Source organism: Callospermophilus lateralis, chromosome 12 (genome assembly GCF_048772815.1).
Source record: "Callospermophilus lateralis isolate mCalLat2 chromosome 12, mCalLat2.hap1, whole genome shotgun sequence".
NCBI classification, from domain to species: Eukaryota; Metazoa; Chordata; class Mammalia; order Rodentia; family Sciuridae; genus Callospermophilus; species Callospermophilus lateralis.
In genome coordinates, this window is record NC_135316.1 from 74,381,418 (window position 1) to 74,525,596 (window position 144,179).

Consider the following 144,179-nt stretch of genomic DNA (forward strand, 5'->3'; position numbering starts at 1 on the left):
TGGGGTGATCAGAAAGGAAGGTGTTACTAGGGGTGGGAGGCTGCAGGGACAGGGAAGTGGCTCCTGTGGTCACGACAGGCAACGGCTTTACTTTATAGAATAAGGTCATCCACAGATCCACAGATCAACCACCCAACTGCTGTCCTATTACCCCAGGCCACCAGGTGTCACTGTTTCAAGGAGCATGCATACTCATGGTCAGATCCCAGGACGGGAATAAATTTATGGAGATCATTCAAGTTGTGGGTGCTCAGGGACACAAGGGGGAAATCCATTTCCTGCTTCCAGGTCTTATGAATTAGATCCCACTCCTGTGACCAAAATCAGTCCGACTTCCAAAGTAAAGCCAAGAAATGCCCAAGATCGGCTCACCTTCATTTTCAACACAGTGCCATGAGTCAGAAATGAGAGGAAAGACAGAATTTTTAATTTACTCTTGGTTAAAACACATCGACAGCTGCACATTTATGGTAAATGTAAAGTGGCATGTCATAGCATAGAGTTGATCACATCTGAAAACATGGGGAACGTACCTGGGGTGGGGGGAACACTGCATTACAAGGAACTGCTGTCCCACAACTACTTGATCCAATCAGTGAAAAATACAAACAGGACCAGGAAGCACAAAACCACTGAGACTGAGCGGCTACATAAGGACAGTGAATAGAGTCAGGTGATCAGAAGTATCCTTGGGTTAATTTTTGGGGAGCATGAAAACTTCACAAATGAAGTAATTTTCACAACTTTGCAGGCTCCTGGAAATGTCTAATGCTTAGTTTGGAATTCACTTTGAGTAAAAAGAGCACTTTTAAGTGGACTGGGACCTAGTTCACTGAAAAGCTACACGGCCTTGGGCAGGTGGTCTAAACCCTCTAAGCCACAGTTTCCTTGTGTATAAACTGAATTCTCTATGGCTCCTTCAAGCAGTGTAAGAGTCTAGGATTCCAGATCAAGTTGACTTCTTAAATATTTGGTTGGCCACCTCCTAGCTCTTAAAGGGGAAGGGAGATGTACAGAAATTACAATGTGATGCCACCCAAGGTCACCTCCGTGACACAGATAAGGACTTTGTGAATTCAGAGACCATCCCTACTGTTACCTAGGGGTGGAGGGAAAGTTTCTGGAACTAATGCTGCAACAGGATCAACATACCCTGATCCGTTAAGAGCTAGGAGGTGGCCAACCAAATATTTAAGAAGTCAACTTGATCTGTATTAACATAAGCATCTAAGGAAGCTGGTTTCCAAAAACAAATGATAACCGCTACCAACCGACCTCTGTAAGTGTCTGAGTGCCTCAAGAATGAAGGATTTGGGGATAGGGTTGTAGCTCAGTGGTAGAGTGCTTGCCTAGCATATATGAGGCGCTGGGTTTGATCCTCAGCAACACATAAAAATAAATGAAAAAAATAAAGGCATTGTGTCCATCTACAACTAAAAATTTTTAAAAAATCATGAAGGATTTTCTGTAGTGGGGAAGGGAGGCAGCTGGTGTACATGTACAGCCACTATTTACAGAATGGCAACTTTAGGACAAGGGACAGACAGGAAGTTTGAAAGGATGTTTTGTGTTTCTCTAGGAGTTACCCACCAGCTGTCAACACACATGTAGGAAAATGTTTGAAAAGCAGAAACTAAGTTTGTAATAGTGAGCCTCTATAAGGACCCGAGGGTTAATTCTTTTTCTTTTCTTTTGTGGTACTGGGGATTGAGCCCAGGGCCCTGGGCATGCAAGGCTGGCACTCTACCAGCTGAGCTATATCCCCAGCCCCTCTTTCCCTCTTAGATAGGGTCTTGCTATGTTACCCAGGCTGGTCTCACACCTACGGACTCAATCGATCCTTCTACCTCAGCCTCCCCAGTGACTGGGACTACAGATGTGCATCACCATGCCTGGCTTTATTTTTTAAATTTATCTTAATTTTCCATTTTCAGCATTGAATGTGTATCAATAGTGTAATTTTTTTTTCAGTGCTGGGATCAAACTTGGGGTCACACACACATGCTGGACAGATATTTACCACCCCCAATCCCTGTAAAAAAAATTTTTTTTGGTGAAACACTCTCTAACAGGGTAATATACCAAACTGTGATGAACCCTTTAAGGCTAATTAATGGATGTGATTTATTTCCTACAGTGAAGTGGTGGTGAGAAATGGACTATTGTTAGGTCTGGGGTCTGCAGGATGTCCAGGCAGAACTAGGAGCAGGGGAAAGAGAGAGAAAGTAAAGATCCTCCAAGAGGCAGTGGGTGGAGAGGATTGGCCCAGGTGCCCAACTACACCTGCCAGGTGCTACCTATCACCTGGAGGGTGTGTAGTTTAAATTAAAGATCTGATTTCTCTTTAGAGTCAAACGCCTAACAAAACAAACACAAAGAGGGCACATGTATTTTAATAATAATTAAAAATAAAGAAAAACAGGGCAGGGCTGTAGCTCAGTGGTAGAGCACTTGCCTAGCACATGCGAGGCACTGGGTTCAAACCCTGGCACCACATAAAAATAAACAAATAAAATAAAGGCATTCTGTCCATCTACAACTACATTTTTTTTTTAAATAAAGAAACACAAAGGATGCTTCTCTAGACTTTTTTTTTTGCCTCCAATTAGCCTTTCTTTGACTAGATTTTCTTTTATAATTCTCACAGTGCAAGTTCCTCTTAGAGCCACCTAGTTATTTAGGAGCAGTGGCACTGACACAATCATATACAAGAAAATATCATGATTTAGACTGCCTTCAGGGGGGTGACGCTGACATCTGTCTCAACGTTACCTGGAGGGCAGCGCTTGTAAGGCACATAAGAGCATAAATAATGCTGTAAAGGCACCGCCTATTTCCAGGCCTGTTTGAATACTCTCCATCCTACAATATAAGCTATTCATCACCTGCTGCAAATTATTTTATATATTCATTAAAGTTTGTCTTCTATGGCCTGTTCCCAGGCAACAAATGTGATGGGGAGAATAGAGAAGGTACTGGAGAAAATGATCCTTAAGAGCCCAGGTAAAATTTAGACGTTAAATAAATTGAAATGGTCACCTCCTAGTAGCAGAAGATTCGGAGGCTCTAAGAGAAACCCTCTGAAAGTGGTGCCTTATTTCATTAATTCTAAGAAGCTATCAAGCATAAGACGTATTTTTGAAAGCAAATACTCACTGCCAACTAAATCACGACACAACTGTAAAATGCACCCTAATTTTCAAAAGGATAAAAAGTGGGAGGAAAACCTATCTTAGAATCAATGACATATGGCTTTTCCTCTGTCAGCTGCACGTCCTCCCCCTGTCCCCCAGCCTCCTTCACTGTCAGCCAGGGACACCAATCCTTCTTCCACCTCAGTTAATTGTGAAAACATTTAGATCCGTCTCTGCTTGGCAGCAGAGTCTGTAATCTCCTTTCCTCTCCCATTCAGTACTCAGCAAAACCCCGGCTGAGGGCAGCCATGTTTTCAGGACTGCCCCAGGGCCTGCAGCCTATCGGGTTTGCTTTCCTCTGTTTAACCCTGGATTGAGCTGGGTCAGCAGAGAGCAGAGGACTGGAAACAGTGGGTGATCCCTCCAGAGAGGTGCAGCCAGGCTCTCCCATCTGCATCCCCTGTCCATCCACAGGGAGGGCCCTCCCGACACCTTGTTGTCAAGGACATAGACAGGGGCTTCATGAAGATCCACTGCAGACATTTTTGGGGGGCTTCATACCACAAATCTTTTTTTCTTTTCTTGGTACTGCAGATTGAACTCAGGGGCACTTGACCCCTGAGCCACATCCCCAGCCCTATTCTGTATTTTATTTAGAGTCAGGTCTCACTGAGTTACTCAGTGCCTCGCTTCTGCTGAAGCTGCTTTCAACTCTCGATCCTCCTGCCTCAGCCTCCTGAGCTGCTGGGATTACAGGCATATGTCACCTCGCCCAGATAGAAATCTTTTAAAAATAAACTTTTCAAGTTGAGGAGTAACATATATACTGAAAACACACAATTTGTAAGCATATGGCCAAATGAATTGTCACAAATTAAAACTACCGCTCAAATTAGAAAAAAATGGAATGCTATCCACATCTCAGAAGCCCCTGCTTAACTTCTCCCCATCACTACCCCCACCTTCATCCCACAGGCAAACTCTAGCCTCATTTCTAACACCATCCATTAGACTTACAGGTTGAGTACCCTTAATTCAAAAGTCTAAAAGCTGAAAAGATTGTCCAGCCTATTGGATTTTCAGATGAGGAATGCTTACCCGTAAAGTTTATGCAAATTTTCCTCTGAAATCAGACACCCAACTCTGGCCCCAAACCTTTCAGTTAAAGGACGCTCGACCTGCTTTTGAAATTTACATAAATAGAACCACACAGTATATATTCTTTTGGTCTGGTCTCTTCCACTTACCATTATGTGGTGAAATTCTTCTGTGTTGTTATGAGCAGCACAAGGTTAATTTTCTCTGTATACAATAGTCCATTCTATGAATAGACCATATGCCTATGTATGCATTTAGTTTGTGTCCAGTTAGGGGTTATTATGAACAGTTGCTGCCATTTTGGTGCACATATCAGCCATTTGTGTGAGGTCAGTATCTAGGAGTCAAATTGCTGGGTTGCAGGGTTCAGCTACTTGGTTAAGCACCAAGAGATGACTCCCAGGTGACTACAGAGTGGACTCTCCCAAGGGAGACACCACTAGTAAGGCCACTCCTGGGGCTACTCAGCCCGTAGACCCTTTATTCCTCCTGCCTGTTGAACACCTGGAGTATGAATGCTAAAACCCTCATGTCTGCATGACTTCACTTACCAGTACAAAAGGAGAGGGGGAGAGAGGAGGGGTTTATATTGGCACCCAAAAGGGATTATTGAGACCAAAGAGGAAGCATCAGGTTTTCTGGAATAAAGAATTAATGTGACACTCTCTACAGTATTCTATAATAGTTGGCTTTATTAATGTGGAACAATTAATGCCAGTCATAAAAGAAGGTATAATTCAATGTGATTATTACAAGTTACAATTTATTTCCCTCTGCTTTTTTTCCCTCCAGTGTTAGGAATCAAACCCAGGGCCTTGCACATGCCAGGCAAGGGCTCTACCACCGAGCTACCCCCAGCCCCAGCCCCCCGCCCCCAGCCCTCTCTTTTTCTTAAACTTCTATTTAATTAATAACAACCACTACTACAACAATGACAAAAACTTAGCACCTTATGACCAACTTGAAACAGGCTGTTCAGGAAGAGCAATGAAAAAAGAAAGCAGAGACTGGAATGTTCGCTCCATGCCGGCTCATCGGGCAGTGTTCCTGGCTTTGAAAATTCACCGCCACTTCTTCCCTAAGCTGGTTCCTTTGTGATGCATCCTCCTGAGCTCTACCCACGACTGCCACAGTAGCAGTCCTGGGATCAGAACCCACACACCGTTAAAGAACACGAGATAGACCCAAAAGTGGAGCCAATTGTCGGTGTCGAGGTTGGGGCTTCCGATGAGCCACTCTGGGGAGAAGGTCATCCAGTCACCGTACAATTCACACACGCACAGCGTAATCTGTAGGAAATGCCTGCCCCAGGGAAGAAGCATGGAGTCAAACTACAGCTCAGCACGGCTCACACCCTGGATTACGACATCCCTTCTTTAAGGGCAGCATCGATGCAGCCCGAGCTACAGAAAAGCTCTCTGAGCTGGACCCCACTGGGTTTTGGGTAGTGCTCCTTTGATGGGCACGTCAAAGCCATCGGTGCAAAGACTCGGTCCTGCCTTGGAGAAGCTGCCTTGCCCTTTCTAGTAGATCATTCCCAGTGAATATGGACTCTCAGGGCTCTTGGACTATTCTGAAGAATTTATATTTTATTTAGAGACAGTGTCTCACTGAATTGCTTATTGCCTCACTTTTGCTGAGACTGGCTTTGAACCTGCAATCCTCCTGCCTCAGCCTCCTGAGCCACTGGAATTACAGCTATGAGCCACTGTGCCTGGCTCTCATATTTTTTATTTTGAATGGTCCCAAATTATCCCCGAGTACTATGACCCTCATTTAATTTGTATTCTACTTTTTATCTTACAAATAAATTTGGCCACAACCTGTTCCAAATGTCACTTTGACACTGGGGACAGACATCTCTTCTCTTTTTGAAAGGATAGAAGAACACTTACCGATAATATTTCTCTTTGACTATGGCATAAATGAGGAACAATGCTAGAAACCCATCCAGGACAGCAGTCAGAATTTCCAAAGACACAATGGTTGGATCAAAATAAAGCCATCTTGCATCAGCTTTGCCATATTCTTTCCCTAAAGGTAAAATACCTGTTGTTAGTCATCTGGCAAACACTTTTTTTTTTTTTTTTTTTAATGACAGTTAATGAAAATGACCCCTTTCCCTAAAAAAAGGAGAGCAAAAGAATACTTGCTGCCCTCTTAACATTCTTCACAACATATTAACAATATGTTATAGTTGTAAACTAATTTAGTTTCCAAAGTGACTGCACAAATGACCCCTCTCTACCCTTGAGCCTTTATAAGTAACAGAATTCTGTATTAATCCAATATAGTCAGTCTTTAATAATGATCTGTGTAGATGCATTGTAATTCCTTATTTCAATATTTCAACATAGCTGGGTACAATGGTGCACACCTGTAATCCCAGTAGCTTTGGAGGACAAGGCAGGAGGACTGCAAGTTCAAAGTCAACCTCAGCAACTCAGTGAGGCTCTAAGCAACTTAGTGAGCCAGGGCTGGGGATATGGCTCAGTGGTTAAGCATCTCTGGGTTCAATCCCCAGCACCCCCCCAAAAAAAGAGGAGTTCTGATATCTTATTGGTCTAAGCAGTGCAAACCTCTAGAGAATCTCATAAAAGTAAGAGGAAGGATCCCTTGGGGCCAGGCAAAGGTTTCTCATGAAAAGCTGTCCTGAAGGAAAAAGGACAATAAACAGGGTTCTCTATTTAATGAGATAACACACAAGATTATCTGCCAGGAGGTCCCCCATCAGGCCATGCCAAGACATCCAGCCTGTCCTTAGCTGACCTGATTCTGAAATAACTGTTCCCTGAATTTACGCGTATATGACAGGTGAGGTGAATCAGCCAGTGCAGCCCACATTTAAGGAAATATCACTTAAGTAAAATGCCAGTGCTTTAGGGACCAAGAGATGAGTGGGTATTAGACATTAAACCAAACAACTCCAAGCCACCATTCATTCCCTCTTTAACTCAACAACTCTCCTCTGGGCTCCTGGGAGGCTCTGCGCTAGGCCTGAGGATGCAGCATTAACCAGGACGCCCGTCTGCCCATGCGAGACCCACACTGGAGAGCAACACCTGCAGAGAGTGATGGTCAGAGAAGATGGGACCCGCACCAAGGAAAGGGATAAGGGGCAATTCCCTAGACAGGATGTTCTGATCACTTCCTGTCACCTTGCTGGGAAGGAGGGAGTCCCACTTGGTGGGTCACAGAGATGGCCAAACACACCTGGCACTGGACCGATGAGGAGGATGGCCATTTAGGAGTCCCATTCCCTCAAAGCCTGGGCAAGAGTCACTGTTGTCTTTGGGACCACATGGAGGGTCACCTGGGAACACAGTGAACCGGGGCCATGGAAGCAGGCGTGGTAGTGACAGGAAGGTGGGTTATGTCCCGGTTCCCCTGAGAGGTGGCGATTGGCTTGTCTGAATAGTTCTGTGGGCTGGCGGGAGCTGAGCCTCCTCCCTGGGGAGAGGCAGGCAAGACACAGTTCCCGTGGTCAGGAGGGCCGCTGGCTCAGGAAACTCCTCCAGGGGGAACAGGGGGTGGGGGCCTTGCAATTTGGCCCTTGGAGGCCCTTGACTGATGTTGAGGCACAGAGTATGGGATTTTAATTTTAGGCCTTACGCCACCAGGGGTACCTCTGAAACCAGGTGAGGGGTAAGAGTCCTTCGGGGAGGAGCATGCACACCGGCCCAGGGCTGAGAACAGATGTCTGAAAGAACAGAGGATAATCTGTATACGGGGTAAAAATGGGAGTTCATAACCCACTTGAATCAAAGTGTGAAATATGATATATCAAGTACTATGTAATGTTTTGAACAACCAACAATAAAAAAAAAATAAAAAAAAATAAAGTATATTGACACCAAAAAAAAAAAAAAAAAGAAAAAAGAAAAAGAACAGAGGAGCGGGCAAAGCTCAGAGGTCACTGTGAAGAGCTGGGGACGAAGGCGGGCTGCACCGCGCCAGCCCTGCTCTCCCCATCCTCAGCTTCTCCTCCTGTTGCGAACTTTGACCTCTCTTTGGCAGTTAAACCAAAGGGCAAACAGCAGCATCCAAGAGCACAGTGACCTGGTCATTCCCATTTATTTTGTGATTGACAACTGGGCTTAGTCAGAGGCTTAAAGGGAAAGATACCAACTGATGGCCAGAGGAGGTTTCCCTGAGCTGAGCCACTGCTGTGGGCTTGACCAAGTGGAGATGAGGACCTGGTGCGGGTCCTCATGTGCACAGCTGGCCTACAGCCTCTGAAGCCACGGGCAGTACACGGGACAGTGCCTGGGAGATCCTGGTCCAGACCCTCTGAACCAGAATCTGAATTTGAGTAAAACTGCCAGGTGACTTTGTGTACTGTGGGGCCTGGGAAAAAGTCCTTACTTTTTACTTGCATGAAAATAAAGGGCACCTTCATTAAAGTTTTTACTTCTTTTTTTATATATACAATACCTTTATTTTATATTATTATTAATATTATTATTATTTTTATTATTGGGATTGAACCCAGGGCTTTGTGCATAAAAGACCAGCACTCCATCAACTGGGCTATATCCCCAGCCCTTATTTCATACATGCTAGGCAAGTGTTCTGCCTCTGAGCCCCTATTTTATTTATTTTTAGGTGGTGCGGCACCTCACACATGCAAAGCAAATGCTCTACCACTGAGCCACACCACGCCCTGATTTTTTACTTCTCTGAGGTGAACAATGTAAGTGTTAAGATGACTGAGAAAGACTGTGGCTGGCATTCCCACTTCACAGGATTAAGCCAAATTCGAGTGATTTACTTTCTCTGATGGCTGAGCAGCCAGGGCCAGAGGTGGTCACATGGCTTCTGACAAAGGGGACCAGAGAGAGGCTCACCAGAGACAGGCAGCTACTCATCTGGATCCCGCAGCCTCTGGGCTTCACCAGGCAACATCAAGCGAGGGTGAATGTAAAGGCTCACCACCAAGCTGCACGACTGCTTCAGCCTGCCCTGGAACCAAACCGGCAGGACTCAGGGGCTCAGAGTCCTCCACTGCAGGGGACACGAGGCCGCAGAGAGGCCACATTTTGTCTTCAGAAGCACTAACCAACTAGCTCAACTCTCTGGAGGCTTTCTAACACTAGGCGAGAACAGCAGCCCCACAGAGACCCAGGGCTGGAGGCGGGATGTCAAAGACGTGAAAGAAACTGGATGGGCTGGTGTAGCCGGAGGTGCCCCTGGTGTAGCATGCCAGGGTTTGATCCCAAGCAAGCAAGCAGCCAAAGCCACCAACAACCAGTCACAGAGCAAAATCCGAAACAGTTACCCTGAGCAAGGCAGTTTTACAGGGTGGCAAAGATGCTGCTGCAGGGCTCATTTATTTGCCAGTATTGGCACAGTTCACGCAGGGAAGCTGGCACTGACTGGACGCCGGCTGATGTCCAGTGGGCAGGAAGAAGATGCGGAAAACCTGTCAATAGCTCAGCAGGGCGGGAGGAGTCGGAGAAATTATAAGAATACAAATGGAGATGTACAGTAAAAACAAAGTTGTTTTTTTTTTTTTAAATTTTTTTTTTTTTTTTTTTTGGTGGGGGGTTACTGGGGATTGAACTCAGGGGCACTCAACCACTGAGCCACATCCCCAGCCCTATTTTGTATTTTATTTAGAGACAGGGTCTCCCTGAGTTGCTTAGCGCCTTGCCATTCCTGAGGCTGGCTCTGAACTTGTGATCCTCCTGTCTCAGCCTCCCAAGCTGCTGGGAATACAGGCGTGCACCGCTGTGCGTGGCTTGCCCTTACATTTTTAGTTACACATCTTTACTAAGATGTAATTCACAGCCCGCACAACTCCCCTGCTTAGACAGGTTTTATTATAGCCCCAGATTTGAATCAACGCAGTCTAACTTGGAAAAAAGAACACCCCCCACCCCCCCACCCCCGCGCCCATTAGCAGTCATTCTTCACTTCCCCCAACTCTCCCACCCCACACCCCCAGCCCTCAGCAACCATTCATCTCTTATCTGTTTCTACAGAGTCACCCGCTGAAATGGAATCCTGCAGTAAGCATAGGGGCCTGCATTCAATTGACAGCCACAAAAACTTGCAATTAATGTCCTCTGACATTTCAAATGCAAATATTTTTAATTACTTACATAAAGAAGCAATCAAGCCCTCGGAATCAGCAACATTTCCTACCAAGGAAAAGTAGACAAAAGAGCCTTCCTAGAGGGAAGAAAACGAAGACATGCTCGGGTTTAGCATCACAACCACCCGGTGGCACCACAGGACACTGCGGTGGCCCCGCTCCCCTCCCCTCCCCTCCCCTCCCCTCCCCTGGCTCCCCTCCCCTCCCCTGGCCCCCCTCCCCTCCCCTCCCCTCCCCTCCCCTCCCCCATCCAGGGTCCACCTCCTGGTCAGCAGCCTCTGAGACCACACCATCACAGCCTGGGGGTGTGAACCTGGAGCCTGCCTACCCGGCCCTTCAAAAGGAGTATGTCCAGAGCTAATGTACAATAAATGTCAGCTTCAACCACCAGCAGAATGAAATCAGAGGTGTGTGCCTCTATGGGAAAAATAAGTGAACATTTACACAAAGAAAGTGCTTCACGGTTGTACTAAATAGATAAGCTCTTTAATTATTCCAGGGATCTTAAATCTTTAAGAAAAATCACAACAGTTCATTTTTTTTTTAACCCTAAAAAAAAAAAAAAAAAAAAAAAACCCAAGCTCTCTCTTAACAAAAATGGCAACTGAATGTCTATAAGAGTTTTTTTTTTTTTTTTTTTTTTCCCCTTGCCCTAACTCCCTGCATCAGGACAACTTTTAGGAAGCCTTAAAATGTTTTCAGGCTTTCTCTTGGCATTTAAGTGATGAAATATCTACAGTTATTGAGCATTTCTCCATCACTTAAGTGCTTCTTTGCCTAAGCTTTAAAAAAAAAAAACCAAACAACTTGAATTCACTGGGACATCATGTTGCTTGTTTGAATAATTTTGTTGCTGTCAATATAATTTTTTTCCCTCATTTCTTTTTATATTTATTTATACTGGGGATTGCACCCAGGGATACTTTCCCACATCCATCCATTTATTTATTTAGCAGTACTGGGGATTAAACCCCGGGGGTGTTTTTACCACTGAGCTATAGCCCCAGCCCTTTTAATTTTGAGACAAGGTCTCCCTAAATTGCTGAGACTCGCCTCAATCTTCTGATCCTCCTGCCTCAGACTCCTGAGTCCCTGGGATTACAGGCACATGCCACCATACCAGTTCTTGTTTCTTTTTATCAAAGCAATCACTTATTTGACATCAAAACCACCTTTGCTTCTCTTCTGCTCACTTTCAGTACCACTTCCACTTTCAGTACCACTTCCTAGATTTACCACTTTCAACCATTTCTGTCCATTATCTTCCTGATTATGTATTTACACTGATATTTCCTTAGACTGCTCATCCTGAAAAATTGTTAAATTCATACCACCTCCCTCTCCTTTCCAGGTTTTCCACTTTTTGATAGCTGTGTCATTCTTCAATTAGTTACCCAAATGTGTAACTTAAGTCATAAACTGGACCTCGGCTCATTCATTCATCAACTTGGCAGTTTCCTGACTTCCTACCATGTAACAGGATCACAAGACCCACTCCACACTCCTTCCGTCTTTTTCCCATTTCCAGCTCAACTTCGGTCCACTTTGTATGGACATTATGGAGATTAGTTATATTTCCATTATGGTTATGTAAACATATTTATCTTCCTTGTTTCATCCATCAGTGGATTATAAAAGTTGAAAAGCATTCAGTAGCATTTACAATATTGTGATTATAGAAATATCATTCACTGCAGTGGGTCACAATTTCCAGAGATCCAGAACCGATTCCAGTGTCACTTAAGAATAACTGCAAATGGAATATACTTAAAATTTTTAAAAAATATTTTTTAGTCACAGATGGACACAATACCTTTATTTATTTATCTTTATGTGGTGCTGAGGTTTGACCCAGTGCCACACCTATAATAGGCAAGTGTTCTACCACTGAACCACAACCCCAGCCCCCTAAAAAAATTTTTTTTGTAGTTGTAGATGGACAGAATGCCTTTATTTTAATTTGTTAATTTTTATGTAGTGTTGAGGATCGAACCCAGGGCCTCACACCCTTTGCCACTGAGCCCCAACCCCAGCCCCAGCCCAATACTTTCTTACTTTATGAATGTCTTAAAATCATGCTATGTATTAGTCTGCTGTACATTTGGGCCATGACTTATTTGTAACCTATTTTTGTTTATCCTAAAGTTTTTGTAATTGCCTTTTCTTTTTCTTTTTTGGGTGGATAGGGGTACCAGAGATTGAACCCAGGGGCACTCAACCACTGAGCCATATCCCCAGCCCTATTTTGGATTTTATTTAGAGATAAGGTCTCACTGAGTTGCTTAGTGCCTTGCTTTTGCTGAGGCTGGCTTTGAACACATGATCCTCCTGCCTCAGCCTCTCAAGAGCTGGGAACTGCTGGGATTACAGGGGTGCACCAACTGTGCCCGGCTTTTTTTTTTTTTTTTGATTGAGAGAAGAAACTTGTCTCTCCAGCTCATGAGTATCTCTGTTTCTTATCTATATTAACCTCTGTTAAACAGTGATTTTAGAGTTGGTTTGTATTTTCTTGATATTCTTTGTCACTTAACTGATAAACACGGTTTATCTAAAGATATATAAAAATTATATTCCTTAAAGGAGATTTATTCATATATGAAGTAAATAACAGTATTTTTACACAAGTAAGTATTCTCTAGTTTCCTTATTTTGTAACACTTTATTTTCACCAGCCCATTTTTTATTTTTAGCATTAGCCAGAGTGAAAAACCCTCGTTACTTCCTTGGCTTGGCATGGGAACTTTCTAGACAAAAGTACCACTGTTCTGGCCAGCAGGGGTGATGGGGCCGGGCTGAATCTGACCCTTCCTAGGCCGTAGTCCATCTTTCTATAAAAGAAGGACTTGCTAAAATTAGATTGTGGATCTCATCCAAAACCTGGATGTGACTTCCACTAGCAACCTCTTTCCCTGGCCCACGAGCCAAACATGGATTCTGACACTTGGTTACGGACCCTTCCTTAGAAGCAACTAAGGGTAAGGGCAAGATGGAGAGAGACCTGGAAATTACTAACATTTAGGGACCTACGAGTAGAGAACAAATCTGTTCTCTTTAATCTACCTGTTGAAATTTTACTCAGTTTCCTTTTTTTTTAATATTTATTTTTCGATTGTAGTTGGACACAATACCTTTATTTTTATTTATTTATTTTTATGTGGTGCTAAGGATGGAACCCAGGGACTCGAATATGCTAGGCAAGCGCTCTACCACTGAGCCACAATCCCAGCCCCAAAATTTCACTCAGTTTTCAATCTCAGTCCAAACCCACTTAATTTTTTAAATTTTTATTTGTTCTTTTAGGTATACATGACAGTAGAGGGTATTTTGACATATCATACACACAGGGAGTATCACTTCCCATTCTTGAGGTTGTACATGATGTGGAGTTACATTGGTCATGTATTCATATAAGAACATAAGAAAGTTATGTCCAGTTCATTCTACTGTCTTTCCTATTTCCATCCCCACTTCCCTTCATTCCCCTTTCTCTAATCCAGTGAACTTCTAACCCACCACACACACTTATTATGAGTTAGCATCCCCATATCAGCGAGAATATTTGGCCTTTGGTTTTTTGGGACTGGCTTATTTCACTTAGCATGACAGTCTCCAGTTCCATCCATTTACTGGCAAATGCCATAGTTTCATTCTTCTTTATGGTTGACTATTATTCCATATATATGTACTATATTTTCTTTATCCATTCATCTGTTGAAGAGCATCTAGGTTGGTTCCATAGCTTAGCTATTGTGAACTGTGTTGCCATAAACATTGATGTGGCTATGTCACTGTAGTAGGCTGATTTTAAGTCCTCTGGGTATATGCTGAGGAGTGGGACAACTGGGTAAAATGGTGGTTCCATTCAAAGTTTTCAGAAGACTCTCCATACTGCTTTCCAGATTGGTCGCACCAATTTGTAGTCCCACCAGCAACGTATGAGTGTGCCTTTTCCCCCACATCCTCGCCAACATTTATTGTCAAACCCTCCTTATTCTAAGAAATCTTCCCAAACTTCTTGTGAGGATAAATTTCTCACTCCCCTGTAACTCCCAGGTCACTAAATTAGTTTCTACAATCAACTGCTATTTGCTGCTTATGCATCTTCAGCTCCCAATTAAATCACATATCTCTGGTGTCTGGTGTGTGTTATCGCCATCTCAGAATCCTAAAGAACCTAGGAAGATTTTCGTGTTCAATGTTTGTTAATTTTGAAGTAATGACAAGTTCACACCATGAATTGCCTACAAAGTGGGATGCCCTGTTGAGGCTTTTAGAATGCACTGTATATTTCTTACTATATTAGTCTCCTAAATAGTTATATATATATATACACACACACATATATATATAAACATATTTTCATATAAATACATATATATGTTGTAATGTTTTAATGAATATATTCATGCTTTCAACTGTGATCAGATATAACCTTCTCCAGGAAGTAGATTTTTTTAAAGATACCTTTATTTAATTTATTTATTGTTTTTTATGGTGCTGGGGATTGAACCCAGGTACCCAAACGTGCTAGGTGGATGCTCTACCAATGAGCCCCTACCCCAGCCCCAGGAAGCAGATTTTACCGGTTCTTTTGATGGGAGGTAGGTGCCCCTCTGTTACGGTTTGGATATGAGGTTTCCCCCAAAAGCTCTTGTATTAATTCAGGAATGTTCCAAGATGAAATAACTGGATTATGAGAGCCATAACCTAATCAGTCCTTTCTAATTTGAACAGACTAACTGGGTGGTGGTACTGTCACCCAGAGGGGTGTGACCTTGCTTCCTGGCTTCCAGGAAGAGACCAACACTCCTGAACCAGGCCCTCCCACCAAGATGTGCAGCCTCACCGTGGGCCCAGAGCAATGGAGTCAGCCATCTATGGACTGAGACCTCTGAAATCACAAGCCTCAAATAAACTTCCCTTCCTTGAAGTTGTTTTTGCTGGATATTGTGGTCACAGTGACGAAGACTAAGACACCTACACCGAAACCGACTTCCTCATTCCTTCCTCCAAACTTCGAGTTCTCTTGGGGCAAATGCACGATTCGCAGGACATGCTAATAAGGCTAACTAAAATAATAAGAAATAAAAGGAGGGGGCGGGATAGAGAACAAGAGTTTTTTTTTTTTGGTTTTTTTGTTGTTTTTTTTTAGGCAACAGATATTCCACTTAAAAATGGGGCAAAAGAGGATTTCACCAAAAGGGATATATGGATGGCAAATACACACATGAAAAGATGTTCAATAACATTAGTGATCAGGGAAATACAAACGAAAACCTCAATGAGGACTCGCCCTATCACTGTCAGAACGGTTTACATAAAAAACAATGGATGGGGCTGGGGCTGGGGCTGGGGCTGGGGCTGGGGCTGGGGCTGGGGCTGGGGCTGGGGCTGGGGCTGGGGCTGGGGCTGAACGGCAGAGCGCTCACCTAGCACCCGGGAGGCACTGAGTTCAATCCTCAGCATCACATAAAATAAGTAAATAAATAAAGCAAAGATATTGTGTCCAATTACAATGAAAAAAAATATATTTATATTTTAAAAAACCCTGGGAAACCCTAGTAAAATCAGCGGACTACCTTCATGTCTACACTATTGTTTTAAAGACCTTACCACTGGGGGAACCTAGGAAAGTGTCCACGGGAGCTGCCCCCATTTTGTTTTCCCACTGGTAATGCAAGCTTCTCCAGGCCCTTGGCCAACACTTGTTATTTTCCTCTGTTGTTGTTGCGGCTGTTTCAATGACATCTTACTGGGTGTGACTTGTAGTGGTTTTGACTCCTAGCTCCCTGAGGACCGGTGAGGTTGAGTGGTTGAGCATCTTTTCATGCACTATTGATTATACGTTCTTTGGAGAAATGTCTACTCACATTCTTTGCCCACCTTTGAGTTGTTTGCTTTACTGTTGTTAAGAACATAGACGTTTTAAAATGTAGATACCATCACCTGGTACTTCTCTTATTCTTTTTTTTTTTTTTTTTTTTTAATGTTTTAGTTGTAGTTGGACACAATACCTTTATTTATTTGTTTTTATGTGGTGCTGAGGATGGAACCCAGGGCCTCACACATGCTAGGCAAGTGCTCTACTACTGAGCCCCAGCCCCAGCCCTCTTAGTCTGTTTCACTATAACAAAATACTTGAAGCTGGGGACTTTTGCAGAAAAGAGGTTTATTTAGCATATGGCTCTGGATGTCCAGAAACATCGACTCAGCTCTGGCAGGGGCCTCCTGGCTATATCACAACATGGAGGATGGCATGATAGCAGCAGCAGGTGTGAGAGGGAAAGATCACAAAGTGAGAAGGGGAATTCAGGATCCCAAATTGCTCTTTTTTTTTTTCTTCTTCCGGGGATTGAACTCAGGGGCACTTGACCACTGAGCCACATCCCCAGCCCTATTTTGTGTTTTATTTAGAGACAGGGTTTCACTGAGTTGCTTAGCACTTTGCCGTTGCTGAGGCTGGCTTTGAACTCACGATCCTCCTGCTGCAGCCTCCCTAGCCACTGGGATTATAGGTGTGCACTACTGCACCTGGCCTAGACTTGCTCTTTTTTGTAACACTCCACTCTCCTAAGAACTCACTAACTTCTCAAGATCAGCATCTGTCCCTTCCTGGGTGATGTCCCTGTGACCTAATTACCTTGCACTAGGCCCTAATTCTCAAAAGATTCCTCCACCTTAACACCACCACACTGGGGACCAAGCTTCTACCACACGAACCCTTGGGGAGACAGGCTGAAACCATATCCAAAGTGCAACAGTACCGACATGCAGTGGCCTAGGCCACTCCATGAGCAAGATCCTGCTAAAGTGAAAGCCCTGGCAGGGGCCACTATCCCAGGAACCTGAGAATAAGATCTGTCGATGCACCTTGGAGCAAAGGGTCGGTGGTGAATCTTGAGTGGCTACTCTCTCGTTGCCCAATAACCTCCTCTTGTCTTCAAAGCCCCAGTGAATCCTTCCCTCCTCATGCCACCTCCTGACCTGGCCAGAGTTCCATCACTCACTCACTAGGCTGAATGACAACCCTTGTTCCTCTGTCCAACGCCTTCACTACTTAAGCTCCTTAAAGGCAGCCCTGTATGGATGACACCAATAAACACCACACACAAGCCCTGGCTGATTCTCCTCGCTTTGCACAGCTATTCTTCAACTAGTAGCCTTTGTGGGTGGGGTCACCTAATTTCTTTGTCCTCAGTTTTTTATAAGCTACGGCAGAGATGGGATGGGTCCTGGAGGCGTAGTTTGCAAAGATCCTTGGCTAAGCCATTCACGGTGTGGAGAAAACACTTTCTACCATAGGGGAAGGGGACCACTGCAGACCCCCGGCAGGGCTGGTGGGCCTGTGAGGACCGGCACTGTCTGATGACAGATCCCGCTTTTCCAACGTGGTACAGTGGTTCTTCATAGGGACATTGCCCTTATGTTTTCCATAAAAAGGGAGCCAAAGAGGTCCACAAACACTTGGTTTCTCTCTTCATACAGTAGGCAACATTCTCAACTATTTGATTCTTCCTTCAAAACAACTCTGAGGGCTTGTGATCCTTCCCGACAAGATCAAACTTGTTTACCCCTGTATTCGCTTTTTGTTACCAAAACTAAGGGGAAGGAAGGGAAGGGGAGGGAGGGAGTTGGAAAGACGGTGGAATGAGATGGACATCATTACCCTAGGTACATGTATGACGACAAGAAAGGTGTGACTCTATTTTGTGTAAAACCAGAGACACGAAAAGTAGCTCTAAAGGTGTACTATGAATCGAAATGCATTCTGCTGTCATGCATAACAAATTAGAATAAATAAATAAGTTAAAAAAAAACTAAATATCTGAGATGGGCTAACTTTAGAAGAAAGAGGTTGATCTTAGCTCGAAGTTTGGAGGCAGAACCTCACCCCATGACAAACAGTAAAGTACAGGGTGTGTACGGAGGAAAGTTCACATCTCCAGTCCGAAGGCAGAAAGAGGGAGGGCCAGGCTTGGTCCTTTGTGACAACCTTTGGTGAGAAGTGCTGAGGGATTGCACAAGAACTACCATAATCCCTTTTGAGGGCAGCAGTCCCAATGACCCAAGGACCTCTCAGTAGGCCCCACCTCTTAAAGATTCCACCACCCAATACCAGCACCCTGGGGACCAAGCCTCCAGCCCATGCACCTTTGAGGGACACCTAGACCATAGCAGCCCTCAGCATGGCTCACAGGGAGTCCCGAAGCACTCCCTACAGGAGGACCTTCAGAGGAAAGTCAGAAAAGTGGGGAATGCCAACATCGAAGTTCCAGCTGACCTCTGAAAGGCTCTGTGATTTCAGATTGGCCTGATCTGACGCCAAAGAACTCAGGAGAGATGAAAACCAGCAGACACAAGCCACCTGCTGCAGGCTGCCCCGGGTGCAGCTCCCTCTCCAACAGCCCCGGACTCACTTCAAAACCAAAGACACGAGGTGCTGGAGGCAGAGCTGCAGAAGCAGACACCTATTCCGGTCTAAAGAGTCCTTGGGGGCTCCTGAACCAGATCTGTTCTAACCACACAGACACTCGGAATGGAAAGCATTAGTTATTATGTGCCAGGGGCCAAAATTATCTGTAGAATTGCAAAGAATGGAGGCAGATACAGTTCTTCCTGTGAATTCATACTTTATTTTAATGAACTATAAAAGTACTTTGTTCTTTCCCCTTCAAAGTTATTTCTAGGCTCTGGAGCATGAAATTTGTATTGACTTGCAGAATCGACATGGAAGGCTATTGTGGGGCTCTGAACAGGAGCTGAGCACCCCCCTTGGGGGTGTGGAACTGGCATCCAGGAAGTGCGAGGCAGGTGGGCCTCACCTTCGCTGGGTAAGGAAGCACAGCTCTGGGGGTGGGTGCCACCCCTGTGTTTGGTGTGACACAATCCCCTTGCCTTATTTGGGTGCAGCTTCCTATTGAATGTCTCCCCCTTAAATAAAAACAGGGGCTCAGGGCGGGCTCTCTCTCTGGCCTCTTGCCTCCCTTGTTCCCCTTTCCCTTCAGCATGGGAGCTGAGGCCTCAGAGCTGACCTTGAACCCCAAAAAGGTATTTCTGTGTTTGTGCGGTCTTGTCCTTGCCAGCCCCATTCACCAGGAGTGACCCTGACACCATGGGGGGTGGGTGGATGGGGGTAACGTGGGTGATAGGTTATCAGCTCCAGAAGCCTCTGATCATAGCGTAGGGTCAAGGCCCGCCCTCTGGGACTAAGTCACGGGTGAGCTCTAAGGTTCAGATGCACGGTGCGTGGACCCAGCAAGGGCCACCTGTAGGGTGTTGCGATGACCGGGAAGGCAGAACCTGGAGAGGTGTAGATGTGAGAGAAGTGTGGGAATGTGGAGATGAGCTGGAGCAAGAGCAGGAAATGCTCACGTTCTAGCACAGTCCCAGAGATGGGTCCGGCTTGCCAAAATGTCAACCACCCTGTTTACTGCAGGACCCGTCACACCAGAGAAGCAAGCGCGAACCAAGACTCCTCCCGCTGAAACCTCGTCCCTGTCTCTCTCTCTCTCTCTCTCTTTTTTTTTGTTTTGTGGTGGGAGGGGTACTGGGGATTGACCTCAGGGACCCTCAACCACTGAGCCACATCCCCAGCCCTACTGTGTATTTTACTTAGAGACAGGGTCTCACTGAGTTGCTAAGCACCTCGCTGTTGCTGAGGCTGGCTTTGAACTGGTGATCCTCCTGCCTCAGCCTCCAGAGCCCCTGGGATTACAGGCGAGCACCACCGCGCCTGGCTCATCCCTGCCTTTGATGTACTCCCCCTTTTTTGAGTTGTTCAGTTCCAGCTCCTGTCAGGACTGGAAGACCCATCCGGCGCTCCACTTTAAATCTAATTTCTGCTTTTGTCTGTATTTCTTTCTGATTACTTAGACTTCTTATTTTCTCAACTTCAGACCTCTTGGGCAGGAACCTACTCTGTGGGGAAGCTGGCCACCTAGACACCTAACCACATGGGCGGACTCCAAGGCACAGCACACAGAGCACATCAGAAAGCAAAAGCAAGCCATTGGCTACGCTTCTGCTCTGCAGATGCGCTTTTCTATCAAAGTGGTGTTTCAGCAGTCGTGGCTGTGAGCCCCCTGATTATGTGAACCTCAACAAGCCACAGGCAAAGCTGCTTACCTCCTGCAGGTGCACCTGCCAGGCCGAAGATGGAGCATCAAGGGCACACACACACACTTGCTAAAACACACAAACAAAATGGGGCGGTGGGCTTCAACCTGGGGGCACTTTCCAACACCCCTCCATTGTCAAAGCCCTCCCTGACAAATGCCAACAGGAATTTTCACATTTGAGTTTGGCAGCATATTTAGGGTGAAAATAGACGCTGGAGTGAAAAGTAAGGAAAGATAATGGTCATCTTAAAAAAAATGAAAGGAAACAACGCTCATTATTCACATTCTCTCTTTACCTGTCCTGACTGTGGGTGATACCTGCTGGGTATCTCTCTTGCTATCCATTTAATACACTAACTTTATCTGGGTGTGGCACCAGTTTATAACCCCAGCTACTAGGGAGGCTGAGACAGGAGGATCCAAGTTTGAGGCCAGCTTCAGAAACTTAGCAAGACTCTGACTCACAACAAAAAAACAGAAAGGGCTGGGGATGCAGCTCTGTGTTAGAGCCCTCACAAGCATGCATGAGGCCCTGGTTTCAATGTACAGCACCACAAACAAATAAATAATAACAACAACAAAAAAGACCAAATCCCATACCCAGATACTTGGCTTAAAAAATACAGGACCCTTCCTATTGGACACTTGAAACCTGACTGAACTATATCAGTTTTACTGAGCTGCTAACAAAAATGAACTTAAAAAGTAGAACAGAACGTATCCTGACAAATAAAATGAAGTAACAAAGGCCATTCTCCTTTTTCTCTTCAGGTGTTCCAGATCCATTATTTTAACTACATATTTTATAGACTTCAAGACATCTGCAAGTCAAAGCTCAGAGAAAACACCTATCCTCCTTGTGTGAACTACTGCTACCTACAACTGACAACCAATTTACAGAGAATACTCAATTTACTTGTTGCAATCCTTAAGAAAAAAAAAAATAGCATGAAGATGGCTTTATAAAAATAGAAAAATACAAAAAGAGGTCAAAGTTGTGTTTGAAGGTATTTGGGAGTTGTTTTTTTTTTAAGTGTGTTTGAAAACCCAGAGAAAACAGCGCCACCTTCATTATTATTAAGAGTGGGAGGACAGAGTGGGTAAGAATAGAATCCCTGCACAAACCCTGTCAACAGTGATTAGCATTTTCAAATGGGATTCACAGAATCTCGGCCTAATCAGTCTGGCTGTTTCCCTGTCAGCCACAGCAGACATCATTGTTTCAGGAGGGAGCAGCTGCTACAGCCTCCAGGGGTCCCCCACAGGGCGCAGGTGACTTCAATGACTTCCAATTGATGGAACCAGGGACCCAGCAGTGTTTCACCCAACACTCAAGAGTGGACTGTGCTCCCTCCGGGCCCTGCCCAGACATGTGCAGTTCCACCTGTCAACTCAGCAGTACTGGCTCTTGGGTCCCTGTCAATGGCACACCGGCATTAACAGGGGGACTGGGGGTCTGCGCTCACGCTGCTGGGTGTCAGAGTGTTTGCCTAGCTTGCACAAAGCCCTGGTTTTGATCCATCCCCAGCATGACCAAGAAAATCTTGCTGATTCTTTTATTCTTTTATGTTTTGTTTTCCAGATGAAAGACCACCCCCCCTCTGTAATTTGGGGCTCCCTAGAGCTTATCACAATTTGGAAAAAAATCCACTATTTTGGGGGGTACCAGGGATTGAACCCAGGGGTGCTTAACCACTGAGCCACATCCCCAGACCTTTTTTTTTAATATTTTATTTCTAGACAGGGTCTCATCAAGTTGCTTAAGGCTGGCTTTGAACTTGGGATCCTCCTGCCTCAGCCTCCCCAGCTGCTTGGATTAAAGCTGACCATACCCAGCTGGTAAAGTCTACTTTTAAACAAAGCATTTATTTTCTCCTTACTTGATGATCCCTCCAAAATGATGAAGCTATCAATGAATATTTTCTCTTACATTCCCTCAATTTTTTTTTTTTTTTTTAAGCCAAGAGTGTTACAGTAAGAGCAGTTTACAGAACAAGGATGCAAGAAAAAGGTTCAGTAGAAGGTGAAAGGAGAAGAGCAGGAAAGGTGACCACTTGTCCTGGGAAAGCCCTTGAATCCCTGGGAAACAGTGGTTGGAGATCAAGAGAAGGCAGAAGGAGGATGTGAGAAGCATCTAGAACCTCAAGGCACTCCCCGAGCTTGCAGGCAGACCGGCTGGCTATGTGGCTGAATCCAGCTTTTTTTTTTTTTTTTTCTTTGAAAGTTTTTATTTGTTCTTTTTATGAATCCATCTTATTGAGGGGTTGTCCCCGACTCACTGAGGCTGCCTGAAGCACTGGAAAATGTCAAAGCTCTTCCAGTTGTGGGGCTACCAAACCTCCAATACCATGCTCTGCAGCAGCAGCCCAGGTTGGCATGATTAGACTCCCCGGGAAGTTCTCCAGGGTGCTGGCCACTGCCAGCAGGTTGGGTCTTGGTGGCAGAGTTCTGCCCATACATGTGCATTTTTACAATCGTCATGGAAATATGCAATTAATACACACTTTGCCTTACAAGACTACAACTGTGTGACATCTTAGATATCTGAATAATTTGAGGTTCAAAATGAAAATTACTGAAGCCGGGCACAGTGGCACACACCTGTAATCCCTGCGGCTCAGGAGGCTGAGACAGGAGGACGGCAAGTTCAAAGTCAACCTCAGCAACTTAGGGAGGTGCTAAGCAACTCAGTGAGACCCTGTCTCTAAATAAAACAAAATAGGGCTGGGGATGTGGCTCAGTGGTTGAGTGACCCTGAGTTCAATCCCCAATATGGGGAAGGAAAAAAAAAAAATAACTACTACTGAAAAAATAATGTGTTTAGTTATAAAGGAAAAAACTGGGACCAGATTGAGATATTTCCTGTAGAATGTCTTCACCATTTCAAACACATTTTGTAGTACTAAAAGGTTTTGAAGTGTGTGTACTTCTTCTTTATACAAAACATTTTAGATCAGTTACAACAAAAACATTTAATTGATAAAATATATGCCAGAATTAAAAAAAATATTAGTTATAAAAAAGAATAAGCATCCAGATCAGAGGTCAATAAGAATATATTTACACAGATCATCTTTTGTTGTTATTCTAGAGCTCCAATATGGTTCTGAGCTTCCAGGCAGTTTGAGAGAAAAGGGAGAAACATTTATATTGTCCTTACTTTCAGAGAAGAATACACAAATCAATTTTTTTAGGAGAAACTAAATTTCTCCTTACACTTATCTGAAAAAGAGATTTCTAATATGGGTTTTCACATTCAGAGTGACATTAGTAACTACTGTTCTTCACATGAAACAAGCTCACAGTAGTTATATCATTGATTATTGTAATATGTGGAAAAATGTGCATCTATGACTTGAAGAACTGAGGTATAGTATATTCACATAGCCGAACACTCTGCAGTCAAGAAAGATAAATGCCTCAAGAAGGGGCTGTGTGGGGGACATTTCCTTCAGAACAGGAAGCAGAGAGATCAAAACATAATTCCACACATCAGACTACAGCTCAAGGCCCCATCAATAAAGTTATGTGTCATTTTACCTTTAAAACTGTGCTTGCAAAGTAGACTTACTCTTAAACTAGGTGGTAGACATGTAGACATATTGTTTAGGATTTTCAGACCTTTTTTGTATGCCTAAAATGTTGTAATAATTTAAAAAAATTTTTTTTGCAGGGATGCAAGTTTGATTCAACATATGGAAATCAATAAATATAATTCATCACATCAATAGACTTAAAGATAAAACTCATGATTGGGGTTGTTGCTCAGAGGTAGAGCATTCAGTTAGCATGTGCAAGGCCCTGGGTTCGAGCCTCAGCACCACATAAAAATAAATAAATAAAATAAAAGGTATTGTGTCCATGCACAAATAAAAAGTAAATATTTAAAAAAAGATAAGAATCATACGATTGTATCAATTGATGCAGAGAAAGCATTTGACAAAATACAGCACTCTTTTATGTTCAAAACACTAGAAAAACTAGTGATAGTAGGAACATACCTCGACACTGTAAAAGCTGTCTATGCTAAACCCAAGGCCAACATCATTCTAAATGGAGAAATATTGGGAGCATTCCCTCTAAAAACTTGAACAAGACAGGGATGCCCTCTTTCACCACTTCTATTCAACATAGTCCTTGAAACTCTAGCTAGAGCAATTAGAAGAAAGAAATTAAAGGGATACGGATAGGAAACGAAGAACTCAAACTATCATTATTTGCTGACAAGAGGATTCTATACTTAGAGGATCGAAAAAACTCCACCAGAAAACTTCTAGAATTAATTAATGAATTCAGCAAAGTAGCAGAATATATATCAATACTTATAAGTCAAATGTATTTCTATACATCAATGATAAATCCTCTGAAAGAGAAATTAGGAAAACTACCCCATTCACAATAGCCTCAAAAAAAAAAAAAAAAAAAAACTTGGGAATCAACAAAAAAGGTGAAAGACCTCTACAATGAAAACTATAGAACAGTAAAGAAAGAAACTGAAGAATACCTTAGAAGATGGAAAGATCTTCCATCCTCTTAAAAAAGCATGTGGGTGGGGGCATTTCAACAGAATCCTCTTAAATGCACACTTATTGGCTATTTTATAAAGTGGGGTGAATGGATAGGCAAAATTAATATTGTCAAAATGGCCATACTACCCAAAGCGCTTTACAGATTCAATGTGATTCCAATTACAATCCCAATGTTGTTCCTTATAGAAATAGTAAAGGCAATCATGAAATTCATTTGGAAAAATAAGAGACCCAGTATAGCTAAAGCAATCTTTAGCAAGAAGAGGGAAGCAGGAGGCATCAAAATTCCAGACCTTAAGCTATACTATGAAGCTATAGTAACAAAAATGGTGTGGTATTGGCACCAAAATGAACATGTAGACCAATGGTACAGAATAGAAGACACAGTGACAAAATCACATAATGTAAGAGAAAAAGAAATTGAAGTTAAAGTGAAGGACCAGGTATTGTTAAGTTCCCCTGCTACATCCAGAACCTGAAATTCCTGAGGCAGTTAAGACAAGGCCCTACTGGCCATTTAGCTGATTAATAGCCTAGGGCCATGTGCAGCTTGTTACGTAGGTATACGGGGCCCAAACCAATCAGTTTGAATGTGTACCCCGCTTAGGAGTGGCCAATCACCCCCGCCCGATCTGTTCCCGCCAATGAATGTACTAATCAAGTTTAAGAGTTGTTGTTTGATTTTCCCGTGCCTCATGATTATTTGTCCTGATGTATGCAAAGCCTCCGCCCTCCCCAAAATAATGTACTTAAGCACCGCTTGACCTCTGCTCGGGGCTCTTGGCTGCTCGTCCTTCTTGAGTGGGCCAGGAGCCCCAGAGCGTTGGAATGGATCCCCAATAAACCCCCTTCTGCAATTGCATGAGTCAGTCTCTTGGTGGTCTCTTCCTCTGACGTTTCGCAGGACCCTTACAATAATACAGTTATCTCATGCACTTCTCAGAAGCTATATACACTCAATCAACAAATATATGAAAAAAATGTTCAACATCTCTAGTAATTAGAGAAATGCAAATCAAAACTACTCTAAGATTTCATCTCACGCCAGTCAGAATGGCAGCTATCAAGAATACAGACAATAGGGCTGGGGATGTGGCTCAAGCAGTAGCGCGCTCACCTGGCATGTGTGTGGCCCGGTTCGATCCTCAGCACCATTGACACAACAAAGATGTTGTGTCCGCCAATAACTAAAAAATAAATATTAAAAAATTCTCTCTCTCTCTCTCTCTCTCTCTCTTTAAAAAAAAAAAAAAAAGAATACAGACAACAATAAGTGTTGGTGAAGATGTGCGGAAAAGGCACATTCATGCATTGCATTATATTACAAAGGCGCCAAAAACATAGAGTGGAGAAAAGACAGCCTCTTCAACAAATGGTGCAGGAGAACTGGAAATCTATATGCAGCATAATGAAAATAAATTCCTCTCTCTCACCATGCTCAAAACTTCAACTCAAAGTGGATCAAGCACCAAGGAATTAAACCAGAGACCCTGTACCTAATAAAGGAAAAAGTAGGCCCAAATCTTCATCATGTTGGATGAGGCCCCAACTTCCTTAACAAGACTCCTAAAGCACAAGAAATAAAATCAAGAATTGATAAATGGGATGAAATCAAACTAAAAAGTTTCTTCTCAGCAAAAGAAACAATGAGTGAGGTGACCAGAAAGACTACATCTTGGGAGCAAATTTTTACCATACACACATCAATAGAGCACTAATCTCCAGGATATATAAAGAACTCAAAAAACTTAAAACCCCCAAAACAAACAACCCAATCAATAAATGGGCTAAGGAGCTGAATAAACACTTCTCAGAAGATATATACACTCAATCAACAAATAAATGAAAAAATGTTTAACATCTCTAGTAATTACAGAAATGCAAATCAAAACTACTCTAAGATTTCACCTCATGCCAGTCAGAATGGCAGCTATCAAGAATATAGGCAATAATAAATGTTGGTGAGAATGTCGGGGGAAAGGCACATTTGTACATTGGTGGTGGGACTGCAAATTGGTGAAACCAATCTGGAAAGCAGTATGGAGATTTCTTGGAAAATTGGGAATGGAACCACCGTTTGACTCAGCCATCCCAGTCTTCGGTCTATATCCAAAGGACTTTAAAATCAGCATACTAGTGACACAGCCACATCAATGTTCATAGCAACTCAATTCACAACAGCTAAACTGTGAAAGCAACCTAGATGCCCTTCAGTAGACGAAGGGATAAAGAAACTATGGTATATATACATAATGGAATATTACTCAGCATTAAAAGAGAAAAAAAATTATGACATCTGCAGGTAAATGGTTAGAGTTGGAGAATATCATGCTAAGCAAAGTAAGCCAATCCCCCAAAATCAAAGGCCAAATATTCTTTGTGATAAGTGGATGCTGATCCATAACAGGGAGGGGGAAGGCATGGGAAAATGGGGGAACTTTGGGCAAAAGGGAGGGGAGGGAGGGGAGGAAGGGAGGGGGAGGGAAGGGGGGAGGGAAGGGAGGGAGGGGCCGGGGGTCAGGAAAGATGGTGGAATGAGATGGACATCATTACCCTAGGTACATGTATGACTGCGCATATGGTGCGATGCTACATTGTGTACAACCATAGAAATGTAAAGTTGTGCTGCAATTGCGTACAATGAATTAAAACCCACTCTGCTATCATATATACCTAATTAAAATAAATAAATTAGAAAAATTTTGGAGGGTACTGGGGGTTGAACCCAGGGGCACTTTACCACTGAGTTCCATTTCCAGTCCTTTTTATTTTTTAAGACAGGGTCTTGTTTGGGGGCAGGGGAGGTCTCTCCCTCTGGAGATGGGTTATATTCTCCCTTGAATGTGTATCTTTTTTCCTAAATAAATCTGTGTCTGATGGAAAAACAAAAGACAGGATCTTGTTAAACTGTTGAAGGCCTTGTTAAGTTGCTGAGGCTGGCTTTGAACTTGGGATCCTTCTGCTTAGTCTCCTGAATCCCTGGGACTACAAGTGTGCTCCACTGTGCAGGGCATAATCTGTTTTTGTTGTTGTTGTTGTTGTTGTTGTTTTTTGTTTGTTTGTTTGTTTTTTTAGTGGGCTCAGCAACCAGTTTTACTACCCCTGTTCTTTAGCAGATTTTGAGTTCAGGGACAGCTTAAAAATCAATTCTATAAACAAATGAGCTGTGGGAAATATTCATGGTCTCTTATCTCCCATACTGATTATTAGGAAAGAAGATATTTTGTAATTCCAGCAAAATCTGGTATAGACACATTTAACTGGTAAACATCCACACCTAAATGATTACCAAAAATTTTGCTTTCTTTTTCTTTCTCAATGCTATGGACTTTGACTTCATGTTATCTAAAGATCTGTCTAGATTTAAGCTAGGTCAAAGTTACAAACAATAAGATATTTTGGCATAGTTTTAAAAAAGAAAACAAAACAGGGTTGGGGATATAACTCAGTTGGTAGAGTGCTTACTTCGCAGGCACAAGGCCCTGGCTTCAATCCCCAGCACCACACACACACCCCATCCCCCCCCCACACACACACACAAAAAAAAAAAGTTTAAAAAAGGGATGTGGGTGGGGGTATTTCAACAGAATCCTCTTAAATGCACACTTATTGGCTACTTTATAAAGTGGGGTGAATTTTTAAGGACACAACGATATAAAAAGTGCAAACTTTGGAGTGAGAAGAAACCAACTCAGAATTATGCCAGCTACTTTAAGTTCAGGATCTGGTTTCACCTCTGTAAAATGGGGAGAATAAGTAGTTTATGGGATGTTGTAAGAAAAAGATTTTAAACACAGAACTGTTCCAGGCACACAGTAGGTGCCCAATAAATGTGATTACTATTACAGCCTTGGTGTAATACTATTGTTTGCTTTGGTGTAGGTTCTGCCATTCAAAAAGGACCTAAACTAAGTCTTTTTCAGTTCAACACTTATACGTTGGTTATAAAGCCAAGGAAGCCAAGGCTGTTGCTTTGAGCAGCTTTTAATCAAACAGAAACTCTTCTAGCAATTTTCAGGGCTTTTGTTTTGCTTTAAGTTTGGTACAGGAACCGGGAGCACTAGAAGGGCGGCGCGCTCTGTCCACAGACTCGGGAATCAGAACTCCGGGCCATGCAGCATCTGGCCAGAGGCCAGCGCGCCAGTGTCCAGGTCCCACCCGGGTCCTGCCAGACTTCCAACCACGGGGAAGAAAAGCCATCATCTCCAGCGGAAACTCCCTGGAATGGGGAAGGGTGGTCCAGAGGGAAGCAGCAGCCCGGAGCGAGACACTCACCAGCACTAAGTGCACCAGCGCGTCGTAGCAGAGCCAGGCTAGCGCGCCGCGGTCCGCCGCCCGCCGCCCGCGGCCCAGACGCAGGCCCAGCGCGCAGCCCGCCGCCAGCAGCGCAGCGCACAGCAGCAGCGAGGGGCCGGCCGCCGCCCCCAGCCCCCAGCCGGCCTCCATGCAGAAGCTGCCCGCGTGCGCAGCCGGACACCGGAGGGGGATCCCGGGGCGCGGCGAGAAGGTGGGGCCGCGGGCAGGGGCGGGGCGCGGTTCCGCTGTGGCCACGCCTCCAGGCCAGCCCGAGAGCCCAGAGTGTCACCAGCGGTTCCCGCCCGGCAGGTTCCCGGAGTCAAACCAGTTTACCCACCTCCACCAAACCTGCTCCAGGCCAGTCCCAAAGCACCCATAATATGATATGATGGGGGGTAGGTAATGGGGGCGCTTCACCACTGAGCTACAACCCTAGTTCTTTTTACTTATTTAAATTTTGAGACAGGGTCTCCCTAAATTGCTTAGGCCGGCCTTGAACGTTCGATCCTCCGGCCTCAGTCTCCCGCGTCGCTGGGATTACAGGCATGTATCACCGAACCAGGCTGATGCAGATTTTTTTTTTTTTTAAGGGTCAAAACTTTAACCACAAAACTAAAGTCTGATGAAGAATTTGCCTGGAGACGGGATAAATTTCGGGACTAAAGTGTCTAATTGGCCTTGCAAGTCTGTTTTTAATGACCAGCAAGCTTTTTTTTTTTTTTAATGTGGTGCTGGGGATCAAACCCAGTGCCTCATGCGTGCTTCACAAGTGCTGTACCACGGAGCCACAACCCCAGCCCACCAGCAAGCTTTTTAAAGCTCATGTGGCTGTTACTTCCATTTGTGAAAAATCCAAAAACATCAGCAAAGGGTCAGAGAAGCACTAAATCATATCAGGATGGCACTAGATGCTTTTACCTACCTTATTTTACTTCACAACCACCCTGTGAGGTCGGTGGAAAAAGACACAAATACCGTATGATTCCACTTTCATGAGGTATCTGAAGTAATCAGATTCATTATACCCATTAAATAATTCCTCTTTTCCCTTTCCTCCAGTCTGCACTAAGTATCATCCTACATTGTTTGTGGAGATTGATTGCCAAAAACGTAAATATACTTAACAGTATTGAACTGGATGGCTAAGATGGTAAATTTTATTGTCCGTATTTTATAATTTAAAAAAATGACTGCCTGCAGTTCAAAACCTTTTCCCCCCAGCCACTTCCTATACCGTTTTTTTATACTTTTATTTTATTTATTTATGTGGGTGGTGTTGAGAATAGAATCCAAGGCCTGGCATGTGCTAGGTGAGTGCTCTACGGCTGAGCCAAACCCCAGCCCCTTCCTATACCATTTTTAGTGTAGCAGATATCAGACTAAATTCTTTTATTTACACATCTATTGCTAGTTTCATGCCATTATAATAATAATATCTATTAGGCCATAGGGTTGCTAGTTGCCAATTAAATAACTGCTGACTGAAAAGTGTATATGGTCAACCTACCACCTAATGCTCTGAATTCTCTCCTATAACTTAGAAAATCTGATTATTCTTCTTTTCTTATATTCAGTTATTTCTCAACTGCATTCTCCCCACCAATTTTCTGACATCCTCCTTTAGTGATTATCCTATTGCCCCTTCAGAGCAAAATAGAAAGCTGATGAGGAAACTAATTAGAATCACTATCTTCATATTCTACCTCTGTTCCTCAGTCCTTTCTACTTCAGTATCTAACTTCCTAACCTCACTGATCAAGGGACAGTGACCTCCAGATCACTAAAACCAAAGGATATTTCATGTCCTTACTTCGCTTCATTGCTTAGCAGCACCACCGGGCACTGAAATGTCTTTCCCCACTATTTCTTTTTCTTTGCAAACTCACCCTCTACTAATGTGCTCACTGAATGCTGGAACTCCATGACACTATCTTAAGCCCTTTCCACACTTCAGACACTAGACCCAGGCAGTCTCATCCTCACCCGCTACTTTAATAATCAACCAAATAGGCAGGGGATTCAAATCTCTAGCCCAGGTTCTCCTCTACTTTCCGGATCAATATTTCCAACTGCCCTGCGAGGCAAGTCTTGGATATTTCAACTTAACACAACCCAACTGAGCTCACCCTCCACCTCTATGTCTGATTCTCTTCCCTATCCCATGTTGCTTCCACTCAGTTGCTGTAGTCTTGGGATTTGGAAATCATCCTTGATTCTTCCCTAGCTCCATATCTAAGGCATCACCAGCTCATCTGTTTTAGCAGGCGAGCATCTCTTTGTCAGTGTTCTTCATGGACCAAACAGTCCATCACCTCCTGTCTTGGTGTTTCACACTATGAACAGTAACCTCTGTCACTAAAATCCTGTCCTTAACAACTAGTGATCCTTTTTAAACATTAAGTTTCTGTCATTCCTCTTGCTTAATAATTTCCCATTGTTCTTCATGACCTACCAGACTGTAGGGTCTGGCCTCTATTTTTGGAGCCCTGATTAACTCATCCTTCTCTTCATTATAGTCTTTGATTTGGCATCATTTCCACTTGAGCTTCCTGTGGTGCTTCCCATGTGGCCTTGCTACATACTCTTCCCACTGTCAGGAGACTTTCCAATCTGCACAATGAACTCCTGCATTTTCATCACAATCAGTTGTGGTAATTTGGGGAAAATTTTAACTTCTCTTTACTTGATGACAGAACCTTCTTTACATGGTACTTGTAAAGTGTTCCTAAGTGGCCAGCACTTAGTAAGAGCTTGCATCAGCCTGTCATCTCCTTAACCAGGTCAATTCTTTTACATCACTGTAAATCTCTTTTTCCTAATATTTGTCATAAACTTTAACTTTTTCTGTGATATTATAAAGTATCCTGTGCCACAGCATAGAACCTGGCATGGGATAGGATGCTCCATAAATATCAAAAGACACCGAAAGGATACCTACAGATAACAGAATATAATCGTTATGAGGAAAATGAGCTGAATTAATATAAAATTCTGACATTTAGGTTTGAATAGAGTAGCTGCCTAAGTACTGGGCCAAACAGAATGGAAACTTGTCACTTGATCACAAATCTAATAATGATGAACTGGTAAAATAACTGAAATACTTGCTTGTACACTGTAAGTGTCCAGATAACTGAATGCTTCCATTCCACTGTACTCAGAAACAAGTCACACCACACTATTTATTGTTAGGGTTCATCAAGTACATAAGCTGACATAAGTCGTCCAACAACTTTATAACATGAAGGGAGGAAATGCACGGGGTATTCGGGCTGAGAAAGGGAGCTGAAGAAATAACTAAAATCTAGCCCAAAATTTAACTTATGACAGACACAAGCTCCCATTTTGCACCTTATGTGTCACTCAAACTTCTGACTCTTATCCATAAGACAGCTTGCTTCAGTGGTAGAGTGCTCTGGGTTCAACCTCAGAACCAAAAATTAAAAAATTTTTAAAAATAAAATTGATTTTATTCTTAAAACATAATACACAATGTGTACCTTACTGTTTAACACTGAGAATTGCATTTTACTTACCACCTAGTTCAGCTACTGACCCATGAAGATGTTTCTTGTTTATTATGGCTTCACACATTACCTAGCACAAGACCGTGTGTATTTGTGGTCCCACAATTTGAAGAAAGAGAATACTCAAGAAGGTGGATAGCAGTTTGTTAGAGTAGGAGAAGGGACACTGTAGAAGAAATTCCCTGAAGGGAACCCTTTCTTTATTGCATGGCTCATAGTTTCCTGCAGTTTTTTGTTTTATTTGTCATTTTTGGGGATGGGGAGCAGTGGGGATCAAACCTAGGGCACCTGCTACCACTGGACTCTATTTACCAGGCTCTAACATCAAGCCAAACCCCTCAGCCTTAACTTTTTTTTTTTTTTTTAAAGAAAGGTCTGGCCAAGTTGCATAGTCTGGCCTTGAACTTTCAATACTCCTGCCTCAGCCTCCAGAGCAGCTGAGATTAAAGGTATATGTCACCATGCCCAGCATTGCTCCCTAGCTTTTAATCATTTAGTAAACTTGTAAGTTTCCTGGGGGGGGGGGCAATATCTCATAGTGCATCAAGTGATTTTCAAACTCTGTTGATTTTCTAGTCCAATTCCAGCTTTCCCTCATAGAATTTAAAGGTCTTCAACTAAAAATGTTTGGAAAACACTACAAGAAGGTCTTGAGATTTAGCGATTAACACATTTGTTACCTGTTTCATATAACCCTGTTTTTCAGCTACAGGGCAAATTTTAAAAGTTGACCAAGTAGTCTCTATTCCCATTTCAAGCCTGTGGAATAGATGGGTATAGCACCTTCTACAGTTCCCACAGGAGAATGATCTGGGAAATGAAGTGAGGTTTGTATGTTAGTCAACTTATTGTTTTGTGACAAATACCTGAGAAAAACAACGTGAAGGAGGAATGATTTATTATGGATCATAGTTTCAGTCTACAGTTGGTTGACTCCATCACTCTAGGTCTGAGAGGCAAAACATTATGGTGAAAGGGTATGATGGAGGAAAGCTTCTCAGCTCATAGCAGCCGGAAGTCAGGGGGAGACACAGGATGTCATAACCTTTAACTAGGGGACTGGGACAAGACAGTTCCCAACTGTATGCTCCTAGTAACCCACTTCTTTAACCATGCCCTACTTATAGTTTCTACCGCCTCCTAATAGTTCATTCAGCTATCAGTGGATTAATCCACTGACAGGGTCAAAGCCCTCATGATCCAATCATTTCACAAAAGCCCCATCTCTGAACATGGCTACATTTGGCAACCAGGCCTTTAACACGAGTCTTTGGGGAACACTTCATATCCAAACCTTAATAGTCTGCCTCTGATTTTTCCTAAAACTCAGAATAAAGAAAAGGCACATTTTTTGTCTCCTATTTTTTAATCTTATGCATTTGAAGAAACCCTGAGACTATTCACAAAACAAAGTCATGATTTAGACTTCTTCATTTAAGACAGTGGTTCACAACCAGGGAAGTTCTGGCTCCCAGGGAAAACCTGACAATGTCCACAGGCATTTTTGGTGGTCTTCACTGAGGGAGGAGGATGAGGTACTAACATCTACTGAGTAAAGTCTGGAAATGCTGCAAAACATCCTACCGTACACAGGACAAACAGAAGAAATAAGTATCCAGACTAATATGTTAATAATTCAGGATTGAGAAACCTGTACATGGGCCAAAATTACTAGAGGGATTTCTCTGGCAAATAAATTGTGGTTAACAGGTTGCATCACCATGTCATTTTCCCCAAATGCTTTCTCAATTTTTTACAGCCCTGGGGATCAAACCCAGAGCCCCTTATTCACTTTACACAAGTGCTTTACCGCTGAGCTACATTCCCAGTCCATTTCTCTTGATATAATCTATACTATGCCTGCACTGTCTCTCTCTCTAGATCTTTCTAGTAACTTGAGAATTATCCTGTGGTTGGTTCAGCTATCTAATCAAGTACAGCATCTATATGAACAGTTCCTTCTAAGCATCACAAGTATCAGTGGTGGATAGAGAGCACTCTTTGGGATATATGCCTTAAAACTTACAGCTTAATATACAGAAGTTATATTCTCTTTCCCCAAATAGACTTAATTCAAACTTCCCAGAGTTTAATGAGGGATAAAAATATTAACCATCATGTAAGATAACTGACATTCCTAAATGTCAGTTACTTGTTTACCTGAAATAATTATATATTGAGTCCCCTGAAAAGGATAACCCTTTTGAAGGAAATGATGGCAAGATTATGAGTACTATCACATTTATTTACTTATACACTGACTTCTTTCAAAAATAATTTGAAGTGGCATTATACAAAAGTAAAAATATTTCTATACTCAAAAGTTTGGCTGCTCCTTTTTTCTTTTAATTTATCAAAGATTTCATTTAGAGCCACAACCTCTAACAGATTAAACTTTCAGGTTTACTTCCATTACTATTTTCTATGTTACATGTTTTCAAGGGTTAGGCAGGATTAAAGATTGTTTCATGAAAGTCAAAATCATACCACCTTCTCAAATAAATGGTCTTTTTCTAAGTTACAGTGCTTAAATCTGAGATACATCAGAAGAGGGTCACATAATGCCAAAGGCAGAGAATGCAATGATACAGCTGCAAGCCGAGAAATGTCAAGGGTCGCCAGCCACCACCAGAAGCTAGGAGAGGCAGGCAGGATCCTTTGCAGACTCAAGAGAGCCTGGCCTTGATTTAGGACTTCTAGACTCCAGAGTTTATGATAATAATTTCTATTGTCTGAAATCACCTGGTTTGTGGTGTTCTGTTATGGCATCTTAAGAAATTAGTATAGCTGTTAGTACATATTATTTGTCACAAAATACTCCAGCATAGTTATTGGTCATCCTTGTTTGTTATAGTGGGAAAGACATATAAATATACTCTGAAAGAGTAATTCATGATTTACCTCAGTGTGTCTGATAGTTGAAAATCATTCCAAATTTAAATTTAACCATACAAAACCCAAAGTTAAGCAATAGTTTCAGAAATAAGTCTTTCAATGTTTTATCATATTTGATAGCAGCTTTTTTTATTGGTTACAAAACCTAAGCCCATATACAAAATTAAGAACACGTTTAGATGCCTCTTTTGAAAGAACGTTTTAGTCTATTTTAACTGAGTTAAAAAAAAAATAAAAACAATGCAATTTTTAAACACTGTTTTGAAAACTTAAAAGTGCAGCAATATACTTAGTTTCCTTTATCTATGAAATGGTGCAATTCCAATTCAAAACTGGTAAGGTCACAACAAACTGAATCAAGCAAATGCACACATTTGTCTGCACTACTTGATGCTAATGTTCACTTAAATGTTAGTTTGCACTTAAAACACAAGAGGAAATAGGAATCATCATAGTAAAGGCCCAATTTTAATCTCAGTGTGTGCCAAATTTGAAAGGTAACTGTCAGTTAAGTATAAGAGTCTGGAAGAAACAAACTTGGGAGACAATTCACAATATCCAGACAATTTGTACTTTAAGGTTTTCACCAAGTGTGTGACCTTAATTTGATTTGATTTTGTTATTCCTATTTTTAGTGAACACCACACAGTTTGAAAAATTTAGACGATAGTGTCTGAACAGGATGCATTTACCATATGAAGCTTTAACTCAAAATTTGGATAAAGAAAAAAAGGCACAATGAACTTCAACTCAATTTTATGTGCACAAGAGTTGAAAAATCTGAGCCACCTTAAAGAGAAATTGATTCTAAAATTTATAAAACCTATAAATAATCAGAGGCCAAACCACTATATTAAAACAGATTCTCTAGCAAGTAAAAATCTTGCAGTTTAAACATACGCTTGTATCCACTTTAGATACAAGACAAAACTCACTCTTTAAAGTGGCTCCACCTTGGCAGATACATATATTTGTAATGAACGCACACCTGCTATGTATTGTTTATCAGTGAAAACACCCCAGTTGATTCACAAAGCTCTGATGGCATCTGTCTCATCTTCATCACAGTAAATACACCCCCCATAACTAAATGAGTTTAGATTTTCTATCCCTTCACATCAATGCATTGGGAAATTATGTCCAGTAAACAAGAGCAACAAAACCATTTCTGTGACAGCACAAATTATTTAGTTTAAAAATTTTCAAATCCATATTCGTTCATTAATAACTGGGTCAGACAATTTACCAAAAGCAATAACTTTACATAGTAATACCAGATTTTGCAGAACTACTTAAAGATCACTGCAAATCAGGCTTATTATGTTAAATAACTGCAGATTATTCCTCTACACAGATCCCTGTTTGAATTTTTTTTAATAAGTGTAGATGCTTTTAGAGTAGGATCTGAGTGAACTTTCCCAATACTCCAACAATGAAGTCTTATAACACTTCTAAATAGTTGCTGGTTTGTTGCCAACCACATTATCAAAAGCACTGGTTACTAAGTAAAAAATGTTTTAAGACTAAATTACAGTAAACATGAAAGCTCCACAGTTTAAACCCAATATAAATCAACCATATCCAATTATCAGATTAGAACAAAAATATTAACTCCTGAAAGCTGAAAGCAAGATTTTATTTTTTTAAACATCACCAATGAATATTTTAGACCTTTGAAGTTTTGTTTTTTTCCTTTGTAGACAGGGACTCTTGCTTTCAACTTAAACAGAAGTTCAAGTCTGTAACAGGTTGCAGCTCAGGTAAAATACCATGCACAGCATTTGATTACTTCAAAACAGCAGGAACACACAGGCTGAAGTGAGTGGTCAAATAGGGCTTGCTGTTCTCAAAAATTAGGTATAATGGTGAAAGCATTACCATCCATATCTAAAGTTCTTCCTCCAACCCTGGCTTCTGAGGCAGATAATAAACACATCAATTACTGGTAGATGAAGTACAGTTTTTTAAAACTTATCTGTTTAATCAATAACCAAGTTTCTTGTTTTTTAAGTTACTTTTTTTGTGTCAGTTCCACCAATGAAAATCATTTGGCTTGTACTTTAAAATCTATTCTTCCTCATAAAGAATATGAAAATATGTTTGTGGAGGACAATGACGGAGGCTCAGATCATACTGCACCTCTTCAGTCTTCCAACGTGAATATGCATCATACCAAAGTGTCTTGATCCACAGTGCACCATTTTCCAAAGGAATACCAACGGGCAGCTGATATGCCACCACTATGGAATATTTTAAATTGGAGACTGCAGTTGTCAGCATGTGGCACCAGGGACCGGGGAAAATAGGGTAGTTGAGATTGTTAAGAATTCTAAAACAGTTTAGGAAATCATGCATATGCATTTACAGTCCATGTGAGAGTGACTTTTGGCAACTGCAAAGTGACTGAGACATGGCTTGCTTTAGAAGCATCAAAACGAAGAGGCATGTGTTTTGGAGCCTTTTGTTGCTGTTGTTCTTATCATTTGGTAGCCATCTGGTGGTGCTTCATATTGAACATGAGAAAGATGCTGCACTCAATTGACCTTAAAAATTAAATTCTTTTGTTTGAAGGTTGGCTGTTGGGTCGAAATTGTAAGTACCTCCTTGTGTTGCTTCAGGAATGAGGCTAGGATCTTCGTCAATCTAAAAAACCAAGGGGGGAAAGGTCCTGATTATATGGTGATACTATACATTATGGTATAATTTGAATTAATTCTTTACCACTTAGGAGAAAATTCTGTATAAATTAATCACCTAAAACATTCCGGCAAATCCATAATAATTTTATTGAGAAATTTAACAATTTTAAATTGGAAATGAGGGCTGGGGATATAGCTCAGTTGGTACAGTGCTTGCCTTGTAAGCAAAAGGCCCTGGGTTTAATCCCCAGTACCACACACTAAATAAATAAATAAATAGGAAATATTTTTAAAAACTAACCCTTTCTTAAATTTCTGTGTATTAAAAATATATCTAAAAATCTGAATATATGTTATTTCTATAATTACTACTATTTATCAGTTAATAGTCCTCAAATGCAACAAGAGTTGCTTTTATACTACTACTTTCTGTTTGGTTTAACTTTTTGTTTTTTGATACTGGGAATCAATTTCAGGGCAGCTTTTTCCACTGAGTTATACCTTCAGTTCTTTATTTTATTTTTTATTTCAATATAGGGTTTTCATAAGTTGCTAAGGCTGGCCTTGAACTTGTGATCCTCCTGTCTTAGCAGCTCTAGTCACTGCGATTACAGGCATGCATCACTGCATCCTGCTACAATATTACCTTATAATTAAATTCTGGAGTAAAGTATTTAAGAACAAGTGATTGGTGGAGCACCTAATAGAAATACAGTACAAACTTAAGTCATATATTACATATAGGTTTTAATTTATACACAAACATCATATTTTAATATATACTTACATCATCACCAGAGAAATATTGATCTATGATTTCAAATGCTAATTTATATATGTCTTCATTTTCATGTTGCTGCAAAACTTCAATTTTCTCCAAACCTGATAAAAAAATATCAAAATAATTATGAAAACTGTGTACATAAATCCTAAGGATTTCAAAACACCCTTTTTTTCACCCAAAGATGACAGTCTTTAAAAAAACAAACAAACAAACAAAAACCCAACCAGATAAAAACCTGAGCAGCATCCCACTGATTTCTTCCTCCTTAGAAGCCTTTGAGGCACCCTAATTCCTCAAGTAGGCAGTCTAAAAAATTGCCTAAACACTCCATTTGATAGGTATGTGGCACAGGGATGTAAAAGGAATTTAATTCAGGTTACATGGCATGTTAATGACAATACTAAATCTGTGATTTTTTTCCAAGATTGTGAATAGGGTTCTTGTCTCCTACGCCATAACAAACCTGTAGAAATAACAGTTCAAAACAGAATTCACAATGTCTTCAGTTATAGTTCTAATACATTTATTTCATGGATTGAATGCATAAATTTATTAATCTAAAAAATTAATATTTTTCTTTGAAATGTCTTTTTGACTATGCTATGTTGAAACAGTTGCATTTTTAAAAAGCTAATAATATACATACCAGAAAAATGGAAAAACAGGTGTCAAAGATAATGGTTGCAGTACTTCACAAAATTATAATAAGTAAGCATTGTGTTCTATTTATAACTCCCATTCAGGGAAGTGAAGATATTGATATAAAACTGAATAGTAACAATTCTGCAAGTTGCTCAAACTTGTTATGAACCTGATTATATTGCTAATTTTTAAATATTTTAAGTAAAACATCTAAAATCAATAATGAGCAGATCTCTCTTCTTTCTCATTAAAATTTTAAAATAAAAATTTTTAGTAATAACTTCATCACGCAGTTGTAGCAATCCTACAATTACAACTGGTAGGATTAAAACAAAATATACAGATGATTAAGAAATCATTAACCTTTTCCAAGAACATGAAATAATATTTCCCAAAGTGAGGTACACAGAATCACATGATAATATGTGTAACGGGAAAAAAAAGTTCCCCCAAGAGTGAGTTGTTATGAGGCCTCCCTGTTTTGGATTGTCAGCTTCCAAAACTGTGAGCTACATTAGACTTTTTTTCTTTATACGTATCCAAACCTCAGGTTTTTTTGTTTAGCAATGGAAAATAAACTCATAAAAGTGCTCAACTACTTTTCTTCAATCAATCCACTCTTACCTCCACATTCTTCAATTATTTCAGCTATTGTGCTTGCTTCATCACCAGCCATTATCAGAATGTTTTTTAGACCATCTAGAACCACCTGAACCACTTGAGAATCTTTTACTGACAATAAATTACAGAATGGTGGTATTACATTCTGTTGTACAAGGTACTCAACCTAGATCACAAAATAAAGTACAGAGATTAAAAACAATCAGCAATCTAAATTTAAGAAACTAGTGTACTTTCCAATATTAACAATTGTGACAGTTAAAAAAAATTTAGACTCACCTGATCTTTTCTGCCACTTATTGTTAAGTTGCTAATTGCCCAAGCGGCTTCTTTTTGTGTTCCGAAGTCCCCCTAAAGGTTAAAAAAAATATAAGTGAATGAATTCTTTACCCAAAAAATCTTGGTAATAACAGGTTAGGAAAGATGATGAACCCACAATGACTGACCTTGGCAAGCTGATGAATAATCATAGGGATTAATCCAGCATCTATTACAGCTTGAACTTGTTGCTGGTTGCCTGCCGTTATGTTGGAAAGGAACCATACAGCTTCCTAGAATTGAAAAAAATACTGTATCTTTAAAGCTTTTCATATTTTTATTTTAACATATTTTATATATATAATAACAAAATCACCTGCATTATTTTCAAGTGACTACATCTAAAAAGTGATCTGGTTATATATAAGACCTATTTAAAATAAATTAGGACACTTCCACCTATAAGCTAGAATTATTCTAGGCAATGGTGATACAACAGTGAACAAACAGATTAAAATCTTTATTCATGGAACTTAAATTTTTGTGTATTTTTTCCCTTTAACAGGCAGAAATAACTATAAGACTGAATTTTTCTTAATCAGTTGATTTTTAAGACCTTTATTTTATTTATCTTCATGTGGTGCTGAGGATCGAACCCAATACCACATAGATGCTAGGCAAGCACTCTACCATGAGCTAAAGCCTCAGCCCACAAGATTGAATTTCTGAATACTTTATTAAAACTACTTCTAATAAAAGTGATTTGTTGGGCATGGTGGGGCATACCTATAATCTTAGTGGCTTGGGAGGGTGAGACAGGAGAATCATAAGTTCAAAGTCAGCCTCAGCAATTTAGTGAGGCCCTAAGCAACTTAGCAGGGCCTCCCTTCACCCTCCCTAAAAGTAGATTGTTTTATTTCAAAAAGATGTACTCCAAGATATACTTGTTCAAGTATTCTACAGAAATCAAGCAAACTAGTCTAGGATGAACCTACAGACATTAAAAGATTTACGAGCCACAAACAGGCTTAGTATACTATTAATGTTAAAGGTATACCTTCTTTTACTTCTAATGTTAATTTTTTTTTTCCTTTTTATTTCCTTTTTTCCTCCAAACGCTGGTGATCCAACCCAGGGCCTCATACGTGCTAGGCAAGAATCCTACCACTAAGCCACACATCCCTAGCCCTCTCCTCCATGACTGAAAGAGTTAATTATAAATTTATTCTGCCATGTAACTGTGGGTAAGATGTTAACAACTGGTGAACCTGTGTTTAGAGTACATGGGGGCTTGCTATACTATTCTTGCAAATTTTGTTGTAGGTTTAAAAATTCTTTTAATTAAAATGCTACAGAGAAAAATCAAGTTGGAAAATTCTAACTTCAGGGTTTTCTGGTTCAAATAGCAAATTCTCAAACTAAAAACCTTTTGAAGCAGCTGCTTGTTGAACCTGAGTATATATCTGTATGAACTTTTTCCCCATTGATACCTTCACTTTAAGAGCACATTGTGGGGCTGGGGCTGGGGCTGAGCAGTTGTGCAATTGCCTTCCATGTCTCATTAGCACTGGATTTGATTCTCAGCACCACGTATAAATAAATAAAATAAAGGTCTATCAACAACTAAATATATATATATATATAAAGTGGAGGTGGGGAGGGGTCACATCTCATCCTAGGCCAGAACCACTGTCACCTTTATTTGGCTATTTCACTTCTTGGTCATTTCCAATTACAGAATACACTAAGTTATAAAACTCACCTATGTGGTTTAAATATCCTCAGTAAAAAAACTCGTCCAAAACTTCTGGCTTCTTTCTCTTCACTATAACAAATATATCCATAAAATAACTTTTTTGGGGGGATACTGGGTATTGAACTCAGAGGCACTCGACCACTGAGCCACATCCCTATTTTGTATTTTATCAGAGGCAGGGTCTCACTGAATTGCTTAGCACCTTGCCATTGATGAGGCTGGCTTTGAACTCACGATTCTCCTATCTCAGCCTCCCAAGCCGTCGGGATTATAGGCGTGCACCTGTGCACCCAGCTCCAAAGCTTAAAATCTTAAAAAAAAAAAATTTTTTTTAAATGATCTTTGAATTTAAGCACTCCATCTTAGGACACATTCTAATTTTGTTAGTGAATAAATTATGATCAGTTTGTTTAAAAAATGTAATAGTTATTTTGGTGGGGGATTCTTGCCTATACTTGTACCTAGTGGCTACAATTTAATAATTGGTGCTACTGTTCAATCTGTAAAAACACCAAGCAGTCTAAAAATGTTGTTTTTTCTTCTGTAATGATCAGGGCAGTACTCACAGGAAGCAACTAAAAGCTAAAATAAAACAATTATAGAGTGGGTTTAAACAATTTTCTACTGTAGTGGTTTTTGAAGAAAAATACAAACATCTAGAAATAGAAACTAGGGAGAAGGTGGTTAAAAATGAAAGATACAAAGAGAAAGAAAAACTGTGAGGACACTCCATGCCTTACCTTATTTATCTTCTCTTTTGGATGTGATAAGAGATTTGGGAAGTGTGACAGGACATCACAATTGAGAACAACCTGGGTCTGCTCATCAGTGCCTGTCACTATGTTGCCAACTGCTCTGAGAGCTGCAGTCTGGAGAGGGGATAAAATGTTTTCCATGAGTTTATTTCTTTATAATAATAAAACCAATGATATATTTTTCAAAACCCTGAGAAAATGTAAACATGTAAAGAACAAATGATTTAACATTTATTTCTTCCTTATACAAAGCAATAAGTAGACTGAATAATTCTGAAATTTAAACAATAGTCTCTTGTGGAAAAAAAAAGCAACTTTATGGTAAAATGATGTAAAAAAAAGATTCAAAAATGAAAGGAAATGAAAACAAAAATCATAAAGTACTATTTTTTAAAAAATATTTTTTAGTTGTTAATGGACCTTTATTTATTTATATGTGGTGCTGAGAATCAAACCTAGTGCCTCAAACAACTGAACCACAACCCCAGCCCCATAAAGTACTATTTTTTAAAAAGTTATTTTTATCCATTAGTTAACTGGCACCACAGAAATATTTTAAGGTAGGACTGAAACAGGCACACAATTCCATCTAGAAATTCATACTGGTGGAGTTGTGATAATTGAAAAACTATTTACAGACTGAACAGTAGCAACAATTATTAAATTGTAGCCACTAGGTGCAAGTATAGGCAAAAATCCCCCACTCAAATACTATTACCTTTTTTAAACAAACAGGTCATAATTTAATCACTAACAGCCACCTACCCACCTCTAATCAGAGGTAGAGAGAAAGAGGCTGTGTAGTTAGGAGGCTATTATAATTATATGGGAGAAAGTAAATAAGTTTTAAACTAAATCAGTGGTTCCAGATAGATAAGGAGAGACAGATGAGAAAACTATGTAAGAATTGAAAAGGATTTGTTAACAAAATGGGAAATGAGAAGAAGTATAGAATCCAAATTAGACCATGCTGTACGCTGACAGGGATACTGGAAGATGAGAAAGTTTGTGGGAGAAGATGATCCATTTCTTTTTCTTTTCTTTTTTTTTTTTTTAAGAGAGAGTGAGAGAGGAGAGAGAGAGAGAGAGAATTTTAATATTTATTTTTTAGTTATCAGCGGATACAACATCTTTGTTTGTATGTGGTGCTGAGGATCGAACCTGGGCTGCACGCATGCCAGGCGAGCATGCTACCGCTTGAGCCACATCCTCAGCCCTGATCCATTTCATTTTTGGTTGAAATAACATTGAAAAGATTGAAGGAGTTCTTAAGGATATGTCTAAGGGGTCAAGAACAACTGGCTAGGGGCTGGGAATGTGGCTCAAGTGGTTGCGCGCTCGCCTGACATGCGTGCGGCCCAGGTTCAATCTTCAGCACCACAAACAAACAAAGATGTTGTGTCCACCGAGAGCTGAAAAATAAATATTAAAAAAAAAAAAAAAAAGAAAGAAAGAAAGAACAATTGGCTATATATTTCTGAAACTCAGTAAAGAATCTGTGTGTGAGGAAGAGTTGGAAATCAACAAAATTAGGCTTAGGAGATACTACAGGAGCAATCTTGAGGATAACAGGAGCAATCTTGAGGATAAGTGCTAACAGACATAATTAAAGGCTGGTTGTATAAGCTAATTGGACAGAGCAAATAGAATTCTATGTAAGAAAAAAATCTGAAATACTTACTTGAACTTTCACTTCCTGGTGGCTCAGAAGGGGCACAAGAAATGGCACAACTCCCGAATCAATCACCATCTGTATCTGTTCATTACCTCCATCTGTCAAGTATGACAGAGCCCAAACAGTATCTACAAGAATCTACAGGAAGTGAAAAGAATAACCCATTGGCACATTTGTTTGATTGCTAAAATACATATCTCAGAGTGATAACAGAAAAAGTAACCAAATTTTTATGTTTTACCTTGGTGGCAAAGACAGTTGCTTAGTGAATAATTTGTTAAATGGCAGGTATCTTACCTTTCTCTCAATGCCTATCTCAGATTACTCTTCTGGGACAACCTCTACCCCAACTTGTGATTAAATGTATCAGATATGATAAATTTAACATCAGGCAGAAAATAATTTCCCCTGATCCCTCCCCCAAATTAAGTACCTAAAAATTACATGAAAACACCTCAGATACAGTAATAGTATGAGGCCAGCACATCATGCTGCTTCAAGTCTAGAAAATATCAAAAAGATCAACTATCCACCCTCCCGATTTTCAAACATGTTTGGCAATGTAACTTTTCAAACTACTGAAGTAACAAAGAAAAGACTTGGCACTTCATTTGGGAAAAAAGCTGTTTACAAAGCTCTTAAAACACGTCCTCAACTGAAAAGCATGGGGTATAAATTATGACCTCACCCATCCTAATCTGAACATAAAAGAAAATAAAAACTACAACAGAGACATGGTAACACATTCAAGGTCAAAGAGCTTGTATGGTTCTCCTTGGAGTATGCAACAGAGGGATACAGCTCTTATCCTATGTGAAATCCAGAGATATTTCCTATTAGGATACCCAAACAAAAGGTATCTTGTTGTCCTAAAATAATAGTAGCTATCCAAATTCACATATCCTTCAGAAAAACACAGATCTGAATAAGAAGGAACAAATGAAACTATATTTAGTCCACATGCCCAGCATTACTAGGAGTCCAAAAATATTAATAACTTCAAATTACCTGCAAGAAGAGAAAAAATTAAATTCTAGCTTTTGTCTGAACTGCCTATCCCAAACCTGTATGAGACTTCAGAAGAGAATCTACTTCAACGGGACAGTGACCATATGGCCTGCAAAGCCTAAAATATTTACTCTTTGAACCTTTACAGAAGAATATGTTAAACCCTTTTCTATAACACATGCTTCATTCACCTAACAAATGACTTGGAAAACTTTAAAAAAAAAGACCCACAAAAACTAATAATAAGGATTTACTATATCTCATTGTATATCAAGAACTAACACAAATGTGAGGATAACAAGTGAAAGAATAATTTGTAAATGTTCTATGTTCTGAGAAAATAGAAATATTCTAACTTCAAAAAAGGATGGAAGAAGCTGTACCTGAGAACTGAACCCATCTTTCACAGTGAGTCCACCTTGCTGTAAGTATCTGTAGATGCTGTGTGTGTCAAAGTTTGGCTACTATCTAATGTAGCAGTAACAAGATTTATAGAAACCACCCAGCAACTCAGGAGCTGAGGCAGAAGGATCCCACGTTCAAGACTAGCCTAGACCACTTAGTGAAACCCTCTAAAAATAAAAAATAAAAATGGCTGGGGATATAGCTCAAACATCTCTAGGTTCAATCCTCAGTACCTGGGTGGGGAAGGGAGTGATTTATAGAAACCAGAGTCTCATTGATACCCTAAATGTGCAGGGAACAACTAAAAAAATAACTTGTCATGCCAGGAACCAGAAAAATCTCAACACAAAAGATAAAAAAGACAGTCAATGGATGCCAACACTGAGATAGATTTGATAAGGATTTTTAAAGTAACATAAAATTCCTCAGTGAGCAATTATGAACATGTTTGAAACAAAAAACAAAGTCTCGGGAAAGAAAAAGATGACATGACAGGAAAAACCACAATGAACTCAAAAGTTAGGTCAACAGAAATTATTCAATTTGAATTACAGAACAACAACAATAACAACAACAACAACAAAAAAACCATAAAAAAATAAGCAGAGCCCATAGGACTTGTAGCACAATAATGACAGAACTAACATTTTTGTCATCTCAGTTCCTGAAGAAACAGCTAGAAAAAACAATATGAAATAATGGGGGAAAATGTATCAAATTTGGCAAAAGACATATGATTACACATTCAAAATGTAAGGATAAGGTGAGAGATTCTAAGAATAAGTTTATTTATTATTGCACAGGTAACAGAAAGGAGTAAAAAAAAAAATCACTTAAAACTGTCAAAACGGGGGCTGGGGTTGTGGCTCAGTGGTAGCGTAGGCAAAATGAACTACAATCTCACAGAAAAGCAGATCATAAATATGAAGTCTATTTGCAAAAATACAAATAAAAATGTCCCTTAAACAAACAAAATGCTTAACATCACCTACAACAAATGAAAAGTAAATTAAAACTGAGATAGTTTCTTACCTATCAGATAAACAAAAATTTCAAATGTGACAACACACTCTATAGCACAGCAATGGAGAAAGTCACTTTTGTATGAAACTGGTGGCAAAGCAAAATGGCAAAACCCCTAAAAATCAGGGAATTTGGCAATATGTGACAAAAATTACAAATGCATTCACTCTGATCCAACAATCCTGCTTTTAAAAATTTACCATGACAATACACCCCTAATAATATAAAAATGCACAATACTAAAATTCTGAAAATACTATGTAAAACAGAATCCTGTGCAGAATGATAGTCTGCTCTGCTCTGTGATGTTTAAGAGATTCCTAAATGAAATGTAACTTTGTTTCATTGCATGACTCCGACTATTAGCAGAAAACCATTTTTTCCCCTAAGTAATACACAGAGGCTTAGATAATGAGGATTCTAGAGGGAGATTAATGAATGGTTTTCAGTGGGGTCTCCATGACACCATCTCAAAGGCTGAAGGGTGAAGGTAAGCTAGAGCTAGGTCTTAGACCTCTGAAACTACGTCGTGTAGTCTCCCTTCGGTTTTGTTTTTTGAAATATATCAGGTCTTCATTATTTAAAGAAACTTATTGGGCCTTCATTACTTAAAGAAACCTTAAAAATTTTTAAATTCACAGCATAAGATTATTAGATGATTCTAGTTTCTTCTGTTTCCTTCAGTTTGTTTCCTTATCTCTATTATTAGACTAACAGCTAACCAATGTCTTTGATGTTCCTTAATTTTGCTTGTTGGTGTCTTTTTCCATTTGAGCTACTTCTGCTATTTCATACTTTATCCTTCTACCATTCGTTTTTCTTGGTTTTCCTTTTCTTGAATTCTATGCCAAACTATCTGGCCTTCGATGATCACTAATAATCAATGAAAGTACTTATTTCCTGCTAGTTAATAAAATAATTAGTCATACACCAACAAAGCCTCTGGCAGTCTGGGCTAGTTTATTTTTTCACCATTTATGTCTGCTTTTTGCTGCTAAAAACCTTTACAACTTTACCTCACCTGTAATTTCAGATGCTTGAAGACTGCTAGAAAGCAGATAACTCAAGATAGATACACCCACATACCAAGATTAAAATCCCTACAAGGTCAATTTTTTGAATTTAACATATTTCTTGAAAACTTGTATAATGTGAGCCACAGAGAACTCTCTAGCAGTCTTGCAGTGATATGCTAACAAATCATGTCCTGTTAAGCAAGCACCATTACTGAAAACTATTACTATATATAGCATTTCCTAGAAGATTAGATATCTCTGGAATATTAACTTCACAGGCTTCAGAGACAACTAGAGTTGAATCAAAATGCAATTAATTATATACTTACATTAAGTCCTTATATTTATTAAAGAATAACTCGGTAGACTTTGGGTGCGCAATTTCTGCACATTCCAAAGAAAGGACTGGCCCCTGATCAGCTCCTATGAGATAGTCTGGGTCTGATAACGATCTCTTTGGTAGATCTGACACTTTGGGCTGTGCCAGATAGTTTATGCTAACAATTTAATTTTTGATTCCTTCAGGCCTCAGGCCATGCTATATCAATCTGACCTCTGGGAAGGGCTGAGTAAGGCCAGTCACACAGGCAGTACATGCAATGTGGCTGACCCCCAACAAAACCCCTGAACACCAAGGTCCAGGAACTCCCTTGGATAGCAGCAATTCATAAATGTTACTGGGAGACTTAAGTGTTGCCTTAACTTAATATGACTCTATTGGGAGAGGACAATTAGAAGCTTGCACCTGCATTTTCCTCAACCCTCATCCTATCTTCCTTTTGGCTTTGCTGATTTTAATCTCTTTTTGCTGTAATAAACTATTGCACAAGTATAACAGCTTTTCTATATTCTACAAGCCCTTTTAGTGAATCATAAAACCTGAAGGTGGTCGTAAGGATCCCCAATATACTTTTACCAATAATCTAGTCTCAGCACATAACCAATCTGCTACAACTGACTAATTTCACTGGTACCAGCAGTAAAATAAACTAGAATTGATTTCGATATTAGTGACACTGAAAATTGTCTAGGTCTCTCAAATCATGAATGAATGATTTCAAAAAGGGAAAGGAAACAAGATGCTCTAGATTTACTAGGACTGCAAATTAACCTAAGCAACTCAACAGATAGAAAGCAAACAAACACAAACAGACCTGAATCATTCAGATTTCTCTCTAGTTCTCAGGGTCATTACTTAGTTTTGCTTCTAAGTGTTACACAGGCATATTAAAGTCCAAAACCCACTGAATCGTCTCACACCCCAACCCAACCTTTTCTCAGCATTCTCAGTAATCATCATTTAATAAATTCTTAATTTACTTTGATGCTTTACACCTTTCCTTGCTGCTGTTTGTGTACTCTGTTGCATCCTACCCCAAAATTCAAGTTAGGAAAAGCTGGCTATCATCCCTGACTCATCTTACCATCCATATCGAATCCAGCAAATTTATCATCTAAGTATTTATCAAGTCTCCCCTGGCCTTCTTAATTCTAATGCTTCAACCTCAACTGCTGGCCCTTGATTTTTCTCTCATTCCTACTACAAAATCACCATTGACGTGCCTTCTCAACTCCAATCATCCCTAAAATCTACACTCCCCTTAGGTAGTATGAGCTATCAATCCAAAATATAATTTGACCATTTATTCTTTAGTCCCCCATCAGCTACACAAAAAGAATATGAGATTCTTAATGTGATATCCAACATCCTATATGATCTAGAACCTGATAAATCTCGGTCTTATTTTTTGTTTCATAATTTACATTTCTATCATACTACTTCAATGAATTGCTTTGCAGATTTTTCTTCCACTGCCCAAATACAAGGAATTTCTTAAAGTTCAAATTTTAGTTCTCCTTCACACAATCTCAGTCTATGCCTGTATTTTCATCAATTCTTTTTTTTTAAATTTTTTAGTTATAGATGGACACAATATCTTTATTTGATTTATTTACTATTATGTGGTACTGAGGATCAAACCCAAAGCCCCATGCGTACGAGGCAAGTGCTCTATCACTGAGCTACAACCCTAGCCCCTCTTCAGTTCTTTATATTCAGATAAATCCTAAATCGATACTGTATTCTCCTTCTTGGAAATATTGCTACAGAGGAACAACAAATTCCCACAAATTCTACTTATTTTAGAGGTCACTTCCTGGTGAAGTTTTCTGGTTTGCTAGACAAAATTATCTGTGCTTTCAAAATAATGTACCACTTTGATCATTCTTTTTTCATACCATTTAATGGTACTGAAGAGCACAGCTTTTGAACTGGCTTCAATTCTCAGCTACAGCTCTTATTCATTATATGTTGTTAGTGCTTCATAAAGTTTTACCACTTTACAAATACTTTCAGTAACAGTATAGTAGCCCCCCTTTTATCTGTGGTACATGCCACTACACCCTGTTTGACACTTAAAACCCCTACCCAGATCCATCAAGAGCAAATTCCACATCTCAGCTTGTGCTTTACTTACATTTATATCTGTATGGTATATGAGGACACACAAAGCTGGCAAAATCTAAGGAAAAAAAAAGATAGAACACAAGTAACACACAGTTCATGAATATATACTTGTAAACATAAATAAACATGACACAAAAAGCAGTAAATACTGTTTGCAGGGCAAGAAAGACAATGTTAAATTTGTTTAAGTAATAATAAACCAAAAGCATATTTCAAATGTCCAATTAAAACATTCAAATAAATCTTGGAAAGACTAATGTACCTTAAAGGAAAAACATTGGTTTTTAAAAACTTTCTTTATGATATTAATGATAAAATGTCAGCTAGGTGCAGTGAGGCACACCTGTAATCCCAGTGACTCAGGAGGCTGAGACAGGAGGATTGCAAGTTCAAAGCCAGCCTCAGCAGCTTAGTGAGACCCACAGCAACTTAGTGAGATATTATCTCTAAATAAAAAATTAAAACAGGGTAGGGATTTGACTCAGTGGTTAACACACCTGGGTTCAATCCCTGGTACAAAAAAAGAAGTCTAGTGAAAAGAATGAAGATGCAAATATAGTTAATGTTATTTAAGAAAAGTTATTCTTAAAACTGTCATTGTTTCACTTACCTTATTAAAGTTTATAAAAATAAGATTTTTATTTATAAGCTATTTGAGTGAAATTAAAGCTTTTGACTTCTGCCTTAGTCAAGAAAATAACAACCAGTACAAAATATAAAGCACTGTTTTATGGATTTAATCCTTACAGATTTTTAAGATCTGGGAAAGATTTTAGAATCCTTCCCAAGGAACTGTATAATAACAAAAGGTAGCAGATACTGGCTAAGGATGCAAATTATAAAGAGAGACAGTCAACTGTTCTCTACCCAGTCAAGGGAATAAAGAGTTCATAGGATTTTAAAAAATACTCAGATATCAATATACATATTAGCTGTAAATAGCAAGGTTTTTATTTTGTTTTAATTAGATTTACCACTGATTTTGTCAGAAATCAATTAGACTTAATATGAGTTCATTCAAGAATATTTGCATGTAAGTATACTCGTTTTACCTGTAGCAACCCCTTTTTAAATTGGTAAACACATAATGCAGTGCACTAATAAAACATAAGATTTTCTCCCTCCTTTCATATTTTTCTATTTAAAATGTTTGTGTTTTTATGAAAAGTCATTAGAAAATAAGCTTTAGATGGGCTGACATTCTTTTAGATATATTAAACACTCAATTTTTATTTCACAGGAGAAATTAAATATGGTATGTTACTTAAAATCTCATACCTGCAATGAAATCAGTATATGCATTATTTCATTCCCCTGTGCATGAACACCTAAAGCAAAAACATAGGGAAAAATATACCATTTGTCCTTTACAATTCTTCATTTACCTCCTGAACTGTCTCCATAGGCGGTGGGGGGTCCTTATTCCTGCAGAGATTGACAATGACCCATGTGACGTTCCGAAGGAAGGTGATGGGAATGGAGGGATTGATGAAGGACAGAAGAGGTTTGACAACTCCCAGTGATATGACATAATCTCTACATTGAGGACCATCACCTACAGAAATGAAAATTGTATTTAAAAAAAAAAATTACATTCAGGATGAGAAAGTTTGAAATGTATGCAATGGCTTATGTTGGGACACTGATGTTCTATGTTTCCTCACCATTAGTCAAAGGCATCAAGCGTTGTTGTTTCTTCAGATTTTGATTTGAGGAACACAAATTTATCCTAGCACTGCTGATAAAAATTATATATCTTTTTGAAAGAGGTACCATCTTAAGTTAGTATTTATGAGGGTGGAATATAGTCAACCCACATTAAATCAGAGGAAACATAGTATGTAATGGCTATGCCAATGTAGAAAAAAAGTTAATTAAGATTCTTAATTGGGAGTCTTTTCAAACCTAAATGCAACTTACCTATAATGTTTCCCAAAGCCCACACTGCTTGTTCACAAACATTCTGATGTGGTGAATGAAGAAGTCTCAGAAAAAGAGGTACTGCATCTATAACAAAAAAACAAAAACAAAACAAAACAAAACAAAACCCTAATACTTATACTGACAAAATGTTGAGTTTATAATTTCAATCTAAATAACCTGATAAAATACACAGAGCCTAGCACACTGTAGTTGCCTGATTAGAGTTCCCGGGATAAATACACGCGGCTCAGGTATCTTTAAAAATAATTTCAGTATTTTCCCCAGTAATATTTGAGTAACACACCAATTAACAGTAGCTAAACAATGTTATTATATAGTTAACTAAAAGAAAACAGCAGCATGAAATCTTTCTTATAATTTATTAAAAAAAAATAAAAATAAAAAGATGCTAGGCATGCCTGTGATCCCAGCTACCACAGAGGATGAGGCAGGAGGATTGGGGTTTGAGAAAGCCTGGGGCACTTGCCTAACGTGCACAAGGGCTTGGGTTCAATCACCTGTACCGCATGCATGCATGCATGCATGCATGCATACACACACACACACACACACACACACACACACACACACACACAGTTCCTAACCCAATCATATTAACTTAATTAACCTTTTTTTTTTCTTTTTGGTATTGGGGATTGAACCCAGGGGCATGTACCACTCAGCTGCAACCCCAGCCTTTTTTTTGGTCCATTGTTGAGGGACCTTTATTTCATTCACTTATTTATATGCGAGGTTGAGAATCGAACCCAGTGCCTCACACATGTGAGGCAAGCATTCTACCACTGAGCCATGATCCCAGACCCCCAGCATTTTTTGTTTTTTGTTTTGAGACAGGGTCTTGGCTAAGTTGCTCAGGGCCTTGCTCATTTACTGAGGCTGACTTTGAACTTGTGATCCTTTCAAGCAGCAGGGATTATAGGCAAGCACCACTGTAACTGGACTAACTATAAAATATAATACTCTAGCCAATATAATCTTAATTCTTATTACAGGACTAACTAAAGAATTGATTAATTTCATATCAGATATATCTTATATTTCAAAATAATTTATTATTATAATTTCCACTTTTTATATAACTTATACCTTATACCCATTTCTAGGATAAGTTAGATCACTTTTTCATAAATTTCAGTCCTGTACTAGCTCTGGAGTATTTTTGTTATAGCTGTTTCTGTATAGATTTGCCTATCCTGGCCATTTCAAATAAATGAAATCATATAGCTGTGTTTTGTTTTTTATGTCTGGGTTCTTTCACTTAGCATAATGCTTTTGAGGTTTAACTGTGATGTACCAGGTATCAGTACTTTATTCTTTTTAATTGTTGAACAATATTCCATTGCACATACCTTTTGTTTATCCACCCATCTGTTAATGAACATCTGGATTGTTTATCAAGAAAGCTATTGTGAATGTGTGTACAAATGTGTGAAATGAACATATTTCACCTTAGTTTCACCCTAGGAGTGGAACTGCTGGATCATATGATAACATTATATTTAACCTTTTGAGAAAATAATTTTCAAAGCACCTATACCATTTTACATTACCACTAGTAACAGAGTTTCAACTGAGTGATATTTTTAATTCAACTAATTTCATTTAGAAATTAGTCATAGAAGACTAGTATCATTATTACAAAATGAAAATAATCAATAAATTAACAATGAAAATAAAACACTGTTGTTAAACTCTACTCCCTTTTTAGTAACCACAGTTAAAAATTATTTAATGATAGAGTAATGATAGTTATGGGAGAGATATCAATCTATTAATTCTTTTAAACTTATAGAATTAATCAATTGTAAATGTTAAAAGGTGAAATTTCATCTGTACTACAAAACTTATTTTATTGTCATCACTAAAAACAAGTTCAGAGGAAAAGGAGTTTAATTGACTTACTAGACTGTACAACAGCTTGAGTCTGTGCAGAAGTTCCTGATGCTATATTAGTTAGTGCCCAAGCAGCTTCAAACTGTAATGAAGGACTGCAAGAAGAAAAAAGAAATCCACTTATACACATAACTACCACCTAAATTTATGAATCTTAGACCTCTATGGCTCTCTTACCTTATTTTTGAATTTAACATTTTATAACCAATGGCCGGCTGCATATCTCTGACTGAATATCTCACTATCTTCCAAGCCAATCACTATAAACTTGTGTTTTTATATCATTGGTAGTTGCAACATTTAGGCAGTCATCATGTCCCTTGACTCCTTCTGTCTCACAGACAACACATCTAATCAGTCATGACAATTTTATCTCTTGAATATTTCTTGCATTTATAGAATTACCCTTAATATCACTGTGTTAGATGAGGCCTTCATTATCTCACTTGGATCACTGCCAGCTTCTAGACTGGTCTTAAAGCTGGAACCCCATCTGATTCCACATACTATCTGTGTGACATACTGGAAATATTACAGGGCTGCATAATTTTGCTAAAAAAGACAAGATCATTATAATTTGGAATAGTCATGGAAGACCTCACAAAAAAAGTGAAAACTGATTTAACTTTCAAAGATGGATTTTAAAAGGCAGGCACTGAAAGCTAGGGGAAAAAAGATATCAGTTGGGATGATCATGCATATAGATGACAGTAAATAGATCAAGAGAGGTGAGGCCAAGAAGATATACAAAACTTTTAACAATGTGTGTGTGTGTGTGTGTGTGTACACCAGGGTGGGAGTAGGCATTGGAAGGATGTTTCAAATCCTAAGCTTCAGAATTTATAATTTGTTCTATAGGCACACTAAGTATAGGGTGCTACTGAAAAGGGGAGTAAAGAAAATAATGTTAGTCAATGGCGTGCAGAATGGATAAAAAAGGTTAAAGGATAATGTAGGAGAGACCTGTTAAAAGACATGCACAAAAGAACCGATAAAAGGAGTCTAAACCTGTAATCCCAGCAGCTCCAGAGGCTTGAGACAGGAGAATCAATAGTTCAAAGCCAGCCTCAGCAACTGCAAGGCACTAGGCAACTCACTGAGACCCTGTCTCTAAATAAAATACAAAATAGGGCTGGGGGTGTGGCTCAATGGTTGAGTACCCTGAGTTCAACTCACAGTACCAAAAAAAAAAAAAAAAAAAAAAAAGTAACTGTGTAAACATTGAAGACGAAAGCGAGATTGTTAGTTATCAAAAAGTTAAAAAGCACAAAGAAAAGGTTTTAAGGAAAATAAATATCAGATAGAAATATACTTTTTGGGGGGAGAATTTTAATATTTTTTTTTTTTAAGTTTTCGCAGACACAACATCTTTGTTTGTATGTGGTGCTGAGGATCGAACCTGGGACGCACACATGCCAGGCGAGCGCGCTACCACTTGAGCCACATCCCCAGCCCTGGAAATATACTTTACAGTTAAAAAAGATGGAGCAGATGAGAAAATGGAGTAGTACGTAAGAGTTACATGATAAATTCTGGGAAAAGGTAGGGAATAAGAAAGTATCTGAGGCAGAGGAGAAATGGACAGTAAGATCAGAGATGATAATGTATGTTGTCCCAGATTAGAAGAAGAAAAGATTATTAAGCTGGTCAGGTGGAATACTGGAAATGTGGGACATAAATGAGAAAATACAAAGATATAAATAAATTGAATTACAAAGCCAGGATAATCTTCCAATACATCATGTGAAAAATAAATTATAGAAAAATGAGTACATGAGTAAACGAGTGAACAATTATTTTAAGATTGAGACTTTATAAAATGTTTTGTATATATTATAATTTCCATTTTCTACAACCACCTCATTTTTATAGGAGAGGTATGTGAGGCTCAAAAACCACTTGGGTTTTGGATAACTGTCAAATCCTGGATTTAAACCAGGATCTATGGTTTTTTACAGTATAAAACAATTTCCTATAAGATATCCCTAAAGTCATATGTAAGCCACTAGCAATTTTTTATTCTTGCTTTGGGTGGTTGTTACACAGGTCTGTGTTATAATTATTCATTAAACTGCATATGTTTTATCATACTTTTCTTGTGTATATGCTGTTTCACAGATATATCCAAAGGAGTCTACGCTAGAGGACAAAAAGAGTGAGCAAAAGAAGAAAGAAAAGAGGACCAAGAATAAAAATGAGGACTAACATGGGGGTAGAAAAGATGGTGGAAGGAGATGGACACCTTTACCCTAAGTACATGTATGAAGACAGGAATGGTGTGACTCTACTTTGTATACAACAAGAGACATGACAAATTGTGCTCTATAGGTGTAAAATGAATTGAAATGCATTCTGTTACATATAACAAATTAGAATAAATAATTTTTTAAAAAAATGAGCCCAAGTCAGGTGCAGTGGCACACACCTATAATTCTAGTGACTTGAGAGGCTGAGGTATGAGAACTGCAATTTTAAGACCAGTTTGGACAACTGAGCGAGACTGGGTCTCAAAATAAAAAATAAAAAGGGCAAGGATGTGGCTTAGTGGTAGGGCACCCCTGGGTTCAATTCTCAGAACCTCTACACCTCCACACTCACACACAAAGGGTGTTGGGGGCAGGAGGCTCCAAAGATAGAGGTAGAATAACATTTAAAAAATAACTGATTTTAAAAAAACCCTTACCTTTACTTAAATAAATCTTGTTTCAAAAAATACTAAAGAGTTGACAATACAGAAAAAGTCTCAAGGGTTTAGGGGTGTGGGATGGGAAGAGTTGTGCAACATTATGAAAGCAGAAGGCACTTTTAAATACTAAAAACCCTTAGTGGCAACATTTACATGCCACTATTTTTATCTGTCAACTGAAAATTCCTTGGACAGCCTTTAGCATAATATCCCAAATTTTAGTCTAAATGCTTTTAAATGCCAAAATAGCATTTAATTTAAAGCATTTAAGTTAAGACTTATAGTCTCCCCAGTTTATTCAAACTGATGAAACTTAAGATATAGTCTGAGATATTTCATAAGATACCAAACAGTATTTTTTTTTTCTTCTCTTCTGAATAACTACAACTCACCACCTGACTCCTAAAGTACCACAAACAAAAAGCATGATCTTGGACAACTAATCATGGCTGAAGCTCTATTAAAGACTACATAGAGGATCAGGGATCAGTTGGAATAGTCCCAGGATACAAAAGAGCCACTCAGTTCTGGAAACCATTCATGTTGACTAGTCATGAGGTTAATCTATATATAGACTCATAAGCAAAGGGTGACTCAAATACTATTTGGGTTGTTTTAAAATATTACTAATAAAAAACCATAACAAAAAAAGACTTTACAGTCTTCAAGATAGATTTAAAGTAAGCAAATACCCAGGAACTAAATATTTTCTATAAAATATAGATTTTATAGAAAATATATATTACAGAAAAGTACTTTTGGTCTGCTGAATATGAAGAAAGAATTAGAAAACTACTATAAAAAGGCATGACAATTAAAAACATAACAAATGCAAAACCAAACTGAACTGTTTGGTTAGATAACAATCCAAAATCTTAAGTTAACTGGAAAAAAGCAAATAGGGAATTAAATCCATACTTACTTATCATCCCTTTCTAGACATTTAACTAAAATTGGTAAAATCCCAGATTTTATGAGGTCATCAATTGGTGGGTTTCTGTCACTGGATAATAGTTTTCTATAAAAAGAAATACAAGAAATGTCATAATTTTCAAATTATGAACAGCAATAATAATGTACTCCTCCTAGTCTATCAGCTAAGACAATAGAGCTATAACTCTTTCTCTGGATAAATTAATGTTTACCTTGCTGCCTGGACAGCACTCAACTGGACCACTGGGTTATCACTTGTGGCATTCTGTAAAACCAAATGTCAATTTCAGAAATTTGAAAAGAATCTATTTAAAAACACTCCAAATTGATAATATTAAATTAATAATATACCTGCAATATAGCTTCTAGTGTTACATTTTGCTGAAAAAGAAAAAAAAAAAAGATAGTTCAGGATATTTCATTAGCAAAACTAGATTCATTAAATAGCTATCTGTTAAAGTTAGAATTAACATGCCGTGTCATTATAAAATTGGTCTTGTGTTAAAAATAAAGTTCTCCGGGTTACTATAAAAATTATTTTAAATATACTTTATAAGAATAAGGTAACTTACTGCTTTAAAATCAGCATCAACATCTGAATCTTCTAAACTTTCTTCTTGGGGAACATTTCTCTTTTTCAATAAGTGTTCATCTCTTTTGTTCTGGAAGGTAACCGATAAAGGCTTAAGAACTCATGAGGGCTATTGTTAATGAAAAGTCATTAAAATTATTTCAACTTTATTCAGCAATTATAAATTTGAAGATACTATACTCTTAAGCATGTAGGAAATACATTTTAATATGCCAGTTTTCTTTTTCTTTCTTTTCAGTGCTGGGAATGGAACCTAGGGCTTTACACATGTTAGGCAAATACTCTACCACTGAGCTACATACCTTGGCTGGTGTCCCAGTTTTATCTACTTGTTGATAACAGGTGCCTGAAGCAGCTTATTAATTCAGCTTAAAAAGAAAGATCTCAAGGCTCAAATGTTAAGATGTGTGTATATTTGCTGGAGGTGTAGGAAATGGGAATTCGTTAACACGAATGCCACTTAACTTGCCATCATTTCAGATTTAAACTCTTAGTATATAGCTTTTATAAATAAGAATTCTCCACTAGCAAATACATTTCTACATTTTATGAGACTTTAATTGTTTGTAATGATAACTATACTGTTTTATACAAAAGATACTTCTAGTGTCAATATACTACTTATAAAAGTGGTTATAACATTATTGATATTAAATGTTCATGGCAAAATTCAGATCAAGTAGAAAATTAAAACTAAACACATGTATCTGAACTGTAATGACTATTCTGCATGACACCAATTTTTGTGCTATGTATAAGCAAGTATGATTAAACACATTAATGACTATAAATACACTTATCATTCATTCCCACTTATATCACAGCACACTTCTTTTTTTCTGTCTTTATTTTTATGTGGTGCTGAGGATCGAACCCAGTGCCTTACCTGTGTGAGGCAAGCACTCTACTGCTGAGCTTCAACCCCAGCCCTTCACAGCACACTTCTTTAGTAATTACCCAAATAACCCATTCCAAATTAACTATTTTTAAATTAAAGTGTCTCATAAATATTCAAATCCATACATTGATGTTTTTACATAGTCTCAAATGACTTCACATAGAATACTTATTAATTTACAATTGGAAAACTTGACAGATGTCATTCTTGACCAAGTGAAAAAAATGTACAGTAAAAGACAAATCAACACTGTGTGCCCCTGGTTTAGTGCACCGAGAAAAACATTATTACTCTATTGTATTCCTGCTAAAATCTATAATTAATTTCAGAAAAGTAAAAAACTAATCTGCTGTTCTACAAAAAGGAGGCCTATACTCTTTAAAGATGTAATCATGAAAGATAAAAACTGAAGAACAGTACCAGACTGAAGGAAACCAAAGAAACATGACAATGAAGTACTATGTCTGATCTTGGATTGGATCTCTGATTGTAAAGTCCATTATGGAACAATTTGTAAAATCCGAGTCAGGTTTGTGGGCTAGATAACAAAATATGACCTATGTTAATTCAATAAATGTACTGTGGTCACAGGGGAAAGTATCTCCTTTTATAAAATATCAATTGATACATTAAGGACAATGGGACATCATGCCCATAATTTGGTTCAAAGAAAAAAACCACATATATACACATACATATATATTAACTATTAGTTTATAATATTCATTTAGTTTATTAACTAGTATTAATTTATACAAGTATATAAAAAGGAAGAATAAGGCAAATATGGAAAAATAATAAAAATCCAAGGAACTGGGTGCCAAGTGAAGAATATAATGGTATTTTTTTGTATCATTCTTGCAACTTTAAATTTCAAACTACAAATATGAAATTGTCTCAAAGATTATTTTTAAAACATACAACACACAGTATTCTGTAATATCTAATTTTAAAATCTATTATATATACAGTAATCTAAACTTCTCTTTGATTTAATTCAATTTAAAGGGTTCAACAAAACTTATCAGCAAACTAACCCCCAACCCAAATTATTCTAATCCTAATCCCTACTATTTTCATTCTTTGTTCTCTAACTTTTCCAGAACCTAAACAATCAAGTTTCCGAAGGCCTCTCAGGAAACTTACTCCATCATTCAAGCATGGAAGTAACATAAAGCACAAACACAATTAATGCCTTCTACATACACAATTCCTGATTCTAGGAACAGCATTTTATCTCTATGAATGAAGTGTGATATCATTTTTAGTACACAGCCTTTGTTTGGTATGAAAGCTCCTTTCTTTCCCAATTTGTTTAATTTTTTTCCCTTCTAAGACACAAATGTGTTTTTAGTTTTATTAAATTGAACTTCTTTGGAATTTAATGAAGTAGGCACAAAATTTTTCCTTTTCACCTGTAAATGTAGTAAACAGTTACTTTTCTAATGTTAAATTATCCTTGAAAGTTCTGGAATAATCTTTTGGATTGTTTTTAAGTAAATGTTGAATTCAATTTATAAGTATTTTATTTAGGATTTTTCTTCCCCTATTTTTTCAACTGAACTGGCTGGTAAGCATCTTGGTCTGGTGCTTGGGGTCATGGTTGTGCTAGTTTCATAAGATGAAATGTTCTCTTTTCGCTTCTTCTGAAATCATTTAATAAAGCAAAAATTATCTGTTCCTTGGATATCTGCTGAAACTCAACTTGTAAAACTACTAATTTTCTTTTGCAGGAGGGTTGGGAGAAGCTACACTTTAAGCGTCTGATAAAAATCCCTTTAACTGTTTTTAGATATATTCGAATTTTTCATGTTCTTGAATCTACTGGGTATTTTTTTTCCCCTCTCCTAGAAATCTGACCACTTCAGTGTAGTTTTCAAATTTGTCGGCACAAAGTTGCTCATATTCAAATTATGGTAGACTCCTTATAAATGTGACAATAATTGGGGATATAGCTCAGTTGGTAGAGTGCTTGCCTCGTATGCACAAGGCCCTGGGTTCAATCCCCAGTAACATGCGCGCGTGCACACACACACACACACACACACACAGACAATAATTCCTCTTTCCATACCCACACCTTTGTGTAGTATAGCTCTACGCAAACCTATGTGACTTGTTTTGGCAATGAGACAATTAAGCAAGAAGAAACATCATAAACTGCCAAGTACTTGAATACCTTCTGTCAGGGAATACCCTCTCCCTTGCTATTCTTTTTCTGAAACCATCATGTGAACAATACAGAATCAGTGGAGGATGAAGTTATGTGGAGGATAACTGAAGTCCCAGTCAAGAGCCAGATACAGAAGATCATTCTACATCATCTAGTCACCAAACAATCTATCAATGGACCAGAGACAAGAAAGGAACCCAGAAGAAAAGAGCTGAATTTTCTTAGACCCAAAAAACTTCTGCCAACCCAGGGAACTGTTCAGTGAGTAAAATGGCTATTTCAGGATGCTAAGTTTTGAAATGGTTTATTATTAAACAGTAAGAACTACTGATGCACTCATGTTTTAAAATACATGTTATAATTAGATTAATGCACCTTTAAAAATTCCTGACATCACTTGTTTCTTCTCTACTTGCTATGAATTTCTCCTATCAAGTAAGTACCTACCACTTTAACTACATGTTCTGACATGAATTTTTTTGATTCCCAAAGTATTCAGAAATGCTTTAAAACTTTTAAAACTATGAGGTTTTTGTAACTGTCTTCCTCTCTGATTTGCAAATTAATCACATTGTGGTCAGAGCACATGTTCTACATAATACACTGAAACTAACAGACATCTGCCTTGTGCCAGAGGTTCTCAAACTTTCTCAGTCCACATTGTAGGCTAAAGGAAGTACATGGCAGTTTATGATGTAGATAAGTCTTTTTCTGGCAAAAAGAAAAACATAAATTCAAAGAAGAAAATGACTTCACTCTTAGATAGAATATGTGATTGAAAGAAATACATAGTGCTTTAAATGTTCAACTATCTAAGATCTAACAGTTCTATGATATCTGTCACTGTATTTCTTTAAAATTTTATAATGTCCCAAGGGCCCTTTTGTTCAATGTGGTATCCAACAGTACCTCGGGGAATAGTTTAGAAACTACAGTTTTATATTATCACAAAATCAGTTTCCAACTATGTATACAGTTTTATATGATTCTAAAACAAAAATGTGTGAATTAAGCTATCTTCTATAACTGTATGTTTAATCTATTCATTACTAAGAAGGAAGTCTCCCACAGTGATTACACCTTTGACAAATTTGTCCTAATTTTACCAATGTTTATTTTATATGTATCTGGGAAAATTATTAGGCATATACTATAGCTTCTTAGTAAGATGTTTCTTTTATCAACAATTAGATAACCTCTGCATTTAAACTGAAATCAACCTAGGCCAAAATATCTAAGGCATAAGAACCATACTTTACTCTCTCTCTCTCTCTTTTTAAATATCTTTTGGTTGCCAATGGACCTTTATTTTATTTCTTTATAATGTGTGCTGAGAATCAATCTCAGTACTTCACACATGCTGCACAAGTGCTCTACCACTGAGAAACAATCCCTGCTCCCATACTTTTCTCCTAATGAAGACATGTACAAGCCAAGCAAAGGTAACATGATATGATTAATCATTAAAGGAAACTTCACCAAAACTAGTAATTTGAGGCTAAATGTGTAGCTGTACTATATCACATGCCAGGTATGTGCAAGGCCCTGGGTTCAATCCTTAGCAGCACTTAGAACAATAGTAGCAACAACCAAGAAACTAAACAAACAAACAAAAAACCACTATTAACAACTTGAATTATCCATTCACTTGACACACCCTAGAGATTTTTGCCCTCCTGAAAGTTGTATTACAATATATTATGCACCCATAAAAAATAGTTCTTTCTTTTGTCATGTGTAGGGGAGTTCAGGGGGTATGTATACTAGCTCAATTTTATCACCCACCTATTCTCAAACACCCATATAAATTAGATCATTTCTTGAGTTCCTTTAAAAATTCATTATAAATCTATTAACCATGTACTATACTTATCTAATTATTTTCAGATTTTATTTTCTACTATATTAAAGCACAACAAATTGCCACTTAATAGGTCAAAAAAGATTAGATAGAAATTTCTATGTCTCAACCTAATACTCCCAATACTCAGTTAATAAGTTCTGTATGTTTATTAATTTACAGATAAAGTATTTCTTTTTCATTCCCAAATTTCTCTTTCCATCTTGAAAAAGTAGCCTGCAATTCTACACTTAAATTTGTGAAACAAGAAAGCAGTCACTTCACATAAATCTTAAAAGGAATCAGGCATGATGGCAGATGCCTGTAATCCCAGTAACTCAGGAGGCTAAGGCTGGAGGATATAAATTTGAGGCCAGACTCAATTTAGAGAGACCCTGTCTCAAAATAAAACACAGAAAGGACTGAAGATGAAGCTCAGTGGCAAAGCATCGCTGGATTCAATCCCCAGTACTCAAATACCTTAAAAAGGACAGATACTTTTACCTATCAGTTTCACTAAAATCTGAAATAAGTAATAAATCTGTTTTTATATAGGAATAACCCTCACCTTAAATCCTTAGTTTTAGTTCCCCTAAAACCAAAATCCTTATTCTTGCAGATGACTAAAAGGAGACATAAGAAACCTGGTTAAATTAAATTACATAAAAGGGAAATATCAGAGTTAAGACATGAACCCTGGGGTTGTAACTCAGCATTAGAGCACTTGCCTAGCATATGTGAGGCACTGCATTTGATCCTAAGCACCATTTACAAAAAAAGGGCTTGAACCCAGGGACTGGAGTTGAGACTTACTGTAGAGTACTTGAATCATATGTGTAAGGCACTGGGTTTGATTCTCAGCACCACATATAAATAAATGAATAACATAAAGGTTTATCAACAACTAAAAGAATCTAAAAAAAACAAAAAAGACTCAAACCCACATAATGGCTTCAGAGACTGTTTTCTTAAATGCATTTGACTTTTTTAAAGTAGCAGCATAACTCCAGTTCCATCTAACTGCTTACAGAAAGGTAAATAAAATGCTCACAAGACAGACTGTCCACTTAATATTAACACTTGTGAAATGACATTATTGCTGGCTGGTTACAAAAATATTCCTTCCACCCGTAAGTTTTTTCTTCTTGTTGTCTGTTTGTTTTTGTACTGGAGATTGAACCCTGGGGTGCTTTACCACTCAAGTACACCCCCAGCCCTTTTTGAGACAGGGTCCTGCTAAATTGCTGAGGTTGGCCTCAAATTTGCAACCCTACTGCCTCAGTCTCTGGAGCTGCTGAAATTACAGGTATGTACCATCAAGCCCAGTTTGCAGAATCATTTAATTGTGGGGGCTGGGATTGTGGCTCAGTGGCAAAGCGCTTGCCTTGCACATGTGAGGCACTGGGTTCAATCCTCATCACAGTTTAACAATTTGCTCATTAAAGCTCACTTGCTTTATTTCTAAATTTTGGCTATTACAAATAAAGCTGCTATAAATATCCATGTGCAAGTTTTTGGGTTTTTTTTTTTTTTTTCCTTTTTTTAGTTGTAGTTGGACACAATACCTTTATTTATTTATGTGGTGCTGAGGATCAAACCTATGCCCCGCATGTGCTAGATGAGCGCTCTACCATAGAGCCACAACCCCAGCGCCCCCATGTACAAGTTTTATAAGTCTGGTTTGATTTCTTTCATTAACATTTTGTAATCAGTATACAAATCCCATACATTGTGTTACTGTATACAAAAGTATTTTTTTCTTCTTTGAAATGACTATAAATGGAATTATATTTTAAATTTTTAGTTATTACATATAAATGATTGGCTTTGTGTGTGTTTCTTTGTTCTGTAACCTTGCTAAACTCTCTTATTAGATTTTAGGAGCTTTTTCATAGATTTCTTGGGATTTTTTAAAAAATATTTTTAGTTGTAGATGGACATAATACAACTACATTATTTTCTTTGTTTAGTTTTATGTAGTGCTGGGAATTGAACCCAGTGCCTCACATGTGCTAGGCAAGCACTCTAAACACTAAGCTACAACCCCAGCCCCCTCTTGGGATATTCTATATTGATACTCATGTCATCTGCACATAGGGGCCATTTCATTTCTTCTTTTTCAAACTATATGCCTTTTTAAAATTTGTTTTTCTTGACTTAAGATACTGTCTAGAACCTCCAGCTCTATACTGAATAACAGCAGTTGAGAATGCCTGCCTTGTTTCCAAATCTTAGGGGAAAGCATTCAGTCTTTCATCATTAAGACACACTCACAGTGCTCATTATCAAAATGATGTAATTCTTCCCACTCCTAAAAGGCAGAGTGATTTTTATGACAAACGAGTACTTGATTTTGTCAAATGTTTTTCTTCCACTAATGACTATATGATTTTTCTCCTTTAATCTGTTGATACGCAGAATTTACTTTTAAAAAGAGATATTTTACTAAAAAGTCATACAACTAAAATAAGTACTGGATCTGATTAGCCAAATGAGATACTTCAGTGGTATTACTTTTTTAAAGTAAGATCAATGTGTCTCATCTTTAGTACTAACAGTCTGACTGAAAAGAAAATTACCTTAAGTTTAACATAATGTGCCAAAGTTGAAAATGCCAATAACAGGTTTTGGACTGATAGTCAACATATATAAATAACTATTCACTCAGTAAACATTTACACTGAGCATTATAGCATAATGGTTAAGAGAATTGCCACTTATCAGCCTGTGACTTAAGGTAAGTTACTTAATTCCTACGTAACTCTGTCTACAATGTGATATGAACAGGACTGCAAACATCTGTGGAAGTGCTGAGGCATAAAAGCCTAGCTAACTAAATAGGAAAGGAAGGGAGCAAAGAGGTAAAAGAAAATAAGAACTATACAGAAAGAGTCAGAGGTCAGGTAAATAGTACATATATTAGTAGACTAGATCTCATTCTCAATTTTTATCATTATCAGTGTTATTCAAAATGTGGCCCTCTGATTGGCTGGTAGTCTTCAAACTATTTGTTATAAGCTTATTTTCACCATTGATTTACACTCTGACACAAACTCCTTATCTTTTGGCAAGCTTGTTTTTTGAGGTGAAAATGCTTAAAATCTCAGTAGAATTATTAAGGACATATCATTATTAAATATAGCCAACATTTTCTGACAATAGATCTCTTAGACTTATTTCTCCTATCTAACTGGCAATTCATATCCTTTAGCCAATATCTCACCCCATGCCCTATAATCCTTGGTAACCATCATTCTACTCTATACTCCTATGAGTTCAATTATTTTAGATTCCACAAATAAGTGAGATCATTTATCTGTGTCTGGCACATTTCACTTAATATAATGAATGGCCTCCAGATTGACCTATGTTGTTGAAAATGACAGGCTTTCCTCCTTTTTAAGTGGCTGAGTTGTGCATATATACCACATTTTGTCCATTCATCCATCTGTTGATGAATGCTTAGGTTGATCCCATATCTAAGCTATTGTGAATAATCCTGCAATGAACATGAGTGTACAGGTACCTCCTTTGGCACATTGATTTCACTTCCTTTGCTTTTTCCATGGGAAATACATATTCCCAGCAGTGGTACTGATGGATCACCCTGTTTTCCATAAAGACTGTTCTTCATTTATATTCTTAAACCATGTGTAAGGGTGCCCTTTTTTTCATATCCTCACCAACACTATAAGGTATGAGGTGGTACTTGATTGTAGTCTTGATTTTCTATATACCTGTGGCCATCTGTATGCTTTTTGTTTAATTTTTTTTTTTTCATTTTAAGATATGTTTATCCAGGACCTTTGTCCAGATTTTGGTCAGGTAATTTGGTTTCTTGCTATTGAACTAAGTTCTTTACATTTTGGATTTTAACCCTTTATCAGATGTATGGCTTAGGAATATTTCCTTCCATTTCATATTGTCTCTTCACTCTGTTGATTACTTCCTTTGCTGGGTAGCTTTTAAGTCTGATGTAATCTCATCTACTTTTGCTTTCATTTCATGTTTTTTTGGGTTATATCCAGGGAAAAACTGCCCAAACCAATGTCATGGAGCTCTTCCCTGGTGTTTTCTTCTAGTAATGTCAAAGGTTCAGGTCGTTTGTTTAAATCTTTACCTCATTTTGAACTGATTTTTGTATATTATATGAGGTAAGGGTCTAATTTCATCCTTTCACATATAGATACCCAGTTTTCTTGACATCATTTATTGAAGAGACATTTCTTTCCCCATTATTGAAAATGGCACCTTTGTTGCAAATCAGTTGACTATGAATGTGCGAATTTATTTCTCTGCTCTTCATTCTGTTCCATGGGCCTACATGCCTGATTTTATGTTACTTCCGTGTTGCTTTGATTACTATACTTTTACAGTAGATTTTCAAAGAGTGTGATGCCTCTGGCTTTGTTCATTTGCTTAAGATTGCTTTGGTTATATTCAGGGTCTTTGTGGTTTCATATGAATTTTAGAATTGATTTTCTATTTCTTGGAAAAAGGCAATGGAATTTTGATCAAACATGCTTTAAATCTGTAGATCACTTGGGGTATTTTAGGTCTATTTTAACAATATTAGGTCTTCCAATCAATGAACATGGGGTATCTTTCTATTTATGTGTCTCTAAAAGAACTTAAAAAAATTTTTTATTTATTTATTTTTAGTTGTAGTTGGACACAATACCTTTACCTTATTTATTTATTTTTATGTGGTGCCAAGGATCGAACCCAGGGTCTTATTCGAGCGAGGCGAGAGCCCTACCACTGAGCTACAATCCTAGCCCGCTAAAAGAACTTGATAAAAGAAATGGTGCCTTGTTTTACCTTGGGCACAAATTCACAGATGAGGAATCAAGTACAATTTTTAAAATTATGTATTTATTTATTTTATACCAGGGATTGAATCCAGGGACATTCAACCATTGAGCCACATCCCCAGCCTGTTTTTTACTTTTCATTTTGAGACAGGGTTTCACTAAGTTGCTGAGACTGATTTTGAACTAATGATCCTCTTGCCTCAGCCTCCTGAGCCACTGGGATTACAGGCATATACCACTGTGCTCGGCTAAAAGTACAAATTTCAAAAGATAATGATTCAATTTAATTATTGGATAATAGCATTTATTGAGTACCAACTATATGCCTAGAACTTTAGTGGGCATTCTGAAATATATAGGGGAGAAACGTGTGAATCATTTGCAGGGGACAGATGAATAGTGGATGTGGTTATTCCTTTATCTACAGAAGTAATCTCACAGAATTGAAATCTAATAGAAGATGAAATATTCAAAGCAACTTCCCAAGGGGAAGTGAGTTATCAAACAGCAGATGACATTCCCCACTTCACATTCCTTAAATGGATAGAGCTCATCAGTGAAACTCTGGGAACTAGCTTCCTTTTCTTCTATTTTCAAGAATCTCAGTATCAGGATATAATACTCATTCCCTCCTCAATGGAGCTACAGAGCCAGTAAGACTTGAAACAGAGACAGACACTGACCATAAAGAGTAAAGAAATCTTCTCTTGAAGGGCTCTTCACATTTTTTCAGAATCATCAAAATCAATTAAGCTTTGTCTGAAATCTAGATTTTGTTTCAAGAATTCTCTACTTAGGGGAATTCTTAAATGTGAAATAAGTAGAGAATTCTTAAGTAGGGAATTCTTAAATGTGAAATACGTAACTGCTTGAGAATTCTTAAGTTCATTTCATTTTTAATCCTTCTATAAGGATATTCAGGAATCTAATCATACTAATTGGAATAGATATAATGTTATCCAGAAAAAAGAAAACGCTTCTAAGGAAACCAAAGTGAATATTTTAGAAGATGTACTCTATGGTCTGCTCTCATGCTGAATGCTCTTAATTGTCTAAGCCCCACCTGATAGAGAACAAGGACCTCAATCTCATCGCCTTTCAGCAGGAAGCAATTTGGAGATGTCATGGCCCATTTTTCCACAGAAATGAAATGGAGAAATTGATAGTGGGGAAATATAACCGTGGTCCACTTTATGCTTTGAATACAGCCCTTGCTGCTCTGTCATTGCAACTGATTTTTTTAATGGACAGGTTTCTTTTTCTTCATCTCTCCCTGCTCTTCCCTAATCTCTTCCCATCTCTAACTTCAGGGGAAAAAGAATTACTTTTCTTCCCCACCTAGGCAGATTTATCTGTCCTTTAGCACACGTACACCACAGAAGAAGTAATCCAGACTTTGGGGATGGTACCAGAAGATCAAAGAAATGACCATCTCCCAAATTAAGTGAATTACAACTCCAAGAGAACATGTGAAATTTAGCCTTTGAATCACCTCTTTAAAAAAACCTCCTGTTCCTGTTGATGGGCAGAATCACAGCCTTTGAAACAGGAGTCCCTTGTGTTTCTCCTTTGCTAGCAAAACAATAAACTTTCTTTTTCCTTTTGCTTAAAAAAAAAAAAAGATGTACTTTAACAAGTAAGAATTTAAATTCCATAAATTTTAACTATTATAAACAGAAGCTAATATAACTATAGAAGTAGGAACAAATAACCAAATATAAATAAATACCTTAGATTTATAAGCATATTAGAAGGGCTAAAAAGCTTAAAATAAGGAGAGGCTTCTGTATATGCCAGAACTAATACAAAAGTTTTTAAAGTTGTAATGCAAGTTTGAAAAGAGAAAATAAAGATCTATATGGGGTGGGGAGAGATGGTATCATGTTAACAGATGGCAATTAATGAATAATTAATTCCAATTTTACTCCCACTGCCTCTGTTAAGGAGAATGATCTTCATTTGATGAATGAAAACCAGATGCAAAAGAACACATCATTCTACCTATATAAAATTTAAAATATGCAAAATAATCCATGGTATTAGGAATCAAGATAATGGTTGACTCAAGGGTTGGTGGTGCCTAGGAAGAGGTTCTGTAGTACAGAGAGTATTCTCTTTCTTAATCTAGGAGCTGGTAACATGATGTGTTCATTTTACAAAAATTCTTCATCTAGTTGTATACTCAAGATGTGTGGCCTTTTTTGTATGTGTAATATTAAAAAAAGAAGAAGCTAAGTCCAAAGTGTTAAGACTGCCAAGGAGCTCATCTTACTTCACTAAGCTAAGGCTTACTTCATTTCTCTGGTCCAAATGACCCAAGATTCTGAAAGAACTTGCAAATATGACTTTAAAAACACTATTATGTCCGTATAAGAATTAAGAAGTTAGCTGGGCAGGGCACAGTTATGTACGCCTGCAATGTCTGCAATCTCAAGTGACTCAGGAGGATGAGGCAGAAGGATTCCAAGTTCAAGGTCAGCTTCAGCAAACTTTAGCAAAACCCTGAATAATTTTTTAAAAATATTAAATAAAAATTTAGAAAAAAAAGACTAGGTATGTAGCCTAGTGGTAGAGTACCCCTGGGTTCAAGTCAGAAGAGGGCAGTGAGTAGCAGGGGCTGGGGGAATGGAAGGGATAGGGGGAAAGAGAAGTTTTTAACAGGATACTGCAATTAGCAAGTATTTTCAAATTTAATAAAATAAGTGGGAAGGGGTATAGAAGAATGGAATTCAGAAACTATATACTATACCAATTAGTAAAATGTTGATGTTGGGCAAAACTTTAAAACTTGAGTATGTCAATATTTGGAGGGGGGAAGCTAATTCTAATTTATTTTTCGTATTTTAAGTTATGTTAAAATAAATGTTTATTCAGACAAAATCCTTTGAATTTCCAATTTTAAAAACCTCAGCCTGTATTATGGTTTGTACCTGAAATGTCCCCAATGCAATAGTTTTCAGAGTTGGGGCCTTTGGGAGGTAACAAAATTATGAAGGTTCTAACCTCATCAATGGATTCATCTGGCAAACGGTACTGTTACTTTTTAAAGTTTTAGAGATTTTAAAGGGTCTAAAGAAAAAATAAAAAATAAATAAATTTTAAAATAGGTTCTAGAGATTCTGAAAGGGTACACACTTTCAGAATTAAGACATTTCTTTTATTTAAAACTGAAAGTTCCAAGATGGTAATTTAATATAGGAAAGAGTTTTAGAAGTGAATTAGATCAGGACAAGAATCTAATCTAAGACTAACATCAGGGTCTGAAATAAATTTTGAATTTATTCTTAGAAAGTACATGTATCTAGAGGGAATTCATTATGTATATCTTCTTGATTGGCAATTTAAATATTTGCTTTAAATAAAGTGGGTTAAGCAGGAAAATTTGATGACAGTAACTCTTAAAATAATGGAAGAGAGTATTTTAACAGCAGTTGCATCTGACTCGTAAGATACAAGGTTTTTCCTACTTCTATTTTCCTAAAATATCTTTAACAAGTATGTGGAAGTTTTATTTGGGAAAGGGAAGAGGAATCCTAGCTAGTAGTACATAGCCCAGAGAAAGAGGATATGAAGGAAAAGTATCCAACTTCATCAGATCTTTGAAAGTTTCAATGATGATAAAGTACTACCCACAGTACCTAGTACACTTGATAAACAGAAAATATTCTGAGTATATACCACTGCAAATTAATGATGTGTTTTTATGCTGTTTTTATTTAGGGATGACCACTAATTTGTCACAGTATTTTCATTATTCAAGTTAAACAGAATTCTAACATCAGAAAAACCATTTAACTTGTTTTCTTTAAAGGCATAATTCTCTTACCTTCCGCAGTTCAACTGTCACCTCATTTCTGTGTCTTCGCATGGTCTAAAAAGAAAAATAAAGATTACTTAAGTCCCAAAATATTGATACTGTTGGTATGGTCTCAGATGTTTGAGATTTAAATTTTTTAGAAGCAATTTAATCTTAAGAATTGAGAACTAACCGGGGCTGGGATTGTAGCTCAGTGGTAGAATACTTGCCTACCACATGTGAGGCACTGGGTTCAATTCTCAGCACCACATATAAATAAATAAAACAAAGTTCCATTAACAACTAAAAAAATAAACAATTAAGAACTAACCATTGTTAGATTTTAAATGATGAACTAAAATTACATAAAAACCCAAAACACTCAGTTTTACTCAATATCTATTTTTTTTTATAAAGAGAGTGGGAGAGAGAGAGAGAGAGAGAGAGAGAGAGAATTTTTAATATTTATTTATTAGTTCTCGGCGGACACAACATCTTTGTTTGTACGTGGTGCTGAGGATCGAACCTGGGCTGCACGCACACCAGGCGAGCGCGCTACCGCTTGAGCCACATCCCCAGCCCCTCAATATCTATTTTTGAATTCTGTGTAAGATGGAATTTGGGGGCTTCGTAGCTAGTATCGATTCTCTTGTTCTAACTGCATGAAGTTTTCTTTGGAGAACCATATTCTTTCTCCCCAGTATGTACTGTCTTCATGAAACCTAAAGTACCTTACTTTCTCCTAGCTAAATCAGGATATGAGACACAAAAATACCAACAAAACTCCCCAATAACTCTTGAATCTGAAGCAAAGTAGGCAAGGGAGACAAAAAGGGCCATTAAATTCCAAAGAAAGAATCTGGACCTGGATGTGAGTGAATAATGCTATATCCTTGGCTTTCTCTACTCCCCAATTCTCATTCTATGAGCTACCTCACATTAACAAATGATGGTTTTGCTTATGTCATTATTCAGAGCTGGTTTTTGATGCTTGCAACCAATGAATTCTATTGTTCCCCTACCTCTCACCCCAACAGCCAGTGCTGTTCAATTCTCTCTCTTAACTATTCATGCTTTTAAAAAGTAACACGTTGCCTTAACTTTAAAAACACATGAAAATGAAAATAAGTTTTAGACAGATATTTTGTACCAAAATGAAGTAGTATCCTTCCAAGTTTATTAAGAGCCTCTATCTTGTATGTCTTAAACAGAAACCACTAAAATGATTATATAACCTCCTTCTAACATACTGATACACTAGATTCTTTTATTATACATATTTTCCTTACACTTCTAAAATAAAAACTATATGCTTACAGTCTTTTTATTACACTGCCAGATTTAATTTGCCACTATTTAATCTTCCAATCAAAGCTAAAGATTGGAAGAACTGATTTTAAAACTGATCTAACTACATACTACTTACAAGTGACTCCTTTAGATATAAAGACAAAAATAGATTGAAAGGGGCTAGGGCAGTAGCTCAGTGGTAGAGTACTTGCCTTGCATGCATGAGGCACTGGTTTTGATCCTTAACACCACATAAAAATAAACAAATAAAGATATTGTGTCCATCTACGACTAAAAATATAATTGAAGAAAATATATTGAGGGGCTAGGGATGTGGCTCAAGTGGTTGCGCGTTCGCCTGGCATGCGTGCGGCCCGGGTTCGATCCTCAGCACCACATACAAAACAAAGATGTTGTGTCCACCAATAACTAAAAAATAAATATTAAAATTCTCTCTCTCTCTCTCTCTCCCCCTCTTTAAAGAAAAAAGAAAATAGATTGAAAGAGGTTAACTGATATTTTGACATGCTCTAAAACCAGAATTAAAAAGCAAAATAAACCCAAAAGAAGAAGAAGGAAGTAATAAAGAACAGAAATTGATGGAATTTTAAACAGGAAAGGGGAAAAAATAATGAAACAAAAATCTGTCTCTCTGAGGGTGGGTGGGTGGGGGGGGGGTCCACAATCAGCTGGACACAGTAGCGCACACCTGTTAATCCCAGCAGCGCTCGGGAGGCTGAGGCAGAAGAATTGAGAGTTCAAAGCCAGCCTCAGCAAAAAAATGAGGCACTAAGCAACTCACTGAGACCCTATCTCTAAATAAAATACAAAACAGGGCTGGGGATGTGGCTCAGTGGTCAGGTGCCCGAGTTCAATTCCCAGGACCCGCCCCCACTCAAAAAAATCAGTAAAACTGACACAAGACAAAAAGAAACAAAAAGAGGACATACATTTACCAATGTTGGAAATCAAAAAGGTGATATGACTAAGGCCTTAGAAATAAATACTAAGGGGGCGTGGTGGAGGGGTGGCGTTAAAACCCTCAGATGATGGGATTGGTTTAGATATTCTGGAAAACAATCTGACAGTTTTTCAAAAGTTAAACACTGAGTTACCATAATACAGCAATTCTACCCTTAGGCATACATCTACAAGATATAAAAACCTATATCTGTTCAAAAACATACACACAAATGTTCACAGCAACACAGCAACAATAGCCAAAAGGTGAAAACAACCCAAATGTCCATCAGTTGACAAGGACAGATACAGAATAGTATATCCACAGAGTAAAATATTTAGTGACAAAAAGGAATGAAGTGCTCACCCATACTAGTAACATGCAAGAACCTTGAATACAGGCCATGTGAAAAAAAACAGTCACAATGGATCCCATATTATATGATTTCATCTCTGTGAATGTCCAGAGTAGGCAAATCTATAGACAGAAAATGGTTCCACATTTCTACAAATATACTAAAAATCATTCAGTTATATACTTTAAATGAATGAACTATATAAGAATTATATTTGAATAAGTAAATAAGAATAAATATCTAATAATCATTTTTTAGGAAACATGGGAACAGAGAGACATACTAAACAACACTGGCATGGCAATCAGCAAAATCTATCATAACTCTATTTCTCTTAAAACAAAAGCAACAAGGCAAAAAGGGTGAATAGGCAGTTTGAGAAACAAAGAAGAAATCTATATATGAACAGAGGTTTAAGATATCAATTAGTCACAACAAATAGACATTAACTGGCAACTGATCTAAACAAAAACTATAGGTTTTATATACACACAAGCTTTATATATAGAACACAACTAGGGAAATGCGAACACTGGACATTTAATGGAGTTACTACTGTTAATTTTATCTATAATAAAAATCTTTTACTTTTAAGGATATATAACAAATATATATCTAAAAGTAGAAAATAAATTCACCAATAAGAAAGACCTCTAAACAAACCTAAAACCCAAACACATGGATACTTGGTATGACAGAGGTGGCATTGCAAACCACTGGGGAAAAGACTATTAAGTAAATGGTACTGGGCCAATAACTCATAATGAGAAGAAAAAGAAACTGGAGACCCTAACTCTAACCCTAACCCTAACCCATACAGAAAAATCAACTCCAGATGGATTGAAGACTTCGAAAGCAACACTTTAATTTTTTAAAGTAAAATATTTTTATGATCCCTGAATGGAGAAAGATTTCTGAAGTAGAACACAAAAAGTGCAGAAACAAAAGAGCAATGCCATCAAAATTAAGGACTTCTATTTTTTTAAATTTTTATTTTATGACAGCAGAATGCAATTCAACTTATATTACACTTATAGAGCACAATTTTTCAAGTCTTTGTACACAAAGTAGAGTCATACCATTCATGTCTTCATACATGTACTGAGGGTAATGATTATCTCATTCTACCATCTTTCCTACCCCCAGGTCTCCTCCCTTTCCCTCCCTCTCCTTTGCCCTTATCTAAAGTTCAAAGGACTTCTATTCTTTAAGATTCCACACAATCAAACTGGAAAGATATTTAAATAACAAATAGTGACTACCCAAAATACATCAAGTTCTCCTATACATCAATAAGAGACAATAGAAAAATATGTAGGAAGATCAAAAATACGTTTTTTACATCATAAAATTATAGCTGACATAAAAAGGTGGTCAACCTAATTAGGCAAATTCAAATTATGACCACATTGAGATACCATTTTGCATTTACTTTATTACCAAAAATTAGTAATTAAGATGTAGAACAACTGGTAAACTGTCAAACAGAATAACCACTTTTGGGAAACAATTCGGCAAAATCCAGTGAAGTAGAAAAATACCCAAATGACATCACAGCTCTACTCCAAGGTATAAACCCTATAGGAATTCTTGCATATATGTGCCATGAGATATACAAGCAGTTTCTTGGCATCCCTGGTCTGTAATAGCGAAAAAATTTTTAAAAATAATAAAAGCATCCCAAATGTTCATTAAAAGAATAAATGAACTGTCAGATATAATTATTGCTCAGCAATAAGGATGAATGAACTACATGCAGCTATATTAACAAATCCAGAAATGTTAGCTGAACAAAGCTGAGTTTTTTAAAAAACATTTTGATATTATTTTTTTAAAAAACAAGCAAGCAAAATTAGTACTGTAGAAATTTCAGGATGAAACTTATTGTAAATCTATAGAAGCAAAGCAATGATTTATATAAACTTTTGGCAGTAGATTAATTCTGAAAGGAAAATAGGAATAGGATCAGTTTCTCAGGACACTGGTGATGTTCTAATTCTTAAATAGTATACTGGATTCATAGATATTTGTTTTATTATTGCTTCAAAACTTGTTATCTATTTGTGTATAAAATATTACTTTTAAATGTTTAAAGGAAAGAAAATAATGCTGATGTTGTACCCAGCATGTAATTTGGGCTGACAACAGTTATGATGATCCACTGACATTTTGCTTCCATTTCACTCTTGCCTAGTAGCATCAACTACTAAACTGCAATCATGCAAAGTAAAAAATAAGGTTAATAATTCCCCACCAGAATTCAATTCAGAGTGTGACCCCCAAAACACTAGACAATCTCAACATCTCTCTAGTATCTAATTCAAAATCTCATTCACCTTCCCATATTCTACTTTGGGTTAACTGTTCTCAAATTTTAGCCTGAATCAGAAGTGCATAGCTGTTGAAACAAACTTTTAGGCTCCATTCCCAAAGATTCTCAAGCAGTAGATCTGAAACAAGGTTAAAATTGCTGTTTCTAACAAGATCTCAGTTGATGTTGTTGATGCTATTAGTCCAGGAATCACACACTTAGAACACTGTTCATAGTAACACAATCACCACCAAATTAGAAATCATCAAAATCCTACTGAACAGTTTTCCTTTAAGGTAATTAAAACAATGTGAATTATTTAGCACACATAGACTACATATGCTGGACAAATTACATTAATGTACTCTCCCATGATGACACAGCAAAGTAGTTAGAAACATCTGCTCTGGAGTCAGCCTGAGTTTGAATCCTTGTTCCCCAACATGTAAACCTCATGATATTCTGGGAATATTATGGGTCTCTGGTTTTTTTTGGTTATAGATGGATACCACAATACCTTTATTTTGTTTATTTTTATGTGGTGCTGACAATCAAATCCAGTGCCTCGAGTGTGCTAGGCAAGCACTCTATCACCAAGCCACAACTGCAGCCCTTGTTATGAGTCTCTTTGAAGACAATCTCTCACTTCAAAGGATTCCTGAGATTAAGGAATCCAGTTACGTTTAGCATTTTTTATTTTTTTAATTTCTTACATACATGACAATGGTGGAGTGCATTACATTCATAACAAGGGCAGTGCCTGGCACAAAGAAAACCTCCAATAAATGTTAACTATCTTCATCATCATTGTTAATTATTCCACTTATGTCAGGGTCAACAACCTCTATAGAGCTTCTGCCCAAATGAAAAAGTTTTATAATCACCTATCATCTTGTGCTCATTCTCATTTCTGTCACCACTCACTGAAGACCTATCAAATGCCTATTGTTCTCTCTGGTTCAAATCCTGACAATACTTCTGGTAATGTCAATACAATCCTTCAAACAGTCTAGTTTAAGAGGTTGACCAGGCACAGATCAATGCTCTTCTTCCCCTTACTCCACACTCCATTCAGTTTCAGTTTCACCACGACCAAGATTCTATTGTAATCCTTTTTATTAAGAACCAGCTACAAATCTATCACTCCAAATTGAATAAATTTTGTAAGTTTTACATTTCTTTCAAAAACTGTGAAACACTGAATATTTTCCACAAAATGACTAGACTCTCCATTGAACACTACTGTACACTAATTTGGGGAATCCCTATCCATAGCAGCACAACTCTGAGAAATTCTCTAGACCCAATATAAGGCACTGTAAAATTTCCTGTAAATTAGCCATTTAATAAATTGACCTAGCTCCACAAAGATTACTTAAATCCCCGAACTTCTTGATTTTCTCTCTATCAAGTCCTTCCTGTTTTGCTTCCTTCTTACACAGTCCTCATACTTCAATGCTTCTGCCCCCTCTTCTTCTACCTTGTTGTCCTGGCAAAATATTAACCGTGGGTTGCTTTAATTCTCACTCCAAAAAAGAAATTACTCAACCTCCATTCTAGATCTCTAACCTCAATTAAACTCTCAATGCTTTTTGTTTAGAAATCTTTCTAGTCTTCCCTGATTAGAATCTGCACAAAAAACCTACTGTTTTCAAGCCCCCCCTTCCATATTCTCCTTCCTCTCAGCAACCAGTCTTATTTATTGACAAAAGAGAACTCATCAGAGGTGCTGGGGTTGTGGCTCAGCAGTAGACCGCCTAGAGCGTGCAGGGCCCTGGGTTTGATCCTCAGCACCACATAAAAATAAATAAATAAAGCAAAGATATTGTGTCCTACTAAAACTAAAAAATAATAATTAAAAAAAAGAGAGAAATCATCAGATAGTAGCAACTGCTTAATATTCAATCATGAACATCCAAATCTTCTCAATTCCTCTCTCAGTAACCTGTATCCTTAAACATCCTTGTCTCCTTTTATTCTATAGAAAGGATAGTCCCAAGAGGCAGCTCTTTGTACTGATTCATTCTTACTGATTGTCACCTTGCTTTATCAATTATCCTCTCCTCTTCAATTCTTCATCTTTTATTTTCTCATCATAAGCATACATTAAAAATAAATTTTAAAAACCTTCTTCAACCTACATTTTCTTCTGACACACCTCTCCTTAGCCAAAATTCTTTTTAAAAAGAAATATGTACTGTATTAACTTCACTTCCATTCATTTAGCCTACTCCATCCAAAATTCCACCAATACTGCTCTTGCCAAAACCATCAGCAACTTTCACTAGTGGAACACAATCCTTACTTAGTAGGTCACATTGCTGAAGGAGAATTCTATTCAAACCATTTGTTCACTCTCATCTTCCTGATCATAATACCATACTCCTGGTTTTCTTCCCCTTTCACCTTCCTCCTCCATCCATCCATGTTTTTCTTCCCTAGGTTCTGTCTATAACCCACAGGCCCATTCAACTACTCATTGTACAAATCCCTTCTAAGTTATCATATATATATTTCCATGGCTTCAATTATCAAGTACTTTCTAATACCTCTAAATCATTTGGATGTTTCCTGATGAATTTTGAACCATGCAGTGATATGTAACTTCTCAATGAAGTTACAAACAGAAAATATATACATCAAGAAACATTTAGTGATTTTTAAAGATATGGAAATTCTTGTATCTGAAGTTAATATATAATTTTTTAAAACTTTTTTTTTGCTAAACTGTGTTTATTCTTGGTCATGGTCAACACATTTACATATGAAGAATACTTTTTGTTAGAATTGCTTTGAGATATAATTCATTTAACATACAATTCATCCATTTAAAGTGTATATTTCAACGGTTTTTAGTATATTTACTGAGTTGTAGAACTACCACTACAATCAATCTTAGAAAATTTTTGTTACCACATAATCTTGTATATATATAACCTTTAACAGTCACTCCCCAGTCTACCAATCCTCTACCTCAATCTCATGCCACAAATAATCTATTTTTTTCTTTACAGATTTGCCAAGGTAGATAGAAAATGCCAGATGTCAGACTTAAATCATCCCTTCAACTACATCTTCCTTTAGTCAGCAACCTTTAAATAAACTACTCTATTTGTAAGTAAACAGATTTGGGTGTATTCAGCAAGCTCAACAACCTTGAGAACTTAAGCAGCTTAAAATTTTAAGCCTAGATCTCTCTCTTGAGCTCAAGTGACTTCCAGATTACTCCCCAGAAATCCCCAAAAGTTCCTTATGATATTCAAAACTTAGCTCATCATTTTCTTCACTGATGTTGCTTCATCTACTGTTTTTATTCTGTGACAGTACTCTCTGCAAGTGGGATATTAAACTACCTCAAAAAGTGGTTCTGAGAATTAAATGAGGTAAGTATTTTAAAAAAGCACCTGGCACAACTGTGTTAAAAAGTAAGTAACCAGGGACTGTAGCTGTGGTTCAGTGGCAGAGTACTTGCTAGTATTTGTGAAGCACTGGGTTTGATCCTTACCACCACATAAAAATAAATGAATAGATAAGTTAATTAAATAATTTTTAAGAAAGGTAAAGTAGGACTGAGGTTGTGGCTCAGAGGTAGAGCGTGCACCTGGCATGCGTGAGGCACTGGGTTTGATCCTTAGCACCACATAAAGTAAAAATAAAGACATTGTTGTCCACCTATAACTAAAAATTAAATACTTAAAAAAAAGAAAGGTAAGTAATCATTAACATATTTCCCCCTTTTCTGTCTATAGGTTATAATCTGCATTTCCAACTTTAAATCCCATTTCTTCTATACAATGAGCTTTTTTTAAACCTCAGTGGCTTTTATGCTGCATGTTTAGCAACTAGTCTAGTCTATTTTAGTAGTATCTTTGTTTCTTCCTGCTCTTTTATTCCTTCTTAAAACAATTCAATGATCTTAAAAATACTTATTTTATAGTCTTTCTCTGGTGAATTTCTTAAGACTTAAAACTGATATTTTCAGGGGCTGGGGATGTGGCTCAAGCAGTAATGCGCTTGCCTGGCATGCACAGGCTCTGGGTTCGATCCTCAGCACCACATAAAATAAAAATGTTGTGAGCACCAAAAACTGAAAAATAAATATTAAAAAAAAAGAAAAAAAAATGATGTTTTCAGTGTCTGCATGCTACCTGTAATAGATTTATCTGTTTTATAAGTTTGAGGTATGAGATTGTAGATTTACCTGTTCTCTTCTTTTGCTAGTGAGACTATCCACAATTTGAAACATTTACCAGCCTCTCTAATAGTAATTAAGAGATAAAAGCAAATAATTTAGAATTTCAGTACTGGAATAAGTAATATTCTGAATATAGCAACATTCTTAAATAGTCACATAATATTCTGAATGTGTAGACATGCACTACATAACATCAACAACGGACCACACATCCAATGCCAGTTCCATACACAATAACAGAGCTGAAAACTCCCTATTGCCTAGTGCCTTGTAGCCACCTATATCTACAATGTCTTAGTACAGTACTGCACTATTATTCATATAACATGTATATAGCATATACAAGTAAGTGCAGTACATAATATTTGAAAATGATAATAACTGTTATTGGTTTATATATTATACTATACTTTAAAAAAACATCTTTTCTCAGTGTGTATGCCATCTGCTTTTTTAAAAAAATAGTTTCATTAGGCAAGCTGGCACACACCTGTAATCCCAGCCATTCAGGAGGCTGAGAAAGAATGATCCCAAATTCAAGGCCAGAGCTAGCAACTTAGCAAGAACTGATTTCAAAATTAAAACCAAAAAAGGGGTGGGAGAAGGGGTTGGGGACGTTGCTCCATGGTAGAAGGCCCTAGGTTCAAAGCTCAATACTAAAAATCAAATAAAAAAATACAGTAAAAGAGTATGTGCTGTGAGGGGCTGGGGTTGTGGCTCAGTGGTAGAGCACTCGCCTAGCGCATTTAAGACCCTGGTTTCATTCCCAGCACCACATAAAAATAAATAAATAAAACAAAGGCATTGGGCTGGGGGTATGGCTCAAGTGGTAGCGTGCTCGTCTAGCATGCGTGAGGCACTGGGTTCGATTCTCAGTACCACATAAAAATAAAGATATTGTGTCCACCTAAAAAAACTAAAAAAAAAATATATACATATATATATATATATATATATATATATATATATATATAATTTTTAAAAAAGGTATTATGTCCAACTACAACTAAAAAAATAAATATTAAAAAAAGTATGCTGTGTATGCTAGCAGCAGCCTCATATATCTACATCAAGTGACTAACTTATACCGTCTAGGTTTGTGAAAGAGCACTCTATGATGTTCACAAAATGATGAAATCTTTTAACAGGCTTCTCAGAATACATCCCTGTAGTTAAGCAACACATGCTTCAGAAAATGTAATATATCAAATTATATTACATTTAATTATAAACTATATTAAATTTTCTATTTGAATGGTTCATCTCTGAAAGACAAGTAGTGTTTTTGATCTACAAAATCTTTAGTATAGGAAATTGAGAATGAATAGGAAACTTCAAACCATCTTTTCTACCAAGTCCCACTGATTTGTTACAATTTTAAAAAATATAAAACCAATTAGATACGTTTAATACTAAATCTTATCTCAAAACTGAAACAAAAACTGAAACTTGTATCAACTCCTTAAAAAATCCTAATTCCACTGAGGTAAAAAAAAAAATTCTACTGCAGAAAATTACATCTAGTTGATATTCCTAGATATCAACTAGAATTTTTTTTAAATTAAGGAAGCAGAGATTTTTATGTTTCTTTTAAGTTCTCAATAACAGTAAATGCTAGGGACTAAGGGTATAGTTCAGTGATACAGTGCTTGCCTAGCATGCTCAAGGGCCTGGGTTTGATCCTCAGTACCAATACATAAATAAATAAATACTGTTGAAGATGTGTTGGAAAAGGTAAACATGCATTGTTGGTGAAACTGCAAATCAGTACAATCGCTTTGTAAAGCAGTATGGAGATTCCTCAAGAACACACTATTCTACTCCTTGGTATTTATCCAAAAGAACCAAACTCAGCTTACTATAGTGATACAGACATACCAACGTTTATAGCAGTGCAATTCATAATAGCTAAGTTATGGAACCAGCTTAAGTGCCTGTCAACAAATGGATAAAAAAATGTGGTATATATACAGACAATGATGTTTTACTCAGCCATAAAGAATGTCTTTGTGACATCTGCTAGTAAATAGTTGGAACATGCTAAGTGAAATAAGCCAGACTCAAGAAAGTTGAGGGTTGAATATTTTCTCTCGTACTAAAGTGAGAGAGAGAGAGAGAGAGAGAGAGTGTGTGTGTGTGTGTGTGTGTGTGTGTGTAATAGAAAGGGGGGCAAGGAGAGTTACATGAAAAAAGAAGGGAGTCCAAAAAAAGATAAAGGTAATCTAAAGGAAGGGAGGACGGGAAGACACGAAGAAGTACTGACAAATAAAATCTACCAAATTATGCTTTGTCCACGTATTGCTATACCACAATAAATTCTGCTTTTACCTATGTGTATGTATGTATGTGTGTGTGTGTGTATATATATAAAATTATAATACACTCATTGAAAAAATAATAGTAATAAATAATAGGAGGTTAGAGTAGAATAAGTGGGTTAGTCCAGGAGGGTGGAGGTGAGGAAAACGGAAGGTACTAGGGAATGATATTAATCAACTTATGTTATGTACATGTATGAATATGGCATAATGAATTACCATTAATGAATAATTATAATGCATTCATTTTAAAAAATGGATCACTTTTAAAAGTCCTGACTGGTACAGGAGGGCTGTACAAATATGACTAAAATATAGGACTTTGTGTCTCAAGAGTTTAAAATCTTAGAACAATATCATGAAATAATTTAATGCACAAAAAATGTCAAATTAAAAGAGCATAACTTACAAATTAGGAATATTTTCATTATCTTAACTGAGGTGATGGTTTCATGAGTATACACATGTCAAAGCATGTATTACACACTTTACATGTACAGTTTATCATATGTTAATTGTACTTCAATAAAGTATTAAGCATAAGATGTGATTCAAACTGCGAAAAATTATATTCTTGTATACCTTCTTAGGTATTAAAGCCACAAAAGTGACAAAATGCAGGGCTGTGGTTGTGACTCAGCGATAGAGTGCTCACCTAGCACGTGCGAGGCCCTGGGTTCGATCCTCAGCACCATAAAAATAAATTAATAAAGAGATTGAGTCCAACTACAACTAAAAAAAAATATATATATATTTTTTAAAAAGTGACACAATGCAGGGGCTGGGGATGTGGCTCAAACGGTAGCGCGCTCGCCTGGCATGCGTGCGGCCCAGGTTCAATCCTCAGCACCACATACAAAGATGTTATGTCCGCCGAAAACTAAAAAATAAATATTAAAAAATTCTCTCTCTCTCTTTAAAAATAAAAAAATAAAAAGTGACACAATGCAAAGAGATATGAGTAGCTCTACTACTAACTAGCTAAGTGATCCTGAGTATATTACTTAACCACTCTGAACCCAATGAGAATACCACAATCTATCTCTGTGAGACAGTATAATGAAAATACCTTTCATAATAAGTCCAAAAACGTAACTTCATATTATTGTATGAAGTTAGGTGTATCTATACAAACCACACATTCAAAATTTGTCCCTTATTAATTCACTAAATTACAATGTAAGTACCAACAGCAAAAATATTTAGCTCACATATAATTTATATCAAGGGCCGGGTGCAGGGATGCACACTTGTAACCCCATCAGCTTGTGAGGCTGATGCAGGAGAATCACAAGTTCAAAACCAGTCTCAGCAACTTAGCAAGGGACTTAGCAACTCTTAGGAGACTCTATTTCTAATAAAATATACAAAAAGGACTGGGGATGTGGCTCAGTGGTTAAGCCCCCCTGGGATCAATCCCCTCTACCAAAAAAAAAAAATCTATATCAAGGTCCAAAATGTACATACCACTGTTATCTTTTTTTATTTATGTTCAAATTGTTTGCATCACTGTATTTAGAATGCTGCTGTTATGGAGATATGTTGTTTGGTCTGGCCTCTTAATCCAGCCTAACAATTGCTGCCTTTCAGCTATCTGAAATGTAATTATTGATACAGCTGAAATCAAGACATTTTGCTGTGCTATTTTTTGTTTTCTATCATCTCGTTTGTTTTTAACTCTGTTCCAAGCTGCCTTTTTTTTTTTTTAGGTTAGTCAATTTTTAAAGTATTCAACTTCATTCCTATTTTGCAGCTTTGCCTTTTAATTTTGTTATTTTCTCATTGAAGATTATAATGTACAACTTAAAACAATATATTCAGAATTAATATTCTACTACTAAAGGCAAATTTTAAGTTCCAGCATGCACCCTGCACACACACATATACACAATCACCACCACTGCAGTATTGCTGACTGACAGAGATTTGGCAGCTCTTAAACCAAAATGTTTGGACTTGCTCCCTTTTTCACTCTCTTCCAGGATTCCCCTTCTCAAGTTTCTGGCTATTCTGTGAACTCGAACACCATATACATACTTCGAGCCAAGAAAGCTATGGTATTCTGCCCCAAGTAGAAGGATTAGAGTGACCTCAGATAAAAACCCACCAACTTCTCCAGACAGTTATATTATTATGTTGTCTACATCTTATCTATGTTATCTGAGAGTAGGTAACTCTAAGGAACTGCACCATTACTAGCAGCCAGAATTCCACATGCTGTTCTCACTACATCAATTGGTAATGGCTTCACTAGATAATGTATACTACTATTAGGTATATTTACCTTTCTCTTTTAATAATAGTTTTAATCAGATATAATTCACCTAGCATAAAATTCACCCTTTAAAAGGCAGCGGTTTTTATTACACTCAGTTATCCACAAGCAGTATCTAATTTTTGAATATTTTCATTATCACAAAAAGGGCTGGAGATATATCTCAGTTGTTGAATATATGCTTAGCAATGCATGAGGCCCTAGGTTTGACCCCCAATAAAAAAGAAATTATGCACCCTTTAGCATTCATACCCCCATACTACTACCCCAAACCCCTGGCAACCACTAATCTGCTTTTTGTATCTATGAATTTGACTGCCTGGACATTTCATATAAATGGAATCAAATAATAGGTGGTCTTTTGTGTCTGGCTTCTTAACATGTTTTAGAGATTCATCCATGTTCCAGAATGTATCAGTACACCACGACTTTTTATTGATGAGTAAGATTCATTGTGTGGATATACCACTTTTATTTTATCCATTTTTTTAATCAATAGGTTGTTTCTACTTTGGAACATTATGATAATGCTACTATGAACATCTGTGTACATATTTTCCCATCTCTTTGGTATAGATCTAGGAGTAAAGCTGCTAGACATATGGCAACTCTATGATTATCTTGAAGAAGTGTTGAACTATATCCTAAAGTGGCTATACAATCTCACCAAAATTGAATAAAGGTTCTAATAAATACATATTCTCTCCAACCTTATTATTTATTATCTGTATTTATTATCTTATAAGCCACCCTAGAGTATAGGTCACTTTGTTGTGCTTTTGATTTACATTTCCTTACTTATTAATAATACTGAAGATTTCTTCACAGCTGTTTGCTGGCCACCTATATACCTTCTCTAGGGATTTATCTATTCAAACCTCTACCATTTTAAAACTGAATTATTTTTATATTGTTGTGTTGTAGTTCTTTTTTTTTTTGGGGGGGTAACCAGGAACTGAATACAGGGGCACCTAATCAGCCCTTTTTTTATACTTTATTTAGAGACAGTTGCTTAGGGCCTCACTAAGTTGCTGAGGCTGGCTTTGAACTCGAGATCCTCCTGCCTCAGCCTCCCAAGCCTCTGGGATTACAGATATGCGCTACCATTCCTGGCTGTAGGTTTTCTTTTTATATCTATCTATATAAATATATATATAGATATCTATATGTGTGGTGTGTGTGTGTATATTAAAATTTTTTAGTTTTTTTTAAGGTGGACACAATATCTTTATTTTGTTTTTATGTGGTGCTGAGAATCAAACCCAGTGCCTCACACATACTAGGGAAGCGCGCTACCACTCGAGCCACATCTCCAGCCCTGTAGGTTGCTTTTCTACATTCTTGATGATGTATTGAGGAACAAGATTTTAATTCCGTCACATGGCTTTTTTTTTTCCAGATGTTGATGAACCTTTATTTTATTCACTTATTTATACGCAGTGCTGAGAATCAAACCCAGTACCTCAAACATACCTCCAACACTGAGCCACAACCCCAGCCCCATCACATGGGCTTTTAATATACTAAGTAACTATTGCTGAGCTTACAGAGGTCTGTCTGTTTTCTTCTCACAATTTTATTGTTTTAATTCTTACATGTAGGTCTCTGTTCAACTGGAGTTAGTTTTTGGATATGGTGTGAGGTAGGGGTATATTTTTATAAAACATCAACATCTTGTTGTCTCATTTATCAAACAAACTGTTCTCTCTCCATTGTACTGCTTTTTCACCACTGTTGAAAAATCAACTGACCTACAAAAAACTCAACTGCCAATGTGAGTTTATTTCTGGACTCTCAATTTTATTCGACTGGTCTATACGTCTATCCTTATGCCAGTACCACAGTAGTTTTATACTAAGTTCTGAAATTGCTAAGAAAAAGTCCTTTGACTTTGTTCATTTTCAAGATTGTTTTGGTTATTAGAGGTTCTTTGCAATTCCATGTGAACTTTAGGATTAACTTGTCTATATCTGCAAAAGAGGGAAAAATGGAAAGCTAGCTTGGATTTTATAGGAATGGTATTAAATCTATATGTCATTTAGGAAGAGTGAAGTTAACCAATTGTTAATCCTTCCAACCAATAAACATAAAATGTCTACTTATTTACACAGTTAATTTCTTTGAATCAAGCTGCAGTTTTCAACACAAAGTATTATACCTCTTTAGTTAAATTCATTCCTGAGTATTTCACTCTTTGTAATGTTACTGTAACAGAATTTTCTTAATTTTCACATTTTATGTAGTTAATGTACTGAAATATAACTTTTAAGAATATACAGATCCTAATCCTGCAATTTTGTTAAGCACATTGATTATTACTATTTAGCTATAATAGTTCCTTAAGATTTCTACATAGGAAAAAACCATAGGATCTACAAGTAGACTTAGTTTTACTTCTCATTTTGCAAACTGGTTATCTTGTCTTTTTCTTACCTTATTATTGTCCTGGCTAGAAAATCCAGTACAATGTTGAATAACAGCAACAATTATTTGCCTTGTTTATAATCTTGGAAAGTTTCTCATTTTTCACTAATATGAAACTACCTGTGGATTTTTCAAAGATGCTCTTTATTTTCATCAATGGCGTTCAAAGAGGATTCCTTCCCATTCCTAGTTTGCATGCTTTGATAATGAAAGGGTATTAAATTTTGTCAAATGTCTCTTTTCTTCTCCATCTATTGAGGTGTTCATTTTATTTTTGTCCTTTATTAATATGGTATATGATGCTGATTTTCATATATTGAACCAGCTTTGTATCCTAGGAATAAATTCCACCTGGTTATGATATGTAATCCCTTTTACATGTTGCTGCATTCAGTATGCTATCAGTTCAGAATATTTGTTGTTTGTGTAGATATTTTTTAGTTTCCTTACCTTATAATACATTTGTCTGATTTTGGTAATGGGGTATTACTGATCCTTTCAATTTTTTGAAATAGTTTATGAAGTATCGGTGTTAATTCTTCCCCTAAACATTTGGAAAAATTCACCAGTGAAATCATATGTCCTGGGACTTACTTTTGTGTGTGTGTGTGTGTGTGTGTGTGTGTGTGTGTGAGAGAGAGAGAGAGAGAGAGAGAGAGAGAGGGAGAGAAAGCGCAAGAGAGAATGTGTGCGCAAACATTTTTTGGCTATGAATTCAGTTTCTTTACTGTTACAGGTCTATTCAAATTTTTTATTTCTTCTAAAGTCAGCTTTGGTAATTTCTGTCTTTCTAGGAAGTTTCCCATTTGATCTAGATTATCCAGTTTACTGAGATACAACTGTCCATATTCCCTTAAAATCCGCTTTATTTCTGTAAAGTCAGTAGTAACTTCTCCTTTCATTCCTGGTTTGAGTCATTTAAATCATGTCTCTTTAATTAGTCCAGTGAACAGCCTATTAATTTAATTGACATTTACAAAGAACCAACTTTTGTTTTCAAATGATTTTTGTTTTCAAACGATTTCTCTACTGCTTTCTATTCTCTATTTCTTTCCTCTTTAATCCATTTCCGTCCTTTAGCTTGCTTTTAGTTTATGCTTCTCTTTCCTAATTTCTTAAGGTAGACAGTTATTGATTTGCAGACTCCCTTCTTTTTAATGTAGGTACTTAGAGCTATAAATTTTCCTGAACACTGCTTTAGCTGCTTCCAATAAGTGCGGGGGGGCGGGGGGGGCGGGGAGTACTGGGAATTAAACTCAGTAATGCTTTATTAACGAGCTACCTCCTCAGTCCTTTTTGTCTTTCTCTTAAAAGCCAAACATATTTTTTTCTTATTATTTTTAGTCCTTTTTATTTTTTATTTTGAACAGGGTCTCACTACATTGTTCAGGCTAGACTCAAACCTGAGATCTTTCTGTTTCAGCCTCCCCAGTCACCAGGATTACAGGCATGTAATACCACATGTTACTTTTTAATTTACATTATACTCAAAATGTTTTCTAATTTCCCTTGCAATTTCTTTAACCCATTTCTTATGTAGGAGAGTGCTGTTTAATTTCCACATTATTTATATATTTACCAAATTTCTGTTGTTATTTCTAATTTTACTCCATTGCTGTCAGAACACATATACAGTGTGATTTTTTTTTTTTTTTTTTTGGTCGTGCTGGGGATTAAACCCAGGTCCTTGTGCATGCGAGGCAGGTACTCTACCAACTGAGCTAGATCCCCAGCCCATACTCTGAGATTTTAATATTTTTTAACTTAATGAAGACTTATTTTATGACATAACAAAATATATGACCTATCCTCAGAGAATGTTCCATATTGATTTGAAAAGATATATATTCTGCTATTGTTAGGTAGCATGTTTCATAGACTTCAGTTATGTAATCAAACCAACTGTCATTCTCATTGACAGCTTTAACCACCTCCCTACTCCCTTTTTTCTTTTGGTGTTCTTGCTGTGCTAATTGGTTCATAAATATATACATACACATTTGTTTCTTTTTTCCTCATTTTTAATATTCTTTTACAATAGTTATTTTTCTTTGCTTTGTCTTTTGAGGGTTAGGGTTTTGGTTTCTTTTGGCTTTTTTTTTTTTTTTTTTTTTTTTGGGTACTGTGGATTGAACTCAGGGGCACTCAATCACTGAGCCACATCCCCACATCCCCAGCCCTATTTTGTATTTTATTTAGAGACAGGGTCTCACTGAGTTGCTGAGGCTGCCTTTGAACTTGGGATCCTCCTGTCTCATCCTCCCGAGCCACTGTTGGCTTTTTTATTCCTCATTTCTCTTTCTTTCCCCATAATAGTCAAATTCTCTCATTTTATCTCTCCCTTTACTTTGTTTTTCCTATTTTTCTTCTTTCTTTATAACTAGCATTTGCTACATATCTTCTGCATTCTCTCTTCACATTTTGGGCATCCTAAACTTTCTTATACCTATCACATTTTTTTTTAATATTTATTTTTTAGGTGTAGTTGGACACAATACCTTTATTTCATCTATTTATTTTTATGTGGTGCTGAGGATCAAACCCAGGGCCTTGCACATCTTGAGGCATGCACTCCACCACAGAGCCATAACCCCAGCCCCACACTTTTTTCCTCTTAATGGACTGTATTTTTGCCATCTTTTAAAACTATTTAATAGTTTATGTAACTCCTGCCCCCACCATTCACATCACTGCAGTTATTAATGCTGTTGATGACCCAGTTGATACTTGCTGCTTGCTTTAATGCCACATCTAGTCCATGGTTGTTTTATTTTTGCTGTTGGCAACTGCTGACACTATGATTTCTGGTTTTTGTGGCAATTAGTATTGTAAATGTCATAGTAGGCACCAGGTATTTCTTTTAATGCTGTATATCGTTTGCTTCAGTAGTTGCCATTGTACATTTCCCCATTTCTGTGAGGTGCTAGGAATGTACAAGGACACTAAAAGTTCATAGAGTAGAGACTGCTATTGAACTAATTCAAGCCAAAAGCACACCTTGTTCCACATTCAAATTAACCATAGTCAAATTTCAGCAATACTTTAATACAAAGAGTAGAAAAGACAAAAAACAAAACTAATGACCAGGCAGGCCGCAAGTAGGAAAGACTAAGAGTGTGCCCTCATGTCCCACTCACAGAGTTCCATTTCTACAGTAAAAACAGAATTAACAGTCTGTTGATGACACCCTATAAGAGGGGTTCAATCTAGAACACTCTAGGACACTTTGGCAAGAGAAGGCCATGCCCTAAAAAGGTCCACACATAAGAGTAGAAGAGAATTAAATTCAAACAGATGCATAAAACCCAACACAGAAATACAAGAACCAAGAAGAAACAAGGCAACACAGCATCTTCTGAAGTTCTGAAGTTCTTAATTCACCAGCAAATGACTCCAAAGATACTGACACAGATGAAATATCAAATAAAAAATTCAAAAGAATGATTATAAAAATGATCAATGAATTCCACCAAAAAAAAAAAAAAAACCACAGAATGAATTAAGAAAAATGGTACTGATATGAGTAAGTAATTCAATTCGAAGACAGAGATATTGAAAAAGAACCAAAGAGAAATCATGGAAATGAGAGACATAATAAATCAAATATTCAATCATAAGTCTCTTTTTAATAGAACAGACCATGCTAAAGACAGAATCTAAGGGCTAGAAGACAAAGTAGCCAGTCTTGAACATTCATACAGTATTAAAGAAAAGAAAATAAGTAAAAATGACCAGAATATATAAGAATTCTTACAACAGAAAGAGACCAAATTTAAGAATCACTAGAATTGAAGAGAGATGTGAGGTACAGATTAATGGAATGGTTAATCTCTTCTGGGAAATAACAGAGACAAGTCCAAATATTGAGAATGAGATGGACATCCAGATACAAGAGTCACCCAGAATCCCAAACAAAATTTAAAAACTCTCCACAACACATTATAATTAAAATGCCTAATATACAGAGCAAGGATAAATTTTTAAAAGCCTTGGGCTGGGGATGTGGCTCAAGCAGTAGCGCGCTCGCCTGGCATGCGTGCGGCCCGGGTTCAATCCTCAGCACCACATACAAACAAAGATGTTGTGTCCGCCGATAACTAAAAAATAAATTAAAAAAAAAAAATTTTTTTTAAAAGCCTCAAAAAAATAAAAATCAGGTCACATTTAGAGGCAAGTCAATCCAAATTATTTCTAATTTCTTGGCACAAACTCTAAAAGCCAGAAGGACTTGGAATGATGTGTCACAAGTCCTGAGAGAAAATATGTGGTGGTGGTGGTGGTGGTGGTGACGACGACTATGGTTGTGGCTCAGTGGTAGAGTGTTTGCCGAGCACGTGTGAGGCACTGGGTTCAATTTCAGGACCACATAAAATAAATAAATAAAGGTATTGAGTCCATCTGCAACTAAAAATATATATATTTTAAAAAGAAAGAAAATAACTATCATCTAAAATTGCTGTATCCAGCAAAGTTATCCTTCAGAACTGAAGGAGAAATTAAGACCTTCTAGATAGAAGCTAAAAAAATTCATAACCAATAAGTCAGAGCTACAGAAAATACTTAAAGAAATACTCCATATAGAAGAAATAAAAAAAACCAGACTGACAAATTAACAAATTTCATTTGAGGCATACCTAAGCAAGTGAGAAACAGAACCAATGACAGAAAATAATAAACATTGCTCCAAAACAACCCTGAATGTAAATGGCCTCAAATCTCCAATTAAAAGACTGGGGTTGGCAGAATGATTTAAAAACCAAGACCCAACTACATATTGTTTGTAGGAGACTCACTTTCCATGTAAAGACACTGACAAGCTGAAATTAATATGCCATGCAAATGAAGCCTGAAAACAAGCAGAGGTACCTACTCTGATATCCAAAAAAGCAGACTTCAAGCCAAAATTACTCAGAAGAGACAAAGAAGGTCACTTATACTGTTAAAGGGAACAATTTAAAAAGAAGATAAAACAATAGTAATATTTGTACCCCAAATGTTGGTATACCCAATTACATAAAAATTACTCAAATTAAAGGCTCAGACCCAATACAATAATATTGGGTGATATCACATCTCTCTTAGCAACAGATAGGTCACCCAGACATACACTCAGTAAAGATTATCTTTACCTGAAAAATATTATAAATTAAGTGGGAGTTAACAGACATCTATATAATTACTTCATCCACAAAAAGCCAAATATACTTTTTTTCAGGAGCTTGTAAAACCTTCTTCAAAATAGACCATATTTTAGGTGATAAAGCAACTCTTAGCAAACACACACACACACACACACACACACACACACTATATTATATATATATATATATACATCTTAATCAGATCATAATGGAATGAAATCAACACCAAAAACCCCTACAGAAACTATAAACACACAGAGATTGCATAATACACTTTTGAATGATGAATAGGTGGTTAAAAAATAGATCAGGAGAGGGATTTAAAAATTCTTAGGACTCAAAGGAGAATAATGATACATGTAATAGAACCTCTGGGAGACTACAAAGGTAGTTCTAAGAAAAGTTTATAGCTATGAGTGTCTACATCAGAAAATCAGAAAGATACCCAATAAACAACCTAATGATACATCTCAAGGCCCTTGAAAAAGAAGAAAAATTAGTAGAAGGAAGGAAATAATTATGATCAGAGTTGAAATCAATGAAATTGAGATTTAAAAAAGATACAAAGCAACAATGAAACAAGAGTTGGTCCTTCAAAAAGATAAATGAGATTGATAAACACTTAGCCAAACTAACCAAAAGAAAAAGAGGGAAGACCCAAATTAATAAAATTAGAGACGAAAAAGGAGAAGTCACCAAAGACATCACAGAAATCTAGAACATTAGCGGCTATTTTGAAAACCTATACTCCAATAAACTGGAGACCCTAGAAGAAATGGATACTTGTCAAAAAACGTTCAACCTGTCACAATTGAATCAAGAGGACACAGAAAACCTAAACAGATCAATAAAAAGCAATGAGATAAAAGCAGAAATAAAAAGTCTTCCATCAAAGAAAAGTCCAGGGCTGGGGATGAGGCTCAAACGGTAGTGGGCTTGCCTGGCGTGCACGGGGCACTGAGTTCGATCCTCAGCACCACATTAAAAAATAAAGATGTTGTGTCCACTGAAAAATAAAAAATAAATATTAAAAAACATTTTTTCTCTCTCAAAAAAAAAAAAAAAAAGAAAGAAAGAAAAGAAAAAAAAAGTCCAGGAACAGCTAGATCTCAGTTCAGTTACACCAGATCTTTAAAGAAAAATTAATGTCTCGGGCTGTGGTTGTGGCTCAATGGTAGAGCACTCACCTAGCATGCGTGAGGCACTGGGTTCGATCCTCAGCACCACATAAAAATAAAATGAAGATACTGTGTTCACCTAAAACTAAAATAAATAAATATTTTTTTAAAAAAAGAAAAATTAATGTCTTAAATTATTCTATGAAATAGGGATAGAACACTTCCAAATTCATTCTTTGAAATTAGCATCACACTTGTACCAAAACCAGATAAGGACATATCAAGGAAAGAAAACTCCACACCAACATCCCTGATGAACTCATATGCAAAAATCCTTAACAAAACAATAGCAATCATACTCAACAATATATTAAGAAGATTATACATCATGACCAAGTTGGTTTTATCCCAGGATGGTTTAACATATGCAAATCAATAAATATAATTCATCACACGAGTAGAATTAAGGACAAAAATCACTTAGTCATCTCAATAGGTACAGAGAAAGCCTTTGACAAAATTCAGCACCCATTCATGATTAAAAAAAAAAAAATGAAGAAACTAAGAGTAGAAAGAACTTTCCTCAACATAATAAAGGCTATATATGACAAACTCAAAGCTGACATCATAGTGAATGGGGAAAAACTAAAAGCATCTCCTTTAAAATCTGGAATAAGACAAGGATGTTCACTCTCACAACCCTATTTAATACAGCACTAGAAATTCTAACTAGACCTATTAGGCAAGAGAAGGTAATAAAAGGGATAAAAATAGGATAGGAAGTCAAATAATCACTGTTTGTAGATGATATGATCCTATATGTAGAAGATCCAAAAAGCTCCACCAAAAGACTACTAAAGCTAATAAACAAAAGCAACAAAGTAGCGGGTTACAAATTAACATACAAAAATCAATAGCTTTCCTACCTACCAATAATGAACCTCCTGAGAAAGAAGTAAGAAAAACAATTCCATTCATGATAGCCTAAAAAAAAATTAAAATTAAATACCTAGGGGCTGGGGTTGTGGTTCAGCAGTAGAACTCTCACCTAGCATGTATGAGGCCTGAGTTCAATCCTCAGCACCATATAAAAATAAATAAATAAAATAAAGGTATTGTGTCCAATTACAACTAAACAATAAATATTAAAAAAAAAAAAACTAGGAATAAATCTAACCAAGAAGGTAACAGAACTCTACAATAAAAACTGTGGAATATTGAAGGAAAAAAACAAAAAAACAAAGGCACAAGATGATGAAAAGACCTTCCATGTTCATGGATAGGTGGAATTAATAGTTAAAATGGCCATAGGACCAAAAGCATACAGATTTAATGTAATCCCACTGAAATACCAATGACATTCTTCACAGAAAAAGAAAAAAATCCTAAAGTTCATGTGGAAGAATAAAAGACCCAGAATAGCAAAGCAATTCTAAGGCAAAAAAGCAATGCTGGAGGCATCACAATACCTGACTTCAAATTATACTACATAGTTATAATAAAAACTGCATGGTACTGGCATAAAAACATGGTTCATTGGTAAAGTGCTTGTGTAGCATGTGGGGGGCACTGGATTCGATTCTCAGCACCGCATATAAATAAGTAAATAAAATAAAGGTCCATGAACAACTAATAAAAATATTTTTTTAAAAAAGACTCATAAGCCAGCTGCAGTGGCACATGTCTGTAATCTCAGAGACTTGGGAAGCTGAGGCAGAGAGTGAGTTCAAAATGAGCCTCAGCAACTTAGCAAGGCTCTAAGCAACTCTTCAAGACTGTCTCTAAATAAAATTTTAAAAGAGGTGGTAGGTGTCAGAGCACTGGGGAGAATAAAATAGATGATGAAGAGGATGCGAGAAAAAGGAACTTTTATGTTGGTGGAACTGTAAATTAGTACACCCATTATGGAAATCAGTATAGAGGTTCTCAAAAGACTTGGCATGGTACCACCATAAGACCCAGCTGTACTACTCCTGGCTATTTATCCTAAATAATTAGTCATCACTATAGTGATACACGCATACCCATGCTTACTGCAGCACAATTCACAAAAGCTTAACTATGGAATCAGCCTAGGTGTTCATCAGTCCTAAAGAATGAAATTATGTCATTGCAGAAAAATGAATTGGAATTTGAGAACATTAAGTGAAATAAGCCAAACTCAGAAAAATCAAGGGTTATATGTTTTCTCTCATGTGGAAACTAGAAGAAAAAGGAAAATCAGGGTTAGGGGGAATCTCATGAAAATCAAAAGCAGATGAGTAGAGTAAAGGAAGGGTACCAGAAGGAAGAAGGAGGGGAGGGAGGGAGGAATTACTGATGAGGGCCTATTATATTTTGTGCATGTACAAGTATGTTAACATATCCCACCACTATGTACAACTAATTAAACATGGGGTGGGGAACATTCCCAATACATGCATATGAGAAAGAACATATCTGTTATATTTTTTAAGGAAACTTATAGTTTATAATTTAAAAAAACCCTAATTTTTAAAATGGGCAAAATAGGGGCTGGGGATGCGGCTCAAGCGGTAGCGCGCTCGCCTGGCATGTGTGCGACCAGGGTTCGGTCCTCAGCACCACATACAAAGATGTTGTGTCCGCCGATAACTAAAAAATAAATTAAAAAAATTCTTTCTCTAAATAAATAAATAAAATGGGCAAAATATTTAAATAAACCCAAGAAGATATATAACTGGCCTATAATAAGATATAAAAAAAGTCAGATATCATTAGTCATCAGAAGAATGTGAATTAAAACCATAATAAGATACCACTACATACTCAAATGACAAATTAAAAAGACTCCTAACACAATGCATTGGTGAGGATGTGAAAAAATGGGAGCTCACACACTGTTGGTTTTCCATCACTTTGGAAAAGAAGTTTCAAAGTTTCTTAAAGAGTTAAATACATAGCATATGTATGACCCAGTCACTCTACTCCTAGGTACTTATCCAAAAGAAAAACAAAACAAAACAAACACATTAAGACTTATAAATAAATATTCATAGTAATTTTACTCATCACTGCTCCAATTTGGAACTGGAAATACCCATTGTTCACCAACAGATGAATAAATAAATTGTAATTTATTCATACAATGAAACAAAATCCAAAACAACATCAATGCTACATTAAGTTAAAAAAAAAAAAAAACCTAAGAATATTATTACTATGATCACATTTTTCAGAATTCTGAAAAAGGAAAACTAATACATAATAACAAAAAGCATGGGCAGGGCGTGGCTCAGTGGTAGAGCACTCGCCTAGCACATGTGAGGCACTGGGTTCAATCCTCAGCACCATACAAAAATAAAATAATAAAATACTGTGCCCACCTATAACTAAAAAATAAATATAAAAAAAGCAGATTAATATTTGTCAGGGGTTGGGGGAAGAAAAGAAGTTACTCTTACAGGACATGGAAGAAGTTTTAGGTAGACAGAAATTGTTGAGAGCCACAGCTCGTCCGAATGGCCCCTGGCATTTTGCCAGAAGTAATGGTTGAGAGGTGAGCCATTAAGATGATGACAATTAAGTTAAGCTGTGTCCATTTGCGACAGTAAATGGATCAGAGGTAATTTTTTTTTAAATCAAATATTTCATCATAGAGCTTCGTGGAGGCTGGATGTCCAACCCTGTGCTCCCTCTGGTTTGTTTGATGAGAGATCTAATGGACTATGTGTCCTGGGCACTACCCTGATGGTGTCGCTGGGTTCCTCCAGTGCCCCGTATATTTGTGGTCGTGGGCCCCGGAGCAAGAAATAGTCTACATCTGTTGTTGTTGTTGTTGTTGTTGTTGTTACTGGGGATTGAACCCAGCAGCATTTAATCACTAAGTCACATCCCCAGCCCTTTTTTAATCTTTTATTTAGAGACAGGTTCTTGCTGAATTGCTTAGGGACTCACTAAAATTGCTGAGGCTGGCTTTGAACTTGTTATCCTCCTGCCTCAGGCTCCAGAGCCACTGGGATTACAGGCATGTGCCACCGCATCCAGCTAGAAACAGTCTACATTCTTAATTGTGACTGGGCTTAAAGGGAGTAATAATTTGTCAAAATGCACCTCATTTATGTGTATTATTTCTACAATTTAAAAATGTTTCTGGGACAGGGGTTGTGGCTCAGTGATAGACCACTTGCCTAGCATGTGTGAGGACTGGGTTCAATCCTCAGCACCACATAAAAATAAACAAAATAAAGGCATCCGGTCCATCTACAACTAAAAATTTTTTTTTAATGTTCCTTATTTTACTGATATTTTCAAATTACTTAAAACCCCTTCCTAAATTCATTTGCCTCAAAGATTAATTTTTCTATGATATATAATTATCAATATCATTCTATTTTTTTTCTAGTCATTCTGTATTATATACACTTGTCTATGTCCTGCTGATCACCAATGGCAGATGATAAATATTCCTGGTAATTATAAAAATTATAAGCAGTCAATAACACACCTTCAAAAGTATAAAAATGTATACTAATGTTTATGGGATAACTTTTTTGTTTTTTGGTAGTTGTAGATGGACAGATTGCCTTTATTTATTTTTATGTGGTGCTAAGGATCAAACCCAGTGCCTCACATGCTAGGCAAGCGCTTTGCCACTGAGCTACAGCCCAGCCCATATGGGACAACTATTTTACTGCTATACTTAATGTTACAATGACAATTAGAACAAATAATGAGCAGTTCATGTAAAAGTGACTTATTTACTGTACTGTTATTAGCCAAAATAACTTTATTAAAAGTTTACTAAGCAGAGGAACTGAATAAAGATAGGAAGGTCCTGAATCTTTCCTGTAGATCACTAAACACTCCTAAACACCAGATACTCCCTACCCCATGAAAACAAAAGAACAATAACCAAAAAAAAAAAAAAAAAAATCATATTCTGAAAGTCTGTAGCACCAAAATTATTCACTTCCTTGAGTCTCTTAGTCCCTTGTGCTGATACAAATCAGTTGAGACTCCAATTTCTCCTTTCAATACATCAGTGAAAAAGAAAGAGGGCTGGGGTTGTGTGGCTCAGTGGTAGAGTGCTTGCCTATCTTCTGTGAGGCACTTGGATTCAATCCTCAGCACACCATAAAAATAAATGAATAGGGGCTGGGGATGTGGCTCAAGCTGTAGCGCGCTCGCCTGGCATGCATGCGGCCTGGGTTCGATCCTCAGCATCACATACAAACAAAGATGTTGTGTCCGCCAAAAACTAAAAAATAAATATTAAAATTCTCTCTCTCTCTCTCTCTCTAAAATAAATAAATAAGAATGAATAAATAAAATAAAGGTATTTAAAAAACTATGGCCAATTTCCCTCATGAAAATAGATGTAAAAGTTCTTTAAATTAAAAAGTTTCCTTTTTAAAGAACTTTTACATATATATATATTTTTTTCTTTATTTAAAAAAAAGAGGTAATTTCAAGCCATATGAGTACCATTCCCAAGAATTGACAGTCAAATCCTCAACTCAAAACTTGGCAGCAGTCACAACCAAGGGATGCCAATAAAACATCAGCCAGGGTGTCCAGCTCTCAGATTCCTCTGGGTTGTAAATTCAAACTTTTAAAACTACGTTTCTCTTCTGTTCATGCTCCCTTTTCTGCCCGTCAGATGAAAGGAGCTCTTTTACCCTAAACAGATTTGCCCAACCTCCCTTTCTCTCCCTGCACTGTTGTGAATAATATATACATGATTTCCTCAGAACTACAGGTCCAGTACTCCATATATTTACCAAAAGAAAAGCATATAGAGGGATACTTTGGTCAATGTAACAAACATGTCATAGCTTCATTAAATGTCAGCATGTTCACAAATAAAAAAACCTAGATGAAAGTAAAAAATGTGGCAGGGCCCCTAATCACTGGATGGAGCTAAAATCTAATATACTAGAAGATTCTTCACCAGTACTGACAAATTCAGAATATGGTCTTAACTATGAAAATATCCTATTTGTGATAAAAGTTAAATAACACAAAAAAGAATTTATTATCAGAAGAGAACTATTAAGCAAGCTAAATAGTACTTCTCCATCTCTTTTAAATCCTGTTACACACACACACAGGAAATAACTATTACACAGCATATGGAGATAAAAGCCTAAGGTTGCACTGACTTCACCACCCAAATTTGCATTTGGCCACCCTTAGGCAGTACCAGCTAGGAAACAATGATCTAGCAGTTTCTTGTGCTAACTCTAGGCTACCAAGATAAACCAGAGGCAAGTTCATCCCCATGGCTATACATGGCCACAAATGGCTTAAGAAAAAAAACAAAAGAAACAAACAACCACCACCACCAACAACAACAACAAAAAGTTTTGCTCTTCTAATTTATATATCTTGGCCAACCGTGAAGCTTTCAAGTCCCAGTTCATGCCATTTCCATTATGAAGCTTCCCAATAAGGATGTAATCCACACCTGTCCCTCTATGTTTCCAAACAGTGTTACTTTTATTAAATAAAAGTATATGGTGGGCTGAGAGTAGCTCAGTGGCAGAGCGCATGCCTGGCACATGGGAAGCACTGGGTTCGATCCTTAGCCCCACATAAAAAAATAAAGATATGCTGTCCATCTACAACTAAAAAAAAAGTAAAAGAAAATGTTTAAAAAAAAAATGTATGTGGCAGGGCTGAGGATGTGGCTCAGGGGTTAAGCGCCCCTGTATACAATACCTGGTACCAAAAAAAAAAAGTATGTAGTAGAATAGTAGATATTTTTACTTTGAAATATCATAAAGTCATAGCAAAAGTGTATTTTTTGTAGTTGTACATGGACAGAATGCCCTTTTTTGGTTTATTTTCATATGGTACTAAGGATCAAACCCAGTGCACCACATATGCTAGGCAAGCGCTATGCCACTGAGCTATAGCCCCAGCCTGCGGAAGTGTATTTTTAACTGAGCATTTAGTTGTATGACAATTTTTACTTAGGTTTTTTTAAGTGGTAAAATAGCATTCTGATTTATGTTTAAAAACAAAAAAACACTAGCTGGTCACTGTGAAGCATGCCTGTAATCCCAGTGGCTTGACAGGAGAATCTCGAGTTCAAAGTCAGCCTCAGCAATCGTGAGGCACTAAGCAACTTAGTGAGATTCTGTCTCTAAATAAAATCCAAAATAGGGCTGGGGATGTGGTTCAGTGGTCAAGTGCCCCTGAGTTCAATCTCCGGTACCAAGGGAAAAAAAAAAAAAACAGTGAAAACAAAATATGTCTTACTTTTTAGGCAGATTAAACATAATACTGCCAGGTTATACTTCAAAATAATCTAGGAAAGGATACAAGTAGGTAGGATATAAATAAAATTAGATTGTCCATAACTGTAATTGTTTTACAATGGCAAACATGGGAGTTCAATACATTATTCTTTCTACTTTTATTATATGTTTAAAAATTTTCTAAAAATATGATACCTGATTTTCTGAAATCAGAAAACTTGTTTACCAACTAGGTATGTGAACAATCATTATTTCTGTATTCCCCACATTTTCACTTCGGTGAAAAAAAAGTTCAAATCATTAAATTTCAATGTTCTTGGTAGCTCAGATTGGTTATTGTTGTTTTATAATATGACTTCTACACTTTGAATTGGGTTTAAGTCTCATTTCTAACTATAATCTAGAATGCATTGACAGCTAAATCTGGATACAATCAAATGAAAAGTATTCATCACTGTTATCAAAATAACAATCGAGTACAAATGTTTCTTGATTTACAACAGGGTTACATCTAGATAAACCCATTGTAAAAACTGAAGGTACTGTTAAATTGAAAGTGCACTGAATACACCTAGCCAAATGAATACCACAGCTTAGCAACACAGTACACTGTGGAGAATAGATTTTTGTACCCTCATGATCCTGTGGCTGACTAGGAGCTCAAACTTGATGTAGAGCAGCCAAGTTATCACTAGCTCAAGAAAAGTAAAATTTGAAATTTGAAGTATGTATCATTTCACACCATAGTAAAGATGAAAAAATGCAAATCAGAAATATCACAAATTTAAAAATCCTAAGTCATGGACCACCTAGACTTCCCACAGATGGGGGGGCCCTCATTCCTGGATAGGTCCTATTTTGCATTCCCCAAAGCACCTTTCCTATAAGCATTGCCTCTTAGACCCTATCCTCATGAAATAACTTTGTCAAAGAAAACAGAGGCCACCGGGCATAATCTATTCCAGTTTCCCTGCTGTAGCTCATGTCTGTACTTGTTCAAGTCCTTTTCCACCTGTGGCTCCTTCAAGATCTGGCCACAACTTATATTTCTAACTTCACACCTTCTTAACAATTCCTCCCTACCCTAAGCTCTTTCATTTCTTTTCCAGCCTGGTCCTTATAACTCTTTTGCTTCCATCTCTTGGATTTAGCTTAGAAACAGTCAATTCCACCCTTCCACACAAATAAGAAAACATTGAAAAGCTTTCTTTCAATCCTACTTCCTATTCAAGTTAAGTGTGGTCCTTCTTTCCATTACTACTAAACATTTAAATTGAGGTCCTCCTGACAAGTCCAACTACCTCAACTCCAATTCGCTTCTTACCGCATTATCATCTAGTTTCCTGCCTCTACCACTCTTCCAGGTTTCAATTTCTCACTGGCCCCCAGCCACTAAATACAATGAATGGCTTATTTTTAAGTCCTTATCAGACCTCTCATTTAGCACTGTAGTTTTTGTCTCTCTTTTAAGAAACTCTCCTAAAATTCTAAAGTTCTGATCCATCACTTTGCTGTTGAATTCTCTACATTCTTTTTTTTTTTTTTTTTAATATTTACTTTTGGGGGTAGAGGGACACAACACAATGCATTTTATTTTTTGTTATGTGGTGCTGAGGATCGAACCTGGGTCTACCGCTGAGCCACAATCCCAGCCCGAATTTCTTACATTCCTCAGTCTCATTTTTACCTTTTCTTCAGTTTCATCTTTACCTAGTCCCCTGAAAGGATGTGGTTTCTCAGGAATCTTTCCTTCCCTGGTCCTCTTTCCCTCATATGCCTATAAGCCTTCATCAATATTATCAGCTTTAGTCACTCTAATCATTGCTTGCACTATTTTCCAAAGTTTTACTACTGGCCACATTACCTAAGCAGTGCCTGTATGCCAAATCTTGTCTAACATCTGATCATAAATACAGCCATACTATCTGTTTAGCTATTATCTATGGCTCCTTTTGTACTTAACACAAAGTACTTTAGTTGCCCCGAAATATGCCATGCTGACCCTATTTCCAGGCTCATACAAAATGTACTACACCAAGGAAATACCTATTTTTCTTTTAGCTTAAACATCTCCATGAAGCCTTCCCTGACGCCCCTATTTTTCTTTTAGCTTAAACATCTCCATGAAGCCTTCCCTGACTCCCCCAAGTCAATCTGAGTGATTCTTTATCTATGTGCCCACTGTCCTTGAAATACACTTTCATTACAGTGAGTTTTTGTTTGTTTTGCTTTGACACCATCTTCATAGCAGTTACACATTACTGAAGCAAGAATTTTGAAACATAGTAGAAGCATGGTTATTAGGAAAATGGAGTTAAGTTAAGTCAGAAATGTGGGACTGAATGCCAGTTCTGTCCCTTCCTAGTTGCGTGTTCTTAAGCAAATCACTCATTTTCTTTGTACAACAAAAATATTGTAAGGAATTATTGATGATTGTTTCTATAAGAGAATGTCTTGCTATATTTTCAAGTGCTCAGTAATTACTGGGTTATCATTATTTTCACTGTTTCATCTCTCCTACTAGGTTCAGAATTCAAATGGTTGCTGAGTGAAATAACTGAAGTTAGCTAGTTGTACACAAATTATTTTCAACTGCATACTGAATATTTCCATTTGAACATCTGGATTTCAGAACTCAGTATCTTTACACTCAACTGTTCATTTAGAGTGACTAACTTGTTAAAGGTTTGTCTGAATCTTTGCTAGTTTCAACACTGTGTTCTGGGAACTGCCTCAGTTCCAGTCAAACTAATACAGTTGATCACCTTAAAGTTATGTTGGAAACAACAGAAACTGATGTGACTTAAGAGAAAAAGAGGATAGGGGTGAAGAATTGATTGGAAGAATATAGAGCAATTCACAGAATCAAAGGAGAAACTTAAGAGTCAGGCCTATGAAAACAGGGATAAAAGCAATCCCCACAGATCAAGGTGGCCAAAATTAATGGATGGTTTCCTTCATAGTACTTCTTGCCAGAGTGAATTAGTTAGGTCTCAGTATCAGCTCACTCAAGATTTAAATGCCAGGGATAGAAATTGGCCTAATCTGTACAAGCCAGAAAGGGTGAGGCACCTTAATTAACCAAAGGAGCTAGAAGCACCTAGATTTAAAATCTCATCAAGAGATAGCCAATGAAAGAAAACTAGCTTCAAAAGGCCAAATCAGAATGTTGTTTCCAAAAGGCAGAATGAGTGTAATGTCACATTAATTGTTATTTGCACATGACAGGTCTTTAAGACTCTTAGCCACTATCTCTGTTATTGATGTTATCTGTCCTTCTGGCTTGCAAACTCATCCTTCAAAACTTAGCTCAAATATGAATTTCCCCAGATATAGAATCACTCCCATGCTCTACATTCTGAACAGGAGTTCAGAACTTACCATGCTATTCACTAAGCATATACTCAGGTATCAGCCTATCCCACTAAACAGGAATGTCCTACATCAGAAAAAATATTTTCATATTTATAATCTTTGAAAACTAACAATGTCTGTCTGGCACACAGAAAACACTAAATAAATGTTTAATAAATCTGTTTTCCTGTCAGGATATATGAATCATCTAATAAAAAATGAAGATGGGTTACTATAGATAAGCATGTGACAGCATCAAAGAGAAAGTGGATAGACTAAAAGAAAGCAAGGGGAAAAGACAGGCCAAAATATTATGAAGAGCAAAAACTCCACATGTACAAAAATTAAGGACAAAATTTTAACTAATCTAAGAATGTTTTTTCATGAAAAGGAAAACCAAGTGTCCATAAATATACAATGGAGATTCTTATAAACCATGAAAATAACTAAATTATATTCTATTTTAAAAGGAAGAAAACGTATCAGACATTTTTAGAAACCCTGGCATTTCAACACAGAAAAGGAAAGAAATTTTGGCATGTAAAGAAACAATTCTATAACCAAGAAAACCTAACCATTAGAGATGATTAATTCAAAATAAATACAGTCATGATCTATTTTACCATACTGTAATTGGTAATGCTAAGCTGTGACAAAATTTTTCTTAACAGGGGCTGGGTTTGTAGCTCAGGAGTAGAGCACTCACCTAGCACATGCGAGGCCCTGAGTTCAATCCTCAGCGCCACATAAAAATAAGTAAATAAGGGGCTGGAAATGTGGCTCAAGCAGTAGCGCGCTCTCCTGGCATGCATGCAGCCCGGGTTCAATCCTCAGCACCACATACAAACAAAGATGTTGTGTCCGCCGAAAACTAAAAAATAAATATTAAAAAAAATTCTCTCTCTCCTCCCTCCCTCCCTCTCTTTAAAAAAAAAAAAAAAGTAAATAAAATAAAGGCATTGTGTCCAACTACACCTAAAAAATAAATAAAAAATTCTTAACAGCAAAACTGTTAAGAAAAAGGATAGTTACATCCACCTTACACTTACTAGTCCTTTACCTTCAATATAAGGAAGTGTCAGTCATAGAGATATCACTAACTCTAAAGTTAGATTTTCTTTTTTTTAAATATATTTTTAGTTATAGATTGACAGAACATTTTTATTTGATTTGTTTATTTTTATGTGGTGCTAAGGATTGAACCCAGTGCTTCATGCATGAGAGGCAAGTGCTCTGCCACTGAGCCACAACCCCAGCCCTAAAGTTAGATTTTCTAAAAATACATTTTGTAACTCCTTTACTGGATAACAAAAGGTCATATTGCTTTTCCTTCCTTCAAATGTCATGCAGTATATGTCACATTTCACCTAAATAACTAAAATTCATCTCGGCAAATGTAGCAACTTTCATATCCGTGGTATTAAACTATTCTTTATCAGATGATCTTAATATCATTATTGGGATGTATTCCAAAGTACAGTGTCATCAATTAAAAATTTTTTTAATTAAAATATGCTTAACCTGTTGCAGGTGGTGGTGCATACCTGTAATCCCAGCAGCTCAGGAGGCTGAGGATGGAGGATCAAGAGTTCAAAACGAGGGGCTGGGGTTGTGGCCCAGCAGCAGGGCGCCTGCCTGGCATGTGTGAGGCCCTGGGTTCAATCCTCGGCACCACATAAAAATAAATAAATAAATAAAGGTATTGTGTCCAACTACAACTAAAAAAAGTAAATATTAAAAAAAAGAGGGCTGGGGATGTGGCTCAAGCGGTGGCGCGCTCGCTTGGCATGCATGCGACCCGGGTTCGATCCTCAGCACCACATACAAACAAAGATGTTGTGTCTGCTGACAAAAAAAAAAAAAAACAGTCTTGATATTTTCCTTCCAGGTTTTTAAAAAAAGAAGTAAAAAAGAGAGAGAGAGAGAGAGAGAGACTTCAAAGCCAACCTCAGCAATGGTGAGACATTCAGCAACTCAGTGCGACCTTGTCCCTAAATAAACTACAAAATAGGGCTGGGGATGTGGCTCAGGGGTCAAGTGCCCCCTGAGTTCAATCCCTGATAGCCCCCTCCCCCCAAAAAAGCTTACCCTGAAGCCGTTCAAGCCTTTAAATTTAACTTCAATTTTTAAAAAAATCCTAAATATGGTCAGAAAAAAGGAGAAATAATTGAGCACCACCACAGGGAAACACACAAACCTTGTAATTGGGATGTTCTATTAGGCTAAATTATACGAAATTGCCTATAGTTGCTGTTTCTAAACTGCAAAAAGACAATCTCATATGGTACAACTTAACATTTAAAAAAAATGACCCAATATCTTCAATAAATTAGATGTCATCTTATTCATCTATGTATTCGTTTATTTATTTTTGTGGTACTGAGGACTGAACTCAGGAACACTATACCACTAAGCTACATCACCAACTCCTTTTTTTTTTTTTATGTGTATGTATATATTTTAGTGCTTGTGAGTGTATAATGGGGATTGAACTCAGGGGCACTCAACCACTGAATCAAATCCCTAGTCCTATTTTGTATTTTATTTAGAGAAGGGTTTCACTGAGTTGCTTAGCACCAAGCCGTTGCTGAGGCTAACTATGAACTCTCAATCCTCTGGTCTCAGCCTCCCAAACCACTGGAATTACAGGTGTGCACAGCTGTGCCTGGCCTTTTTTAGTTTTATTTTAAACAGGGTCTAAATTGCCCAGGCTGGGCTTGAATTCACAAACCTCCTGCCTCAGTCTCCTGGCATTACAGGCCTATATTATTGGCCTGTAATCTGGCAAAAGACAGCACTTTTTTTTTTAAGATGTTGAGAGACCTTTATTTTATTTATTTATATAAAGGTGCTGAGAATCGAACCCAGAGCCTCACACATGCCAGGCAAGTGCGCTACCAACTGAGCCGCAGTCCCAGCCCCAAGATGGCAATTTTTTAAAACAGTAGGGAAATAACAGTCAAGAGTAGGAAATGGGGCTGGGGTTGTGGGTCAGCAATACAGCACTCACCTAACATGTGAGAGGCCCTGGGTTCAATCCTCAGCACCACATAAAAATAAATAAAATAAAGGTATTATGTCCAAAGACGATCAAAAAATAAATTTATTTTTACAAAGAATAGGAAATGACCCAAGTACTCATTGATAGCAGAATGATAAACAAAATACAATGGAATTCTATCCAATCATTAAAAGGAAGGAAATTTTAATATGTGCTACAACATGGATGAACCTTAAAAACAAACTAGTCTCAAAAGGCTTGTGCCTTAATCCCTAATTCACTATGCACCTTAATCTCCCAATATTTTGTCTGTCATAATAAAAATATCATACCTGATCTGGGAAGCAGTATTGGAAAAGATACTAAAAAACTAAGAGTTTCAATTAAAAAATATACTTTGGGAAAATTACTATGCTAATATGGATTATAAAACTAGTATGGATGTATTTATTTGAGAAATATTTTAGTGCTTACTTTGTTCTGGCTACTGTAATAAGTGGCAGACAATGAAGACACAGAGTTTATACCCTCCAAAAAGTTCATGATCCAGTAGGAGAAACAGACAAAATATTAAGTAAAATACTTCAAGGTAATTGCAATGAGAAAGATATACTCAGAGATCATTCAGGAGCCAAAAAGGTACCCAACCTAGTGTTCAGGATTTAAAAGGAGTAAGCAACAGGAGGATAGAAGGATATTCCAGTCAGCAGGATGGCCCTGAGAATAGAAATAGCACTGGCTAGGAGGAGAGGATAGCATTCCAGATTATGTATAAGCTTATAAGAAGTTCAGTGTTGCTAAAGCTTAAAAGGCCAGGAGAGGGGAAAAGGAAGGCTGAATCTGGAGAAATAATGGAGTATCTGGCTTACTAAAAAAAAAATCTTCTGAATTAGAGGAAAAACACCACTTTGGAGGCAATTTTTAAACTGCCAGGTAATAGGTAATAAGGTCTAAAGCAGGCTGGAAGCAGAGGAATAGAGAGACAGGGCCAAAATCCAGAGACAGCACAGAGATTCAAACTGCATGACTCGCATCTGACAATGTGGGAGATAAGGAAGGAGGCCAAGAAGCCTCTCAAGTTTCAAAATCAGGTCACAGTTAGGGCAATGATGCCATGAACAGTAAAAACAAAGGCAGAACATGGCTTCAGACAGGTTGAGTTTGATGAGCTGTTGAGATATTCATGTGAATAATTTCCAACAGATTTAAGCCCCTTACAAACACACACACACACACACACACACACACACACACACACACACACACCAATGATGGTTAAAGCTAAGGGAGTTGCGGATATAAGCAAGAAAAAGTCCTTACTGAAGAGTCTCACAAAATCCCAATACAGAGTACTATAATCAATGGGTAGAAAGAAGAATTGGCAAAACCAACTAAACATGAGTAATCCAAGAGTTAGAAAGATGAAGAATACATGTCCTGTTAGTGAATTCAAGAAAATTACAGTATGTCTACTATATCACAGATTCCTAAAAACTTCACGTTCTGCCAATTTAGGAAGAAAGAGGTGTTATGTACAAGGATGATGAGGCAATAAGCAGCACCTTTAAGACAAGAGCATCTGGTTAAATGGAGCCAAAAAAAATAAGAAATGGGTGACTGAGCAAGGTGCACATTCTTAGGCTTGCTCTGTAACCCTGCATCTCTGTTCTTCGTGTTCTACAGCTGCTACTTGGAATGCTAAACATTAATGTGCTAGTAAAACTCAAATATGAACCAATATGGATTTTGTATTAATATCTTTTCTCTATTTTTCATTCAAATATGAATTAGTTCACATTACAGAAATATATTACAACAGAAGACACTGTTAAAGGAAAGCTAGGCAACAGTATCAATGCCATGATGTAAACACCAAAAGAAATTTTTATTATCTTAGAATAATATTGTACCTTTTATTCCCAAATGTATAGTTTGTTTGTTTTTTTCCCAAGTATATTATCTAGTCTGTCTTCTCAAAGAGTATTTATTAAATGTTGCGAACTGGTCACTTAATGACCAGTGAGAGTCCAAAGTCCCTACTTTTACTAGGTTTTTTGACAGAGCCCATATACATTAATACCTATACATATATAGATTTGTGCATAAAAGCTATTAATCCCAAATAGGTGAAGGAAAATTCATTTACAAAAACACTAGAGACAGAAAAAAAAAAAAAAAGGAACAGGGACTAATAGTACTAAATATTCTATTAGGAATCCCTTTTAGAGAACTTCTGAAGAGTTTTTTTTTTTTTTAATTATTGGTTGTTTTTTAATTAGAATGGCATGGTGTGGCAGAATTGTAATCTTGGTGTTCCAGAGCTATAAGAAAGAGTCTGAGTGAAGAGTCTGCCAGGATGAGGCCCACTAAACAGATAGCCAAAGAAGGCATATAATAGAATAGCATTTATAAATGCGTGGAGAGAAAACTGACCTGGTTACTCAACCATCTCAAGTAATTTACCATCACTGGCATAAGGGAGATACAGGCAAAAAGTGGTAAGTAAGATGGGAAAGGTAAGGTAGGGCTTTATATGGAATTACGTATGGCACACTAAGGACTTTTATCCTGAAGGCAATGAGAAGCATTGTGAACAGAAATGTAATACAGAAAGATTTTTAGAAAGATCAATCCACAAGATAAATGGGGAAAGAGGATACTGAAGACAGGAAACTAGGTAAGCTATTATACTTGCACAGGGAAAAATAAGGGTCTAAATTAGGGGCAGTTGTAAGTAAGGTCAGTAACAAAGGTACCAATATGAGGACTCTTTGGGATGGCTAATACCAAGACGGATAAGTAAGGGAAGGGAAGGGAAAGGAGTTACGAATAAAGTTTTAAACTTAGACAATCGGGCCATACCACTTAACCAATATAAGTTCCAGAGAGACAGGAACAAGTTTGGTAGTGCTAGTTAAATTTTCAGGTGATAAAATATATTTCAACCATAATAATATAAAATGAAATATGAATTATTAAAACATTTAAGTAATAAGCTCAAGGACACGGGTTATCATTTTTTTGGTAAAACTCTGTTAATAATAATAAAATTTTGTAATAGTTTTAAAAAAGGCAAATAAATCAAAATGATTAATAGTGTATCAACAATTTTATTAGCAATGTTTTAAAGTACCAAAATAGGAATTTCTATGATACAGTCCAGATTTCTTCAATATTCTCCCAATAACTTTCAGACATGCTTCATACATGTCAAATCTTAGACTCCCCTCAGTGGAGGACAGCAGGGTGAGCAAGAGTTCTGGCTTCCAACTCATAATGCTCAACATAAACCCAAGCTCTGTCACTTACCACACTATGACTTAGAGCTAGTTATCTAAGAATTGTAGGCCTCAGGTTTCCTCAGTAGTAAATTGGCGGGTGGAGCTAGTGATGTAGTTCAGTGGTAGAGCACTTGCCCAGCATGTGCAAGGGTTAGGGTTCAATCCCTAGTACCGCCAAAAAAAGTAAATGGGGAAAATAATAGCACCTACTTCACGGGACTATTGCAAAGACCAAATAAATAATCCATATAACACTGGCACATTACAAATAATAAATGTTAAGATTTTCAAACTATTATTATTATTACTGATAAAAATGTCACATCCTTAAAGCATATAGGAACAAGAAATAAAAAAGTGAACTTGGATGGCAGTTGTGTTTTAAAAGTAGTCGTTAAACAGAATAAGAATTTCTGTTTTGTGCACTTAAGTATATTTGAAAAGGTTGTTGTTGCTGTTGTTGTTTTAATGTTTTAAAGGAATAAATTTAAGAATCAATGCCTTGCACAAAAATGTCTGGTGCTGAAATACGTATTCCAGACCAAAAAAAAAAGGTAATTAAAAATTTCCTTTTCCCTATATACTTCTTGGTTTAGATATAAAATCCATTCCCCTACCCAAACTCCAAACTGCCCAGAGGTAATTACTCACTCCCCTCCTTTTATCCATAAACTTCAAGATAACTTTTATTTTCTTCTGTGAGCTTTATGCAGAAAAGGATGAGGAAGAGAAGGAAGGCTAAAAGAAAGAGGAGGAGCATCAAATCCCTATTCCAGGTTACAGCCCTCTCCAATCTCAACTCAAGAAAATTCCTCTTTGCAGACCAGGCCCTCACATAGGTATATCCTTTCATTTTCTTTAGAAAATGTGTATTTTATTCTTGTTCCTAGCTTATAATGTGTATCAGATGGTTGTGTAATTTAGGTTGTATCTTTTCAAAGTGCATTTTACAGCTGGGCACCCTATCACACACCTGTAACCCCAGTGACTCAGAACACTGAGGCAGGAGGATCACAAATTTGAGGCTAATCTAGGCCCTTAGTGAAATCCTGTCTCAAAAATAAAAAATAAAAAGGACTGAAGATGTAGTTCAGTGGCAAAGCACCCCTGCACAAAACAAATAAATAAATGTGCATTTTACTATATTGGAACAATCTGATAATCACAACTACTTACAGAACTAAGTTGTAGTATGGTTCTAATGTAATTGTTTCTCGTGGATATGACTAAATTAGTCATGGCATCCAGTCTTAAGTTATTTCTAAATCCACAATAAAGGCCCTTAACCAGATTTGGCCCAAGGTACCCTTTAGTCACATCTCAAGCACTCTCTCTCTGCATCTCAAGTGTTCCTACTACATTCTCTCAGGACTCAATTACTGCTTCCTCAAATCTGGGATGCCCCTTCTCCTGCCCTTCTGAGTTAATTTTCTTTCACCTGTCAGGGTCAGCGTACTCCCATTCAACCATTAAGAATCAATCAGAGGATGGGGATGTGGCTCAGTGGTACAGAGCTTGTTTAGCATGTGTGAGACACTGGGTTTGATCATCAGAACCACATAATTAATATATTGTGTCCATCTACAACTAAAAAAAAAAAAAAAAAAAAAAAAAAAAAAAATCAACCAGGCTGGGCAGAGTGATAGAGGCTGAGACAGGAGGATTGCAAGTTCAAAGCCAGCCTCAGCAACTTGGCAAGGCCCTAAGTAACTTAGCAAGACTGTATCTCAAAATGAAATACAAAAAAGGGCTGGGGATATGACTCAGTGGTTAAGCTTTCCTGGGTTCAAACCCTCCCTAACAAACAAAACAAACAAAAAAGAATCAACCAGGACATCTCTTGCTCCAAGTCAGGGTTTTCTTGTGCATTTTCAGAATATCTATAACACTTATAAATGTAATGCATTGTAAGTATAACCCCCCCACCCCCCCCCACACACACACTGGATTATAAACTCCTTGAAGTACAGACTGAATCTAATTCCTTTTTGCATCCCCAAACATAACACTATAAAAGCATCTAAAGGGGCTGAGGTTGTGGCTCAGTGGTAGAGCACTTGCCTAGCATGGTAAGGTACTAGGTTCAATCCTCAACACCACATAAAAATAAATACATAACAGTATTGTGTTTATCTACATCTAAAAATATATATTTTTTAAAAAAAGCATCTAAAGTACCTTCTTCATGTTAAAATGGGGATATTGCCATTCCTAGCTCATAAGGCTGCTATAAGGATTAAATGAGGTTATCATGAAGTTCTCAGTAGAGTGTCTGCCTGACAGAACTACCATTTGAATGTCTGTTATTTGATGTCTTAGTTACACTAATGTATCCTGGGAATTGCAATATCAGGTTGAATGACTTAACAACCATGCTGTCTTTTTCATGCATCCAGAAGTCACAGGTTACCTTCTGATCATCAGCAAGTATTTGCTGTGTATCTATTATGTTTCTGAATTTATACATAATATTATTAAGCTCCTGGAACACGGTAATAGAGGGAAATAATAAGATAAAAACCTGTACCAATACCCAAAGAGGGAAAGAATAATATTAATTTTTGCGCTACAAGTAATAAAGTATTTTTCAAACTATGTAACTAGCTTTGAAAGGGTAGGCTTCAAGAAAAATTGCTGGTGGACAAAGTTCAAAATTAACTCTTGTCATCAAGTGAACCAATAACAGGAGGCAGTTCCAACACTTCTTGTTCCTGTTCTTAAATTTCACTTTTGCTTAGACATTTCTCACAAAGGAATTTAAGAATGGTCAGGACTTAGATGACCTTTATTTGTCTCATTCAAACGGGAATTCCACAGATATTTCCCCAGGTTTTCCCCAATTAGTATTTAATTTTGAAAATTACCAGAGTTGTGTTTCTCATAAAGAGAATGCCGAACAGTATATTTATCCCCCACCCCATCTTCTCTCTTTTAAGACTGGATAAAATAAATACTGGCCCCTTAGCAAAAGTTACAAAACTGCAAATCATATTATCTAGTATTAGAAAAGACACTCTCGACTTAAAAACCATTTTTTCCTTATCAAATTGAGAGGTCAAGAGTGCTAGTGAAGTTTATGCATTATAGTTCATGGTTTTTAGTAGCTGCAGGGAGACCTCTAGTGCTGCCTCAATAAGCAGAGTTTGCAAATAGTAGCTGCTAATGTCACCTTAATGAGACAATGGCAACATGCTGAGTAGCAACGAACTGAGTGACCACAATGAATGTTTACAGTTTTGCAACCACTTGGAAAATCTACCAGCTTGGTGCAAAAGGGATATGCAAGGACGGACGAAATCTATGTATCCAATTCATTTCAGGTAAAATATGTCAAAGAGATTATCATCCTATGCACACTCCCACTCCAAGAAAGACTAAGAAAACAGGTCCTAAGAGCCGAGGTCGGAATAACCTCTTTTCTGAAGCCTCAACACAATAGATGGTAAACTATTGTCCACCTTCAGCTCGCTCCACTTGCCAGTAGTAACAGGAGTATAAACTGGAACTGCTCAGCAAGGCTGTCCTAAGGACAGCATTGGAATATAAGAAAATGGTCTTGGCACACCTACCCTCCCCCATCCACCACCCTCAAGTCAGTTACCAGGCGGGTCCCCACCCCCCTCTGCGGGCCGCCACCGCCCGCCTGGGCCCGGCTCGAAGAAGGTAGGCGCGGAGACAGGCAGAGCCCAGGCTCCATGTGCGGCAGCGCGGGAGGCACCAAAGGGGCTGAACCCAGCGGAAGGTTGCACCAGCAGCCCGCGCGAGACGCGGTCGGCCCCCGCCGGTGCGGTCGGCGGCCCGGGCGACAGCATCCCAGTCAGTCCGCCCGCGCGGCCCCGGCCCGCGGACCCCGCCTCAGCTTCACATCCCTTCCTCGCCGACACCAGGCCGCGCCCGCGTGACGGAGCCGAAAGCCCCGGCATTTCCCGGTCCCCGCGCCGGCAGACCAGGAGGATGGCTGCAGCCCAGCTCGAGTACCGCTGCCCACTCCGCCCAGCCCCGGGCCGCGGTGACCAGAGGTGGCGGCCAACTCCGACTGACCGCGAGCCGGCGAGAACCAGCCCGGCGCTGGCCCCCCGCCCCTCCCCGCCGCCGCCGCCGCCGGGCCGGCGCGGCCGGGCGGGCGAGCCGGGCAGGCCCACACCGCGGAAGCACACTTACTTCCACATCGCGGCCCTTGTTCTTGAAGCTCTTGATGCGGTGGTTCTCCAAGCCGGGGTTTTCGGCCATGGCTGCGCGCGGCTCCGGCGGCGGCTACTCTTGCGGCTGCGGCGGCGGCGGCGAGTCTCGGCGCGGGAGGGGGAGGCGGGGGAGGCCGGGAGGGGAAGGGAGGGGGAGGGGGAGAGGAGAGCACGTTCCGTGACGCCTCCAAGCGCGAGGTGGCAGCAGCGCCGGGGGTGGTGCCGGCCGACGGCCCGGCCGGGCCAGACGGGGCGGGAATGGGACTGAGGAGCGGCGCGCGCCCAGGGAAGCTGTGGTCACGTAAACGGGAAAGATGACCAGCCTGGACACACTGCGGTTGGTTCTCGGGATGACCCTGTCTCTCCCCTCAAAGTAGTTCCACCCTCAGGGCCGCAAGTCATGTGCTAGAAACGAAGCCGGACTTAGCGGCTTTTACGGCCCACCCTTCTCCAGACGCCGAGCGTCAAGCGACAACTACAGTTCCCAGCATGCCAGGTTGCAGCTGGAGCGGTTCTCCACGCCCAAAGGGAACCAGGAGCATGCCGGGATTGCTGTGCGCGCGGCTTTCTGCGCGGCGCACTCCAAGCGCTGGGAGAGAAGCCCCGCCCTAAGACCGCCTCTGGGCGGGACAAAGGGAGGAGCCTGTCGGTGGCTGTACCTGGAGCCTTTCCGGAGGGAGGGGGCGGGGCTTCTGAAAGGCTCGCTTCGGTCCAGCAGCCCAAAAAATTAGAGGAAGAAGACTGTCCCGAGTGCTTTGCTCATTATCTTTTTTTGGGGTCTCCTCAAATAGCAGCCACCCTCAAAAGCTGTTCACTTGTTCTGCTTCGGTTTTATAAATAGCATTGATTTCTCCACAAGTACGTATGTATGTATATGACAAGCGTGTTAATATGTGTTATCTGGCTTTCTCACTGGCATTGAGCTCAATGAGAGCTGAGACTTGGTAATTTACCAGTGAGTATCTTGCATCAGAACAGGGCCTGGCACTTCGTAGGAACTCAAGAGATAAATACTTGTCAAACAAATTAACACTCTAGCGTTACCCAGTTTCTTCATCATCTTCCCAAATCGTATTCTGCAACCTATATCTGGACTCTGCTACCACCTCCTGCGTACCAGACACCTCATTTCACCTTTACATATGATTTTTTTTAGCCTTTTACAAAAATTGATTTTTTAAAAATCAAATCAATTCAACATAAAAAAAATATTTTCATAAAAATTGTCGGTGCAAGGGAACAATAATGTTGAGGTGCCCAGGGAGGGACAAGAAACAGCAGTACAATTTCCTACAATTAGACCCAAAAGGGAAGAATGAGGGTTACCAGCCCCTGTGAGAGCCAGAGCTGTGGATGAGCTTCACATTGTAATCTTAACTTCAGGCAGCAGTCAATCCCTGGTCTTCAGACTCTAAGTCTAGCTTCTCCCTTTGGGAATCATCAAAGGAACAACCAAGGGAAATTTGGAAGGGTGACACGAATAGCTGTTTTCTGGTGCAAACAAGCTTCATTTCATCATATGTGAAATAATTCAGTTTCAGAATCTATAGTAGATATAAGCTGATATGCAATGTTATATATAATTCAAAAGAACTGAGGTCAGAGTTTGGTAGAAATATAGCACTAAGAATTTAACTAAGTGCAAGTTCAAAACCAGCCTCAGCAAAAAGTAAAGGGTTAAGCAACTCCGTGAGACCCTGTCTCTAAATAAAACACAAAATGGGCTGGGGATGTGGCTCAGTGGTTAAACACCCCTGCGTTAAATCCCTAGTACCAAAAAAAAAAAAAAAAAAGTTTAATTAAGGCAATCTTCAAAGGAAAAGGGCCTTAAAGAACCTGAGGTCCAGGATTCAGAAATTTAGAACCTTCCATTATTAGGATATGTCCAGGGGCATTTGTTTTGTAAGTGGTGAGATGTGACCTGTGATAAACACAAGTCCAATTAAAGGCTTCAAATCATGATTCCTGGAAGATTCAATTTGTCAAGGAAATCCAAAAAGTTGAATTCTTTTTTCCTTATTTTTAAATGCACCTCAGTGATCTGGTCATTTCAGAAAATCAGGCGCTCAGTGTTTGACACTTGATCCTTGTAAACCACTCATTTGAAGGAAACAAAAACAACAGATCATCTAAGACTTAGGATGAATGTATTGACTCAACTCTGGTTCTTAAAGGAGATAGAAGTTTCACATTCACCATTCCTTGACTGATTGGAAGAGAAATTTCCAGACTTTTGCTCAATTTCCTTCATAACTTAGCAGATATTCTCTTATCTAGTTGCTGTATATCCTTCTATCACCTCTCTTCACCCTACCTGCAGTAATCAAACTCTGAAGTCTTTCAACATCATTTTTTACATATTCAGGGAGCACTTGCTACATGTCAGTCATTGCACTGGCACCAGGATCCATTTGTAAATAAGATAGCCTGTCTCCTGCCTCCACACTCCTTCATGTTCACTAGAGAGACACACAATAAAACAAGTACTCACCAAAAAGTATAAGTAGGTATTAAAGGAGAAGGAAACTCAATGATCATAGCAGGAAGACCTATTTAACCTGTTGATTCTCAAGACTCCTTAATTTTTTAGTTTGTTTTTGTTGTTTTGGTACTATGGATTGAAGCCAAGAGTGCTTTACTGCTGAACTACATCCCCAGTCCTTTCTATTTTTTGACACAAGATCTTAATAGCTTGGCCAGGCTGGCCTTAAACTTGCAATGCTCCTGCCTCAGCCTCCCAAATTGATGTAGTTACACGTGTACACCACTACACCAAGCAAGACTCCTAATATTTGACTGTCTCTGGGCAAGATTATTAATGAAAGTCTACTTATCCCAGGTCTAAGTATTTCAAAGTTATAAGATCAAGCTTAGCAATTTAAACAAAATGCATTCTAGCCTCTAACACTGACAAAAGCACCTCTTCAACAAGTTGAAAACCTGTGCTTCAATTTGTTTCCTATCTCAGAATTCAGCTTCAGAATGCAGCAGCATAACAAGACCTAGATGTCAGCCTGAAGTCCACAACCCTCTTTTTGGTTCCCTTTGCTTCCATGTCCTGGCTCCATCCCTTACTAGAGTAGACATTAAGAACATATGCAGGGGCTGGAGAAACAGTTCAGTTGGTAGAGTACTTGCCTCGCATGCACAAAGCCCTGGGTTCAATCCCCAGCACCAAAAAAAGAAAAAGAACGTGTGCACCCACTTATAATCCCAGCTACTTGAGTGGCTGAGATAGGAAATACAAATTCAAGGCCAATGCCAGCAATTTTTGAAACCCTCAGCAACTCAGCAAGACCCTGAGTCAATAAGAATAAAAAGGACTGGGGGTGTAGCTCAGTGGTAAAGTGCTCCTGGGTTCAATTTCCCTACCCACTACCAAAGGTGACCCTGGGCCATTGCTCAGGTAGAGGAGTGTTTAAGCAGTGGCATGATATGTCCCCAGGAGAATGAGCCAGCAAGAGGCCTGGGAAAGACCCTAAAAATAGGGTTGGCCACTTAAGCAAGGAATGCTAGGACCCTGACATCCAAGAGTTAGTCTAGGGCTGTAGGTTCCAGTGGCATGAATCCTTTGCCACAGAAGAAAGCTAAAGTGAGGTAAAGGGACAGTCCAGAACAAGGGCCCCTCTTACCTGGGTTTACCAGTCATTTTTACTCCTTGACATTATTCTGGCCCTAACATACCTCAACATCCTTAACTTGACCAGATTGCTACCACTTACACTCCCTGGCAGGCCTTGGAATCCTTGTCTCTGGGAAATAGCCACATCCAAGGCCTCAAATTTGGTACTTCTCATTGTCACCAACTATTTCCTTCTCTTTTGCGTTACTCTTTGGATCATCATCTTTGTTCTGAAAATTCTCCAGACACCTCTGCAGGGCATGATGTAACGTGGGGCATGTTGCATCAGAAAAGAGGAAACTTTACTTGCTGGCTGCTTCCCAGTCCTGGGGCCACATGTGGCTAAGATAGCACCTAGTGATTAGCCAGAAGGCATTGCCTTGGGTTGTGATGAAGAATCTGACCACCTCTAGTATAGGCTCAGAACCCTTCTGCCTTCACGGACAGCTGGGCAGCTCAGGTCTCCCATTACTCCCTGGGTTCAGTCCCCAGTACTGGGAGATATGGCTCCTCTGCATAAAACTCATGCATTAGCTAAAAGGTTCTGCTTAACCTTTCCCGAATATGTTTTTTAAAATACTTTTTTAGTTATACATGGACACAATGTCTTTATTTTGTTTATTTATTTTTATGTGGTGCTGAGGATCGAACCCAGAATCTCATACGTGCCAGGCAAGCGCTCTGCCGCTGAGCCACAACTCCAGGCCCCAAATATGTTTTATTTTATTTTATTTTTTAATTATTTTTTTAAGAGAGAATTTTTTATTATTTATTTTTTAGTTTTTGGCGGACACAACATCTTTGTTTGTATGTGGTGCTGAGGATTGAACCCTGGCCACACATATGCCAGGCGAGCGCGCTACCACTTAAGCTACATCCTCAGCCCCCCAAATATGTTTTAACCTTTCCAGTTTCCATACATTTCTTGTTCATTTACCTAAAAGACCCTACTGCTATCTCTGCCTATCTAACTCCCTCTGTAAATACTTAGCCTAAGTGATCACCTTTCCCATGAAGCTTTAAGTGCAGAAGTATAGGTGGTACTATCTGTGATTACAGGCATCTTGGAACTTACAAATGTGAATTTTGGAGGGACATATCTTCAAATCATAGCAACAGGTGAGCAAGAGCTATGACTACACAAATTATGGCAGTACAAAACAGTAAGTAAAGTCCTTCTGAAGTTGAGAGAGAAAGATATCATCTTTGGATGGAAAGATAGTACTATGATTTTGGATGTGGTTTGAGTGTGTCTCCCAAGGGTTTGTGTGTTGGAAGCGTGATCCTCAGTGTGGCAGTATTGAGATGGAGGAAACTTCAAAAGGTGAGGCTTAGTGCATGTAATTATGTCATTGGGAATTCGGACTTCAGAGGGATTAACAGTTCTCATGGGATCCTAGTTAGTTACTGCAAGGGTAGGTTGTTGTAAAAAAGCTCCATAGCTTCCGTCTCACCACGTGATCTTTCCCACTCACATTAGTGTGGTAATGATGAACCCAGCCTAATTCCATTTTAAGATTGGGAGCCATCTCGTGACAAAGTCATGAAAAGTTAATTTCTGTTTTACTATAAATTACTGTGATTTCTAAACGTGCTTGGAATGCCTGCCCGTGCCTTGAACTCACCCATGCCTGGTTTTCCCTGACCAGATAACTAACAACCCTCTCTGAAGCCTTAATGATGCCTCATAAATTCTGGTGTTGAGATCTAAATTTACTTCCTAACTTGAAATGATGAACCATTTAGATCATTAACCTACCTGCCTTTGTATTATGCTTGTCAAAATCCTGTTATCTGTAAGTTCTCAAGATACCCGCCTTTTGCAACTTTTTGTACTATAAAACTGTGCTCCTAGAGAGCTGGGGTACTGTCCTCTAACCCACGGATTTTGGAAGAGACAATCCCGGCATGCTTTAATTTGATTTAAAATTGGAGTCAGTGGTCTTTTCTTTGCATTGTGGTTTAACAATACAGCAGAGAGAATTTCAGAATCTGAAAATTCAGATCTTCCTACAAAAGTGAGGCCAGAAAAGTCACTAACCTTTATTGTGTATTCTTTACCAACTACAAAGGAGGATTCTGATTCACTGAATTTTTGTAAGAATCAAATTCTAAAATTCTTGAAATTGCTATATTGAGATTAGTTGTTACTATCTGTATTAGTCTGGTTTTGGTTCCTATAACAAAATACCTAAAGTTGGATAGCCCTTTGGTTGTGTCACCTGATGGTGGATGGCACTGTGGAAGAAACACATGTGAGCGGGAGAGATCACATGATAAGACAGGAAGCTAGGGAGCTAGGAGAAATGGAACTTGCTCTTTTACAACAACTCACCCTTGCAGTAACTAAGATCCCATGAGAACTGTTAATCCCTCTGAGTCAGCATTCCCAATGAACTGCACAAGCCCCACCTTTTGAAGTCTCCCGCATCTCCTTGTACTGCCACACTGAGGACCACGTTCCCAACATATGAACCTTGGGAGACACATTCAAACCATCCAAAATCATAGCACTATCTTTCCACCCAAAAATGATAGCTTTCTCTCTCAACTTCAGAGGACTTTACTTACTGTTTTATACTGCCAGTTTGTGTAGTCATTCCTCTTGCTCACCTGTTGTTATGATTTGAAGATGTGTCCCTCCAAAATTCATGTTTGTAAGTTCCAAGATGCCTGTAATCACAGATAGTACCAAACCCTGTATCTTTGCACTTAAAGAAGGCACTTTATAGTTTCTCTGGCATCTCCAAATCACCTGCATCACAATGCTTGCATTTTGGGGTCATTATCAGGTCAAATAACACAAACATTGCCATACCTTGGCAGTCAATCTGCTAACTGAGACAGATACTAAGTGATTAATGGGCAGATATACAGTGTGGATACTCTGAACAAAGGGATGATTCTCCACCAGGCATGACAGAGCAGGATGGCACAAGATCTCATTGCACCACTCAGAACCTGTTCATTGTTTGCAAATCAGTGTTTATAGGAGACCTACTCTGTCTATTAAGATGGAGTATTAAAGACTCCAGTTTGTAAATATTCAGCACTAAAGCTATTTATGGAAGACAAAACAACAGGACACAGGAGACACCTAAAAGTAGAAGTCAATAAGGTTGGTTGGTTAGTTTGATTGTAAACATATTCCTTTCTCCCCACTATTCCTGGATTGAAAATACCTAGAGAACTAAAATCACTTGCATTAACAATACAGTTCTGGGCACCTTTTTTTCATCCCCTTTTCAAATTACCATGTCCCTTATAAAGAACATTGCCAATACATTAACAATCCCTAAGTAATATGGACAGTAGAAGTTTTACAAAAGAAGTTTCCCTACCAAATTTTATGAGTTTTTAAGTTTTGAGATCTATTCCCTTTAGATTCTGTGGTGTAGATAACTTTGATTTGGATGAAATGATATTTTTTTCTCCAAGTACTCTTTCCCACTTTCTTTCTTTGCTTTCCAGATGTGCTACACATGAGATCACAGAAGCTTGGGCATTTATAGGCCAAGCAATACGATATCCTACAGATATGCTGTCCAATACATCAGCCACAAGCCACATGTGGTTATTTATTTATTTATTTATTTTTAAAGAGAGAGGGAGAGAGAGAGAGAGAGAGAGAGAGAGAATTTTAATATTTTTAAAAATTTTTTAGTTATCAGCGTATACAACATCTTTGTCCGTATGTGGTGCTGAGGATCGAACCTGGGCCGCACGCATGCCAGGCGAGTGCACTACCGCCTGAGCCACATCTCCAGCCCCAACATGTGGCTATTTAAATTAACAAAAATTTTAAAAGAGGGGCTGGGGATGTGGCTCAAGTGGTAGCGCGCTGGCCTGGCATGTGTGCGGCCCGGGTTCGATCCTCAGCACCACATACAAACAAGATGTTGTATATGCCAAAAACTAAAAATAAATAAATAAATATTAAAATTTCTCTCTCTCTCTTAAAAAAAAAAAAATCTAGGGCTGGGGATGTGGCTCAAGCGGTAGCGCGCTTGCCTGGCATGCGGGTGGCCCGGGTTCCATCCTCAGCACCACATACCAACAAAGATGTTGTGTCCGCCGAGAACTAGAAAATAAATATTAAAAAAAAAAATTCTCTCTCTCTCTCCTCTCTCACTTTCTCTCCTCTCTCACTCTCTCTTTAAAAAAAAAAAAAAATCTATTTTAAAAGAGTTCCTCAGTGGCACTAGTTTCAGTTCAGGTGCTCAATAGCCACCATAGGGTAGCAAAGATCTAGAACATTATCACAGAAAGTTCTATGGCTGCCCTGGGACACATGTTTGGCAACAAATAGACTTTCATCGTTTCAATTCCAGCCTTTATCTTTTACTAGACTGTGACCATGGAAACTTTCTTTAATTTTCAGCTTCAGATAGACTATAAAACAGAAATACAAATTCCTATGCCTTTAAAGTAGTCTGTCTAATGCCCTAATACATAAAAAAAAAAAATGCTTAATAAAACTTTTACTAAGCTGGGCACAGTGGCACACGCCTGTAATCCCAGTGGCTCAGGAGGCTGAGGCAGGAGGAGAGCAAGTTCAAAGCCAGCCTCAGCAAAAGTGAGGTGCTAAGCAACTCAGTGAGACCCTGTCTCTAAATAAAATACAAAACAGGGCTGGGGATGTGACTCAGTAGTTGAGTGACCTTGAGTTCAATCCCCAGTACCAAAACAAAAACAAAAATCAACTTTTACTATTATTAGTTAGGTATCTAATAACTCAAGCTTTTGAGATTCAGATTAGACATGAACATTATCTTCATACACTTGAGCACTTGACAAACTTTATTGGTCATCAAAAAATTAAATTTAACATGTTACAGAATACTTACACATTTTTTTTTCATTTATGACATCAAACTTCTATCAGAGCAAAACAACTTGAATTGTCCTGGAGAAACCTTAGATTCAGATTTAAACCCATAAATTGTTGACCCAGAAGCTTTTTGATTCCCAAATCATCCCTGGCATTTACTTCAGGAACATGTTTGGCAAGTGTTTATATTTGTACAAGTAGTCTGTCAGCTATCTAAGTTTGACTTTCAGAGCAATGAGGCAAAATTCACGCCCGCCCCTCACTTTAGTTTGGAAATAAAACCTGTGCTAGCTACACATTCCAGCACTTTCAAAAGTACTTCATTTTATCTAAGCGTGTCTCCAGCCCCACCCACTCTCCCCTCTTTCAGATCAATATGCAGCCTTGTGTAATAGCATCCAAAGCTGAGAGATAGAGCTGTGGATAATGTGCTCACAGAACTTAATCCCTGTTGCCCTCACAGAGAGGCACATTACAGTTAGGAATGCAAGCAGCCGGAGCCAAGATAAATCCGGATTCATTGAACAATTTTATCTACCACGACTACATTAATCAACCAAAACAAAAATAACCAAAAGCTATAAGAAAACTCCAATCCATCATGGTATAAATTTCAAATAATTATTAATGTCATATTTGGACAGTCCAGTTTTTCCAAGTGCTCAAAAAAATAACAAGACACAAAATAGAAGCAAGATTAACCAATGAAATGATAAAAGGCATTCTCTGAGCTTGTTGTTCAAAGCTAGATTGCAAAACATACTAATTAAAGAAATATTTAGTTTGTCTCCTCCCTAGATCTTTGGTTGAGCTTTTTGTTGGTGTTATTTCATACAAAAAAAAAAAAAAAATACAAATGAAGGGAGTTACTACTTTTGGAAGTTTACAGCCCAGTTGCTCATGGGAGCATGCCAGGCAGGTGAAAACACATCACCAAATGATATAAGAATGTTTTCCAGCCCTGCACAGGGGCACATGACTGTAATCACAGTGGCTCTGGAGGCTGAGGCAGGAGATCTTGAGTTCCAAGCCAGCCTCAGCAACAGTGAGGCACTAAGCAACTCAGTGAGACCCTGTCTCTAAATAAAATACAAAATAGGGCTGGGGATGTGGCTCAGTGGCTGAGTGTCCCTGAGTTCAATCCCTGGTACCAAAAAAAAAAAAACCAATGTTTTCTAGCCATAATGGTGGTGCATTGCTGGAATCCCAGCAACCCAGGAGGCTGAAACAGGAGGACTGCAAGTTCAAGGACAGGTTGGGCAACTTAAAAAGAAAAGAATGTTTTCTGATCCACAACATGAACAATTATGATTCTAGTCAATCTCACTGCCAAACAAAAAATCTGAACCAAGTCTCTGCCTGCCATGAATGTGAAATGGTCATAATTGCAAAAAAAAAGTATCTTTATTAGTAATCATTGGCCTACTGTAACAATGAAACTTAATGTGTTCTAAACATTGTTTTAAATGATCCGCCATATGTAATTCCAATAACCCCACATGGTAAGTAGAGAATATCATCTACCAGTTTTAGAGATTAATAAACTGAAACATAAAGGTTAAACAATTTACCCAGATCACATAGCAAATAAATGTTCATAATAACAAGAGCCATAAGCTAAGGTTGGGCAATCTTTACACTCTTGCCTCTGGTGGCAATCAGAAAAAAGACATAGTAACACTCATTCCTTACTACCCATAAACCTGTGACTGTACACCAAGACTAACACCTTAGAGTTTCCTGTTGATTGTAGGAACCAATTCAAATGAGGAACCCCAAACATTTTACTTACTGTCATCAAAGCCACTTCTCCTTGGTTTTTGAAATTCCCAGTGGGGAGGGTAATCTCAGCTGTCAATACTTTTGAGGTCAAGAGGCAAATCCTACTGACATTATTTTAGTACAAAAAAAACATACTGGAAGTTGGAGTAGTTCATGAATTTTTCCCTCTTTTTTATTTTTTTTTCTGTTGTTCATTTGTGTAAAGGAGTCAGTTACCCTTTTAGAAAACCTGTTTGCATTCCATCAGAAAGACCTACAACTGATAGAGTTTCTCCAACCACTGCCACAGTGATTGTTGCCTCCAGGATGGGCTCAGGACCTCAACCAAGCTATTCAGAGAGAAACCTGGGGCCTTTGTAGACATTGCCAGGAAAGAAACTGTTTATTGGTCTAGAACCTAGAAGACCTGTGGCTTAAGATTCTGCATCTGTGACTGCTGAATCCACCGCACAGAGCCAGCGTCGCGACCAAGGGGAAGGTTGAGCCAACAGAGGAGAGAAAAAGAACCCTGGGGACATTATGTGCATCCTGAGCCTTTTTCAGTGACTTAAGCTGATAAATTCCACTTTTTAAAGTCTTATCATTGATGATTGAAAAATTCTAATATACCTCTTTGCTATTTCTCAAGTTCACTTTTTATTCTCTCTTCTCTACCTTCTTTTTCTTTTAAATTTTTTTAGTTGTCAATGGAACTTTTTAAAATTCATTTATATGTGATGCTGAGAATCAAACCCAGTGCCACATACATGCTAGGCAATCGCCCAACCACTGAGCAACAACCCCAGCCCCTGACATTCCTTCTTCTTGGTGCCAGGGACTGGCAAGGCAAGCACTCTACCCAGTGAGCTAGATCCCCAGCCCCCTGACATTCCTTCTTCACAGGATGCCCCAGTTTATGTATTTCTGCCTTACAAAGAACATGACTATAATGGCTTAAAACAACAATAACTTATTATTTCTCCTGGGTTGGCTGCCTGGGTGATTGTACAGATTTTATTTGTCAGCTTTATCACAGAGGTTGTTGCTCAGTAGTTGGGCAATTGCCTAGCATGTGTGAGGCACTGGGTTTGATTCTCAGCATCACATATAAATAAATTTTAAAAAGGTCCATTGACAACTAAAAAAATTAAAAAGAAAAAGAAGGAATGTCAATTTGAACCAAAAAAACCTTCCTAAATCCTAATGGTGTGTACCAACCAAGGTTTCTCATTCTGCCATTGCGTGTCTGCCACCCACGAGTGACAGCTCTGCTTCTGCTCCATGTATTTCTTTTTTTGGACACCAAGGTGCAAGAGGATCCCCCTATTGAGAGCAAGTCACCCTTATGGTAGGATGAAGAGGGCAGGAAAGCAGGTAGAAACACACCCACAAGGGCCCTTTCAACCTCAGTTCAAACATGGTGTCTGCTTTAACCAAAGCAAATCCCTGTTTTTGAAGTCTTCCATAGCTGCCAGGATAAATTAGATAGGTACCCAGCCTTTCTTTATGAAAGATTAAGTGAGATAAGGAGACCCACATTGCTACGGTTTGAATGTGTCCTCCAAAAGTTCATGTGATTAGGACTGAGGTGGAAGCCCCGTGGTAGAACACTTACCTAGCATGCATAAGGCCCTGGGTTCAATGCCCAGCACAGCAAAAAGAACAAAGGAAAAAATTGATGTGTTTGGAAGTTTAATCTCCAAATTCATATATTAATAGTATTTGGAGATATGACCTTTGAGAGGTAATTAAAATTAGATGAAGTCATAAGGGTAAGGCCCCATGATAACATTCGTTAACTTCATTCAAAGAGAAAAAGAAATCCAGGCTAGTATGTTTGCTCCATCTTGCCATGTGATGCCCTCCAGCATGTTAGATGCAGCAAAACAGCCCTCACCAGATGTCAGTGCCACACTCTTGGACATCCCAACCTCTAGAACCATGATTTAAATAAACTTCTATTCTTTTTTAGATTACCCAGACTCAGGTATTTTCTTATAGCAACAGAAAACAGACCAATACATGCACACATCAGAGTCAAGACAGAGGCAGGGAGACTTAGAAGGAGAATTTACATGTGTATTTTTTTACATATATATATACACACACAGACACACAAACGCACTCACATATACACATGGTATGTGTATCTCACTCTTGAAGCAACTTCATCTCCATCTCCCAATCTGAGATCTTTGACAGATCTTTTTCTTATTGAGGAGAATCCAGGTAGCCACACTTCAGATCATCATCAGACTTCTGTTGAGCCTGTTCTGGTTAGAGGTCTTACATTTGGTAAATGTAAGGCACCCTTTCACCGCCTCCTACAGTCACAGAATCTTTGCCGGGCTTTCTTGGCACAAACTGTTGCTGCCAATTGGTGCTTGACCCCTTATTGTCTTCATCCTGTCCAGGTCACAGGCTTTCTCAAGGCCAACTGCCAGGACTGTCCCCAAGGATAGCCCCAACCAAGAACATCTAGTTTTCACTCTTTTCCAGCTATCGAAGGGGAGCCAAGATCATGCTGGTAGTACATCGATAATAGCATCATCATTTATTGCATATTTCCATTCTAGTTGCCTAATAGATCTGATCTCTGATCAAATGTAACCCAGAAGTACATCTATTCCTAGGTGTGTTTCTCTCTTCATCAGGCACCATTCTCTGAGCATGTGTGTGTGTGTGTGTGTGAGACAGAGAGAGAAAGAGAGAGAGAGAGACTGGGGATCCAACCCAGGACCTTGCATATACTAGGAAAGTGCTCTACCACATAGCTAGATTCCCAGCCATTTTTAAGTTTTATTTTTAAACAAGGTCTCACTAAGTTGCGGAGACTGGCCTCAAAGTTGCAATCCTCCTGCCTCAGCCTCCTGAGTAGCTGGGATTTCAGGCATATGCCACTGCACCCATCCAGGCACCATTATTGATGTAGATCTTTGTACTTCTTCAAGTCCCCAGATCAGTCCATGGGACTGAGAGTGTTCACAAACCATGTGAAATTTATAGAAGCTTCCTCAAGGAAGTAGAGCAGAAATCGATACTGCACACCCAAATGCAGTGAATTTCATCTGTTTTGTTTTTTTTGCTGTGCCCCCAGGAAGTCTCCTCCTTCTCCCCCCAATCCCCACCACAAGACTTAGTCTCCTCAATTTCATAATGAATGTATAATAAAGTAACAGGTAATAGAATATGTAGTTAAATATAGCTTAAATAATAACACTAATTCTCCCTGGAAGTATCAGTTTCAGGATTGGTTTATTTGTGGGCACCACAATATCATCAAACACCCAATCCCTGTGCTTTCTACTTCCCCGCCTTTAGCATTCCCAGTTCATCCCTGGTTGGTTTTCATCCTCAGACTTGTCCCTCATGGTCACAAGAAGGCTGCCATAGTTCTAGGAATTTATATTTACGCAAAACTACATCTAAAGGTAGGAAGAGGAAGCAGATGCTGATCCATAGGGATCAGCAGGGATGGGGGGTAGGGAAGAATGAAGGCACTTTGGATTGTGCAGAGGGGAGTGAAGGGAGGGGTGGGGCTGTGGGGATGGGAAGGACAGTAGAATGAGACAGATATTATTACCTATATACATGTATGATTACACTACTGGAGTGACTCTGCACCACGTGCGATCAGAGGAATGAGGAGATGTGCTCCATTTGTGTACAATATGTCAAAATGCATTCTACGGTCATGTATAACTAATTAGAACAAAAAAAATTAATTAAAGTCCCATAGAGGAAAAAAAAGAAAAAAAAAAATATATATATATATATATAATGAAGAGGAACATTTCTCCTCACTTGCCTCCTACATCAGAAAGAAAAATGTTTCTCAGAAACATCTCAAAAGTCTTACTTGTAAATTTATCCACTGAGCTTGGGTTACTTGCTTATGCTCCAACAATAAAAGACAGTATTGGCATTTTTAGCTCTGAGAGTAGGAAAGGGAGTTCTGAGAGCAAGTATGAAAGGTGGGGAGAAAATGGCTGGCAAGAGAACTGTTAGCCTGGGCCACGTAGAGCAGCATTGGTATCCTTGTCACTTCTATGCATAGTGAAATGCATGGAGAGGGCAGTAAGGGTATTTCTGGAACTCTATCTCCATGCACATGCTAATTCTTCAGACTGAGGATTACCCCATTCCGCAGATGTAAAAACTGAGCAGCAGAGACTCTAAGTGAATCCCAGCATAGAACACTGTAGATCAGTGCTTGAACCCAGGGCTGCCTGGCTCCAAAGTCCTTCCTGTCAAAGAAAGTAGAACAAAAATTCCAAACCAAAAAATAGAAAACACACCAGAAGGCTAAATAACTTCTTGGCCCTGTAGCAACAGAAAACCATTCCAAAGTTCTCAGGAAGAATATAATTTCTGTCCTTGGCTATCTTGAAAAGATAAAACAGAGCAGAGCTTTCAGCACTTGACTAAGGGGCCGGCCGGGTGCAGTTTTAAGTGTTTGAATGAATGAACACAAGCTGCCAGAATTCAGGACGCCCAATCTCTTAAGTGGGGCCCAGGGAGATTCTCATTCAACTGCAGACATTTGCTGAGCACCTGGCCCCTGCCCGGAGAAAGGGGGTCCCAAGCCAAGAAGCTGCAGAGACAGATATTTTTGCCTCAGTGTGGTAAGTCCTATTAGGGACATGTGAATAGAGGCTGTGGGTATGCTGGTGGAGCAGAGGGGTGGGGTGGGGGGTTGGATGTTGAAAAAACCCCGCCTGAGGTCATCTCTGTGTTTCAGGGCAGTGCAGTCACTCATGTTCAAAATAAGGACCCTGAGTCATGAGGAAAGAGCTAGATCGAATTTAGTCGACCCATTAAACTAGGCAGGGTATGGGGAAAGCTTGGAAAGATTTCCTTTCAAAATGGTTTACAGGAAAACATTTTAGCAATTCTCGATGGAAATTTCAGGGTTATATTTGTTTTTAAGCATGACTTTTTTTTAATACTGCTCATGACTTTATGTACATTACTTCATGGAATATAGAAGGAATTAGCATGCATTATCTTGTTTTAAGTCAACAATAATCTTGTGAGGTAGAGAGTTATTTTTTTTTTTCAAGCTATTTTTTATTTTTATTTTTAAATTTCCTTCCACACATATTTTTTTTTTTTTTTAAGGTGCTGACTCTAAGGATTGAACACTAGGGTTAAGCAACTCGTCTAGGGTCTCTTTGCCCCAAATTGGCAAAGTTGGAATCAGATCATCCCTGCCACAGTGCCTGCTGGGAAACGCATTGTCTCCTAGGGAAGGTGATTAAAGATTGGATACTAGGTGCAAAAAAAAATAGGCACAATCAAAAATAAATAAAAGTGGTGATGAGGGTTATACGATCCCTCAGTAAAAAGGAAAGAAACTTTCCTGGGGTCAGGGGGAGGGAGACCATCCAGGGCTTCATCCTCATGTATATTTCCACAATAAATTATTTCTTAAAGAATCTGGTTTTGAGAAGATTTTTGCCACCTGATCATCTATTTGGACTATATTTTCTATAACTTGGGCTGCAAAACTGAAATGATTGAACAACAATGAACCCAGACCCCTTAGCCACTCAGTTACTCAGTCCCTGGTTGCTCATTAGAAATGTAGATTCTTAGCCTGGGACAGTGGCGCATGCCTATTATCCCAGGGGCTCGGGAGACTGAGGCAGGAGGATCTCCAGCTCAAAGCCAACCTCAGCAACTTAGAGAGAAATTTCTACCATCTCCTGTCCTGTCTCTAAATAAAATATAAAATAGGGCCGGGAATGTGGCTCAGTGGTTAAGCACCCTAGATTCAATTTCCAGTACAAAAAAAAAAAAAAAAATGCATATTCTTGGGCTTTTCCTCAGACTTATAGGACCAGAGTCTGCCATTGAATAAGATGCACATGACCTTGTGCTCAGTAAGTCTGAGGAGCTTGCTGCTTAAGGCAAAAACCTCTCCCTGGCATCCTCCTGCCCCCCATCCTGGATAATGTTCAAGGAGTCTCTGAAAATCAAACACAGAAGTAGGTCCTGCCATGGGCCGCAACAGACTAACTCTAAGATCGTGTGAAATTTGTTATCTTTTCAGCTGGATCTGTTTTAACTTCAACCTCATCTAACAATTTCTTTTGAATAGATTTTAGGGGAAGCCGTGGCCACACAAACATGGGAGGAAAATAATAGGGAAAAGTCAGCAGGAAGGGAAAGGAGGGCATTTCCTCCAGCAGCACCATCCAGGCATGTGATACCCCTTCATGCGCCATCACATTTCTGCAGGGTCAGGTGTGAAACCTATTACCTGATGTGCTCACGGGATGGTCTGGACAGCAAACGCTGGCCCCTCCCATCTGGAAGCCACTGCTATTTTGTGACCATTTCAATGGCTCTGCTGAAAGCAATGCAACAACAGCTGGTGAATAATCTCATTTTATATTAATAGAGCAGCGCTGACCCATCCAGGTCCCTCAACACCTAACAGAACATCCTTTCTTTTGCAGGGCCAGGAGGGAAGCCTCAGCCATACTTCATTAGAGCACAAGGCAGGCATTGCCCATTGCTTGCAGATGGAGCTCACTGGACTCTTTTGGATGAAAATTAAGTTAGGCTGAAGGCGGACAAGAGGGAATAATACCTGCAGTAAATCATCAGCCTTGACTTCTATAAAGAAGTAATGAGAGGGCTAGGGCTGGGGCTGGGGCTGGGGCTGGGATCGTGGTCAGTGGTGGAGCACTTGCCTAGCATGTGTGAGGCACTGGGTTTGATTCTTAGCACTGCATATAAATAAATGAATAAAATAAATGGAACTCATTTTAAAAAAACAAAACAAAAACAGAGAGCAGAAGATTCTTGCCCCACCCCTGCCCGACCATCTTTTACAGTGCTGCTCTCTCTGTGAAAGTAAGGTAGAGTTGTCAAAATTAGGTGACAGCAGCATTTGCAACACCACACAGAACCACAAAGGAATAAAAGTGTAATCCGCCAGTTCGAGGAATTTTCTTTTGCTGGGGGATTTCTTCAAGACAAATGGCCAGAAGCAGAGATATAAGATAGAAACATGAGCGATGTCGACCTTCACCAATTAATACTATCGTTGACATATTCAGGGAAGGAAAGTTAAAAATGTTTGGATTAAGTCATATTTCTGGAGATTTTGTCAAAACTGTTTTTTTTTTTTTTTAATTTCCTAAAGAAAAGTAAGGCTTTCTTTAACATTATTTAACATTTTACTGAAGCCAAATTGGGACTTCCTGACCCAATTCTTTTCAGATGGAAGTTGCTGGAAGGGAGCAATTAGAAGGTAACTTTTCCACCTGTTGCCAGACCTAGGATAGGCACAGAGCCCGGTGTGAGCAATGAAGCCTGAATAGAGACAAGGGGACAGAAGATGGTGGGAATTTCTTAGAAACAAAATTTCTACCTTTTGTTTGGGTTAAGGATCCTATAATGGTTAATTCTGCATTTCAACTTGATTGGGCTACAGTGCCCATATACGTGGTCAAGCATTATTCTCCATGTTTCTGTGAGGGTGTCTTTAAATGAGACTCACATTTAAATAGATGGACTTGAATAAGCAGTTGGCCCTCCCTAAAGTGGGTGGGCCTCATCCACTCGGTTGAAGGTCTGAATCCAGTACAACATTGACCTCTCCTGAGCAAAAGGAATTCTCCAACCCGACAACCTTCAGGCTTGACTCTTTTTGAGTCCTGTGAACCAGTTTCTGAAACCCCTGTCTCTATACATATACCTCCTATTGATTATGTTTCTCTGGAGAACCCCAACCAATACAAGACCTTATTGTGAGTTTTCAGAAAAAGTAGTTATTGAGGGTCCCCTGGGTGCCAAACTGTGGACCCTCTTCCTAGAAAATTGCACAGGAACACAAAATTTTACATATGACTTCCAGGGAATCATCAAAGTTGGAAGTCCATATCGAGAAACTCCCTGGGATTTAACTAGTAAAGGGTTATGGCTCAGCGGTAGAGCACTTGCCTCGCACGTGCAAGGCCCTGGGTTCGAACCTCAGCACCACATAAAAAAATAAATAAAATAAGGTTATTAAAAAATACTCAAAAAAAAAAAAAAAAAAGAGAGAGACAGAAAGAACTGAGGAAGGGAAGAGACGATGACCTAGAAGCACTCTATGTCTCTTTGGTGGTTTCATCCTTAGCCAAAGGCTGATCATTGTCATTGCTGAGGTAGATAACTGTGATGTCTCCTCACACTTCAACTAGACAACTCCCAACTTGTTAGCACTTTTGTCCATGAAAAGAAATGTTATCTTCCCTGAAATCATTCTTGTAGAATTTGCCTTAAATTATTGGTTACTAAAGGAAAAATGGTTCTAAAGGGTGACCTATGTATTAGCTCTGCAGGTAGAAAATAGGGACTATTAATCCTCTTTGTCTTAGAAAAACCTTTCTTTATGACTCCTATATATGTGGCTCGCATCCTGCCACCCACTTAAAAAAATGACTTTGCATAATGGAATAGTTAGAATATAGACAAAAGCAGAAAATAATGTTATAGGCCCTTAATAGACTTCAATAATTATCCACATGTGGAAACACCATTTCATCTGCTTATACCAACCCTCTCTCCTCTATGCATGTCCTGTCATCTCACTGGGATTATTTTGAGATGGACCCCAGACATCACAGGTTTTCAATCCTACATATTTTAATGTGTCTTTAAAAAAATAAGCACTCCATTTAAAAAGAAACATAATGTCATTATCACACCTAAAAAATCCTTATTTGAATAAATAAATATGAGCAAATATTCCATCCCTGTTCAATTACCTCATAATTGTTTTTACGGTTTGTTTGCGTTAATATCCAAACATGACCCCCACACACGTTGCAGTTGGCTAAATATGTCTCCTGGGTCTCTTTTAATTTACAAGCTCCCCTGCTCTCTTTTCTTTTTCCTTCTAATTTATTTGTTGGAGAAACTGGGTCATTTGTCCTGTTGAGTTTCCCACACTCAGAACTTTGTTGATTGCATCCCCGTGGTGTCATTCAACGTGTTGCCTTAAGCCCTGTGTTTCCTGAAGTGTCCAATTAGGTCCAGAGCCTTGATGGATTCAGATGTGATTTTTTGACAACTACTTCACATTGGGACCCCGTGGCACCACATCGGGGCACGTGATGTGTGAGTCCGTTCAGGTATTGCCAATTTGATTCATCTACTATAAAGTCTCCCAGAGGGTCCCCCTCCCGTAGTTTTACCTGTCCTTGTTGATTATCTATCAGATCCAGTATTTCTAATAATTGAAAAATTATGGCATCCTAATTCCACTGTTCCTCTTTCATCTGTGGGCTGGAAGGTTTCCCTCAACAACAATTTAGCTACCCCGAAACACTGCTCATATAGAAAAGACAAATGTTTGATTCTTTCCCTTTTTAAACCTGTTTTCAGAGCAATGAGTTGGTTCCCTAGCAACCTGTAAAGGTGACCTATGAGAGCTTTTTTTTCCCCTTCTGTTATAATTATAAACTCATGGATTTTAATATAGTTGATGTATTTCAATCCATTACAGATACTCACATTATTCTATCTTTGAATGTTGGGAATCTCTTTTCATTGGCTCCTAACTTAAGGATTTTGGACAAACCTTGTCATCTCTGAAAGCTTCCTTGCTTTCCAGTATGATAATAATGTTCATTTCCTGCCCCAACTCTGGAATCAATGATTATCCAAGGAAACTCTGGTTTCCTTGAGTGAGAAGTGGAACTTTCAGGCCACCGTCTGGTGCTGGGGCATCTACTGCTCCTAGGATGGCCCGTGTTCCAGGCTTCGCCAGGGGTGTGAGCCAGCCTGTCATCCTGTGGTCTCATCTGCTACCCGCCTTCTTCACTCCACCACAGAGGACGCTGCTTCCACTCCTCTGCTGCTTCCTCTACCCCTTAAAGGAACAGGGCAGATGACTCTTTCCCTTGCTGTCCTCTGTCCCTGAACCCCCTGGCTCACATCCTCACATTCTTCAGGTCTTTATCCAGATGCAACCTGCCCATTGAGACCATCCCTAGCTTCCCTGGCCAACACTCACCATGGAACCCCATCCCCTCCCCAATACTTGGTCTACTTCACCTCTCTGAGTTTTCTCTGTAGCCTGGACCCTCCGGCACTATGCAACTTATTTGCTAGGATTATTTTGGCTATCTGTTTACCTCACTGGAATGTCACCCTAGGAAGGCAGAGATTTTTGTGTGTTTTGGTCAGGTCTGTATTGCTGGCACCTAGAACAGGGTTGGGTACAGAGAATGAACTGAGAGAAAGTAAGGCTACTGTGAAAGACAGAAGCCCATTTGGTCTTTTTTTTTTGTGTGTGTGTGTGGTGTTGGGAATTGAATCCAGAGCCTTGTGCATGCAAGGCAAGCACTCTAACAACTGAGCTGTGTCCCCAGCCCTGGTCTTTCAATTATTAAAAATTCTTTAAAAAGCCCAGCATGGTGGTGCATGCCTGTAATTCCAGCAGCTTGGGAGGCTGAGGCAGGAAGATCATGAGTTCAAAGCCAGTCTCAGCAATTTAGTGAGACCCTAAGCAACTCAGTGAGACCCTGTTTCTAAATAAAATACAAAATAGGGCTGGGGATATGGCTCAATGGTAGAGTGCCTCTAGGTTCAATCCCCAGTCCAAAAAAAATTCTCTAATAAGCTGGGAAATAGGATTAAATTTAGTCACATATACATAGGTCATCATAAAGACTCTAGGTTTTAGACTGAGATAGGATATAAGAAAAAAGTCTAACAAGGTTCTTCAGGAGGGGCTGGGGATGTGGTTCATACGGTAGCGCGCTCGCCTGGCATGCGTGCGACCCGGGTTCCATCCTCAGCACCACATACAAACAAAGATGTTGTGTCGGCCAAAAACTAAAAAAATAAATAATAAAATTCTCTCTCTCTCTCTCAAAAAAAAAAAAAAAAAGGTTCTTCAGGATATTCTTGCCTGCCTGCCTTTCTTTCTACCTTCCTTCTTTCTGAGAAGCAGGTTTTGAGGGTAAAATCAGAATCTCAGTTTTGGGAAGCCAATGACATGTTTGAGCCACCAAGCAGGCAATTAAATATAAGGATGTTCACTTTCAAGGAGAGATCCTGCCTAAATAAGTAAATTTGAGAGTCATGAATATATTAGGGATTTAAGTGTTTACCCAGCATGTATAAGGCCTTGGGTTCAATCCCTAACTACACACACACACACACACACAGAGTCATGAAACCAGATATGAAGAGATTGAAGGAGTCAGGCGCAGTGCCACATGCCTGTAATCCCAGTGGCTAAGGCAGCTGAGGCAGGAGAATGGTGAGTTCAAAGCCACCTCGGCAACTAAGTAAGGCCCTAAGCAACTCAGCAAGACACTTTCTCAAAATAAAACATAAAAAAGGGCTGGGGATGTTGCTCGATGGCTAAGCATCCTTGGTTTGAGAAACTAATGACTCCATTTTTGAGAAACCAGCCTCTACCTCAGAGCAAAGCCTATCCAAGGAAGGGGGTATGACCCTTGTCCTTGGAAAACCCCACAGAGCACTCCTAAGCACATACCCTCCCTGCTGAGTTGTTTGTCTACAAATAACAGATCTGTGGTGTCAGGTGTCCCTGACCCATAGCAACCTCCTAGCAACCACCAATCAGCATGAGATGGGGAAAACACCTGGGATGCCAGATGACCCCTAGTAGTTTATGGTGGTTGATAACATGTTGGGAAACCATGTAGTGTAGCAAGTACAATCCTCATGGCTTAAACCAATCAGTTCAAAGGAATCCCCCTCTTGTACTAACCAATCACCCCTACCCAACTTGTTCCTGCCAGTGAATGTGCTAATCAATGTTAAGAGTTGTTGTTTGACTTTCCCTCGGTAGGAATGATTTGCTGTGTGATGTTGTGACACATAGAGTATCCCCCCAAAACCTATAAAATCTCACTGCACAAAGGACCAGGACTCACTCCCTGAGACCGCTGCGTCGGAAATAGTTGTGAGTCCAGGCTCGAGCTTGCAATAAAGACTCTTGTGTGATTGCATGGGATTCGGCTCCTGGAGGTCTGTTGGGGTCCCACGAATCTGGCATAATAGGTTCAATCCCCAGTATCAAAAAGAGAGAGAGAGAGAGAGAGAGAGAGAGAGAGAGAGAGAGAGAGAATTGTTGAAAGAGGTGAGGGCTGAGGACTGACCCTTGGGACACATACACACATAAAAATGATGGAGATGAGGATCCAGTGAAGGAGACTGAGGAAAGGGACTGGGAGGTAGCGGGGTGCCCTGGAGAGTGTTGTTCTGAAGTGTTGATCCAAGGAGGGAGGAATTACCTTAAATGCTGCTGATGGGCCATAGAAACCCCTGGATTAAAGGCAGTAATTTTTTTTTATTTGTTCTTCTAGTTACACGTGACAGTAGAGTGTATTTTGACATATCATACATGTGGAGTACAACTTCCCATCTTGTGGTTGAACGAGACGTGGCGTTTCACTGGTGGTGTATCCATATATGAACATGGGAAAGATGTCCAATTCATCCTACTGTCTCTCCTATTCCCATCCCTGCTCCCTTCATTCCCCCTTGTCTAATCCAAAGTACTTCTATTCTTCCCTACCCCCTTTATTATGAGTTAGCATCTGCATATCAGCGAGAATGTTCACTAAAGGCAGTAATTTTTTTTTAAAGTTAGAGAGAGAGGAGAGAGAGAGAGAAAGAGAGAGAGAGAGAGAGTTTTTTAATATTTATTTTTTAGTTTTCGGCGGACACAACATCCTTGTTTGTATGTGGTGCTGAGGATCGAACCCGGGCCGCACTCATGCCAGGCGAGCGTGCTACCGCTTGAGCCACATCCTCAGCCCAAAAGGCAGTAATTTTTCATCTATGATCATGGATCAAAACCAACTCACATACACATACTATGGTCCCAAAGCCAATTTATTTTGAAGCAAGTCACAGACAATAAGAGAGAGACCCAAGATGATGTTTTTGCAGGGTGCATTATAGTTGGACTGGGGACAGCGACAGACAACAACATGCCCCTCCTCTGACTTGGCCAGGAGTGAGGAGCACAGAGCCTGGACTCTCAGGTCTGTCAGGAACACTTGCACCATTCCAGGCGTTAGAAAACCCGAGGTCCCCTTCCTTGTGATTTGGAGAAATGTCTTTCCTGAGAACCACATTTGCCCAGGTTCCCTCACCTGGGAATTTAAGGGAGGTGAGAAGCCTCAGTGCTGTCAGGAGAGGTAGAATTACCTGCCTTAGAGGGAGAGCATGGCAGACTGGGCTGGGCCTGGAGCTGCCCTGTGGGGAGTCTGCCTGCACTTCCCATCCCTGTCTGTTCTCCACCCTCCCATCCTCCTTGACTTTGGAGCCAGCTTTTCCTCCTGGGAGCCCTCCAACTCACATCTTCATTTGATCTCCCTTTCCCCAGTTCTTTCATTTTTATTTTATTTTTTTTATCCTCCCTTCCCCCACTCCCCTTTCCATTATTATTATTATTATTATTATTATTATTATTATTATTATTTGTACTAGGGATTGAACTCAGAGGCACTCAACTACTGAGCCACATCCCCTCCCCAGCCCTATTTTGTATTTTTATTTATTTATTTATTTATTTTTTTAAAGAGAAAGTGAGAGAGGAGAAAGAGAGAATTTTAATATTTATTTATTTATTTTTTGTTATCGGCGGACACAACATCTTTGTTTTGTATGTGGTGCTGAGGATCGAACCCGGGCCGCACACATGCCAGGTGAGCGCGCTACCGCTTGAGCCACATCCCCAGCCCTGTATTTTTATTTAGAGACAGGGTCTCACTGAGTTGCTTAGCACCTCACTTTTGCTGAAGCTGGCTTTGAATTCATGATCCTCCCGCCTCAGCCTCCAGAGCCACCAAGCCCCACTCCCTTTCCCCAATTCTTGACTGCCCCAGCCTCTCCACCAGAGAACCAAAAGTTAAGAGCTTACAGGAAACATCATTGCAAACAATTATCGCACTGATACAGGTGAAGATTGAGACAAATCTCTTCCACAGTCTGCCCCCTTTCCTCTGGGCATAAAATAAGGGCTTCCAAAACTACAGGCTCCCAAGCTAAAAAAGGTAGGAGGTGAGGGGACCTGACCCTGGCCTAGTGAAGGTCCATATCAAAAGCAAGAACAAAATGTTCTTTCTCTGGAGCTATTTCCTGAAGCGTCCTGTAACCAAACAACCATTTGATTCTGTGGTTTCTGGGTTTTGTTGTTGTTGTTGTTGAGGCTAGAGAGTGAACCCAGGGGTACCTAACCATTGTGCCACATCCCCAGCCCTTTTTCTTTTTTTATTTTGAGAGAGGGTTTGGCTAAGTTGCTTAGGATCTTGTTTATTTTCTGAGGCTGACCTTGAACTTGGGATCCTCCTGCCTCAGCATCCTGAGCTGATAGGATTATAGGTATGTGCCACCAGGGCTGGCTTCTATAGTTTCTCATCAAGCATTTGGTCTCTTACATTTTACCCGTACATCTATCACAAGACTGTGGATATAGTATCTGAAGTCATAGTTTGGGAAGAGTCCCTGGACTCCAACCATACTGGCCCATCATAAAATGCAATGCTCTGTAGCCACAAAAGCCTTTAGACCTGTCTGAACAGAAATGCTCCCATCTTTCACATACATTCAGTGAAAATCAGGTTGTTTATTATGTTATCATGTGTGCAAAAGGCAAGAGGGCTTGAATATACACAGAAAAATTCTAAATCTGTAACATATTGGTATAGAAGTAGAAGTGAGACATTTCACTACATACCTTTTCTATTGTTTTTGTTTGGCTGGTTTTGATTTTGGTACCAGGGATTGAACTCAAGAACACTTTACCACTGAGCTATCTTCAGCCTTTTTATTTTTATTTGTTTAAGTTGAGACAGGGTCTCACTAAGTTTCTTTCTTTTTTTTTTTTTTTGGAGGGGTGGTATACTGGGGATTGAACCTAGCAGTGCTTTGCCACTGAGTTGCATTCCCGGTCTTTTTTAAAAAAAATTTTTTTGGACCAGGGACTGAACCCAGGGGCTCTTAACTACTGAGCCACATCCCCAGCCCTTTTTCTCTTTTATTTAGTGACAGAGTCTCTCTCAGTTGCTTAGGGCTTCACTAAGTTACTGAGGCTGGCTTTGAACAAGTGATCCTCCTGCCTCAGCTTCCCTAGTGACTGGGATTACAGATGGGCACCACTGCAACCAAATCCTTTTTATTGTTTATATTTTTTAATGCACATAAATCATCTATTCAAATAAAAAATAAAAAAATAAAGAAAGTACTTAGCAGAGAACCAATAGTGTCCTATTGATGGATAGATCTTAGTTTCCCAAGGAGGAATTGCAGATAGGTGTGCTTTTAGAGGCCAACAGCTCTTTTCTGGGAGAGTGGAAAAGGTACTGAGAGTGCTGGAAAGAACTTGTGAAATTCTTAAGTTCTCTGACACCTAGAATATTGCACCCTAGCTGCGACACCATTATGAGATGTGAGAATGTGCTTGTGGAGGAAGCCAAGGCCGTTGACTTCAGGTTCTGGAACCTGGCCAAGGAGTCTCCTCCTGTCTGGAAAGCTTGTGGGAACTCTGAGTGTCTTCAACAATGAGGGTGTGTCTTTCCTTTCTGATGGAGGAATGACTTTGAGTCTTTTTTTTTTTGTAATGAGTATTGAACCCAGGAATTCTTAATCATTTTGAGCCACATCCCCAGCCCTCTTTTATATTTTATTTAGATATAAGGCCTTGCTGAGTTGCTTAGTGCCTTGCTAAATTGCTGAGGCTGCTTTGAACTCATGATCCTCCTGCCTCAGCCTCCTGAGCCACTGGGATTACAGGCATGTGCCACCATGCCTCGTTATGTGTCTCTTCTTAATGGGGGATAAAAAGAAGGGACACAGATTCAGAGCCCCGGCAGACGGGGGGTGGGAGGGTGTGGGGGGGGTGTTTCTGACACTTTTTCCCTGATGTTCGCCATTCTGGTGGGGCGTCGGGATAGAGAAGAGCTTGGTTTACACTGAGGGAGATGCCCTCAGGCTGACTCACATGGGCAGCTCGGCCCAATTTGGGGTTTCATTCTAATAAGATATTATTCTGGGAAGTGACCTCCTGCTAGTTGTTCAGCCTTCTGTTTGTTTAGTTGAAAATTGTTTTAACCCTATGAAAGCTGAGTTTGCCATCAGCTTCCAATAGAGACAGCTCTGAATGGAGGAAGAAAAATCTGGAAGAAAGGAGGGCAAAGTGTTCATTAGTCAATGCCAAATTGCTGTCACGTAGGGTCTGCTCTTCACTTTGTTCCTCCTTTGATGTGCCTTCCCTGTCAACAGCGTTTTTAGATTTGGCATTTTGGAGTGGAAATGCCTAGGTTTGCATCCCAGCTCTACCATATTTTGGAGAGAGTTTGGAGCAAATCACATAAAAGCTCCCAACAAGCATCCTCCTCTGTGAAGGGTGACACTAGTGATGCCTCAGTGTTAAAGCTGGGATCAGATGAGAGCATTTGTGCAATTCAATAAGTACAAATTGAGTAATCGTCATGTGACAGGAAAAGGGATGGAGCAATCCTTGTGCTAGAGGGTCTCTGTCAACCTGAAAGATACGTGCTGAGCTCCAGATCAACAGCCAGGGGAAGAGGGGAGAGCCGTTGATTTGCAGAGAAGATCAAGTTCAATCAGTTTGCCAGCCTGAAGGTAAGACAAAACAAAGAATATTTCGGCTGATACTTGTTAAAATGGTAAGGAGAGACTTTATTAGGATTACTGCGGCTGGCGCAGTGACACAGGCCTATGATCCGAACAGCTCCAGAGGCTGAGGCAGGAGGATCACAAGTTCAAGGCCAACCTCAGAAACTTAGCCAGGCCTGGAGCAACTTACCCAGACCTTGTCTCAAAATAGAAAATAAAAAGGTCTGGGGATGTGGCTAGGTGGTTACATGCCCCTGGGTTCAATCCCTAGAACAAAATAAATAAATAAATAAATAAATACTGATTATTGCAGTAAGAGAAAGACATTCAGACTGAATTCTGAACACAGGAGCAGAGAGAGCAGGTCAGCGAATGGAAAATTACTGGGAGGAGACAACTTGCTAACTTGACCTAACAGGAATGTTTGCTAAAGGCTGGCCAAAAACTTGGACATCAAAGGCAGCAGATGAGGAACTTGCTCAGATATCAATACTGATCAGATCTCAAGGATGAGGGGATTCTTGTTAAACTCACTTAGCAGGATTCTTGTTAATACAGTGAAGCAGAGGCCTGGTGGAGAGGAAGGGCTCAGAGAAGTGTAACTGAAATTTGGTCAAGGAAAGAATCTCTGTCAGACAAAATAGTAGGGAAAGAGAATTTTAGGTGGCTCAGCAAGGAGGCCATGTAATGGATACCAACGTGGGAGAAGCTGGGGCTGGAGAAATCCTCACCCCAATCCCTTTGCCTCCCTCTTGCCCCTACTCTCTCTCTTCCCACAGGAGCAGTTGGGTGGGTTACTGGGACAGGCAGCTCTGGTTATCCTTTGAAAGGGTAGAGACTTGGGCTGGGGATGTAGTTTAGTTGGTAGAGTGCTTGCCTTACATGCACAAGGACCTGGGTTCAATCTCAGAACCCTAAAAAAAAGGGAATGATTGTGAGGGTGGGTTGGGGCTTTGGTTAGAAAAGAAGCTTCCAAATCCCAGGAAGCAATGAAAGACTTTTTCCTACTGTTCCCTTCATTAGGCCAGAAAGCTCCAAGTCTGCACCCTGTACGTACACTCACCTCTTCCTTTGACGAAGACTGGTTCTTCCAAATCTTCTTTTAAAAAAACGGAAAAGAAGCTGGGTGTGGTGGTGCATCCCCCTCTTAATCCCAGAGGCTGAGGCAGGAGGATCTGAGTTCAAAGTCAGCCTCAGCAATTTAGGAAGGCCCTAAGCAACTCGGCGAGACTCTGTCTCTAAATAAAATATAAAAAAGGGGCTGTTACTGGAAATTTTCTTGAAGAAATGAAAAAAGATAACACTGGATACATAGAGCAAAACTTGTGCAAATTCGATGCCCTAAATTACACCTGTGATGTACTGTCAAAGAAAGCAACAGTATGAAGAGCACAACCCCATCTTTATTAATCCTGCATATTTGCATAGAAAATTCTCCAGATACTAGAGTACACAAATTTATTCATTCTGATTATGACTAGATGGTAGGATTCCATGTGATTTTTTTTTTGTATAATAAATTCTAGATTACTCAAATATACAACAAAGGCATTTCTATTTTAGAAAATAAAAAAATATTGTCAGTTTCATTGGATTCAA

General features: G+C 38.5%; 2 protein-coding genes across 2 annotated transcripts; both read right to left on the reverse strand.

The window, feature by feature from the left end:
* Positions 1 to 4,903: 4,903 nt before the first annotated feature.
* On the reverse strand, positions 4,904 to 29,452 carry Ebpl (EBP like). The gene is made up of 4 exons (XM_076872523.1): positions 29,252 to 29,452; positions 10,337 to 10,406; positions 6,128 to 6,266; positions 4,904 to 5,534 (listed from the first exon to the last, which is right to left on the reverse strand). Exons 1-4 carry the CDS (start codon positions 29,420 to 29,422, stop codon positions 5,294 to 5,296), a joined length of 621 nt encoding a protein of 206 aa, XP_076728638.1. The 5' UTR covers positions 29,423 to 29,452; the 3' UTR covers positions 4,904 to 5,293.
* Positions 29,453 to 35,023: 5,571 nt separating this feature from the next.
* Kpna3 (karyopherin subunit alpha 3) lies at positions 35,024 to 115,887 on the reverse strand. Its single transcript, XM_076872065.1, has 17 exons — positions 115,721 to 115,887; positions 72,343 to 72,387; positions 58,772 to 58,861; positions 58,551 to 58,580; positions 58,412 to 58,464; positions 58,189 to 58,284; positions 54,590 to 54,675; positions 52,664 to 52,750; positions 52,129 to 52,298; positions 50,754 to 50,798; positions 44,831 to 44,962; positions 43,135 to 43,263; positions 40,827 to 40,931; positions 40,660 to 40,731; positions 40,384 to 40,546; positions 39,121 to 39,215; positions 35,024 to 38,337 (listed from the first exon to the last, which is right to left on the reverse strand). The coding sequence occupies exons 1-17, from the start codon at positions 115,787 to 115,789 to the stop codon at positions 38,239 to 38,241; spliced, it is 1,566 nt and encodes a 521-aa protein (XP_076728180.1). The 5' UTR covers positions 115,790 to 115,887; the 3' UTR covers positions 35,024 to 38,238.
* Between the last annotated feature and the right edge of the window lie 28,292 nt (positions 115,888 to 144,179).

Coding starts and splice junctions, on each gene's coding strand:
- Kpna3 (XM_076872065.1), bottom strand. CDS start 115,789: ATGGCCGAAAACCCCGGCTTGGAGAACCACCGCATCAAGAGCTTCAAG. Junction 58,465..58,550: donor CACTAGAAGCTATATTGCAG/GTATATTATTAA, acceptor TTGGTTTTACAG/AATGCCACAAGTGATAACCC. Junction 39,216..40,383: donor AATAATTGAAGAATGTGGAG/GTAAGAGTGGAT, acceptor TTTTTTTATCAG/GTTTGGAGAAAATTGAAGTT.
- Ebpl (XM_076872523.1), bottom strand. CDS start 29,422: ATGGAGGCCGGCTGGGGGCTGGGGGCGGCGGCCGGCCCCTCGCTGCTG. Junction 10,407..29,251: donor CGCTGGTGCACTTAGTGCTG/GTGAGTGTCTCG, acceptor TCTTCCCTCTAG/GAAGGCTCTTTTGTCTACTT. Junction 6,267..10,336: donor GGGCTTGATTGCTTCTTTAT/GTAAGTAATTAA, acceptor TTTTACCTTTAG/GGAAAGAATATGGCAAAGCT.